Source organism: Emydura macquarii, unplaced genomic scaffold, assembly GCF_026122565.2.
Source record: "Emydura macquarii macquarii isolate MOO-44397 ecotype Brisbane River unplaced genomic scaffold, CSIRO-AGI_Emac_v2 contig_2846, whole genome shotgun sequence".
Lineage (NCBI taxonomy): Eukaryota > Metazoa > Chordata > Testudines > Chelidae > Emydura > Emydura macquarii.
This window is the reverse complement of record NW_027132983.1, coordinates 3,190,404-3,312,299: the sequence shown is the minus strand read 5'-3', so window position 1 is coordinate 3,312,299 and position 121,896 is coordinate 3,190,404. Positions and strand designations below refer to the sequence as shown.

The following is a 121,896-nucleotide window of genomic DNA, read 5'->3' as shown; positions in this document are numbered from 1 at the left end:
TTGTCAGCAGTATTTAATTATTCTTATGGTTCAAAAACTAAAGAGACACTGAGGCTAAGCTTTGAGAATTTGGCAAAAAACATGCGGGAGCCCCCACAGTTAATAATTGTAGATAAACATGAGTTCTTAAAATATTGGATGGTATCTAACAAATTAAATCTTAAGAATATTAGTTTGCAATGAGGGAAAGTTGTGTTAGATGCTTGCCTAGTGACTCATTCTGATCAAAGAGAGAGACTAGTGGGGGTGGGGAGTGGTATCCTTAAAAAAAACCTGAGGATTGATGCTTTTAAATCAGGAAGATTTCTATACTTTAAGTAACAAAGATTCCCCCCCCAAAATGACAGCCACAAAAAGTTTAATATAACTTCACATTTTATTGAAGAGGAATAAAAGTGGCTCAACCATATAGTTAAAAAAAAGACTTATCTATCATCTTGTTTCCAGAGCAAAATATACAGCATATATATATATATATATATAATTACATTCAAGTAACCAAACAACATTTACATTTTCCCCACTTAATGCACACATGATTCTTAATATCTTAAACCTGACCCTGCAAAAGACCACTGCCAGTTAATCAGCAGTAAGAAATTAGTCATGCTATTCTATATTATTTTGAAGGAAAAGTATAGACAACATTGTTGGACCCCATATCACTTAGCGTTTGGAAGCCTCTGTTTACAATTTTTAGCCCCAAATGTTCCAGAGACTATTTAGCCAGGATTTGTTCAAACTTAGGGTTAATAAAAGAGAATCCAGCAAATGCAGATTGATCCATGGACTCTATCAAGTTTTTGTCACTGTAAGATAACCGTGCCTTCTCACTCAGAAACTCTCGGTCAAAATTGTTGTAGTCACTTGCTGATTTCTGTGTCAAAGAGGGGGGAAAATAGTTAGTGGCTTCCTTGCTTATCTATTAAAAGCACAGCTTCAGACTAATTGTATTTACTAAAGAGAAAAGGTTTAAAAACAAAACAGTTTAAGAACTCACAGCTGTAAGCAAATTATTAAAATGCTTCATTTAAGATCTTGAACCCCTAAATACATACTTTAGCATATTTTCAGATTTATCATCTCAATAGTTCCGATCACTAAGTGTGTTAAATCACACTCGTTTACTGATGAAAACTCAAGCCAAACTAGTGAGAAGGAAGTTTAGTGCTTTGTAGAAGGTTGAAAAGTCAAAGGATGAATTCTTGGAAGTTCAGAGTATCACTATTTCTATATTTACTGTGTGGGAAGCTCAATTTGAGGTAGGTGAACACACCCAACATCTCAAAATAAAGGCCGACAACTGTAACAGCTCTGAGTAAAATGAACTGCCAACATTTACTGTTTTAACTGAGTCTTATTACTATGCTACGAGATGGAGATATTACCGAACAGGATTCCAGTGGAGAAAACCAGAACACTCATCTGCTGAGTTGTCCATTCTCCATCAATAAACAGATTCCATGGCTATCATTAAGAGGTTTATCACATGTTCTTTGATATGCTTTTTAAAAGAAGTATTGCCAGAACTACACCATGGCATAGAGACTCTGTATACGGGAGGAAAGATCTAACTAGTAGTTAAAAGCACTAGGCTTAGCTTCTTGGGTTGTGTATGTAGGGGGAAATGAGCCATGTAAATACCAAAGAAAGAAAATGCTACAATTGAGAATGAATACTAGCCAACTTAATGTGGACTACAACACTTGTGTGGTGGTAGCCTAGCTATTACAGTAAAACCTTAGAGTTAGGAACTGACTGGTCAACTGCATGCCTCATATGGAACCAGAAATACACAATCAGGCAGCAGCAGAGCCAACACCTCCCACTCCCAAAAAAACAAAACAAATACAGTACAGTACTGTGTTAGACTACTAAAAAAACAGGAAAGCTTAAAAAGAGATTTGACAACATAAGGAAACTTTCTGTGCTTGTTTCATTTAAATTAAGATAGTAAAGTTTCAAAGCTGTATTAACTAGTTAGAAGAAAAATGCTGCTTTTAAGTTAATGTTCAGTTGTAAACTTTTGAAAGAACAATCAGAACATGTTGTTCAAAGTTACGAACAACCTCCATTCCCGAGGTACTCCTGGCTTCTCTTGCGCTCCTCAAAGAATTTATTTAAACTGTGCATATGATGGAGAGCAGAAATCCTTTCTTCCCTCTAGGTACTAAAAAAAGACTGATTTGAAGGGGATGTGGAGAAGATCGTTTTTTTTCTTTACAATATGGACTTGCATTTCCTTTTACTAGATAGGATGTTGCTGCATGTTTTGGGTTACTGTTCCATTACAGGAAAACATAGCATATGGTCTAAATGAAGTGCTTTAAAATATGCCTCTGGAAGATTCCTAATTCGTGAATAAATGTACTACTACTATTACTATGTCAGGAAGGATCATAATGAAAGTTATCTTAACACTTATTTCAACATGCAGTCTTTGTTCAGATTTTTTGGTCTGACCAGTGATATAAATTGTATAAAGACTTTAAAATAAGTGTCTGTCATCAGAGGGTAGTATTAGTTGATTAATCCTTTTCTTTTATGATCAGTCCCACACTGTGCTTGATAACAAGTATGTGATGTTCTTCAATGGAAAAATCTAGAGCTAGTCCACACTTGCTCTAAAAAATCCTTATATACACTTGTAATTCATTTCCCCCGTTCAACTCATGGACTGTTCACATTCCTTTTCTCATTAGGAAATCTTCAAGTTTTTTTTTTTTTTTTTTTAAATCAGTTTCTTCAACAAGCATCTTCGTTAGTGACAGTGTCATAGCCAGGCTATCTAACCGTTTTTGTTTAAGTGATGACCACCTATTTCTAGCTTCAGGAATGAAAATTTGGAAAGTCAGACTTATATCAGTGTCTCTGGCTCTTATAGTCAGTATGAATCATTTGGATAATCAACTCTGAGAACAGTGCAAAACCACACTGTAGATTACACTAAGTGTTGGAATGATACATACCACTTTTGGCTTGAAAGGGGGCTCTATCTCTCTCTTTTCTAGTGCTGTCCAGTTGATCGTTTTGAAGAATGAATGGTCCTTGATGTTCCCAGTAATTCCTAGTCTCTTTGTTGGATCCCTTTCAAAAAGCTTAGAAATAAGACATTTGTGTAAGATTGAGTTCTGAATCCTTACATCTCCTCAGTGGGAAAGGGGAACACAGGGCTTTAGATGGTTGTGTGGGTACATGGGCACTAACAGAAACTGTGGAAATGAGTTATGTAGTGGTGACGGGGACAGGTAAATCCACTGACATTGTCCAGCAGGGCGTGACTGCAGTTCATATAGACATACCCGAGCTAACTTTAACCAACTTAGTTCTGGTACTGGAATGGTGAACCTGTGAAGGGCTTCAACACAGGCCAGACAAGCCCATTTAAGTCCCTGTTTAACTACTCATGGGCTAGCCTGGACTGAAGCACATGCTCCAGTAGGCCACTACCTGACCTAGCTCAAGTATGCATTAATGAGCACACCTGTGACTGCACAGCAGCCCTACCTTAAGTGTTTCCACTCAGTGGTTTCCCTGTCCCCTCTGACATAGTTTTAAACTAGCCTTAGTGCAAAATCTGCTTTGGTTCAGTTTCATAAAAATTGTTCATTGTTTGCCTAATAATTACACTTCTGTGGAAAGCTTAAAATTATAAGGCGATATTTTACAGAAAGTGCAGTTTGGTAATCTGTGAAGTTAATGCCATCTTTCCTTCCCCTAATACAAACTTATCAGCAGGACCTACTCTGTCACAGCCAACACCTACCTTCTCTAATATGTCCTTCGATTCCTTGGTAATCCAGCGGGGGTAGTGAGGTGTATCCACTCGGATTGACTCAAACAACTCATCCTCATCATCGCCATGGAAAGGAGATTGTCCAATAAGCATCTCATATAGCAAGACCCCAAATGACCACCAGTCCACAGAAAATGTGTACTTCAGGCCCTGAAGAATCTGTTGACATGGCAGGACATATTCAGGGGAGAGAAAATACAAATGCTTATCAAGAAATGCTCAGGAGGATCATTTAACCAGGTCTGCAAAGAACTTAAAAAAAAAAATGTCTTGGTCATGTCCAAAATCCCAGTCTGCACTTTAAAAGGTTAAATCATCTTGGATACTAAGTCATAAATACTGAGTTTTCTACCAATAAACTATTTATCTGATTAGGAATTTGCAGCTTCTCTTCATACACAATGTAGACCTGCATATCAACTACAAAGAATAAGAGATTTTCAAAAAGCAAAGCCTTCAAAAATCAAGAAGCAATGGAAGGAAAAAAATAAGTTTTTAACATGATTATTGCCTCGTAAAATGAGCTTTGTGTCCTACTTAAATGGCTACAGTTTAAATTGTAGCTCGCAGTATATGGAAATGGTGCAGCTAAATTCTTTGTCCAGATTATGGTCTTTCCAGGCAGAAATGTTCTTGGATACAACAACTTGGTTTTTCAATCTTTTGAAGACAGAGAATTTGAGTCACTTCCCACTTGCACTAGTGTAAGTCACTACAAATCCTCTTCAAGATACATGATTGGAAGAAACTAGATTGATTGTGATAAAAAAATCATTTACTAACAAATTGGACATACATTGTGATGGAGCTCTCATAACTGTAACTAGAATTTCAATTATCTCAATCTGAACTGTATTACAGGTGAAATTTTTAAAAGTAACCATGTGATTTAAGAGCACAAGTCTTATTGAATTTCAGTGGGACTTGTGCTAAGTCACTTTTTTTTTCCCCCCAAAAAAATTCAAAATGTTTTATACCTATAAGCTGGTTTCATTTTGAATTTCATGATGTAGGAGAAGGAGCCAGCAAAGCCCGGCTTTGAATTTTGACCAAGTTCACATTTTAGATAAAGAGCATGATTATGCCAGTAGCCCTCTTTCTGACCCAAGAACCTCTGGATTCCATCTGGCGGAAGGACCACCAAAAGAATGTGATGGACTTAAAGAGCTCAGTCCATTTATCTTAATAAAGAGAAAGTTAAGGAATGATTTGATCACAGTCTCAGTACCTATGTGGGGAACATATTTGGTAATGGGTTCTTCAATCTTGCAGAGGTATAACAATACAATGACTGGACGTTGAAGCTATATAAATTCAGAGTGGAAAGAAGGTGTACATTTGTAATGGTGAGAGTAATTAACTATTGAAACAGTTGACCAAGGTTTCTGGTGGACTTTCCATCACTGACCATTTTTAAATAAAGATTAGCTGTTTTTCTAAAAGCTCTGCTCCAGGAATTACTTTGGGGAAGTTCTATGGCCTGCATTATGCAGGAGGTCAGACTAGTTGATCACAATGGTCTTTTCTGCCCTTGGAATCTGAGTCATGTAAGGTCTCCACTGAAAGCAATGTCACACAATCATTGTACAACATGTGTAAGGAGTTATGTTTATATATACTGACAATTATGTTCTTAAGGTCTGGTCACCACAAAAGTAAAAAGCAGGTTCTCTTTCAGGCAAGAAATGTCTGTTTACACTGTAAATTAAGTACTGTATAGATGGTTCACAATGGACCTCCATTTACTGTCTGAGCTCAATGCTAATGAAGAATTGTGAAATCTTCAAAGAGGAAATTCACAGGAAAAAATGAACTAGCACCTTACAAGTAAGGACAATGAACTTTTGGGGGCATAATTACAGGATATGGAGGTGCACCCTCATTCTTTCCATCTGTGAGACCAAGCTGCTAGCAAGCTTACTCTTATGAGAAGGGGTCATAGTCTCACACTGTTTGAAAATGCTGAGGAAAGGACTTAGGGGAATGCCTTGTTAGTTAAATTCAGGCTCTAGATTTTGTTTTAGATAGAAAAATGGTTACAATATTGCCACTTTCTACCACTTGACCTCTTCTGTTTGATAATAAACTTATGTTTTTCATGAGTGCTGTGTGTTAAGCAAAGTTATAATCCTGAGTTGAATCTTACAAGGTGGCGTGTGGTCTGCTCCTTTGGAAATAGCGGATCTATGTTCTGAGAGTGTTCAGGGGAAAAGAGGTTGAGCATTCCTAAGGGACACCGAGGGCTCGGGGGTTGGCATGTGTCTGTCGCTACCTGTACAGAGTGGAAAGCAGTGCTGTTATTGTCAGAGGATAATAGTATTCAGGAGCTGATCCACAGATAAGATTGCCTCACAGTAAGAGCAGGTAGTGGTGAGGTGCCTCACAATCACAGGTACCTTGGAGCAGCACCAAGTATTCATGGTGGAATTATACCAGTGTCCACTGGGCAATAAGGTAGAAGGGATAACAGCTGCTGTTAAATCTTCACTAGCTGGGTAGATTTAATATAAAAATGAATTGGTATTATGAAAACCCAATGCATGTTTAGAGATTTGTAGCTACCTGCAGAAGTTAAATCTGCCGTATTTTTAGGATAGCATCTGAATTCATCTTTCTAGTTGGATTACAAGCATTTACAAATAAATATCTTTAGAATGCTAATTTTTGAAAAAGATTAAATAATCGATTACTATTATCCTGTGAAAAGAAATATAATTAAATGCTGTTGAGTGCCAGAGGAGACTTTCTAAGCAAATTCCACATTACCATTGTCAATATCAGAACTTCACTCTTCTAAGCACTTGATTGATTCTGTGCTTACCTCAGGTGCTATGTAGTCTGGGGTACCACAGAAAGTGCTTGCTCTGTTCTCTCCAACCACATTCTCTTTGCACATACCAAAGTCAGCTATTTTGATGTGGCCTTCTTTATCCAGCATCACATTGTCCAGTTTGAGGTCTCTACATGGGAAGGTAAAATAACGAACTTCAGAATACTGCATTGTTAAAAACAAATGACTAAGCCACACTTGCAGTAAGGTGTAACTGCCTCTCACTATGTGAACGTACCTTCAAAATTGATCAAATAAATTTCTTCCCATATGTATCAGTGCAAGTTATTTATAGTGAGAGTAGAGCTGGGCACACGTTTTTTTATTTGAATGGAACTGAAAATTGATTTTCAAAACTTTCAGCAAATCAGAGAAGTTTTCACTCAGATTTCAATTTAATATTTTAGAAAACTTCTAAACAAACCTGTCTTGATTTTTACTGGAACAATTCACCATGATCTATGCAAATCTTGGAAATATTTCAGTGTTGCATATCTGCATTCTTCACAGAATTTTTTTTCACCATGCTGTAGTTGTGAATCCAAAAGACCATTTTGTTGTGTCCCTTTCTCCATCTTTTAACTATTCCCACTTTAAAGACAATACTTAAGAAGTGAGCTAGGTAAAACTGAAGTTTATGCAAGCATAACCACAGGAGCGATGGTTAACTGCGGCACTCCTACCATTACATATATCTTTTATAACTCAGTACTCCCCTATCCCTGTAAGCACATGGTAAATCATCATCATCTATTTTTCTATCCTGACCAAGTTTGTCTTTTGCCAAAATCTATTATAATATCTCTAAGGAAATAGGCTTGTGTTCAGGACAGTCTCTCCTGGTCTCCCGGTCTTCAATAATGTCTGAATGAAAGAAGTTAACTGCTGTGTACAGCATTATTTATTAATTCCAGATACTTACTAACTCACAATTTGCAAGTATCAGAACTAGAGACCTGAAAACAGCTACCTCTATATACCTCCATACGAGATGCTATTGCTCTGGAACAGATGCCGGCACAATGATTAACTTAACCATCCCAGCTCTTTCCCTACCCATGCTGCAAAGATGACATTTGTTATGAATATCTTTGAAAAAAGGAACAAGGCTAATGGCTAACTTCATGTACTGTTATGCATTTTTGATCCAGCTGGATGCAGCAACACATACCAAGGAAGTCAGAGTAAACAGCTGTCAACAACCCTGCTTACTGACCCATACAGACATGATTAGAGCAGACGTTTCACAAGATGACAGGGAATTCTCTCTCCTTGGTAGTTCAGAAGTGAGTTCCCCAACGCAGCTGCAAAGATTGCCCAGAAACAGTGATCTACTGCTCAAGACCATGAAACAAATGTCAGAACTGTCCCTGACCACTCCAGAAGCACAGGCTGCACTATTAATCCTCTCTCCAAACTTTTGACACCACCTGTCCTATTGGATTATAGTAGTTGATATATAGATGGAAACATCGTTCTCATCTAAGTGATTGTTAGATGGATTTTCAAAATGATTTTAATGGAGTAAACTAACATGTTCATTCCAGCATCACAAATATTTGTAAATATTGAAAGTTTGTATTGATTTCTACAGATTGTCTACATGAGAAAACTTATCAGAACTCCCTGTGGGGCACACTTATTCCAGAATAAGTGTGTCTCTCTACCGTGCGTTTTGCTGGTTTAGACAAATCTTTAGGCAATTAAACAAGGCTTTTTCATTTGATTATCAAGTGTCTTTGGGCCTGCTGATCCTTCCCCCTCCCATGGAAAAAACCCACAGGAGGATAAAAAAAATAGGTGGGAAAATGCCACAACTCTGTTAGTGGGTTATGGCTGCCTTCTCATCCCCTCCAACACAGTGATGATGGACAAGTGGGTTAGGCACTTGAGAGTGGGAAACCACAAGATAATTCTAAGCCCTGGGCATCCCTCATTATGGCAGAGAAATTATGCCTCTGGGAGGCACCTTCCTCCAGCAGCACATCTTCCATTGCTTTCTCCCATGCCAGCTGTGCAGATGTAGTGGGGGCTGCCTTGAACAGCATTAACCCCCATCACTTTCAGAAATTGGCTAGTAGTTAATGGATGCACACAGCAGATGCTCCCCCAATATCCCCGGGAAACATGCAATAGAACAACTTCTCTCATCCAACCCTTAAATTTCTTCATGAGAGGGCTACTGTTCTCAGAACTGCTGACTTGCGTAACTAGCACCAGTACGAAAGCATAAAGCTAATCTTTGTCCTAGGTTCTCTACTAAATATGGGCAAATGTGCATATAGGCTGAACCAGGGCATTATTACGCAGTTAACTTAAGTCTTAAAAATAAGAGACAGAGAAGGTTATGTTTCAATAGGGGAAAAAGGTGACAGAATTTGATCTCAGCAACACCAGACAATGCAGCTACACCATATTTACTCAACTGCACTTGAGATCAGAATCTGGCCCACACAGTCTAAACAGTGTGTGACGCATTTAGACATCTGCAAGCTCATTTCTGACTTGAATTTACAGCTCAGGCAGCAGTGTCTCTCCTTATTTTCTATAGAAAGCAGCAGCAGAGAGCTTTAGCCTCAGTGCTTTTCACAAAGAAGTTAATGGGAATAAATACAGCCTCAAGGAACCTCTAAATCTCCATTACCACTAAAATAAAGACAAACTGTCTCAGTCTGAATACTGTGCTTGGCAATAACTAATGAGAAACAAAGACACTTCTGTGCAATGTAAATAATATTTCCTTATTGTTGTTGCCAAGGTGAAAACACAAGAAAACAATTATAGTCTCAAGTACTTGCCGAATTGCCTCTTAAGACCTTGGGAATAAAATCAAATGTTTAATAAAGAATGTGTCCTTTAATGTGTCCTGTTTGTAGGTTAATCACACAATCCACTAATACATCTCAAGAAATATACCCAGGGTTACAGGGCCCATATCAGAGACAATCAGTACTCACCTATAAATAATGCCTTTGCTGTGAAGAAACTGTAAACCGCATAGTATTTCAGCTCCATAAAACCTGAAATAGAGCAATACCACTTTAGACTGACTTGCTTAATTAAGCAAGAAACATTTATTACATTGTGAATGCAACTAAAGAAAAACAGGTGTCTAGTATTATAAATTTACATACCTGTTAGTTATTTGGGAACAAATCCAACAGATTTAGTTATTGCATCATTACCCTGTACAGTTTGCAATATGGACATACTGCAGTGCTGAATGCTGCTATTTTTGAATTGTACATACTAAAACTGCAGCTAAAATTAATCTCTCATATCCTTAGAGTCTGCCATTTCTTTTCTAAAAAAGGTGGCTTGACAGTTTAAATATCACTTTGGTGCTGCCTCTGAAAGCTACAAGGTTTTTGCTGTTTTGTTTTGAACACTACTTTTCAGTTTTACACATACAATTCCAAGAATTAAGGGAGATAGCACCTTCCTTTTTTTGATGCTTTGCTTCCACCATGGAACGTTGTCCCTGATCTAACCTTCAATCTTCCTTGTATACACTTGCAGAGAGGTGCATAGCTGAGCTTCAAGAGGTAACAGTAAAGAATTCAACAAGAATCTCATGGAATCACTTTAAAATGGATGGGGTTCTTCACGTCAAAAGAACATTACACCTCATCCTTTAATTGTAAACCTGACTATAAAAGAAATCAGTGAAATAAATGTGGATCTGAACAAAGCTGAATACCTTCCTTCAGTGTTCACCAAAATATCCGTGTATGAGATTTTTGTTGAATTTTACTTAGAATTTGTATGGAAAGACCATGTCTGATGAACTTCTGTTTAAATTACAGAGAAAACCAGCCTTATGACATTACACAAGGGGCTGTGGCTTGATAGAGGCTGGTCTTCTAAGACAGATGAAACAGAACTGTAAGCAGTTCAGAAATACTGTGGGGTGTTCCCCTAATGAAAGCAGCCTCCTATAAAGGTTGTTGGGAGGGCTCACTGCTGTGTGGAGAAACTGGAGTCAGATCTAACTTTGAACCTTATCGCAGGCTAGCAGCGCACTCAGCATCAGGACATTATCTATGTGATCCCTTCTGGTGGACCTAAAAGTAGCATTGCTGGGCTTCAGAGGGGCCCTTCTGTTGTAAATCCATCTTGAACATTGCCCCACAGCCCCATGATAAAATGAAACCTGATATTTGTTAATACAGCACATAGCAATCTACATATAATCCCAAACAGCATACAATCAAGGCAAGCTCTAGGAATTTTTTTTAAATTAATTTTTATAGTGTGTCATGAAGATTAGGAGTTTACCCAATACCGTTTCCTGTTCCTGTTAAAACTTTTGCATACTCGGAATTTGATGAAGACAATAAAAGTGCTAGTGCCTTTTTTAAGAACCTGTTTTGGAGAAGGTATCTGATACCTACCAAACCTTGCTGCCTGAAGTTTAACCCTTTCTAATCAGCTGCTTAATGTGCCCATAAATGATGCATAATCAGTACTATGAAAATTTGAAATGAGTTAATTTTTGTGATTCTTTATTGCTAGTCTCAGCTAAGAGAACAGGAAGCATTTGTATTTGATCAGTCTCTTTTAGCTAAACTCTCAGTGAAAAGAGGAATTACATTTTTATGAAGTTTAAACCAACAATAAGTGGATATTGTACTGTGATGCAACAGCCCGTTAGCTTGGTGTTTTTATTCTGCTAATTTTTGGACCTTAAGGTGCAAGCCTCATTTATTTTCTTAACTTTGGCTTGGAGTACGAGATAGAGCTATGGGAAATTCCAACATATCTTTTCACTCCAAATCAGGACACGAAGTTGAAATGTATACGTTTTTTGCAGAATAGAAATTCTGAAAAATTTCATTTCAGAAATTTTTTTATTGAACTGATTCTAAATGAACCATTACAAGTCAGTTTAATAAAACAGAATATTCCAATTTGGGCTGAACCAACCCGAAAAAGAAAGATTTCATTTTGATTTTCCCTGTAGAAATTTTTTTGGAGGGGGGGGGGGGTGTGTGTGAGAGGGAAGAATTCCAATAGAAAATTTGAATTTTGCAGAAAGTGCAAATTCTGACAATTCATTGATGGACAATTCCTGACTAGCTCAAGCAAGATGAATGTACATCAGAGAAACATTTGTTACTTTTTTGTGCAGCTGACAGTCAGAACTCCCTTCTCCCTGTTCACTAGAGCATTGTTTCACAACCCCTTTGATACCAGGGACTGGCTTGCTGCCTTCCTAAAGTGTCCTGGACTACTTGAAAGGAAAAAAAATTAACTGTTTCATTGGTATTTGTTGTCTAGAAATTGAATGAATACAGTGATGTAAAATGTATGTAAAAAAATCTTTATTTTAAATATTAATATTTTGTGTCAGGGAAATCTCAGGGATGGGCAAGGAGGTTGCTGCAGACTGGTGCCAGTCCATGGACCAGTCATTGAGAAACACTGCCCTAGAGGCAGACTAATCAACTTGTCCTGGAATTCTGCTGAATTCTCTGTCTCCGTTCCCGTGCAAGGAGCAGACCAAGCTGTGTGTGCCTGTGACTGCACTCTGGGTGATCTCACTCAAACTTTTTGAGCAATTTTCTTGCAAGTTGACATTTTTTTCTTACTGGAAGACTCCAGAAAAGATAGAGAAATAAAGATTCCTGAGCCCTCCTGGCCAAGGCTGGGGTAGGACACTTTTTGGGAATAATTATTTTTGTTTCTTAGGCCTGTTTTATATGCATACTACAAGGGTCTCTCTGACTGCACTTACTGTGTCAGTATCCGGATGCTGTAGGTCATGAACTGGCAAAAGATGGACTCATTCTGACAGTTCCCAGCTGAATGGCTTAGAGCAATACAATATTTTTATGTGGTTTGAAATTTGGAGGCTTGCGCTGGCATTGTCAATACTGCAATGCTTGAAGGGAGGGCAGAAAATGTTTGGATTCAAATCTGCCAAATTAGTTGAGAGACTCCATGTACCATTTCAAGTTTGCAACACAAGGCACTCTAATTCATTGATGGCTACTTGTTTTTACTATGCCAAGAAATACAAAACTGAAGAGTGAGGATGACATTTGTTCTCAGGTGTATGAGTTCAATATATAAGGATGTTGGCCCACAGTCTTGCCCTATCCTAATAGGAAAATTACATCTAAAACACTGCTACAAAACAAAATTCACATTCTGCAACTTCTTTACTGTCTAGAAATGGCTTATTAAGCTCAAAAAGCTTACTATTTCAAGTAATCAAAAACAACCCTACAAAGAAAATTAAAAGAAGGGACAAGAGAACATTTCCCTGTGCCTCCTCCAGTCCATTATTACAGAAGGTCATTCAGTGTATTGAACAAACTCTTTCAAATATGTCTTGAATATCCAGCCAATTAACTAGATTGGTGAACATCAGTAGGTGCTTTAGAATTATAAGCAGTAAAAAAGAAATAGAAAATTAATTAATGCTTTCCTCAGCACAGCTTGTCCAAGGTGCATTTTTTTTTTTGTTTAAAAACCTCCAAGAAAAGCAAGTAGCAAAAGTCTCCTCCCTAAGGAGCTCACTGATTTGGGACTTACGTTGCTCTATAGAGATCAAAACGCCCCTTGTCCTGTATGTGGAACATCAGGTCTCCCCCATTCAAGAACTCCATCACAAAGAACAGATGATCCTATTTACAAAGCAGGAAAGAACACAAAATTAACTTGCTTATGCCAATGTGAACCAGCATGGAGGTGCTGTTTCCCTCCGACCAAGAAAAGGAATAAGAGAAGTGGTGAGGGAGAGGGGAAGTTGGCAAATGGTTTATATGGAGTGGTCTTTAACTTTCCCAGGATGCTCAAGTTTTTCTCTCTCTCCTGCTTACACCCCCACAAAATCAAGAGTCCCATTGCTACAGATTTCATAGAATATTAGAGTTGGAAGGGACCTCAGGAGGTCATCTAGTCCAACCCCCTTTTTCATTAGCTAAGTGACATCCTATACATCTTCTCAGAGTCCATGTGCTTACAGATCGGATATGAATGTACCTTTTAATGGAGCTTCCCATTTGTGCTTCCCTTAACTTACGGGAGTCATCATCTTATAGTGTTATCCAAGATTAAACCAGTAATTAACGTATCAAGCATTTAAATGAAATCTCCTCTGTCTGGACGTAGACTTTGTAATGGTGTTCTTTGCCAATCTATCTTAATGGCATCTTACATCCACTTTGCACAAACTACTATGTAAAGTGCAAGGCAAGGAGGAATCAGATCCAATACTTCCAGTCAATTAAAACATATTTCACTCATGCAGAGAAACAAGATTCTATCTGGTCACATTAATTCACTTCGCTTTGTTACTGATACCAGTATTCCCATAAAGGCAAAAGCTAAATCTGTACTATACCTTAGTCTGAAACGTGCAGTAGAGGTGAGTAAGAAATGGGTTCTCCCATGCAAGTGCTAAGACCCGCTTTTCCACCATGGTACATTCCACGTCATCATCGATTAGCACCACATCCTTTTTCAGAGCTTTAATAGCAAAGAATTCATTCTTCCCTTTCAGTTCAGCAAGCAGAACCTGCAAACACAGAAAGAGTTCAGGGCACACACAAGAAAATTTGATTCAATTGATATTGCTAATCAGCAGAGAAGAATTTGTGGACAGCATTTAAAGAAGGTTGCACGGCACTACAAAAAGTTATTCAAAAAGGGGGAGATTCACACCACTCCTCTATAGCTCCCCAGCCCAAAGGCAAAGCTCATGGATTTTACACAAATTGTGCTGTACCATCCCAAGCAGGTGGCAAAATGTAGGACACCTGTGCAGCTCCTCTATTGCTGTCACTTGAGCTCATCATGGACAAGAAGAAAGGACATGAACCCTGTTCTTTACCCCTTAGAGTTTTTGTTCACCACATCTGTGAAATAACCCAACTAACGGTCATGTCCAGAATCCCTCTCCTTAATGACCCATACAGGGCTAGCATAGAACTCAGCTCCACCACAGACAGAGGACATGGGGTCACTCCTGCTCTGTAGCAACCCTGCTTCTGTCATGGTGGTTCCACTGTATCGGGGCTCATTGTAACCCCGGCTGTATTGTGTCTACGAGTGCACATCAGTATTTCATACTGCAGCGCATAAAGGCGTATTCATCTTTTTGGGTATTAAAAGGAAGAAATCAGAAAGAAAGGTACAGTAGGCAGTGCATTGTAGATTTTTCTTGAAGTCCCTACACTGCTCTTGGCCTGTTGCTATTTTACAGAGTTTGGGATTTTTAATGCCTTAGGTATTAAATGATCACAGTCCATTTCATTAACAGTAACAGATTCACAACAAAGGGTTAATAAAGTTCTCTCCCCACAAACTGAAGATAATGTTTGCTTAAGTGAAATTAGCCCATAATACTAAGAACAAAAAGCAAATCAAGTTAAGCGCTGCACATGTGTTACGCACCTTTCCAAAGCTCCCTTTCCCTAGTACTTTGTGAAAGATAAAGCTGTCTATGGTGAATTTTCTCCTGCTTCGTGAAGCTGGTCTTGGCGTACTTCCCTCCCAGAGCTTATCATACTCGCTGTTATCTGCTAATGCAAACCATGATTTTTTAAATTCGGCATAGGCAAACAGTTTTCACGACAGAGATCGCTGTAGTTTCTGACTTTTGAGTGCTAAAATGTTAATAGTTCAACAAATCCACTGCTGACTGGTGAACGTAAACATGAGGGCCTTATAAAGAAGCTAAACTATTCACATGAAATTCAAAATTTTGGGTCTAAATCTGGGATTTTATTTAACATCTGGCATTTTCCTAAATTTACATTAAGCTTACAGGCCCTCAACATCCATTCTGCCCAAGGAATGAATGGTATAACCTGGTGGGAGGGACGGGTATTTGTTGAAGGCTCTTTTAAACCATCTTCTCTGATCCTAGGTCAGTTGTGCAGCAGATCAGTCCCCTAGTAAGCACACTGTAAACTCTTGATTTATGCAGGGTGGCAGTGGCCCATTGTAGCAGCTACGGACTGCCAGGAGGCAGGGAAATCTCAGCTGTACCCCTTTTTACCTGCCATGTACTCAAATCTGGTTGCAGGGGTGAATAAGCACAGGAGCTGCAGTACCACCAGTGGATTCTCACATGGTGAGTTGATTCTCCAGTTGAAGGCTATACCAACGTTAGAGCTGCTTTGCACTGGCAGCGTGTCACAAAGTGGCTATACTGCAGGGAAGAATCTGGTCCAATATGCCCTCACTATACTTTTTTTTTTTTTTTTTAAGTCTTTTTTGCCAGAAATTAGTATGGCAAATTGGAAAGATACATTAAAAGGGATCATTTACCAACTGATTCAATAACATCAGCTTAATACATAAGAAATGGAGAACAGCAGAAAAAAATACCACCTCCAAACCTCCAATCACCATCTCTTACTTGATCCTAGTAGCTTCTATCAGACTTCATGGAACCATCCACATTGGTATATGTCATTTTGAATTTTCCCTCCAATATTCTGATCTGTGCTAGTGAGGATTTCCTCCCCTGATTACCCTAATTCGTTCTCGCTCTCTAAAAATATTTTAATCATCACATTAATAGAATAATTACTTGAAAACTGATACAACTCTGACAGTAAGATATTAAACATCTGTTATAAAAAGGACATTCAATTCTCTTAATTTTTTAACATAACTGTACACATGGAATTAGTGTTTGGTTTGGTTTTTTTAAGAAGTTCTTCCATTTAGTCCCAAGTAATACAATATAGTTGACTACCATTTTCCACATCAACGGCATGCTTGTCACTTGACAAAGATTTCTACATGCTGTGAGTCAGTCAAGATCTTAAGAATATGTACTGTATATATTTCAATTACAATATGCTGAATATTTATATGTGCACCTCTCCAATTAACATTCCTTTCCCAAGTTCTGTCAGGCAAATTATGCTAGAATGAGAATATAGCAAAATCTGAGCCTGCTCATTTATCTCAGTTCATCTGTTGGTACTCCTGGGCAAAGCAATCCACAGATCTTTATAAATGCTCATATTGTTTCACAATGTTCTCTGTGTTTTTGAAGAAAAAAGTGTCTGAGGAATAAAATCTTACTAATATTTTCAGTGTTCTGGGGGTAATTCAAGTTTCAGTCAACAACCTTGCAAGTATAATAGTTATAAAATTAATTACTTATATTTAATAATTAAATTTACATTAATGCATTACATTAATAGTAAGACTAAGTTATTAAAACAGCATTGATGCATTAGATATTTCATGTTCAAGCAGATGTTTGAAAAGTGCTACATATTACATATCTCAACATTATAAGTTAGTCATAAGAGTTGTGCAGAGATTTTATATATTTTTATATAGTAAAATTGTTTTTTTCTTAGAAAAATAACAAAACGTTTTCAATGTATGGTAATAAACTGCCTGTGATAAACATTTCAATATGTGTCAGTCTGGTAATTACCTACACAAAATTAAGAGAACATTCAGTAAATTTTATTTCTTACCTGTTGTATCTCCACCCAAAGCTTTGGGTTTCTTATCAAAATCCTGGTAAATACCAACATTTTCTACTGATCCAGAATCAGATTTTCTGGTTGATTTCTGTACAGGAACAAAAGGCATTTGAGGTTATTCTTGCACTGTAATTAGTAATGTTTATCATGCCAAGATACTGTTAAAACTTTTGTTATGGTAAGTATTAACTGAGACAGTTTTATTTGTTGCTTTGCGTTTATTATAAGCAAAGCTCACACTCATGCAAAACATGTATTTACACTACTTTGTCTAGAAGCCTTTGGTAATGGAAAGCTGAAGAATTATAATATACACACTTTATTTACTATAATCCCTTTTATAGCTTCCAAACTGTCCAGTCATAGTCAGTAAAAAAATAAACAGTCAAAAATGGTGTTAAAAATGCTTGAGCACTCTATCCTACAGCCTTTGCCAGTGCTACCCATTGAGAATTATGGGATCAAAACATCATAGCTTTAATGATAGGGAGAGAGGAATGAACACACAAACAAAAAGAAAACCAGAATGGAGTAGTAGTGGTAGAACAGCCCTCACAGAAGTGCCTATTATTTGAAACAATATACAGGAGTCATTATGTCCTAGGCACAGAAAAGAATCACAAGGTTATTGGTGTTTGGCATATGTAAACAACTTTTCCACATTACTGTTCCTTAGGAAACTGCACTGTTTAATTTTACTTTAGTAATTAGCCTCTTGAGATTTTCATGTAGTGAAAATATTGTTCTACCAACCCTACTTTTTTTTTTTAAAGTCAGTATCATACGAAAGCTTAGGAAAGCTCGCTTGAGATGGAATTCTGAGGTGTACTTCACATTGTTGAGCACATAGCTTCATGTGTTCCACTTATGCTGTTATTTCACAGGTGATGTACAGTTCTCTGCTTGTAAATGAAAGCAACTAACAACCAGTACTATCCAGCTGTAACAGAAGCAACCATCATGCTCACAAGAAAGGAGATCAAGAAATTAATAGAGGGGATGTGTTAGTTCCAGCACACAGAACCTGTGACAGGCTAAAAATCATGGAGTATAACATTCATGTTTTCAACATGTCATGAAAAGATACAGAGATTATTCAACAACATTTTGAAAAATCTGATTTGTTTTTCACCATTTATACCAAACACTGCAGAAGAATGTTTAAATACAAAAACAGGACAAAAACCCACCATTGTTCTTGGTTTTTTTTTTTTTTTTTTTTTTTTAAATCCTAACATTTTTCATCAGAATGCTTCCGATTATCTTAAGTTTTTTGGGCTTTTTAAGCCGAACTTAAATGTTAAGTCAAACACTGACCTGCAATTTCCCTATAAAGTCTCAAAAAGGCTTTGACCACTTACACGGATGGTGCCCATCAGCATATTTCACTTAATGACCAAAATGGCAAGGGAAAGAAAACCCCTTTCCTGTGCTTGTAATACAACCAGCTGAATGACAAACAACATTGCGACATACCTGGCTAACTTGATTTAAAGCTTCTGCTAACAGTTTCTGGTTGATTCCACATAGATTTGCCACCTTCTTTTGACATTTGTGGTGCACATTCATCCCACACTCTAAGAGAGAGGAAAGGATAGTACTGTGAACTTCATGCAAAATATTGTTAAACAGTAAATCAATCAGAAAGATTATATTATTCAGTACTGCTATGCTGATCAGAAAGTTTTTGATACCAGGGATTTGGGATATAAGCAAATTGCTCTTTTAATTGATTACAGCCTTTAATAAAACTGCAGTTCAAATTTTACCTTTTTCCTTCCCCAACTCACTTAAAATGGAAGTTGCCAAAATCACCACAGGAGTAGACCGGTAAAGCTCCGCTGATTTGGAGTTATACCTGCTTAATTCAGCTGTAATTTTGGCCCATTATTTTACAAACTACAAAGAATACATTAGATTAATTACATTTTGTCTTTCTGGCTGGAGAATTATGACAAGACGTGGATTTATGGTTAATATTCAGAAAATGCATCTTCAATCTGGGAATACGTACTCAGACAATGTAGGACAAATATACTCAACTGCATTGCATCTGGGGGCTGCTGGTCCCTAATGGTACCAAAGAGATAATTTTTCTTGCACTTAATTATTGCACTTATTTGCAATAATCAAAATGCTCTTTAATTGACAGAGCCAAATGTTTTTAAGTGAGTTTTTTGTGAAACGCAAAATGTCATACAAACTCAATCATACCCACAAACAAAAGACGTGGGCATATTTCACCAAAAATTAGTTTTTCTATGGAAAACACTCTGGCAATTAATTTTCCTCATCCTCCATAAAAGCAGAGAGACTCAAATAGCACAGAAGCTCCTAGAGTACCTTCGCACTTTAATCCTTGTTTAACTAATCCCCAGAGAAGACTTCCACAATGGTCACAAAAGGTGGGACTCATGTAGTTGTAAACTTTAAATCGATGAGGCATATCAATGTTGAAGCGCTCTTTCTGAAACTGAAAGCATATTTACACAAATCACTTTTTCAGACATTACGGGACTGATATCGCTCTCTCTCTCTCTCACACACACACACACACACACACACGTATGTTTATAATTTCAAAACCACATTTAAAAAGCATTCACAAATGATCCAAAACTGAGTACTTTAAGTATACAGTCTCTGAAGAAACGTAACATGCTGAGTTTGGGTGAAATGTGCATATATCAAGAAGAAATCAGATGCTTATTGGTAAATTAAAATTATTTCAGTCAAAAAGTTGACTAGTTGTAATGCACTAGTCTACCCCTCAGCAGAAGTGTCTCTCTTGTGTCACATATTTAAATTTTATTATGGATGTAAAGCCATTGTTATAGATGTATGTATTTATTTTGTTTTCAGAATGCCTGCCTGTGGACATGTTGGTGCCCTGACAACAATGAAAAATTTGCAATCATTCAGAATATTGCCCAGCAGCATAATACAATATGAGAACAGTTCACATAGCACACAGTATGAACTGCAGGGAAATATACCCCTTCTTGCTTGACCTGAAACCTCTGACCCACAGACCTCCCAAAGAGATAGGCCATGCTGCAAAAACTTTAAGATCAACAAATTAGAACTGTTTTGCATTTAAAACTCCCAAAACCCATATCTGTTACCGCATAATTTATTCAACTCTTAAAAGAATTAAATCTTTTACTTGGGGGGAAAAAAGATTCAGCAAAGGGGTTATAACTGCTCTGCCTTCTCCACAGCTTCACCCAGGCTCCATCTCCATAAAATGTCTAGTATCTAAAGGAGGCAGCGAACATCCATCGTTATGCAGCGAAATACTTCCCAAGTGGACTTTGCTGTTTCTATCAAAAAATCTTGCTACATCTACAATCATACATTCTTAAAGAAAATTTTTAATCTCTTACCATTGTGTCTCTGCTGTTGGCTGCAGTACCAGTACATCTCCCAATGATTTTATCAATACATTTCTTATGAATAGCAGCATTGCATTCTTCAAAAGAGAAATGAAAAAGAAAAAGAAAATAACCCATCATACAAAGGATTAGGTGCTCATATTTGGAAAAGTCTAATATGAAACATGCCTTCCCTAAAAACTACAAGCATTAATCCATATTTTTCAAGTGGAAGTGTCTCTCTCTCTAAGCAAGAAGAAGCTGTATGAGGTTATTGTCTCTGTTTTAGGATTATGTGTCTTCTAAACCATGTAAGTGATTTCTATGTAGGCATCTCCTGTAGGTGATGCCAATAACATTTGAGGGTGAGGTGGGGTGAGGGTCATTATTACATTTGCAAATTTTGGAAATGAAAAGATTTTGGCATCAGTTGATGCTACCATACCTGATATATCAAGATCTACAGTGACTCAAAGGTATTATGACTAACTACGTAAGAGATTAACCAAGGGTTTCTTCTGGTTAGAAAATTGCAATTCTTAAACTCTATTTAGAAAAGGTTTCCTATATGTTCAATATTTGCTAAATACCAAAATGGAATTACTGAGTCAAATTTTTTGCTGCTGTAAGTGGGTGCAGCTGTTATCTTCAGTGATGTTTCATCCATTTATACCAGAAGAGAATTTGGCCCATTAACCTTATTACTCAAGGTTCAAAGACAGAGCCCTATGTTAGCACATAAAACTCTTTATAATTAACATCATGATCATTTAGAGAGTAATTATGCACTTTGAATGATAAATGTTTATACAGTGCATTATCCATGTTACATATCATATCCCTATCTACAGAGTAATATTAAAAAGTTTGTCATTGTTACAAAAAGCATACAATCAACTCACGTCTACATTTGTATCCCTGCTTGTTAAGTCCCCTGAAAAACAAACAATACAAAAAGAAAATCACAAAGGCAGAAAGTGTAGCCCTAGATATTTGACTTGTTCAAAACAGGATTTTTTCAGTTGTTTTTACATACCAAAGATTCAAGGTTTAAATTGCAAGAATATTTATGCTGATTAATGAGCCCAGATCCTGCTATTTTAAATGCTATTCAATGAAGTATGTCAAAAGGCTCCTGTTTCTTCCTCTCTAAGGGAACCTTTAGTCTTATCATTCCATCAACATCCCCATAAAAGTTTTGAACATCACTCCCCTATACCCAAGGCAAAATTGTGTGTCTCACTCCTTTGTGAAGATTTTGCCAGTTAAGAGCCAGATCTTGCTCCCACTAAAGTTGATGGAAGTTTTGCCAATTACTTCAGTGGGGTCAGGATCCATACTTATATTATTACCATTGCATAAGGTGGAAAAAATGTACGATAGGGCTTCTAAGTGCTACAGTACTACAAAAAAGAACACATTGTCCCATTTAATATTATACAGGACATGCAACATCAAGGCCCACAGACTGATTTACAACATTTCCCATCATTTCTCAGTACATCTGAAGCTAGTTGTTTTATAATCATTCCACTTCTAAGAATAAAACGGAGTTCACATATACTGTTTCCTTCTTACCAGACAAAGTCTTTACAGACAGAGCAAAACGTGGGCTGTCCAAAGAAGGTGGCAATAAACTCATGATTTTTTATGTAGTGGATTTTGGCTTGCTTGATAGCTCCTCGCCTATTGATGGTCACGATCCCCTCATCTTCTCTTATTGACTGCTTGCAGTCTGGAAATAAAGCAAGAAACTGTTTTAAAGTTATATCAAGTTGGAATGAAATGAATTAATATCCCCCTTCCCAGGAGTTATAATGTAGTTATATTTATGTACTTCTTCGTATTTCTCCCTGTAGGACTCATCAGGGTGTTGATGCAGAGGGGGATGGAACCATTAACTTATTAAAGTGATTTACAAGAACACACAGCACTATGAAACAACAAAATGACCTTTATCAGGTTTTAGACCCGGATATATTATAGAAGTTATGTATGAAAGAAGATCTATGTTCAATACTGTTTCGTAGTCAGTGTCAAGCTTTTTTTACTCAAGCAATATCCTGGAACATTTTTTCCTACTACTGAATGCATTCAGTGGCATTTTCTTGAACAAAAACTGCTGTATAATTTAAACGAAGTGAAAGTGAAATGATGTAAGACAAGCTGAACCAAGAACAGGCCATCCGGGGGGGGGGGGAATCAGAGCCCTTGCAGATTCAGAAACACATAAGAGGAAGTGAGCTTCTCAGACACTCCCAATATTCCCTTTCTAATAAACGTGAGATATTTTTCAGTACTTCTGCAGTTGCCAAGAGGAGACAACCCTCTGGTGCAGCTTTGAGACAAGGATTCTACACTACATTGATGAGAAGTATGACAAAATCCCAAATCAGTAAATTAAGTGGGTCAAGGGGTCCTCTTATTAATCCCTTAAGTGACAGTTCACATTCAACTAACATTTTTTTCAACATGTAAAGGCAAGAAAATATATTGGAAGGGGATGGTCCTAACTGAGACACATTTTAAACTGGTTAAGAGAGAGTATAGAAAGGCTGGAATAGCAGTGCACTCAGCCCTAGAAAAGGAGATGTGTTTTTTGCTGGATGGCATAGGGAGAAGCTGCTCAAGAATGACCACATCTAACCAGTTAAGGAAAAGCACAGATCTACTATGGAGAGCTGATCAGTTGGTCAATGCATTCAGCAATGCTCATTCACTGCTCTCTGTCGCGAAGGACTGTAGATGTGATACAGAACCTGAGGGTGGCTGCAGAATTTAACGCAGTGAGAAATTGCAGTTCGGGTTGTAGAGAATTCCATGGTGTTGGAGGGAGGAGAAACCCATATAGGAACAGACAAGGAGTAAGCATCGGACCCCTTGTAAGCATAATTATTTTCTAATACGCCTAAGGCTGTGTTTACACTGTGGGCTAGGGGTGTGTGATTTCCTGCTCACATAGACATACTTGGGATAGCTGTCATTTGAGCTAGCATGCTAAAGATACTAGTGTAGCCACAGCACCACAGCAATGATGGGCAGGCTAGCTGCCCGAACCCCATGGGTACATACTCAGAGCAACAAGCCAGTGCCATTGCTGCTACTGCCCGTGCTACCACATCTGTGCTACTATTTTTAGTGTGCTAGCTCTGATGAGAGCTAGCAGGAGTACTCTAGTTGAGCTAGGAATCACCCCCCTAGCCTGCAGTACAAACGCAGTCTAAGATTTCAGCATGGAGATAATACAGCACCACAGTTAGCTGCCTGCCTTGAAGCATGCGCTCCTTGAAGTCAAAGGATGTTTTATCAGATTCTTCAGTTGCAGCAGGGTTGGCCCCTTTATCAGCATATACTCCAATATTCGCTGTATTTGAATATTACTCCAACATTCAGATTTGCCACATCCAACAACCTCCGCATTATCCTTCTTCCCTCTGGATTTCTGTTTCTGGCATGCTCACTGACCTAAGTGATAGTTTTAATTTCCATTCTGAAGTATTGTTTTTGCACACACAATATATGCAGCCTCTTCACCGTGGTAATCCTAAATTTACCTTCAGCACAATTAATTAAACTAAGCTGAGGCATAAACAGATGTATTGGAAAATAAAATTTTACAGCCAGAATGGACAAAATAACAAATTGATGAATATTCCAAACCATGACCTATGATAGCATTTCTCAAATACTGGTGAAGTACATGTTCAACTTCTAGCATGATAGCACTTTAGCAGTGCAGTGAAAAATGTGTGTAAGTGTATAGGCTGGTGAAAGGAACATAATAATAACTCTGCCACATGTTAGTAACATTTTGGATTATCAGATGCACAAAACAGGAGGGTGATTTAACCAGTGCTAAAGCCAAAGGGGAAAGAAGCTGTTTCTTGCATAAATGTGCCCAAACAGCCTCTTTTTTCAGGCCTATATTTTGATAATTTAGCACAATGTAGATGGAAAACATTTAATAAATTAAAGCTTCCCAAGTGGGGAGTCAAATGAAAATATAGTTTTGGGAAAACCTGCATGTTGTGAAACTAACAGAAGAGTTCACCATGAAAATGGAAAATAGCTCTCTCTATGCTAAAGTTACTATAGCAATCTAATACTGCTGCACTCAATTCCTAGCCAGCTGCCGATCGGTACATGGGACAAAATCATAATACGTTTCCCCACTTCAGGTAAAACTGACAATCAACTCCAAAGAAAAGCATTAGGCTGGCCTCTAAGTTTGAGAAGTAGTGCATACAGTGCAGCGGGATGCATAATTTTTAGCTAGTAAAAGCAGTCCTTAACTATCTTATCCCAACTTTATCTGAAGACTCCTAGCACACAGTATCAATGTCAAAATCTACTCAAGAACAACCTGCTTCCACAACTGACTGCCTTATTAAATTACATCTCTGCATGGCTTTAGCCAAAACAACTCAATAAATCAAACATTTATTGAAAATGTTTTCTCCTCTGTGTTCCAGATGAAACGGGGAAGTTTGGACAGCAGCTGTTCCTAGAGTGCATCTGAGAAACTAAGACGGATTTAAAAATGATATCCAAAGTGAATTACAGTAATATGACAATACAGTCCATTTCAATTCTTTATATAAATGCCTTGTAATACATATTGCCAAAAAATCACTTTAAAAAGCTGCATTATCATAAGGTCAAATGGGAAGAATGGTTTTATTTATGAGCTGAGATTCAGACAGCAGCAGTGGTTGGGAGGAGCAGGCTGAGGAAATGAGTCAGAATTTTAAATATTTGGGGGCAGTTTGGGTGACCAGATGTCCCAATTTTATAGAGGCAGTCATGATATTTGGAGCTGTGTCTTACATAGACACCTTTCGCGCCTTTTACCCTCTACCCCCTGTCCCGATTTTTCACGCTTGCTATCTGGTCACCCAAGAGGCAGCACACAAGAATGGGGAATTTTGCCCTTCCCCGAAAGTGCGAAATCATGGAAAGTGCAACAGAGGCTGGCAGGATTTTTACAGACTAGATCCTTATGCTATGCATGTACAACACACTCAGAAGTGGTAATATACCAACTGCAGAATCAACAATTACAATGCTGCTGACGGTGTCAAAAAATCCCCCACAACTGTAGTTACTATCTAAATTTGTAATGAACCATTTTAGCCCCGGAACACACCATTACATTTAGCTTTTCTAAATGTTTCCTGCCTAGTAAATGATAAAATGTGAAAATATTTAACAAATCACTCACTTATTTTTCAAATATTTCCTTTTCCCTTCTTAAAATGTGGATCCTTTTCTCAAACCAGCTCTTTTAATATATCTAAAACTTCCTCACAGCATTTATACATTGAGATAGGGGATAAAACCAGCCACCAATCATGACACTGCAATCACACCAGAAGCACTATATCTATGTGAACATTCGTGTTTTATTTAAACTCTTCAGCGCCCATTCCTGTTTCTAGGTACATCACAATAATTAAAACAGTATTTCATACAATTAAAAATCTAGAACATACTTAATTGAGCTACTCAAACAATGTTACTAAAACTAATCTAACTAGAATACCAATAACCCCATACCAAGAGCATTATCTCCCTCAGCCCATCAACATAACTCATTCCCAAATACTCAAGGAAAAGTCTTTGCAGCATTACCAGAAGCTGACAAACCAATATCCATAGTGAGAGATACATAAATGTGAGAGCTAAGCTCTCAAGCTATTAATGTATTCAGTATACAGTGGGGGGGGGGAAGGGGGGGTTGAAAGCTTAGAAATGGGAAAGCAAAGTGTGGGATTTGAAAAAAACAGAGAGCTTGCCATGAATGTTGCATAGCGGTGGATTTGTATGGATAGGTGAAATCCAGTTTTGTGCTAAATGGCTGACCAATTAAAGGAGCACTGACAAAGTAAAAAGAACATATTACAAACTCATTTTCCCCATGTTAATAATACCACCTTCAGTTTTAAAACTTACTAAAGCTTAAGTTCACAGTGTCCCTTTAAATACTCTATGGATTGCCATTGGTTTGTTTGAAAGTTAAAGTCTTCAGGGCCCAATTCAATACAAATCTCCATCTAGACTAGAGCACATTTTCCCCAAACTAGATTTTCCTGGTCCTGCACAGGCTCTTTCAGCTCAGAGAAAGCAGCTCTTTAACCTGGCCCTACTACAGTTTGTGTGCACGCTACAGACACAGACACAGACACACACACACACACGAATGAGTTACCGGTACAAAAACTACTTTTAAAAGGGGAAACGTTCCAGAACTTTAGATTTTAAGAAAATCTAAATCTAAATATACATCTGCTGCTCTCGCTTATTTTTAACTTTTCTTTGTTTTCTGTTTGCTAAAATAGTATGTTTTGTTCACGTTTACCATGTTTATCATTAGCATGCATATTCTTCTTCTGTGTATTTTAATGTTTATTTTATCTATATTGACTTATCTGTTCTGAGAGTACTTGCAGATTTGGCTTTGCGACGTATTTTAAATTTCAATACCAATAAAATTCTGCATTTGTTTACTAACATTAGCAGTACCCTCTTGATAGTAATCTTGCATGTAACATTCAGTCCAAATCTACAACAGCCCTCGGCAGTGATGTTAAAATCTTTTATATGAGTCACTAATCAAATCCTCCTTTTTTCACAGAACCTTTGAACAGGACTTATATATTTATAAGTTTCTGCACTTCCATTGGAAGTGTAACTGAAAGAGCTGGTTGCAATAGCTGTTTTTGTAAAGATTGCCAGGGCACCTTGCTCTATAGATGATAACACATTCTTCATGTGAGTGTGCGTTGTAAGTAAATAAATAAGCTCTACATCAAGAAATGATCTGATATACCACTGCTTTACTCAGACACTGCAGCACAGTATTACAGGAATCCTGCACTTACATCTAGATACCTTTGAGCATGATCTTAAGGTTCCTGTCTCTGGTGAAACTTAATGATGCCAAAGCACTCTCAGAAGAAAGACCAAGTAAGGACACCAGTGTTTTAGCAAACTGCCTTTTAATTAAAGGGGGAAAAAAACAGATTCAAATGGCCAACTCTGCAGTCCATATGTTGAACACTACAACCTGCACCATTTTCTAATACCCAAGTGGTAGAAGATCACACTGAGAAAAGGAGTAAATAGACTAGTTATTTCTCATTTAAGAAACTACAGATATTGCTCATTCTTGAGAAATGCTGCGGGTCCTTTTCTCATCATGCACGTCATCCCCACAAGCTTCGTGGCTTAGCATTTGATCCTCACCATTAGAGCTAACAGAAGTTTTTCCATGATCTTGAATGAAAGCAGGATTACGATCCTACATCCTGCTGTCATCAAGATGCTATTCTCCTCTGCCCGACATACCACATACATCAGATGGAAGGCGAGGAGGGAGGAACCCAGGATTTCCAGCTATGATGGAAATAGTGAATAGTGAATGCCTGTGAATAGTGGTTGAATGGCAAGAGGCAACACTGTTGCAACATTAAAGTTTTCACCTTCCCATTCAACCTACCTACTGCCACAGCAAGACATTATGGGGTGAGAATTCCAAGGGTGAAATCCTGACCCCATTGATCTCAAAGGAGTTTTGCCATTGACTTCAATGGAACGAAGATTTCACCCTAGATGTTTTCCACAGTTAATGTTTCTGCACAGAAATGCTTGATAGTTCTTGGTGTCTGTAAATAGAGGAACCCTGTTTTAAAGCACACAGAGGACCAGTCCAACCAACCTTCTGAAAATACATTATCTACCTCCTGTGCTTTGGGAAAACTAGATTCGGTTCACTCTGCCTTGTGGTTTATGTTACTTGGCTGATAAATGCACATTGGTGGCTTAGTGTCTACAGGGTAATTTGTAGCTATGACAGAAAAAAATAAATGTAATATTTTATTTGATCATCAAAAAATCTCACCTTTAAGAGGTATGATTTTCAATAAGTCAATATACATCCACATATATAAACCATCTATTTACTTGAGAGAGAGAACTGAAGGTTCAGTTTAGTAGTAGACAGATTACAGTCCAGCATCAAATAGGGATATTATTTTCCCCCTAGTTCACTGATAAAATTCTGCTCCCTCTCCCCTTATAAATTATAGGGCCATCTTCTGATTTTCAATTTGTCATTATGGTTTATTATTATTTTTAATGTGAGACAAGAATCTCAAATATGCTTTGCACGTTACAGAGATCGTACTGTATTTTAATTTAGCCCTACGCAGCATGCAAATAGTATTAGCAGAACACTTTTAAATCTGTCTCTTAACATGAAAAATAATAAGCTAAATCATATCTCCCTCTCTTAAAATCTCATTCTCAGTTACTCAACACTCCCCACACAACATGCAGAGGAAGAAACACTACATTTAAAATGGTGTACACACATCTCTGAGCAATTCATTTTCTCTCTTCCCAACAGGACCAGTTATTTTGCTGGAAGTAACTTGTGAAGCATGTGCCTTCTGATATAACTGATAACTTTGAAAAGAAAGATAATTCACTAACCCCTTCTCTTAGTAGCTGAAGCCAGCAACATGGCAATACGGAGTCCAGAAACAAAAAACCAACCAAACTAAGAAGAAGAAAAAAAAAAAAAGATATTCCAACTGCTTCCAAAGCTGTTCACACACAGAGTGAGAGGCTCAGCCGTAAACCATACACTGTGATGCTGGGTTTTCTTACTGGATAAGGTCATTAACTACATTTGAATAAACAAGGTCAAGCAAGGCATAAAATGTATTGCATCTGCACATTATTAAGCTGCAGCTGCTTTTCAGGAGCATCAATTTATTTCTACTTACAAAATATGAGGGTGGGGGAGAAAGTACATAACATTATAGACTGTGATGGTGTCGCCTACCCTAACTCCCCATCCCCACTTTCCATCGCCTGAAGAAAAGCCACCTGAGTCCCATCCCTGGCCTTCTCTGTCTAAAGGTAAGGTAATACGGAAGGCAAGAAGAAATTCTCAGGATAGGTCAATTTGGGGGCCTTGCACTGAGGTACCTGAAAGTACCACTGTTTTAAACAGTCCTTCAGAAAGGAACTTCAAGGACTGGGAGGAAGACCTGTTTCTGTTACCAAATTATCTAGCAGACTTCCTTTCAGACCCTAATCCGCAAAAAGCAACACGATTGAAGTGCTACGGCTGTATCTCAAGGCAGCCCCTGAGCTTGGCTTACCATTTTAACAGCAATTTATTCCAAAGGAATTATTCTCTAACAATATATTTGATGGAAAAATATTAAACACCATATAAACAAACACATATTTCATGTCCTAAGACCACCATTTAGGACAGAAGTATTTAGGACAAATAGTATTGTCAAGGAGGCAGTAATGTGTCTCTAGTAATTAGAACAAGAAACTGGCAACCAGGAACAGCCACATTGGGTGAGACCAATGGTCCATTGGCCCAGTATCCTGTATTCCAACAGTGGCCAATGCCAGGTGTCTCAGAGGGAATGAACAGAACAGATAATCATCAAGTGATCCATTCTCTGAGGCCCATTTCCAGCTTCTGGCAAATAGAGGCTAGGGTCACTTCAGAGCATGGTTTTGCATCTCTGCCCATCCTAGCTAACAGCCACTGATGGACCGATCCTCCATGAACTTATCTAGTTCTTTTTTGAACCCTGTTACACTCTTGGCCTTCACAACATTCTCCGGCAAGGAGTTCCACAGGTTGACTGTGCATTGTGTGAAGAAATATTTCCTTTTGTTCATTTTAAACCTGCTGCCTTACTAATTTCATATGGTGACCCCTAGTTCTTTTGTTATGAGAAGGAGTAACTACAACTTCCTTATTTATTTTCTCCACACCAGTCACGATTTTATAGACCTCTATCATATCCCCCTTTAGACATCTCTTTTCCAAGCTGAAAAGTTCCAGTCTTATTAATCTCTCCTCATATAGAAGCTGTTCCATACCCCTAATAATTTTTGTTGCCCTTTTCTGTACCTTTTCCAATTCCAATGTATCTTTTTTGAGATGAGGGGACCAGATCTGCACACGGTATTCAAGATGTGGGAATACCACGGATTTATAAAAAGGCAATATGATATTTTGTCTTATTATCTATCCCTTTCCTAATGATTCCCAACATTCTGTTAGCTTTCTTGACTGCTGCTGCACATGGAATGGCTGTTTTTTTGAGAACATCCACAATGACTCCAAGAGCTCTTTCTTGAGTGGTAACGGCTAGTTTGTATAGTTGGGATGATGTTTCTCCATGTGCATTACTTTGCATTTATCAACATTGAATTTCATCTGCCATTTTGTTGCCCAGTATCCCAGTTTTGTGAGATCCCTTTGTAACTCTTCGCTGTCTGCTTTGGACTTAACTATCTTGAGTAGTTTTGTATCATCTGCAAATTTTGCCACCTCCCTGTTTACCCCTTTTTCCTGATAATTTATGGACTGGTTTGATTCATCACTTTGGGAAAGTCATGATCTCATTTTACCCATCTCAAAAATGGGGATAATTATACACGTTTCCAAAGTGTTTTGAGACCCTCAAAAGAAAGGTAATATATTAAGGCAAAATGTTAATAATAGCATCAGCAATATCTTAAAATAAACTGTGAGAAACCTGAAATACTAACTCTAAAATGATCTAGTTTTTTAATATTTGAGAGAATTCAGCAAATAAATTTAGGAGATTTTCATGGAAACACATAAGACAGAGATAAAAACAAAACATTGCTGCACGGAGATGCTGCTAAATGTAATCTCAGTTTCTCTTTACGTTATCTGTGGCTTTTATTTGTAAAAGTCAGTGGCTGTAGTACCAATATGAAAAGTCAAGGTGAGTGTGCAGACATTCCTCAAACACATTAACAAACTTTTCCACTTTAACAAATAACAGAAATTCTAGCTATAGCATTAGCATATGATGCAGTCAAAATATTTATTCTGCAGAACCCAAATCATTATGTTATTTTCTCTCCTGACAACACAGGTGAGTGCCATCATAAAGATGACAACATGGTTTGTTTTCTTCTGGTTATTTTTGAGGTTGATTCTTCCCCCACCAAATACATTGATTATTGCGGCTTATTGGTCACTTTGATGTTGATATGGGTGTGGAATTGTCAGTGCATGAATTGCCGAGTTGTTTTGTAAAATGTGCATTTAAAATGACACTTAAGTGTATGTCTTGATGGGGCATCTTCACTGACTGAACAGCCTGCTACAGAATAGGGAGTCCGCTTTTAATTATTCAGAAATCTAGGAAAGCCTCATACTTCCCACACAAGTTTTTGTTGAATGTTTTGTACATATCAGGAAAATTAAGATATGAATCTAGGCTAGTCGAGATGTCCTATATGGTGATCTCTTTTTATGTTCAGCTCAATATTTAGGTTCTCTTTTTTAAACTAAATTACTTAAATTTTGAATTTCTTAATTCATACACATAAACATATATTTTTTGCCATCAAACAGCCAGATGTAACCCCAAGTTCTTTTGCCACTTTTGCTTCTGAGCAAGAAACAGAAGTTCTCTGAGCTGTGATAATTAGCTCTCAGCTTTCACATGTTTGTTAGTCTTTCTGCAATGACGGTGCTGCAATTTTCATTCTAATTTTGGCCCTTTTGGCAGGGGGCACATTCTTGGTCAACACCCTCAAAAGCACACTGCAATCCTGAAGAAATATTAAGCAATTCTTGTGCATTGCACCAAGGTAACTTCAGAGCACAGCAACCTTCTGCTTTACTTACAGTCAATTGTGTCCTTTATTAGGTTTTGCTTACAGGTAACAGTTAATCCGGAATAAAGAAGGATGTGAATTTAAAGTGGATTAGCTGATTAACTTCATATGTGGTTTAATATAATTTGGAGTAAAACACCCTTCATTCCAGAATATAGGCATTTACACATGAAGTTAATCAGGAATAGCTATTTTGGAATAATTTTCCATGTGGACAAGTCCTCCCATCTACATGAGTGAGAAACATTTTAAAGAAACGTCTGTAGTAGTTCAAATTAAACACCATAAACTGATGACACTATTGTGATATATTCCTGTCTCACTAAAGGGTTTTAGGCGTTTTTTAATGGTTTTTTGATATGTGGGAGCACAAGGGGTAGTTGGCTTTTGCACCTATGAATGTTTTACAGTTAGCTATAGGAGATCATGGGACTAAATAATTGAGGAGGCCAATTATCACAGCTCAGGGCCTTCTGGTTTACATCTTCTACTAACTGTATTTCTAACTGTCATTAAGCAAACACCTCATATGTTATGTGAGTGGATGTCATTCCGAATAATCGCTATCTTATAAAAACAAAGCATAAAAACAAGTAAAGGTGAAATTTTTGGAAACACCTAAGTGATTTAGGAGCACACGTCTTTCAATGAGACTTGTACACTTAAGTTACTTAGGTACTTTTATAAATCTTACCCCTGGTCTTCTGGTTTAAATTGAAAAAGTAAAAAGCCTTGAGGGGAAATCAATTTCCCCTACAAGCCTTCCCCCTATAGTACAGGTATATTAGCACTCTGCTTTCCTTAGTTTTCTAACGTTCCTTTTTAATTTCTCACTAAGAAGTCATGTCAACAATAATAAAGGAAGGATTAGTACTGAAAAATATGAAACACTCCCTAGATATAGCACACAAACTGGCCATTCCAAATGTCTCCTTGTTTGTTTTACTTGTCTGATCACAAAACGAAAGCAAGCAAGTAAGCAAGCTTTGGAATTCAGATTTAGATCGACAAGACTGAGGAACAAACTATCTTTGAGACTGACTCTATGCAAAGGTTTTACAACACTAAAGAGAGACTTGGGATCTAGCAAAGAAGTAGGGAAAAAAGCTCAAGGACATTACATCTGTTTTCTTCATTTGTTTTGATAATTGCTGTTTAGTTTTAATTATTTATCATAATACTCATAGCATGTTAGCATGCCATGTAGTATCTCAGAGTTCTTCATAATAACAGCATCTCACTACTACAGTAAATCTTTGAGAAGAAACTATTGGCTTGTGTGTGATAATTTGCAAAATGGTATTTACAGTGCAAACTATGACTATTTTTCATATTCCTTTAGTGAGACAAGACAGGCCTCAGTATTGTTAAACGAACCATCAAAACATATTTAGAAAAGTTCATTTTTCCTCACTCATAGCCTAGAACATTGAAGGCTTTTGATAATCAGATTTCTGTGCATTATCCCTGTCTTTGTCAATACATGTACTCTCATAGTACTCCTCTCTGATCTGCAGCAATCTTACATGTGAAACCAACAATGTGAGTGGTCCAAGATAAACGTTTCCTTACACACTTCCTGATGTCAGTTTGTACCTAGACTAGGATAGCGCTGACCACTATATATAGAGCATTCAGATTTTCAAGAGAGAGATTTCTGTTCATAAATCCTTCAGATTCACACAAATTTTGTTGCTTTACAAAGGTTTGTTACTTAAGAAAACAATCATTAATGGTATCTCCAAGTGAGAACTCTGTGACCACACATATCACATCACATTTTATCTTTAGAAAACATACAGTAGATTTTACACAGTTGGTACATGTGGTGCAACAGGACTTCATGTTGAAGAGTTTCACTACAACAGCCTCGTTTTTAGCTTGATTTTTTAAATTCATTTTTCCTTTATATTCTTTTAAAATATCTTATGTATAATTAGAATCCAAAATGATTACCTACAGCAGATTCTTTTCCACTAAAGAATGAAAGAAACTAAAAAGAATGAAAAAAGCCGGGATGAGGGTGCAGGTTTTGGGGTCAAAACAAAGGATCCAAAGGTGGACCCTAAGCAAAGAACTCTAGACAATGCCCATTTATATGAGTAGTCCAAGAAGTCAGTGATTACTGCCTAGAGAAACTCTGGTTGAATGAGTGCATTGTTGAGGGACCAGAAAAAGACCCCCACACTTGTAGAGATACCACCCACCCTCCAGTCCAGATTCCTCTTCCAGTGCCAGGAGGAAGTTGATAAGGTAGTGATTAGACTTTGTGGGGCCAAAGATGGGGAGTGCAGAGAGTAACAGGTGCAGGGAGAATTGCCAGGAGGGGAGCCCTGAAGAAAGAAGCATGTCTGTCTTATCCATAGAATAGTTCCACCACATGTAACAATAGTATAGTCTTCTGCCCCACCACTATCTCATGAATGTGTTTTAACCTTGACCTGGAAGAATCACTTTTACGTGTTATCATTATAGTCCATTCAGTTCTTTGTTCCTCTGTTGAGAATGACAGCAAGGGTTACTGCTAACTGGAGGACTGATTTCTGAAATGTCAACACGTGTCTAATTGCAATAAATCTGGGCTGAGTCCATCAGCTCATTTCATATAGGTCAAACAAACAGCAGGTGGCAAAACATTTCCAAACTAGGCTGGATTTGAACTAGTGACCTGGAGGTGAAAGTGTCCTAATTAGTGTTGTGCAAATATTTTGAAATGAAATTCAAGCTATATTAAACTCGTCTAGTCTTAGGTGTGTGGGTAGAAATGAAACAAGCAGAGTTTCATTCCAACTATGGCATGAATCTTTTTACCATCTCTGGATAGGCACAATTATTTTGGAGACAGAGTGGGTGATAGTGCTACTGCTTCTAATTTATAGGACACAGTATAAAACCATAGAAGACAGAGATAGATGAGAACTATCAGTGGTAGGTAATTCAGCTCATCTCCCTGTCTGTGCAGGACTGTTCCCTGCAGCATATTTAAAAATACTCTTTAGTCTGAGTTTAAAACATCTCAAGTGATGGGTTTCTACCACTTCCTCTATGAAGTTATTCTACAGCCTTATATAACCCGGTCAGGAAATTTTTCCCATCATCAGACTAAATGTCCCTTTTCTTAATTGTAATCCATTACCCCTATTGCTCCTCCATACACTACATTCACTCCTTCCCAATATATACACATTTTACACCATCTAAAATGAAATGTTACAGCACTGACTTGATTCACGCTCTGACACACAATCAATTACTTCACTCAGTCATATGCTTTTTAGCTTCAGTGGTTACTGCACTAGCCTGGAACTTGGAAGACACATATTCAGTTCCTTGCTCTGCCACAAACTCCCTGTGTGACGGTGGACAACTCACTTAACCTCTCTGTGCCTCAATTCCACAACTATAAAATGGAGAGTACAGCACTTCATTAACTCACAGGGTTATTGTGAGCCTGAATACATTAAAGATTGTGAGATGCTTAAATACTGCAGCAATGGAGGCCATACATATCTGAGATAGATATATTAGATATTCATTCAAGACTAATCTTGCATAAAGTGACAGAATTACAAAAACGTAACTTCATACATTAGAAAATTCCATTTAGTATGATTTTTCTGGAACAATGCCCTTTCCACAATATAATTCATTTGTAGAAAACAAGATATAGGAAAACATTATAAATTGTGGTACATGACCAAAAATAAAAAGTTTACTTTACCTGTATCTTCTAGAAAATACTGCACAGCCATCAATACCTTCCCTTGAGGTTGTAAGTCAAGCTGTGAGAGGAAAGATACCAATAGTGAATTATTGGGTTGATAGGATATTGCAATGATTTAGTTTAATTTATATTTCTCTGTGGACTTAGAAAGTGTCAAGTAAAATTACAGCATAAAGGCTTTGGAAACATGGATATTCCTCCATGGTATTTCACTGTAGACACGCCAACTTTATTTATTGTTTTTATCTCTTCTTTCTTGCCTCTTTCATTGCTTTGATGTACTATTGTTAACCAGACCATGCAATGCAGTAAAAATATTGTTGGGTATTTTTTGCTTTGTTTTAAGTGCCCTCTGCTGTAATCAAGACAATTGACTTTGAGTGGTTACTTTTTTATTTTCTTAATTTTGATTTAGACTAAAATCCAGTTTTAAAATAAATGGTCTTTCCAGTGCTTCGACATCTATTAAAAATCAAAACCATAAAAATATTAGCAAATCCAGTAGCCTATCCTCACACACTCAGCCAAAGGTAACCAGCCAACAAATTACTAATACCTAACTGATTCTTATCCACAAAAATGCTCTTCCCTTTCCCCAAGTCTGCAATACATGTGTTAGGCAGCATGTCTTAAAGATGAGCAAGCACAGGACATTTCATATTAAAGGGGATAGTGAGTTAAAACAATAGAAACTGAACACCAGGCTCAGAACATAAGCACTAATCTTTAACTACTGCCTTTGTAAGAAGTAGGAATGCTAAACAGTATTAAGAACACAAGTGTCATTCAGTCATCCGTTTAGAACTATGCAAGTTATTGATGGATCATCATAAAATTAGCAATTGCAATAAATGGAATTGAGGAAAAAACACAGTGAAATATCCTGCCCTAGCAAACTCTAGATAGCAGGATCATATTCTTCCCCTTATCTCATAAAGTGAGCGGGGAGTGAGTGTGTGTGTGTGTGTGTGTGTGTGATCGTGCAAGCATTTGCCATCTTTGACTATCTGAGGCAACACTAAGGCCTATCTGCTTACCATCATCTATGAAGCAATCCATCCACCTCTTCCTCAGCTTTCCTTGGGGTCTCTTTCCTATTACCTTCTCCTGCCCTGTTGTCTTCACCAGGACCCGTTTCATTCATCCTCTGCATGTTGCTGAACCAGTGAAGTTGTGCTTCCTGGATGTTGTCAGCCACATCCCGGATTTTGACTTCCACCCTAATACTTTCATTTCTAAATCTGTCTTTTCATGTAATCCTTTTATGGCATCAAGACATCTCATCTGAAATATCTGTAGGTGTTGAACCTGCCATCTCTTTATTTCCCATGCTTCTGCACCATACAGAATTGTGGGGCACTCCATTGTTATAGTCTCAGTGGCACATACCAGTCATACACAACTCCTGTTATGTTATTTCACACTCCTCCAGCCCTTCCCAATCCAGATTGTATCTCATATTCAAGCTTGCCTTCCTCCATGACCCAGCTGTCAAGGTACTGGAGCTGATCAGTCTCATTTATTCTCACTCCACTAAACTCTACATCCAATTTCCCTGTGGCCCCTCTACCGACCCACGACCAGAGTCTTAGTCATCCTCATTTACATCCCATGGCATTTAAGCTGGTCACACCACTGATTTACTATTTCCTCTAGGTCTTCTTTTTAGGAGATCCTTATTGCTATGTTGTCCGCATATAGCAGCTTCTCACCTTTTCCCAACTGAGATCCTCCTGCTAATTTAGTCCTTCAATATGATCAACAGCAGCGGACTTAGGGCCAACCCCTTGCGCAGTTTGACTTTCACTTCAAAGGGACTTGTTTTTCCAAAACATGTTCAGATTGCTGTTCTAGGTGATCTACACAGAGCATGTACCATAGTTATTAAATCCTCAGACTGCTGTGACCATCCTTCTGTCCACTTTATCGTATACTGTACGATGTATGTTGGTAATCTAACAGCTTTTCTATCCCTTGCCGAATTACAAACATGGCACCTCCTCTTTTCTTAAAGCTGAATTTTTATTTGTTCAAGGAGGGGTTCCACAGTTCTCCTAACTCTAGCTTCCAGTATCTTCACCCTATGCAACAACAGCTTTATCCCTCAAGAGCTTGCATGTTAACGGATGCTTTCCTCCTTCTGTATTGGGACCAGGATAGACTGACACCTGTCTTCAGGAATTCTCTTGTCTCGCCATAAGGTTCATCTGCTCATCCATTTTATGCGTCGCTCACCAGGCTCATCATGACTTCATTAGATCCCACTGCCTTACCACTCTTCATTTCCTGGACTGCATTTCTGACTTTCTCCTTTCATATGTCAGGGTCAGGCACCAGATTAGGATCACTAAGGAGCTGGATCATCTAGAAAATATTGCACAGCCATCAAGACCTTCTCTTGAGGTTGTAAGTCAGACTGTCAGAGGAAAGATACCAGATATAGAAGGAACTGTAATGGGAGAACGGTGCTTTTCATCCCTAGGTCACTGGTTAAAACCAGATGATGGCTGGTAATGAACAAAAGTCATTACCATGTGACGAATGTTTGCTGGTCTATGTAAAGTTAGTGGTGGACAAGGATTCACATCACAACTGCCATTAGTTGGCAGTCTCTGCAGGCAGACTGAAGATAGCGTTATGGAGAATAGGGACAAGAAGGTAGTTCAGATATGGTCCATTCAGGTCACAACTGAAACAATATAGAGGAAGTTTGCACAGCTGCTGCCTGCACTGTACCTGTTGCATGGATAATAGAGGACTTCAGTCTACAGCGCTGTATAGGCAGCACCTGCACTAAATTCACCCTTTTTTATTTTAAACTTCCAAAAAACTAAACATGCAGGTCTGAGAAACAGTAGGGAACCTAAGGTCACTCTGCAAAGTTTGAAAATGTTACATTGGAATACAAAGGTGAACAAAACCTCTGACATTGTATCCCAACAACATACGTAATGAAATTCAGCCGCTTTAAATAAAGTTGTCCTCTACAACCTGTTTGGCCAACTATCTTCTATATATCTTTAAGTTTAAAGTGCGTACTGCTACCATATTGGTGCACGTAACACTGAGTATCTGGCATCAACGGATGGACATGCTGTCTTGGATTCGCTTTCTAGATCCCTCTCCCTTACCTCATTTCCCATGTTATCATTTATTACTACTTATAATATGGTAGTGTCCAAAAGCCACAACCAAAATCAGGACCTGAAGAGTGCTCAGTGCAGTGCAAACACACATGAAGACATGGTCAGGAATTTTATTTTCCTTTTCATTGCTCTTTACTAGCCTCTGCTGTTTCTTTGGATGGTCAGTCTGGATTGGGGGAGAACCTAATGGTTAAGGCTCTCTCTCTCCTTCAGCAAGATGAGGAGACGCCTTTGAGTGCAGCAGCATCCATTTCAGAACATTAGTGGAGCAACACAATCAAGCTTCATCCTGTCGTGAAATATCCTCTGTTGCACAGTTTAGATTTTGCATGCCTGTATTGCTGGGTGCAGTTAAAATAATCGTTGCTACATTGATTGGCATCAGCTCAGAGCCAAAACCTGCTCCGTGCTACAGAAATGTACTTGTAAAACTTGCAGAAGGCCTTCCTGTACCCAACAGACACATGTAACAACCCTTTGGGCCTATATAAATAGTGTCCAGAAAGGGCTAAAAAGTGCCCATGAAGCTTCCCAAAGAGGAGTGGTTTGTTGGTTATGAATGCAGCCAGACCACCTTCCCAACCCTCTACCCTTAAGTATGTGGTGCACACCAAGAAATGATGCAAACCACTCACTCCTTTTCAGAGCAGCAACAAGAACACTCTCCATCATGCTTCTTCACAAACTGTCCTGAGTCATCCTGCCCTGAACTGGCAGGAGGGCTCTGGAATTCACTGTGCAAGCTGGCACTTGTTTGCTCCTTCTCCTTCGCTAATACACCCAGTGGCACGCTCTCTCCTTTAGTATTTGAGTTATGGGGAAAACCTAGCTGCTTTGATGCACATACTGGTATCCTAAAAGCTTTAGATGTCAAAATAATGTAAGCATTTCTAAGGAGGTCAGGTCAGCCCACTCTCATTAAGATTTTCCTCCATGCTCACCCGCTAGCCATGTTGTGAAAGGCAGAGAGCCACCACATGGATACTACACGCTACCAAATCATCATCAACCTATCAAGATGACCCCTAACAGGAACAAAACTATGTGTACTCTCCAAGGGACTGATCTTCTGAACCTGACACCATACTAACCTGTGGATATTCCTCTGCAGACTCTGCCTCCAGGAATTCTTTCACAACAAAGATAACACCACCCACAATAACCACATCCCCACCTATGGTTATAAGAAAAAAGAATCATCTGACTGCACACACCCCAATGGACAAAAGCACACACTGGATCATTACATCGATTGCTCTAGGGGGAAAAAAATTGACTGAAATCTCAACGAACATCTCATCCACCACAATCTCTCCACTGCTAAGAGGATGGTTATAACAGTCCCAGCAGATAGTGATCAAACAGCAGACAAATCGGGCACCATTGTAGTGCTTAACCAGATGGCTATGCCAATGAGGCCAACAGACACTCTCTGAACCCAGATACTATAAAGAACTCAAAGACCACCCCACACTACAATTCACACAAGAATTTAAAGACACCAGCAAATTCTTCCCGAAACATCTCTAAGAAAAACCCTACTATCTCATCCCCACAATCCACCTAAGGGACATTCTACTTGCTTCCCAAGATACACAAACAAGGAAAACCAGGCAGACCCATATCTCACCACAGCACTCTTACTGAAGGAATATCAGGACACATAAAACCATCCACAAACCACTCACTACACAAAGGGCCAGCTTCCTCCAAGACACTACCAATTTCCTCCAGAAACTCCACAGCATTATCGACCTCACGCAGAACACCATCCTTGCCACCATAAATGTCATCTCCCTATACACCAACATCCCTCACTGTGGCGGTATCACTGCCTACCTCAAATACCTACAAGGTAACAATACTTGGAAATCCACCCTTAAGAAACACATCACCAAACTCATCAATTTCACCCTCACCGACAAGAACGTCACACTTCCCAAACACTTTGTCCAAATCACAGGAATGGGCATAAGTATTAGGATGGCTCGTCAATATGCCAACCTCTTCAATGGCCACCTTGAGGAAGAATTTCTGGAAAAACACACCACGAAACCAAAGATAAACCTGAGATACATCAATGATATCTTCATCCTCTGGACAGATGACCTAAGCTTCCTCAGATTTCAACCACAACTTCAATAACCACCATCCATCCATCCAACTCACTCTAGAACACTCCCACACGAGTATTGACTTCCTGGACACCAAGATCAGCTTCAAAAATGGAACGCTACAAATGACTATATACAAGAAACCCCTGGATTACCACATTTTCCTCCACAGATCCAGCAACCACCCCAGACACACCAAGAAATCTGTCATCTACACCAGGCACTCTGACACCACAGATTTTGCTCCAAAGAGGAAGTCTGGGATACACAAAATGTACTTAAAATTTCCTTCACTAAACAAGGAAACTCCACCAGAGAAGTAGAAAGCATCATGGAATGGCCCATCCAAATACCCTGAGAGAACCTGCTTCAATACAAAAAATTAACTGACTGCACACCCCTATTTGTCACCTATGATCCCACACTGAAACCCATAGGGAGTACCATCAAACAATTACTTGGCCACATCACCACCACCCTTCTGGACTCACACAACCCTCCAACCTCACCAATGTTGTCATTACAAGCAAGGTCCCCACAGACCAGGACACACCAACTCAAAGCGATACCAGAGCCTGCCAGAACCACAGGTGCAAAACCTGCAGACATCTCTCCACTTCTACGATGATTCCATACCCCCACAGCACACCTTTCAAGATCCAGGGGTCCTACACATACCTATCACAACATGTGGTGTACCTCATCCAGTATATCAAATGCCCCAACACCATCTATGTGGATGAAACTGGACAAATCACTATGCTCTTGAATGAACTCACACAGAAAAATGATAAAAGTCAGAAACACCCTATTATCTGTGGGCAAACACTTTTCACAAAGCAACACTTCATATCTGACTTCTCGGTGCATACCACCTTCAAAAGACAAGCGTGGGAACTTAAATTCAGAACTCGGTTAGACACAAGATACCATGGATTTCACAGACACTAGTTTAATGGCTCTTGACAACAATTTGCAACAAACCTTACTTCCTGCTAACCTTTAACTGCCCATTTAATTTTAAGTGGACTCCTACAGTATGTATGCATGCTTTATGCTTAACAATCTGTCCTAACTTGTATTTAGCTTAGACAATCTGGTTACCTTCCTCAGACCTGAAGAAGAGCTCTGTGAAGCGTAAAAGCTTGTCCCTTCCACCACCAGAAGATGGGCCAATAAAAGATATTAGCTCACCTAACTGGTCTCTCTCACTGGCAGAGATTGACACTGACTCAGAATTGTATTTAGGAAATTTGTAAAATGTCATTAAGGAACTACAAAAGTTTTGATGAATTTTATATTGCCTAACAAAGCCATTTTAAACACAAGGTTTCCCTACTTTGTTATTTTTCTATGCTTGAGTCAAGGCTTTATAGGAGAATTCATTTAATAAAATATAACATACATGCAGACTACTGGACTGCTGAGAAAGCATCCAACCTTTCGAGGTAAATCAGACCCATGTTCTGTAAAACAGACCTGCTCTTCAATCAAGGGCAAGATGAGACAGTGACACCCAACAGATTTTTTTAATCTATTTATTTAATGAGGAAGTTTTAATAGATTTACAAATAATTTGCCATATAAATAGCAGAGACAAAATGATAATCATGACAACAGTGAGTTTTTGTTTAGAGATAAGACATCAAAACCACATTTGTAAACAGAACTGTTCACATATGTCACACACAGGACAGGAGAGCAAGAAAGGGTTATAGAATAGCAGAGGGTCAGGAAGAAAGGAAACAACTTGTTCCAGCACAAGGAAAAATTATTTTTGAAAAGCAAAATACAAAATGAAAGAGACTTAGAATTAGCTTCACTTTTTATCATATGCAGGTTTACCCATATCATTTACAATTCTAAAATAATTGTCTTATATAGATGAACTGCCATGCATGTTAAAAGGAAGCAAACACATATTTTAAAAGCTAAATGGCATGTCTGTTCAGCTTGAGTGAAATCAAATAAGACAAGAACACAGTTCAGTGATTTTAAACAGATTCATTTCACACTTACCCAGAATTCTGCTTTGCCGTTACCCTTCTTGCATCTCTCTGCCAAGACTGATACTCCGACAGTCACCTCAGACAAGGGCTCTTCTGCTGCCTTCATGAGAACAATTTGAATGACACGTCCTTCATAGATGTGGGCATCAAAGGAAGATTTCCATTCTGGGTACATGGTAGGTTTCTTCTGAATCAAAGTTTTTCCCCTTTCTGAAAATAGCACAAAAAATGGGTAAGTAGAAAGTGATGGCTCTAAATATGACAATATCTGATTTGACTTTAAATGGAAAAATGACAACGTTGACATGGCCCTCGCTAAGAAATCATAAGCAGGAGAGAACATCAGAAAGCATGGAGTTGTGGTTGCCACCCAGTTAAGCCTCAAAATATTCAAACATTGGTAAACTCTCTGATCCTCGAGAGTTGTTTTCATCCACACATCAATTATAGGACAGGTACCAGCAATGAAAGTTCAACAACTCAGACCTAGAGGGACCAGCTATCATACAGTGGTCAGAGGGTAATCCATGAACATTCAGTTCAGTCATTAGGCTGCTTGCTGAAAATGCCCAGAGGGCCTTAGTATATTGTGTGATAGGGATTAGATCACCAGCTTCTCACATCAGGCATCCATCGCTAGATGATAAATTAAGATATGTTTAATGCTGGCCTAGTTTGAATTCAGACTGGTGACCTGAAGCTGAAAAGCTCTGTATCTTATTAACCAGTCTCCTAACCTAGTCTAACGTTCTTCTTGCCATTCTATTCATAAGCTGCCCTGGGAAAATCACCCTTAACAGTTCTTTGGGCTGGTCTAGTCATGATTTCTACAGCTTTCAAGTATTGAAAGACCTCCCTCCTGCTGTACAGTACATGCATGGGCTTCAATTATTATTCTTATTATTTGTATTATCCTGTTGTCCAGGAGCCTTAGGAACCAACTGGGACTCTCCCAGGCTAGGTGCTGTACAAATCAAGAACAAGAGCACAGCCACAAGAGCACAGCCCCCACCCAAAGGAGTTAGGCCATGACCTTCCTCCCATCCAAGTCGCTGGTAGAATTCCTGTTTACTCCAATGAGGGAAAGATTGGGCCCTTATTATCTAAACACCTTTCTGAAGCATGAATTCCATGTTAAGTTTATGTTAATTCACTAACAGTTTGTTTGATGCACTCTGCTCATTGTGACGAGCTGTCCAAACAGCAGGAAGGAATAACACCTTAGTATTTCTTTATTAGGGAATGCCTGCCAAGAACAGCATGACAAATTACAGCTCTGACAAGTAAGCTTAAGTCTGCTTGCCAAAAGGCATTCTCAAAATGTTCACAAACAGCCACCTGAGTATCTCCTGCATTTTATTATGGCCTTCTGTTTCTTCTCCTTTACTTGTATTCAAAAGCTTTTACCTGGAATTCAAAGAGTCTTGTAGACAGCTCATCATAGCAAATGTTTCAATTAATCAAAAGTTGCTTCCAGAACTCAGCACTCTCTATAGCTACTCTGAAACTTTTTAGATAAATAGATAGGGAGAATAACTATAGACAGAAATTTGATGATAATCCTAACGGATCTCATATCCATAAATTTTTCTCCTTCTTCTAAACCCTTACCCACATCACTAAGATTGGAATAGCTAACTGGAGATGTACATGCTTGTACTTAATTAGTTGTAGGGATGTCTGCTGAACCACAAGACACTCCCTATAGCCTATGGGATGAGTATACTATCCCCCCATAACTTTAAGTGGAAGCTGCACTGGACAATAAAAAGCTACCCACTAACTCCAGGTCTTCTGCATGGCACAGCCACTAGACTGGCCTAGTCATTCGATTGTTAAAAACAGAACCCTTTCATCAAAAGGACGACAGTACTATAGACTGTTGCTCCTGGAACATTGGGAAGACTATGTTAATGGAGAGATCTTCAATATACAGAGAAATATATGCCCCCATCCCTGTCTTTAATATGACCATCCCAGGTCTGTTATATGGATCTTGTAAGTCCCATTTAAAAGTGCTCTGACCAGGCAGAAGTTACAGCATTGTGTATTGGGGAAACCATTCCACAGAACAAAAAAAAGGGTTCCCAGGCTTCTTAAAACCTTTTAACTAAACAAAAGTCTAGTAAGACACACTAGCAGAGATCCATTTCCTGTGGAAATCAGCATGTTAATTTAAACAAGTTTCCACTTAGAAATAGGTATTTTAACACATGTAGCTATTATTTAAAAATGTTCAGGACTGAAGGAGCAACCAGAGTTGATGGGAAAGATTCCACTCAGCCATGCTGGTTTGGTTATTTTTTTTAAATAAAATAAATCATACTAGTCAGGACCTGTCATTAATCAATTTAATACATCAATGTCACTGAAGAACAGCATGAGAGAAGAATGGTGAAAGGTTTTGACACTACCCTTTCAGTCTTTTCCTATTTTGTCTATTTACAAGATTGTCTGTAAATTACTTGTTAATGTTGGGTAATCTGCTTAATCCCAAACCTCATGCAAATTTACTTTTCCTAAGGTTTCTATCTTTGTCCCATGGGATGATCTTTTCCCTAACTCAAGATGCAGATGTTAAAAAACCCATGGAAACTGGAAATGAGGGCTGTGTCAGAATAGCTTCTTTCTCCCACTGCAAAAGTCCCATCCACCACCACTTTGAAAGGGGAGAGAAGCCGGAGGGGAAAGGAAAGCTGAGACAAAACCTGCTTTCTCTCACTTTCCTCAGTAGTACAAAGGTCCACTTAAGTAGCAGGGAGAGAACCTAGGATAGGTCTACCTGTAAACAGGAGAGCGCAAACAGCCAAAGCAAAGATGGCTACTTTGGCCACTTCTTCTCCTTCACCCACTCTTTCTGGCAGCTGTGGCATTTGGGGGAGTTTCTTGCCAGTGGCCTTCCCAGAAACCAGGGAGACATTAGAGGTAGACGGGGGAGGGTTGGTTTTCACATTTGCCCATTTCTGGGATGGCAGGTCTGCATTCCTGCTCCTTCTCTATGTACTGAATATCTTTGGCAGGAGGGGGACTGTGATGGGGTGTACCAGGCTCTTTGAGGACCTCTGCTGGAGGCCTCTAAGTCCTACTAGACACCACCCAGAAAAGGAGCATTGAAAGCAGGTCCTCCAGGCCTACCTAGAAATGCTGCAGAGAAGCAGCCAATCAAAGTCCAGCAGGCTCAGATAAAAGGAGCTGCCAGGCCTGAGCAAATCAGTTGCTGGCTGGAACCAGAGGAGCAAGAAAGCTGCCCCTTAATGGAGATCAAGGGAGAACCAGAAGACAGGTTCTGGTGACACTGGCATTCCATGAGGAAGAACTTCAGCCCTGAGGTAAGGGTGAAGAGGAAGGGGCTACACAGGAAGTGGCGCAGGGCACAACAGCAGTGGAGTTAAAGGAAGCAGCACGTGGCTGTTATTTGTAGGGTCTAGGGTGACCAGATGTCCTGATTTTATAGGAACAGTCCCAATATTTGGGGCTTTTTCTTATATAGGCGCCTATTACCCCCACCCCATCCCGATATTTCACATTTGCTATCTGGTCACCCTAGTAGGGTGGGACCCGGAGCAGTGGGTGGGCACGGATCCCCCCACCGACCACTGGAAAAGTGGCTTAAGCCCTGAAAAGGGGATAAGGCTTGTTTAGAGACCCAAGTGAAGGGCAGGACTTAAAGAGTCTCCAGGGAGAAAGCCCTGGGGGCACTGCTGTATTCCAGGGCAGAAAGGGACTTAAAGCTAGTCCAGAAGGGGCTGGGGACTGAGCCCAGAGACAGAGCTAAAGACATTAACAAGGGCACAGGGACAGGCCCTTTTGGACCTTTTACCCCAGATGGGGTTTATGCATTCATGCATATGGACTGTGTGTCACTTGGCCAGAGGGCTGAGCCACTGAAGACTGGCCTGACAAGAACAAAATCTGACAGGGGGCATCATAAAGAGTGTGTATGTGTGCATGTGTGTGTGTATGCAAGCTCGCCCCCACCTGACAGGAGACGCTTATGAGAGGTCAGTGTCCTTTATCTCAGGGACTCCCTGGTGAGCCTCTCTTTCTCCAACCCCACTGAAAGAGGATTTTTTAGGGTGAGGTTGCCAGGTCTTGTTCCGAGTCACCTTACTGCCTGTGATCCTAAGAATAGCTCAATGCTTACTGCCAAAAGGGTTCATTGTTCTGTAACAGTAATTCCTAACAGACCTGACAAACTCACTACACCCACCACACTACTTTCATAGTATTTATCCAAAGATGGTCAAATGGGGTCTCTAATAAAAGCTTATGTCATACTGATCCTCATAATCATTGTGAGATGCATGTAGGGTGGATATTTACAGAGTTTGTGTATATGTATACATATATACACACTGGAAAATACGTTTTGAAGACTGAATCAAAGCAGGGTTGACAAGCAGGTTTTGACCAGACAAAGGATGTATAAGTCTTCCTGGGTTCACATGTAGAAGAAGCATTGTAAGTCGACACAATGGAAGCCCATTTGAATAGGGAATAAAGCAGAATGGTCATCCTGACTCTCAGGACAAAACAATGAACTTTGGGAACATAAGGGGAATGCAAAAAGGACACCTTTTTCTCCTTCACTGAAGAAGCAAAACAGACTGTGCTTTTTGCATTCATGAAAGAGAGATCCCAGCCATGTTGGCTGGAAACACAGAGATTACTTTAGCTGAGACGCTACTGTCAACAAGGGTTTTAGCTTGCTGAAGTTAAGTTTAGACTCTACAAAGTGTGTTCTACTTTTTGTTTTATTTCTGTTTTCATCGTTAACCTCACCCACTAAATCTTACCCTTACCTAATAAACTTATGATTGTTTTCACTATAAATATACTCTGCGCTATGATGTTACAGTTGAATCAAACAAGCTTGTGTGTGCACAGTTCCTTGGGGACAGCAATCCCTATGAGTGTCTAGTGGGCTAAGGGCTAAAGATGTAGGGGAAGATGTCTCAAGGGGGCTTGGAGATTGGCATATATCTAGGCACAACAATCACTGGCAGAGCTAATAGACTGTTTGGGTAGTTAACAGACTGATGGTGTCAGGGCCCTGACATCCAGTTAAGCACAAGCAAGTCTCTCTCTTGTTGAGGCAGGGGGGTAACAAGGTGACTCTCAATCCTCAGTACCCTGAAAAAGCACCATACTGCCCCACCCTGGTGTGTTGTTACTTTACCCTAAAGCAGAATAGCTGAGTAAGACCACATGCTGTGCAGTATCAATCACTATATCTAAAAAAAAATATCGCAGGCTTACAGAGAGTTCAGAGAAGAGCAATGAGACTGATCAAAGTCCTGGAAAAAAACCTCACATGAAGAGAGATCGAAAAGATTGGGATTGTTTATCTTAGAAAGGAGACAAGTAAGAGATATGGTAAAAGTACGTAAAATAAGGAAGTGTGTAGGGAAGGTAGATCGGGAGTGCCTGTTTCGGAACAGGAACAAGGTGACATTCAAGGAACTGGAATGTTTAAGATGTTCAAAACTGAGAGAAGGAAAGACTTTCACACAGCATGTGGAATTTACTGCCACCAGAAATCACTGAGGCCAAGAATTTAGCAAGACTGAAAAAGGGATTGGTTATTTATATGAATACCAAGAATATTCAGCGTTATAGTTAATGCTAACAATTTTTGGGAGGGATGTGTCAGGCTTTAAGACATCTCTAACTGCTATAGATTGGGGAGAAGATTATCCCAAATCTGCCAACTGTGGCATTTCTTGCTATTTCTCTGAAGCATTTGGTGCTGCCAACAGTCAGAGATAGAATAATGGCTCGAGTCTGATCCACTATGGCAATTCCTATCATTGTACTGCCCATGCGATGCAGCTATCACGAGAGAGCACTAGATAAATATCATAGGAAGAAATGGGCCTAAATTCTTGTTATAGGAAGACAGTTTCTAGAGGCCTCTAAATCCTTCAAAAATGTTAATTTTTTGTTTAGTACAGCCATACTGGCCTATCGAATATCTGATCCCCATTTAATTTTGAAAGGAAGGTCAAAGAACCAGCCGTCCCCCCCGCCAATCATTACTATTATTTGTGTTGCATTAACACCCATGGATAGTATATGTGCATGTGCTCATAGGAACATGTGCACATGGAATACAAGTAGTTCCAAACAAATGAATTCCTATCAAGAAACCCTGGTGATATAATAATAAACCAAAATCTCTCACTAACATATATTTCATTTAACTCACTAAAGCTCATTTATTGTCCTACATCTGAGAAAGTGTTCTCATCCCCAATGCAATTTAGTGTGCTTTCCCAGGACACTACAGTTCTCCTTGAACTTTCAGGTAAGCACATTTTACTACTTTACTACACATAGAGTGGATTTGCAAACATTACCTCATTTGCTAGTCCCCACAACACCCCATGTAAATGGGACAACTAGACAGGTTTGCCACATTTCTTTTTTGTAGAGAAACAGGAAATTAAGAAGCAAGGATTTGATCCTTCAAAGTGCTGAGCAATCCGGGTCACATACAACAAAGCACTAAAGCATGGGCTTTACTGAAGCCAATGGAATTTCCCACATTTCTTTAAGTGAAGTCTACACTCCTAAGTACTTTGCACGATCAGGACAAGAGTACTCAGCAGCTTGCAGGACTGAATCTTGAGTCCTGCGGCCCTGCCAGGGTACCTGTACGGAGTGTGTAATATCTAATAAGCACATTCCAGTTCACAAATGTATCAGTCATGACTGTACCTGTTGTCAAGGCTTCTTTCATCTTTATAGCGCAGAAGGGCTGCAGCTGCTCCCCTTCATCCTGCACAGGTCCCAGTTCAAATGAGTTGAAAGAGATTCGTAAGAAGGGAGCCATTGCTCACAACAGTGGCACAAACCTAGGAGGAGAAAAGAAAACATAAATCCTAAAATAAAAAACTGGGCTGAGGCAAATAAGAAAACCAAAATCTAACACAAAGTTCCTCCATCAGAGTGACCCCAAATCCAGTCTCTAAATTTGCCCTTACAACTTTTGCTAATGCATCTATTTGTGTATGCAAAACTTGCATGGTAAAATTTTTGGAGCAGTTTTTGAGAACATGACCTCAAAACTAAAGTAGAATGTAATGAAGCCAAATTATTATATATGGCTAAGAGGATATTTTAGCCATTGAGACAAGTTTGAAGAGACCCCCGCCCCAATATATCCAATTCATAGTCACAGCCTCTCCACACTCTCTTTTATATACATAAAGCTGTGCAGCATATTGTCAGTTAATTAATTAACTGAAAGCTTCTATTGGTATGGAGCTTAACATCAAAGCTACGGAAACACTTAACAAGTCCATGAGCTACAAAACAGAACTGTAACCCAAGTATAATGATCTTACAATCAGCATGAAACTTGTTGAACTTCCACTGCCTTGAATGCATTTATCTATTAAGACTAGTAACGTTCTATTAAGACTAGTAACGTTTCGGAAGCACTTGTGTGATCTGACAAAGTGGATGTGGACAACCATCATGTGGCAAGTTGGCCCACTTACCATAATCCGAGATGTTAATTTCTTAAAAAGTGTTTTCTACCATTTGGAAGATTCTCTTAAAAGTTTGCCTGCTCCACCTACCCCTTTAATGATATCCGCAAACATCCAAGGACTGAAGATGACAAACCTTGTCTTAAATAATTGTTTCATTAATCATGGGAGTACAGAATGTCATCTCTTCTAGTTACTATGCAGTCCTGCGAAGATACAGCTAAAACTCTGTGCCAAAACTCTGTGCAACTTCAAGAGGTAAGTAATCTAAGGAGAAAGGGACTTCACTTCTGTTCTTTAACACACTACCTCTGTTTTTAGAAACATCTGAAGAACTACTGAATCTACAGTAGGATTTCCTACATTGTTTTGGAAAGATCTGTCTTGACTTCTCAGGGTAATTTTTTTCCCTAAATAGTGTTAAGTAATCACTGCATTTTCAACATTAAAAAGATGCTGTTTGAATAAGTGGCCCATACATCACTAGTCCATGTTTACTTTCTCACTTTGCTACATGCTTTGTACAGAAATATTTCCTTCACACTCTTGCTTTCATCTTCTCCAGAAACATTAATTCATTCATTAGTACTCCAAGACTTTTTCCCCTATTCAGCTTTGCATAAGGTACCTTTAAATATAGACTTCAGACTATCTATACACCTTTCTATTATTTCCTTTGGCTCAAAGCTAGTTCTGGGGAGTCTAGAACATTACAACTATTTCAGTAGACATTTAGCCATCAGCTCAAGCTCAACATGGCTAAAACAGAGGTCTTAATCTATCCCTTTTCTCAATCACTGTAGATACCATCGCCATTTACCTGTCACTCAGGTCCCTAGTCTGGGTGTCATCTTTGACTTGGACCGCGTCTAGGCCCTCACATCTAGGCTATGTCTAAATCTTGCAGATTCTTTCTTCATAACCTCTCTAAGTTACAGCCTTTCCTATCCATCTACTCAGCTAAAACTCTTGTTCAGGCTCTCAGTATCTCATGTCTCAATTATTGCTACATCCTTTTCTCTGTCTGCCGAGGTCACAACTAAACCTTGAGTACTAAATGTTTATCATTCAACGAGAGACTGAATCCTTTCAGTCCATCATTACTGATAAAATCAGATGCGACCATTAATTGTTTTGAAATAATGGAGAGACTGAGAACCTAAAAGCGTAAATGCTCCTCTGATGAAGGAAGAATAGAAAAATACATTTTAGATTAATTTATGATACTGAGGTCAGAAAATACATACCACAATGGAATGCCAAGCTATTAAGGGAGGTGTCTGTCCAAGTAATCATAGAAAAGTTTTGTTTGCTTACCCAGTTTTATTGTTAAATGGGATTTCTTTTTTAAAGGGACATTGGTGGACATGAAGGCTGCCATGACTACAAAAGCCATTTATTGGTCTGGACTGAAGGGCCATTACTTTCTGATCTCACCTACAGTATTCTAAATCAGGAATAACTCTGTTATAGCCAATGGTATAAAGCTGCTGTGAACAAGATCAGACTCGTGCTCTTCATATTTGAAATCTAGAACTCACCAATGCATTAGTGAGCATTTTAGCTTCCTATTTAAGACAGGATTCTTCAGTATGCCGTATTTTAGGTCAGGAGACCGGTGTTCTATTCCTGACTCTGCTGCTGACCCATTGGGTGATCTTGTGTGAGTTACTACCCTTCTCCATGCCTCAGTTTCCCCCTCAATAAAATGGGAATAATGATACTGCCCTCTTTTATAAAGCACTTTGAGATCTACTGATGAAAAGTGCTACATAAGAGTTAAGTGTTCAGGGTCGTGAATTTCAGAGAGTAGATGCTCAAGCACTTCTGAAAAAGTCAGATCCCTTTAAGATTTATTTTTTCAAAAATAAATTAAAACACGGAGACACCCAAACTTAAGTCACTTTTGAAAATTTATTCTAGGGTTTTGCAAAGCTTGGAAAATAAATCTAACTTGAGCTATCATTTTCTCATAGGTCATAGTAACTGAACAGATATCTAGTGATATATTCATTTCATTCCATCATTATATATTGCATGGTTTCAAGTCCATCTTAAATGTCAAAGTGGTTTATTTTTTTAGGTCAGGCAACAACCCAATTTAAAAAAAAATTAAAAATGAAGCAACACAGAGTTTACCAGATCAGATACAGCTGGTGCTTCGAGTCTCATATCCTGCCCTAAGCAGTCGCCACCAACTGATGCTGCAGATAAAAAAAAGTGAGAAAAAAAAGCCATAATGCACTTAGCCAGTTTTGTGTGTGTGTTTGTGAGAGAGAGAGAGATGGGAGGAAATTCTTCATGAATTCTGCAATTATCAGCTGATTATCTGTGCCTTAGCAAGCCTAATAAAGTCATCACTCGTCAAATTATCCAGGTCCTTTCAAAATTCAGCTCTAGCAGGAGAGTTTGATCTCCTGGAAGAGTGAATCCCACAGGCCTGCTCCAAGCTCTGAAGAATTATTCCCTATTATTGGCTGTAAATTTACCCAACATTAATTTCAGCAAGTGACCCCTTGTTCAAGTGTGTCAGCGTAACAGAGAACTGATGAGATTTTACTATACATACACTGTTCTCTTAATTACCTTAACTCCTTTCCCTCTCTTCTCCTTTCAGTGCTAATTAATTCTATGTTTTAGATTCTCCTATGTACTTCCATCTTTGTTGACCTTCTTTGGACCTTCACAATTTTATTAACATAATAAAAGACATGCTAAAGAGAGAGGCACAGTTTTCAATCGCAAGTCATGTGTCAATTAGACCTGATCAAACTAAGTTTTCCAAGTGTGGTAGTGTTTTGCCAATAGTTAGATTCACTACCAATTATGCTGCAAGCTATTGAGGGCAGGCACTTTGTTTTCATACTTGTAGTCATACGTAGTTGTGATTGGCTGATGGTTAGTGAAATATAAATGCTATTAAATAATACGTTTCCCTGGAAGCCAGGTGAGGTTCGCTAGCTTGATATTCGCAGGATTCCTCTTGGTTCTGGTTCCCACCATCTCTCCAAACAGGCACTAAGTTCCATAGGGAGAGTTGCTATTTTCAAAGCTGCATTGCATATGTGTGAGAATCTCTTTACCTCCTTGTCACATTTCATTTTCCTAAGAAACAAAAAGGCCTGATGATTTATTACACTTGAATTTCTCAAATTGCTCTATGCTCAATATTCTTACCGACTTACATGTGTATCAAGGCCACACAAGGCTCTCCAATAAGTGGTGCATGTGGGAAAGATATTATCCCATCATTGTCAGTCAAGAATGAGGCAAAATATTTCAATTAACTTTTCTACTATTTTGTTATACTCCTTCTGATAGTCTAAAAGGCCTACGGTATCTCTAGGCTTCTTGGTTCTGATATACCAATCTGTGAAAAATATTTAATTGTTTCCCCTACTCCAACCTAAATCAGGGTTGCCAGCTCTCACAATGTTATTGAGAGTCTCATAGTATTTGGTGTTTTCTTAAATCTCCAGCTCCTGGACTCAAGAGACTGAATGAGAGTCTAAGACTTTGGCTTTTAAAATAAGATTCTAGTCCTCAAGGTCATAGAAAAACAGCTTGAAAATGCAAAGCATGTGCTCACTAAAGGCTGAGAAACCAGAGGGAAAATAAAAAGATCCCAAAATGAATTTTAAAAAACTCAATTTAAGTCACTCATGATTTTTGGCCCGACTCACCACTTTCAGGGGTTAGAATTGGCAATTTATCCTTTTATCTTGAAATTGTACCAAACTTGGCATTTTGTGTTCCATTTCATTTGTATTTTTCAAAAAGTTTTTCAATATTTTAAACTACATTTTTAAGCTCTAAGCAGCCTGTATATGTCTCTTTTTAACCAGAGAAACGTATAACATGATCCAATGGCTTGAAGTTGAAGCTAGACAAATTCAGATTGGAAATAAGAGGTAAATTTTTAATGGTGAGAGTAATTAACCATTGGAAGAATTTACCAAAGGTCATGGTGGTTTCTCCATCACTGGCAATTTTACAATCAAGAACGGATGTTTTTCTAAAAAGATCTGCTTCAGGAATTAGTTTGAGGATATTCTGTGGCCTGTGTCATACACAAAGTCAGACTAGATGATCACAATGGTCCCTTTTGGCCTTGGAATCTATGAAGCAATCAGATTTTGTTCTCCTTCTCTATTCCTCTTATAAGTACACAAAGCCAGCTGTACCTCTGACACACTGGGTGAAATATTGTCTCCTTTGAAGTCAGTGGGAGTTTTAACATTGACTTCTATGGTGTCAGAATTGCAGCCTTTGTTTGTAAACAGCATCCAAGCTGATACTATGTCTTTAGAGTACTGTTACTGATTTTTTTCTCATAGCTATACTGCTTTAAGCCACCCTTCAGCATGCACAAGATGACCATATTGCCTCAGTTCACACCACAAGAGGAAGAGCTGGAAAAGTAATATTTTTCTTAATAATTCCTAAATTTTGCAGAAACAGTGAAACCCATAATCCATGTTTTCCACAGCATGCAGTTCCAGGGGTCCCAAAACCACACTCTTCCTCATAGCCACCAAAACAAGATACAACATACTGCCGTTGATCTGAAACCCTATCATCCAAACCTCCATGTTATCTGAATTTTTTCTTTGTCCCTGCCCCCAAAACAACTGCCTGCGTGCAACGCCCCAGTTAGCCTGCAATGCCCCAGTTAGTCACCCGGCCCAGCTGCCAGCATGCACACCTCCCCCCTGTCCCATCCAGGCTTCTCCGCTGTGGACTTACTATTCCACTGGTTGGTGTTGCATCAACCAGGGCTACAGCACCGAGTTGCCCAGATCCCTCTTCAGCATGGCCTCCATGCTGCTTCCCCCAGAAGCCTACAGGAGCCAGTGCTGGGGTAGGGGCGCACTGAGCCGAGTAGCCACAGAAGGGGCCCAGGGGCTAGGGAGTCTGCTGCCTTGTTGTTACTCCATAGTGACAACAGCAAAGTCTCTGCCTGTGATACCCAGACTGAGGCTCACGAGCCACAAGTGGCTTTTTAATGTGTTTCCTGCAGCTCTTTGCTGCACATGATATTAAAACACTGTATGATTTAATTATTAACTAATCTAAGTTATTAACCCATCAGGATGCTTTTTACTATGTTATTAACCAATTGTAGTTGATAAAAATAATCAATAATGGTTCGTCATTTGGCTGTGGGAATAATTATATATATATATTATAATATTGTAATATACAATATTATTCTCACAGCCAAATGACTGACCAAGTATAATTATTTTATCAACTACAATTGGTTAGTAACATCGTAATAATATATAAAAACTAAATATTTCCCGTCATACTGTTTAAATATGAATATATGGTACTATGATAAATGAAACTATGAATTCACACAACTGTAGCTCTTTTGCTTAATGTGGATCACTAATTTGGCTCCTGAACTATTGAGGTCTGAGTTTCAGTGGTCTATACCCTGTACAGCTGTTTATGACAGCAAAGGAAAATGCTGGAAGGATTGGAGCAAGAGGCTGCCCTCTCCTTTACCTGAACTCCCAATTATCCTAATGAAGTCCATGTCCCCCATGTACTCTGATAAATTGGAGTATCCTGTATTCTAAAATGCAGTCACTTAGGGAATTAATGATGTTCCTCCAATTCCTAGATGTATGGTTCTGTTATTTGATAATGGAGAAGTTAATATCGCCAATTACAGTATTATTTTACCAAAAGACATTTCAACTTCCTTATTTGAAATCTTGGTCTCTATTCTAATCAGGCGGCCTCCAGGATACCTCTTTGAATTATGATAGTATTTCAGTTAAGTGCCATTTGTAACCAAATAAACTTCACTCACTGATCATGTCCACAATGGAATAATACCCTGATTACACAATAGATGTCTTTCATAATTAATGCCATCCCTCCAACTTTGCAAACTATCCTGTTTAAATCTAAGAATCCTTTATCTCACTGAGCCTACATCATCCTAATACATTCCTAAAATGAGAATTTTAATGATGCATTTGAGAAGCCAATTGTTACCTCTCTCTTGGTTTTGGTCTGAACCTCTGGATTTAACAAAGTCAATTACATTTTTTATTTCTAACAAGAAGGCTATGTTTATTATTAGCCTCATTCAACTGAAAACTTTTGTCTGTACCTTATTTGACATTTTAGTCTGAAATATAATAGTCTAAAAATATGAAATGGTCAATAGATGTATGACCTTTCCTTCACTATCTCTAGAAAGATCCATCACATCTCCTGAATCACTAATTTGCACAGGCAAAACATTTACTTTTGGAGGGACAGGTTTGCAAGGTAGCACAGAAGACTAGAGATTTCACCAGAGGAGAAAAAAAATCACTTTTTATATTTTGTTTGGAAAACAAAGTTAAAAAGTTGAAAAGAGCATTGCTAATATGAGAGAAAGTGTGCTTACTTATGTTTTTATATCACAGAATTAGTGATTTAAGCCTACGGGTGTGGAGCTGGGAAAGCCTGAACCCAGGGACAAGTGCTCTCAGACTACAAGAGCCTAAGGGCCTATGTTCTGATTATGCAAGCCATCAATCTGATATTTCACTGTTCTCTCCATTTTTAAAAGCACTTTAGCTCATTTTACAGCAGATTTCAGTTCATGATTTTCAGTAATGAGAGCCATGAAATTAGATCCCATACCCACACCAACTTCAGTAGTACATCAATTACTGTTTTGTCAGGCATCAAATTACTTACACAATGGTAAAATTAAGCAGCTATTTGGTAGCAAGAGAGAGTAGCTGCAATTAGCAACAGAAACTGAAAAGTAATGAAGAGAAGAAGGGTTCTGATACAGAAAGGAGAAGAGCTCATATAAATAGTGGGAGTAGGTAAAGAGATGATGGAACAGGAATTAAAAACGGGATCAACCAGCTTTACTGTAAGTGGTTTAAAAACAACCACCCCTGTTTCTACAACAATCAAGAGGTTTGTGTTCCAATGCTCAATATATTAAGTTAATGTTGTTGCACGGATAACCTGACTCTGCATTTGCCAGGGTATCATCATGGTATTAACTCGACAGAACCCACAACTTCCTACTGACATTTTATAACCAAATTCAATGTTTACAAAATTCTTGGCTATATTATGAACAGCAATCTTTGCTTTTTGTTATTTTAATATCAGTGTTTTGATATTTAGGCAACAGCCTTCCAAACAGCAAAGAAGGCTTCAAGAATGTGTAATGACTCTTCATTAATTTTCTTAGTTCACTGTACTTTGCCGGCCATGTCCTAGATTAACTGTTTTTGCCAGCAGGTAGAACAGGATTGGCCTGGACTTTACGCCAACTTTTTACATAATTTATGACATCTTTCTTTGCCCTTCCCCACCCTTCCAGTTAGCTGCCCTCTCTTTACAGGTGGAACATAGTTTTGCTGTTCTTTCTGGGAGAAGAGTATGGAGAACTATTCAAAATGTTCCACATCACGACTAGCATTTTTCTACACAAGGTTGAGGTTCTCTTCAGAGCCTATCAGTGTAGTTTTTCAGGTTGCTCAGAACCATCTCTGTCGAGAGGCAACAAGCATTTCTCCCCAACCTCATGGAGCTCAGCACACTGTCATTTAGACAAAGGATTGTGAAATCTGAGAAAGTCAGTGCATTTCAAGGGATATATTTGTTAATACTGTTTTTTGGTGTGCCATACAACTACTATAAACGGAGACCTTTCTACAAAAACTAACAGGAATATTTTACAAATACCCAAAATAAAATATTCTATGTTAATTTTGATACATGACCTGTTCCCCTCCACAATAAGAAAAAGCAGAAAAGCTTGTTTATTAAGCATTGCAATTATCTGGCAACACTATTTATTCCATTGGACAACTAAAATGCACCAGTATAATGCTCATTTCCATAGTATCTCATCCAGGCTCTAATAAAACAACAACCCTTCCACACTAAAGCTCAAGCTGATGTAGCCTGGAACTCCATTTGATGGGATATGAGGTACAGATGACCTCCTCAAGAAAGGAAAACATATTCAGTAAAAGTAACAATCCCCAGCTATACCTCACACCATATTGATAAATTCAATGTAAATGTAATGCTAATCAAAAGCTCTAATGAGGAACATGTTCTAACTGCCGGTAAAGATTAGGAATTGGTACCTTAAATGACTGGGCAAATAATCTGCCAATACATGACTAGAGATAGTGAGCAGCATACATGGGTAACTGGGAACCAGATGCTATAGCCTTTCACCTCTGGAGAGACAGATTCAAGTCTTGATTAGGTGGTAGGTGAAAATTAGTTGCCTGGTTCAGATCCTAGTCCCCCTTGGAAAATTAATCAGATCATTAAGTCCCCACATAATTCAGCACAGCTAGAAAACCCCTATGCAAATAAATTCGGGATTGGAACTAGCGGGGAGCTCTGAATTGAGATTGACACACACGCTGGCAAGGGGGAAAGTTTGCACTGTGCTTGCTCATGCTGTGTCTGGTTCAAGCCAGCCTTAGTCTCTAGAGTGAACATAAGCCACATCACGTGAACTTTTAGAGCACTAAATTCATAAGTACAATGCAAATATATTCAAGTAGTATGTGCTTTCTAAATGAACCACTGATCTTTCCCCTTCCTGATAGTCAGGTGCAAAACTGATCTTTCAAGCCCCAGATGTGTATCTCCTGAAAAGCTGTATTTTTTTTTTTTTTGTCCACAATAGTCAGCTTCACTGTGAATTCAAACTCTTACCTCTGTGTAATCAGCTTGTCAAAAACCAAAAACATACATATGGGGGGAGGAGACAGCAAAATCCCCTGCACACTGATTGTGCTGATTATCAGCGGGGTCAGTTCAAGGGTGCTGGCAAAAACAGAGGCTACCTCTGTTCCAGAGGGGTAGCCGTGTTAGTCTGTATACAGCAAAAACAACGCGAGTTCTGTGGCACTTAAAGACTAACAAATTTAATTTTTGTAGGCATAAGCTTTCGTGAGACTCAGCTCACTTCGTCAGATGCAGAGGTAGAATCTGACGAAGTGAGCTGAGTCTCACAAAAGCTTATGCCTACAAAAATTAAATTTGTTAGTCTTTAAAGTGCCAGAGAGGCTACCTCTGCTTTTCTATTACCAATATCAATTAATTATTCTGGGAAGTTAACTTGCTCTCACAACCAAAAGCAACGCTGTTTTCTTTTTACACATAGGCTATGTCTTCAGTGCCAAAAAAGGTGGTAACTCATGTGTATCAGCTATATTGCTGTGAAAGACACAAAGGCCTGTAGTTTTTAACCACAATATAGGTAGTCAAGGACAACTCTATAACACCACCTATCCCCATCTGCAGCTGACCTCACCTAGCTACATCATGGTAAAAGCTACAAAGCTTTGTCGCCATTAGGATTTTACAGTGAGATCTTTAATGCACATTCATTATCTTGCTGCAAAAATATTTTTGGCACTGAAGACAAAGCCACAAAGATTCATTCTAATCAACAGAAATTTCTCCAAATCCCTCCAGAATACCCAGTCATCCAAAGTTCAGTCACATTTTAAAAAAATGTCACATGTGCATCCAGTCAATATTCACAGTTCTCTCCTAGTATTCTAGTGAATTAAGATCATTCCTGCACCCATCCCAACTTCACACTAGAAAGATCATGAGCGTACAAGTGCTGACTCAAGCCTTTAATTGCAGCATCTGACAAGAAACCACAAGGTTCTGTAAAAAGTCCAACTATGAAATAAGAAAGGGGGAATTCACATTCATCTCATGAGAAATGTATTGCTGCTATGAAATATGACAGCCACACTATTTTCCCTCAAGGGCTTGACTTCCTTCAAACCTAATGGTGGGAAAATGGAGATGTGAGCTCCTAAACAAAGGAATTTGCAAGTTCTAGATCTCAAATAGTTTAAAAGCTCATTGCTCTCTTATCTGAAATTTAAAAAAAAAGGGGGGGGTGAGGAGGGGGGGAGTCTTTCATAACATTACTCTAAATAAAATTACACAAACTCCCATACTGGATCAGACAACAGAGCCATTCTCAGTCAGTGGCCAGTACCACATTTCACTGTAAAACGAGTGCCATAAGCAACTCCTCATGTGCTCTGTGGCAAGCAGGACCTAAATTCTACACCAAAGTCCCTGGATTCTGTGGTGCTCTGGAAGACATTCTGAAAATTCTGCAACAGCTTCAGCTAAGTTTTACAAGTTGGAAGTTTTTATTGAACTAAATAGCAGAACAAATCAATCCATACAGTCATTGGATCATTAAACTTAAGGAGGGAATCACAGAATTTGTCTCCTAGTGAAAGCTGTTTGTTAGTTTGAAAATCCTCACGGAAAAATTAACAGGTCAAGTCTCAAACATTTCAAGTCATAAAGCCAGGCTCCCCATTATAAAGTTTGGTTAGAGCAAAAGTCTCTTCACCAACACGAGGTGGTGGGTGTGAAAGACCAGGGTTAATTTTGTATCTTCTCCCATTTATCAAAGTCTTTAATAGATTGTTAAAGTTCCTTTGTTACTGTGTGGGTAATTCTTTCTTGTTTTAAAACAGCAAACGCAATTCACCACTACAGTGATCCAAAAAAACAAAGACACAGTTGCATCTCTTCTGCATCAAAGTAACACTACAGCTGTGAGTTACACATCATCCAGAGGAAACAATGACAACTCTACAAGAGGACTGAAATCCAGACCCGTAGGGGCTAGAGAACCAATGGATCCAAGTAATGGACACATTGTTCAGTCACGGACATAGATCCAACGTTTAATAAAAGCTTCTGCTGATTCACCTTTCAGATTTTGTAGCAGCCAACAGAGAGGCAACCAAGTTTCTACAAAAACAACGAGAGACCTGTAGCACTTTAAAGACTAACACATTTAATTTCTGCAGGCATAAGCTTCTGTGGGCTGTAACCCACTTCGTCAGAGTGGGCTGTAACCCACTTCATCAGATAACGAAGTGGGTTACAGCCCACGAAAACTTATGCTTGCAGAAATTAAATTTTTTAGTCTTCAAAGTGCTACAGGACTCTTGTTGTTTTTGCTATATACAGACTAACACGGCTACCCCTCTGGAACTTTTAACCAAGTTCCTGCATTTCGTAACATGGATGTAGAACTGCATACAGTAAAAAGGGTGACTCTTTTCCATGCTGTCTGCAGGAACACTTGAGGCTGCGTACAAAAACTGCTTTCTACCAAAAGCAAATAATGCCCTTTTCTTGATTATTTGATGATGCTGTACTTGCAAGGCAGCACAAAGGCCAAATAGAACAACGCCTTTGGCACTTAGTGTCCTCACAGCTGTTTTATTATTGCTTTGTTTCCCACTGTATGTGAAATGCCTGAAAGCTATAAGGAAATAACCTTCTAGCAACATTTTAAAAAGACACTAACAAGATGAGTGATCATTAAAGTAAAACAATTACTTTAATTTTAAAATGGCCCTTGTCACACAATTGGCTTCTTAAAATCCTTCACTCTGGGGATGGGTTCAGAAAATGAGAGCAGACTGAACCGCCATCCCACCCCACCTGCTCCAGAGGTGATCCTAGATCTTTTGCAGGCTTGGACAAGGGCCCCCTTAGTTCCAAAATACTTCTTTTCTCTTGTATGCTTTCATCACTATAGGAGGTAAGCATCTCCCAGCAGCATATTAAAGAATGTGAGTAACATATCCCATGTGTTTGTTCTCCGCAGTGGAGTGTTTTGGTTTAAACAGTAACAAAATATACCAATTTGTATGCGTGTGTATGTTTTTTAAAGAAGGCAAGGTCCAAAAAATGCATCATGCACTTGGAGTGGAAGATGGTGAGGCTTGTGATGGTCTTTGGGGAGTTCTTTCCCTAGTGGACCCAGCTCCCGAGAAAGCTCTGTCTCCACCACAGATGAGCTTTACTCTTATTACAGAGAGCTCCACTGTCCTCAAGGAGTGAAGCTGTCAACCTCAGTCTTCATATCCCAGAGCTTTAGTCTATCTTTTAGATAGCCTGGGTCGAGACCATAGAAGACTTTGAAGAGAAGGACCAAGACCTTGAACCTGATTTGATAGTCTATGAGAAGCCAGTATAGGCAGAAGAGGATGGGATTGATGTGCTCATGCTAGCCACATTGGCGAGAAGATGCACTGCAACATTCTGTAACAGCTGGAGTTTTCTAGGTGCTGAAGGCTTCATTCCCATGTAGGTTGCAGTCTGTAGTCCAGCTGAGAGGTGATGAAGACATGAGCGACTATGGCCAGAACATCATATGCCAAGGTGGGACAGAGGCTCCCAACCAGCCCAGATGGTAGAAAGTGTTACTTGTGGATGCTGTAATGGGAGATCTTAGCATCAGTGCGGAATCCAGGACCACTCTTATTGAATCAATTGACCAGTGAAGGGTGTGTACTTTCAACAAAAAGGAAACCACTCTATGCCTGAAAACTCAACAAAATGCTCACCAGCATAACCTCTACTTTACTCTGGCTTAGCTTCAACCAGCTCTTTCCAGCCATAAGCTCTGGGCCATCTTGGTAGTACTGGAATGGCTATATGTAGTGAAGGACAGGCAGTAGGAGGTAGACCTTTAATAACTGTCACACGGTTTCTCTTCTCCACAGCCTTAGCCTGTATCACCAAGACCTTGCTGGATAACACCACAAACCCTGTGTTAGCCCACCTCATCCCATCAGAATACTTGGTACACCACAGATCTAGACTCCAATAAATTCCAAAACCTGCTGAAGGACAACAGCGCCCCACCCACAGGGCAAGAAGTGAAGGACATGGTAAATCATTACCATTATACACTGGCCTCAACTATTGTCACATTAATCCCCAAACGGCACCTTCCTCCCCATTGCCCACCCAAATCTCCCTGGTTTTCTGACATCCTGTGCTGGATGGAGAGAGAGGGGCAGAAACAAATGCTGACAATGGAAAACAAGGCCTGATTTAGATAGGATGGAAAATTCCTCAAAGACTATGCCTCCAAAGAGACTGCCAAATTTCACCCCCATGGAGCTATCTGGGTGGTATATCATACCATCACTCCTGAATTCCTATACAACATGCATCACAGCTCAGCACCAAGCATTGTGAAGATTATCATCTTCACTGCAAACAGCATTGTTCTGCTCCACTTGCCCCCAATACATTCACTCATCAAGAAGTTCTGGATATCCTACGGCAGTGGTCCCCAAACATTTTACCTACACCATCCCCCCCTTCCCCGTCTGTCTCCAGGTGGTGCTGGGTGCTGCAACCAGGGGCTGAGGCCAAGCCAAGGGCCATGGCAGGGGTGGGAGGTGGGCAGGGCTGGAGCAGAACTCAGGGCAGGGCAGAGCAGGGCTGCCATGTCCCCCTGAACATTCATCCGGAGCGCGTCCCACAATTTTGGAACCTCTGCCCTATAGGAATCCTGACCCAAGACTTGTGTATATGACCTAGGCCCTTCCTGGCTTGTTAAAGAGAGTTATGAACAACTAGTGCCAGTCCTGATCAAAATAGCCAATGCCTCATTCAGAGAAGGAATCCTCCCTTCCTCCTTCAAACATGCAATAGTCTGACCAACACCGAAAAAATCCACCCTGAATACTTCAGTCATAGCCGACTATTGCCCAGTGTTATACCTCCCATTCTTGAACAACCTCAGAGAGAGAAGCTAGCAAAAGGGGAACTACAAACTCATTAACTCAACCCAACATTCCAGACCTGGCACAATCTGGATTCAAGTCAGGACACGAAACTGAAAATGCTGTAGTGGCACTGATGGATGATCTCCTCCTGTCAATGGATAGAGGACAGACATCCATTCTCATCCTTCTGGACCTCTCTACAGTGTTTGACACTGCTTACCATAACACACTGCAGTCTGGCTAAAGAGAGGTAGCAGGAATTCTGGGGAATGCGTTAAAATGGTTTGAACAATTCCAAGAGAGACGTACCCAAGAAGACTAATGAGCAGAAACGGCACCTCCACCCTAGACCCCTCACTTGTGGTGTTCCACAAGGATCAATTCTCTCTCTGATTCTTATCAACCTCTATATGTAACCATTAGGTGAACTGGTCAGATGACAAGGACTGAAGTGCAGCAATATGATGATGACACACAGCCTTACCTATCCCCTACCTCATAGGTCTGGACCACACCACAAACAGCAAGATGCACAGTGTTTAGACGAGATCAGCTCGTGGACAAAACAGCTGGCTGAAGCTGAACCCGAGCAAATCTAAAGTGATGCTGGTGGGAAGAGGAAAATATTCTGAGTCGTTTGCAGTAGTTTGCTGCCACAGTACAGTCTTCCAGTTGGTCGAATTAAGTCCATAGTCTAAGAGCACTACTAGATTTTTTGCTGATGCTGAGCACCCCAACAGCCACGAGTCATGCTTTCTTCTATCTTCAGGTGGCTAAGAGACTCTGTCCCATCCTGGAGGACAAAGACCAGGCCTCAATTATTTATGCCTTCATCACCTCTTGGCTGGTCTACAGCAATGTGATACACCTGGGTTTGAAGCTGGGACAGGGGACACTCACCTCTTATGAGCACCTTCTGTTGGTCGGTCGCAAACCTGCACTCACTCACTCTCTCTCTCTCTCTTTGCTCTCGGCGCTTCCTGTTGTCTGTTAACCACATCAGGTGGATCGTCAGTGGCTCACCCTTCCAGCCAAATCACTCATAAACAACCCCCTTCCAGATAGATCCAACAGGGCCTGCGCCTGTGCCTTGTTCATGTCTTTAGCTCGGTCTTTGGGCTCAGTCCCCAGTCCCTTCTGGGCCAGCTGTAAGTCTGTGCCTGCTCTGCTACAGGGCTTTCTCCCTGGAGACTCTTTGCCTTATCAGTTCCTATTGTCACAGCTCTCCAGCCGGGTCACTCTTTCAAGTTCAGTCCCCATCCAGGGTAACAATATCCAGCAAAAGATTGGCCATTTGCAAGTTCTTCAGTCCTTTAAATTCCAGCCCTGTGCTTGGGCTTCTAAACAAAACTCATCCCCGTCTCAGGGCTTTAGCCGCCCTGTCAGTGGCTTGAGGAGGTGGGACCCAGACCCTCCCCACTCCAGGTCCCAACACAGGGACCCTACTAATAGCAGCCACATGCTGCTCCGTTCAATAATTACTGTTGCTGTTCCCTGGGCTGCTTCCCACTCTGTCCCATCACCTCCATCCATTACCTGAGGGTTATGGTTCTTTGGTTCCCTCCGTCCGTTCCCTGTTTGAGCAGAGAGAGTTTAAAAGCCTTCCAGTCCTTCTGGTCCCAGCCAGCAACTGAACTCCTCAGGCACTGCAGCTCCTTTTAACTGAGCCTCCATTCTCTATACTCACTTCTCATAGAATTTCAAATTAAGTTCAAGGTCTCAGTCCCTATCTTCAAAGTGCTCCATGGCCTAGGCCCAGGATATCTAAAAGATCCTCTGGGACAAAGATCATGGCTGATGACTTCACACTTCTGGCACAACGGAACTCTCAAAAATAAGAGTAAAGTTTGTCTGTGTGAACTTCCTCTGCAGCTTGTCCAAAAATGTGGAATGAACTCCCCCAGGAACAAAGGACCATCACAAACCTCACCACTTTCCAAGGGCAAGGCACTTTTCTTTGACCTTGCCTTCTATAGCAACAGGTAAATTTATTTAACAAATACTAATAAAAAAAAAACCTTACCAAAACAAAACAAGTAATTCCACCGCACATGCTTCTCACCCTGCAGAGAGGATGGGAGAACAAACATGTGACAGATGTGTAGTCACACTGCTTAATGCACAACTGGAAGGCACTCAACTGGTGATGAGTGCAATGTAAAAACCTACATAGAATAGAATGGTCCCCATCTTCTGTGTTTTCAGACCCTATTGCAGATGTCATCTCACTTGGGCCCTGGGCACACCAGGTTAGGGACTCGGAGTTGAGAATTTCAAGTGCCCTGCGCCCAATAGAGAAACTAACAGATCTACTGGGTTTCACAGTGGGATGTGAAAAGGTACACTGAAGACAGTTTTTTTTTTTTTTTTTTTTAAACAGGAGTGGGAAAGAAATAGTGAAATGAATCACAAACAAGCCTGACCCTGCTAACCCTTCCCTAACATGCATAGTCTGTACTCACACAAATAGTGTCATTAACTTCAGGGCTGGCGGGGCTACAGGATCAGACCCAAGATATGGAAAACAGAGTAATACGTCCCTAAAACAGATTTTCAGTTTTTTTTTAAATGTAGGGGTTTTTTTAAAATGTGGGTTTCTTTTTCATATTTATCCTAACCTAGAATTCTCCCCAAAGTAGTTTGCTACAGAAGTTGCAGTGTTTAATTTCTCCATTCCTGCTGAAGTATGAGGCCACCAATGTGTCTGCACGTGAAGAAATAGTGATGGAAGTGACCTTTGTGGAAATTTAGGGCTTTTGCAGAGCCTCCTGAATGACTTTTCATTTAACAATATTAGTTCACATTTTCCAACCTCTTTTCATTACAAATTATTATGTTTTTAAAGAGTATAATTCAATTTCAATAAAATCATTTTGCTTCCCATATATTTTTTTTAGCTACAAGGAAGCTTCTGTGATTTCCCTAAAACTTAGCTGCCATGAAGTGGTTCCTTATATACAGACATTTATTTTACTCATTAGATTTCTCTACCCTTCTCCATTTTCCAGTTTTTTTCCTTAAAGTTTGTTTTCCCAACCAGACTAAGGAATACTGTACTTCATTGTGTCAGCCAGCTTTTCCATCAGAGCCTCTGACTTTTATGGGTTTATTACTCAGCAGAAAAATATTCACTCCAGTCTGAAAGAATGAATTTGTCAGTGCAAGTGTAAAAAAAATAAATAAAAAAGGCTAGTTTGACTCATGTGATTTAAAGAAACTACAGTTAAAGATTTAAGCAGACTTAGATGCTACTTTGTTCTCCGATGGTCTGATTTTCAGAGCTACTGAGAATCTATAACTTCCTCTTACATCAATGAGAATTGATAGCATAGCCTGGAATCAACCCGTGAACTTTACATTAGCGTTGGAGAATAAAAGTCAGGTGGACATAAACAGTACACTAATAATAATGAATGGAACCTATTAATATTAAAATCACTAAATAGTTGAAATAATTAAATTAACAAAGCAGGTAATGGGATATACTGAGTAAGCCACCTCTGTAGGAGCTTCCAACCGAGTGATTTGAAAGCACTTCCTTCACAGTCCTGCCAAATGGGTGAGCAACAGACTGACCCAAGATGATATCAGTCTCCTGAACGGCAATGGAGATCAATATAGATTAGCACAGGTAAAAACAGATACTTGAGCTGAGAGTTGTATCATGGTGACATTACAGAAGATAAATTTTAAACCAAAGTTTGTTTCACTATGTCACTTTTCTAGAGTGAACTGCATGCTACCTTAGATATTTCCACAGAGATCCCAAAACATCCTCCTCCTGAAAGGATACCTCTAGAGACCAGAGCCCTTTGTTTATCCAAGGAACAGCTACACTGGAAAAGGGGGAGGGAGGAGGAGGGCGAAACACAGGGAGAGGGAAGGGGAATGGGTGGGCTAGTGCACCTGCAATGGAAATACTGGGGGGATGGACCTACTCACCAATGTTTTCCACCCCCAACACCTCATGGAGATGAGAGTGGGAGTGGAGGAAGGGCTGGAGCGGCCGCCAGCTCACGGCGCATGAGATTGAGCCAGCCAATTGAGTAGGTAGGACTTCCTGGCTCAAACCAGTCCTATCTTCCAGCCACTGAAAGTCCTGGCAGACACACATGGCCCTGGGAAGGGGCAGGAACACATGCAGCAGACACACATGGCCCTGGGAAAGGGCAGGAACCCATGCAGCAGCCGTCTGGGTGGGGTGAGGTACAGGACAGGGCACCGGCATCTGGGTGCGGGTTGAAGAAGGGGCATCCCATAGGGAGGTGAAGGACTGCCAGCAAGGATTACAGGTTGTGCCATTTGTGGCTGTGCTTTACTGAGACGGAAACCTGCCCGCTAGAAACCGGAGTGAGACTATTCCATTATTTCACTTAGACCACCAAACTGCCACGAGATGAAAACTTCTGGTCATCGGCAAACTGGGCAGCATTTCAACTGGCAACATAGAAGTAAAAAATTCCATATCCCATTACTAATTCCCTGAGCAGAGGATCAACGCTTCCCAGCGGATGTAGTTCTAATTGTTTTGAAGTCAATAGTAAAACTCCCATTGACTTAAATGTAACATGGATAGGATCCAATGATAGATTCAGGGTGAGGGGAGGTAATTTTCTCTTCCCATTTTGCCTTACACTGTCTAGTCAATTACAAGTCAAACATCTTGCACGTGTTTTTCCATGAAAACAAAATATCTCAATGAATTAAAGTCTATATTAATGCCCATGGCATGAGATTTTCCGGGATACAGTATTTATAGGTGAGTCTCACATATACATGGATTATCTGAACACACAATGTTTACTTTGGACTTGATCCTAATGGCTCACAGGAATTCTGGCTATAATGTTTAAATAAAAGTTTCTGATCTACATTAAATGTGAAACTACAAAAGCATTGTACAAAGAAGTAAGAGAAGGATGCCAATGTAGAGTACAATAAAGATATGACTGCCTCCTATAGACAAGTATTTGTTTGCCAGAATTATTTATTTGATTATACACATCCATAAAGGCATCCTGTACTGACAATCAGAACTATGAAAGTACCTAATAATAGCTTTGATAAAATACCACATGGAGTAGCTATTATAAAGAACAAAGCAATAAGAAGATTTTCAGGATTGAAGATACAAGAATAAGATCTGTTAAATACTCATGCAAACCCACAGTATCCTTGAATAGATATTTTTATTATTATAGAAATAACATTTTAGGAATTGATAAGCTGAAACAATCACCACTGCATGAAAACACATACAGCTGAAAAGTCAAGTCTCACCATATACAGATAATTTGTGACATATTTCTACAAACATGCATTCATAATAATTTCTTTATAATCTCCACAACAGTCACACAGCAGAATACCAAAAGCAAGGAATAACACAAGAAATTTAACACCACAATTTATTAAATAGATTGCTAGTGGCATATGACGTTTTATATTACTTTGCAATTTTCAGTTTATTCTTAGGAACCTGGGACTCCTTAAAAATATAATGTACTTTTTTAAAAATCCAGAAGGTATGATATAAGGATAAAGAAGCACAGCTCAGAAATGTCTAAACTAAACAAACTTTACCCTAAACTTAAACCAAACCCTTCTGAATCTGAGAAAAGTATCGTTCACATTTCACTCTGTCCTCCCCATTATTTTCTTTTGTGTACTTCACCTTTTCCTGGTTAGGATCAGCTTAGTAAGAGAAGCAACACCATATTAAGAAGAGTCCCATTATTCACTATTTGTATTACAGTAGCACTTAGAGGCTCCAGCTAAGTTCAGAACCTCATTTTGCTAGATATAAACATATAGTAAGAGACGGTCCTTGCTCTAAAAACATTGTTGCCATACTGTTTCCAGTCTGATCATAAGAATTGGAAATGCCCCCAGATTTCCATGTCTGTTTTGCAGATCCAAGAAATTATGAGAACCATCCAAAATAATGGCTGCCTATACAAATAATTAATTTCCCCCCATTTTCTGAGGCATAAAACACCTCAGAAATGCTGAGGGTCAAAAGCCCTTGTCTAAACACACCCATCGCCCTATGAGGGTAACAGTAAAGACACTGTGGGTGAGTGCAATTTACACTTACACACACACACACACACACACACACACACACAAGCAATAAACCTTCCAAGTTGATTTTTAAATATTAAGTGCAATTTGAATGAGCGTCTGATGACATTTGATTGATATAATAATCACATTTAGCTATTCTTAAATTGTCCAAATGCAAGTTGGTGGCAAATAAGGCATATCTGGATTTTAGTCTTGACAGTACTGAACTGTTGAGCAAGAGGAACATCTAAATCTCTGAAAAAAAGGTAGCAGCTTAGGCTGGGTATGTAAGAGACATTATAAGCAAAAGGTATAAAAGTACTTTGTAAATGGAATGTTTCTACTTCAAGAAGGTGTGAAAAAATTGTATTTGACAACAAAGTTATTTTTTTCAATTGCTTTGCCACGGTTGAACACAAGGTTTGGTTTTGTTTTGTTTTAAGGAAAGAGGAGTTTTCCACATTTTGGGGACTAAAGCAGTCTCTTTTTGTTTTGAAAGCACATGACTAACTGATAGATAGAAACAATTCAGAACTATGGTCATTTTCAGCTCTGCTATTAAAACCATGTTTGAAGCAGACATATAATGAAATTTCACTTAACTTCAAGCAAAACTCCAGACATTTAAAAAAAATAAGCTGCCTGGAACCCACAGAATTTGCTCATTATTTTATTGGAGATATCGGCTTGCGCTATCACTTGACAGGAACCAAAACCAACAACATGGAAAGATTAAAATGTCTTGTTTGGCAGGATCTAAAGGCAACTCTATATTTTAACAATTCAGAGCGGAACTTGTTTTTAAATGAATTAAGATTTGGTCCCCAATTGACCTGAAAAACAATTTCCCAAATAACATATTTAAAGTATTTTCTACATTTTACAAATCAGTATTATTTTTAATACCTTGCCGTTTCAGGTCTGGTTACTCAACCATATGGTTCCAAATGGTACAATAGGTACAGCCATCAGCTAAGCCAGCAGTCTAGGACATGGGTCTGTGCTCAGCATCAGAATGGTCGTACTTGGGCTGCAACCTATACCATTCTGAGAATCATTCCTGACTGATAAAACCTATCCCCAGCTTGCCTTCACTGCACCATCTATCTCCTGTCAGGATTCAGCTTCCTACAGTTCAGTTTCTGAAACGGTGTTTCCACTGTAAGAAATGCATACCTCACAGATCCGTAAGTCAGATAAGAGAAGAAAAAAACAACAACAATTGAAGAACAAAAGAACACCCAAGCATGTAATCTGGCACACAAGGTATCAACATAAATATTTTTTCTTTGATTTTATATAGGCCATTTTATTTTGTCACAATTTAAGAATAATGGTAGAAGAAAAAGAAGCAGCTCTGTGACTTTCAATGCTCCTACCCTTCCACGCTCAGAGCTGGGACTAAAAAAAATGGCTTCTCTTTTTAAAGAAAAAGAAGGAAATGCTATCAACTATTATTCCATTATGTACATGAGCATTCTCTGGTCATCTCTCTCTCAAAAACACATACAAACCAATGAGATACTGAAGTATAGAAAGCAGCATTTTCATAACAAAATTGCTAATTAAAAAGGCACATCACCAAAAATACAAAAAGGGATGGTCAGGCTTTAAGAATTACAGGCACTCTGGAACAGTATGATTTCTGTTTATTTAAACATATTTCCTCTTCAAGGATGAAGCAGAGAAGCACAGTGTGCTGGAACCAGGGAAGGGTGAGAAGTGAGCATATGCAGAGGACGCCTACCTTCTGCAGGAAATCTATCATATTCTTCACATCCAGCTCTTGCTATCAGTGCTCTTATCTTCAGGAAGATAATTAATTTTAACAGAGTTGCCAACCTAACATCTACATAATAATAGATTTGAGGGTAATAATTCAGAACCTTTCCCCTCTTTTTCAATACAGAACTCAGTGATATCTGCATTCTTTGTGCCCTTTATATGAGGCATACAACCCTTTTCCCAAGAAGGTCATTAAAATTCTATTCTTTGGAAACAAGCATGTTTCCCACCGGTTATGAGCTGACTAGACTGTACCAGCCTCCAGTTGTTTTGGTGCCTGGATTAATTAAAAGTAAAGATACTGTAGGGAGTTGATTCCTTTAAACTCATCCTTGTAATTCAGTTATTTAAAACATCAGAGTAAACACAAATAAGTAGGTCAACTGTACATTCCTCTGTTCTGTTCCTCTTTGTAATAAATGAGGAAACAAGAAACTGCTCATTTATTTCCTTTGAGTAACTCCTACATGCTTCCATCACTAATTGTCCCTTGCCAGCTGTGCACTTTCATCAGTCTCTGTCCATAGCTAAGCACAAGGGAGGATAAACACCAAATGCCCATCATGCACTCAAAATGTTTCTCAGAATCCTGCAGCTCTAGGGTTTGTGAATATGGCAAGATGTATTTCCTCTATTTTTAAATAATGTAAAAATAATATTTAACTACCTTTACATTAAAAAAGAAAATTCAAAGCCAAAGAGCCAAGGAGGAAACAGTCAGATGAACAAAGATGCTCCTGGGCACTTCATGAGTCAAAGGCTGAATCTACTGTAGAGTTTTCGATACAAGCATATTTAGGAAAGTCTATTCCACCCCTTTAACTACACCTTTAATCAATATTTTAGACTGACTATCTGGATATTCAGGATCTGACACATAAATGAATATGATTTGTTGGGGAAGAGTCAACATGGCTTTTGTAAAGGGAAATCACGCCTCACCAATCTATAAGAATTCTTTGATGGGTCAACAAGCATGCGGGCAAGGGTGATCCAGTAGATATAGTGTACTTAGATTTTCAGAAAGCCTTTGCAAAGGTCCCTCGCCAAAGGCTCTTAAGAAAAGTAAGCAGACAAGGGATAAGAGGGAAGGTCCTTTTCTGGATCAGTAACTGGTTAAAAGATAGGAAATAAAGGGTAGGAATAAATGGTCACTTTCCAGAATGGAGAGAGTTACATAGTGGCGTCTCCCAGGGGTCTGTACTAGGACCAGTGCTGTTCAACACACTCTTAAATGATCTTGAAAAGGGGGTAAATAGTGAAGTGGCAAAATTTGCAGATGATAGAAAACTACTCAAGATAGTTAAGTCCAAAGCAGATCCCGAAGAGTCACAAAGGGATCTCACAAAACTGAGTGACTGGGCAACAAAATGGCAGATGAAATTCAATGTTGATCAATGCAAAGTAATGCACATTGGAAAACATAATCCCCAACTATATACTGTGGCAGACGGCCGGCTTCCCTCTAGTGGGTCTCACGCTTTACTCCTTGTAGTGGGCCAGGAAGTTGCCCGTCACCCCGCCTTCCTAGAGGCGCAGGGTAGGGACCCAGGTCCACCCGCTCCTCTGGGTCCCAGCCCAGGGGCCCTGTGAGTAAGAGCTGTGAGCTGCTGGCACTGTATTTGCAGCTGCAGTCTTTTTCTTGTGGGCTACTTTTCCCCCCCTCAGTCCTTCTGGCCTCTCAGGCCCTGTTTTCTTTGTTGCCCCAAGCTGGACTTCCTGACCCAGGCCCCTGTGCCTAGGGAAGGGTTTCAGTCTGGCCAGTGGCAGGGTCTCCCCTCTCCTGGGCTCAGTACCTCTCTTGGGACTCCTCCGTCCTTCCACACTTCCAGTACTCTCCAGTCTGCTTCTCAGCTCCTCGTAGCGTAGCACAGCACACCTACTTCCTCCAGCTTGTGCACTGTTTCTCTGGAGCCCTGGACTTTTAACAGGCAGCTGTCTAGGCCTTAATTAGCCTCAGCTGCTCCTGATTGCCCTCTCCTGACTCTGGCTAGGCTGCAGGGAATAAAGCCCTGATGGTTCTGGGGCTTATATACCTCCCTTCGGATACGCTCCTGCTGCCTTCTACCCTTGCTATATCGCAATACATAAAATGATGGGGTCTAAGTTCGCTGTTACCACTCAAGAAAGAGATCTTGGAGTCATTGTGAATAGTTCTCTGAAAACATTCACTCAGTGTGCAGCGACAGTCAAAAAAGCTAACAGAATGTTGAGAATCATTAGAAAAGGGATAGTTAAGATGACAGAAAATATTGTACTGCCTCTTTATAAATCCATTGTACCCCCACATCTTGAATACTGCGTGCAGATCTGGTCGCCTCATCTCAAAAAAGAGATATAATGGAAATGGAAAAGGTACAGAAAAAGGCAACTAAAATGATTAGGGGTATGGAAAAGCTTCCACATGAGGAGAGTTTAATAAGACTGGGACTTTTCAGCTTGGAAAAGAGATGACGGGGGAGGGGGGGTTATGATAGAGGTCTATAAAATCATGACTGTTGTGGAGAAAGTAAATAAGGAAGTGTTATTTACTCCTCATAACACAAAAAATAGGGGTCACCAAATGAAATCAGTAGGCAGCAGGTTTAAAACAAACAAAAGAAAGTACTTCTTCATACAACGCACAGTCAACCTGTGGAACTCCTGCCAGAAGATGTTGTGAAGCCAAGACTATAATGGGTTCAAAAAGGGCTAGATAAATTCATGGAGGATAAGCCCATCAATTGCTATTAGCCAGGACGGGCATGAATTGCTGTTTGCCTGAGGCTGGGAACGGCTGACAGAATGGATCACTTGATGATTACCTGTTCTATTCATTCTCTCTGAAGCGCGTGGTGTTGGCCACTGTTGAAAGATAGGATACTGGGCTAGATGGACCATTCGTCTGACCCAGTATCGCTGTTCTTATGTTCTTAACCAGTACAGAATTCCAGATTTTAATTTTATATATGTTTTCATTGGACCATATTTCTCAGGGGATTGATTAAGCCTCCTATTTTCCACAAAATGTAAGTATATAATATGTCAAGTGCTGACACCAGACTTACACAAGCACAGCATCAGAGCATTTCAGTGTAAATGTTAAAAGTCAAACAGTGATCTCTGTCTCTTTCTTTGGAATACTGCAGATTTTTACTATTTTGTTGATAAAAAAAAAAACATGTTTTTCCCCTTAAAATTGAAACAACTCCACACCACAGAGGTTGTATGTGAACTGTTGTAACAGTGAATGCAACTGGAAACCTGTTTCATTTCATTTTTATCAATACCAATACCGCTGTGGCTTAAGCGACCAAGTATTTGAAAAGCTAGAATACTCACTAGCTGAGAAAACTGAATCATCATTCCAATACAATGGAAACCTGTTACACAGATAACTTTGTTGGATCAAGTCTGTATTCTCTTTATGGGGGCATGCTTTTAATCAACACTTTTAAAACAAGAAGAACACCAGTCTACATTTCACCTATTAGCAATGTATTGAGTTGTGGGAACAGATGAGGAGTCCACTCTCCCTCCCCCACCGCTTACCCTCTGTCATTTCACTGTTTCTTTTTAAGCTGTATTTTTCCTGAAGGCTACAAGTCTATTTGGTGAGAATTTCCAGGCACAGGTTCTTAAAGTTCAGCTCCTGAATCCACCTATAAGCACCTAAATAAATGGCCTGTTTTCCTAGGTCCTGAGCAAGCACAGCTACCACTAAAGTCATTGCTAAAGATGCACCCTCCTGCATCTCATTGGAAACAAAGGGAACTGTGGAGCACAGCACTAGTGAAAAATCAGGAGGTTAACAAATGAATTGCATGTCTACAAGTCTATTTAAGTGCTTAAGAACACAAGTTTGAAAAATTTGTATACCATTGTGTTCTTTGGGAATCAGGTCACACTAGTCTTCAACGTCAGCAAGTGACTTGATTTCCAAGGCAATTATATAGGGTACTTATTCTCCTAGGAAAGTGCAATATAATAATACTCTCTAAATACCGCCTCCTAAGCATTTAGCTCTGAGATTTCAGGTCAGTTTGTTTCTTATCCATGATTAAAAACATTTTTATACCAATATGCTGATCATACCCTGCCAATTACAATAAACAATTTCTGGATAACATTAAAAGGAAATATGTTGGAAAAGCTCAAAATGAGACACAAATAATAAAAAAAAGGTTAGATATGAGTGGGAAATAAAATGAGATTCAGCCTTAAAAAAGAAAATAGACAAAGAAACCTATTACATATGGGAAAAAATAATCTTGAAGCACAGATATTTGATGGAAGAGATAAACCTGAAAAGCTGCAAAATTAAAGAGGTAACAACAGCAAATATAAGCCTGCATTTTAATATGATAGAGAAGAAAAACTGTAATTTGGAGTTGTGCATGCAATGGTATCACATCACAGATTTTGGAGGAGCAAAGTCCATTTCTAAGAGGCACGAGATGAGACTTCTCATATATAACCATTATTTATCAAGGCTGACCAGTTTTGTCTCATTGTATTTTTGTGCTCCCTGTATCTGTCAATTGTACTCACCTGTTGTTTCTCATCTTATACTTAAATTGTGAAGTTGTTGGAGGCAGGAACCATTCTTTTTGTGTGTCTGTACAATGCTTAGAAGAATGGAGCCCTCATCCATGATTGGGCCCATAGGCACTAACTACTACCGCAGTACAAAAACTCACCACTTTAGTCAATCCTTTCCATTTTTTTTAAATCTGCACAACTGAGAATGAACAGGGAAGTCATGGGAGAATGCCCTGCATTTCCAACTGAAAGCAAAGATCTGTCACTCACCTTTCCAATAATAAACAGTTATGAAAGTGAAACAAGTCTTACCTATGTGACGATGGACAGAAATGGTAAATGTGGAATGATAACATGGACTGGTAGGGTCAGGCTCCCAGATCTGGAAAACAGAAATCAGAGCTAAGAGTGCTGTAATTGTGCAAATATAATTTAAATTGAGAAAGCATTTCAATTTTACTAAAAATATTTTATCCATTTTCATTTGTAACAACAGCCCTGTCCGTGCACGTAAGTTTAAATTTTAAGTTAAGTTTTTCAAAGCCAACTGAGGGAGTTGAACACTTAATTCCTGTTCATTTTAACAGAAATTTGGCATCCAAGTCTCTTCATCAGTTTTGAAAATCTCTGCCTAAATATAAAAAATTCAGAAAAACTGAATACAGCTCATTAACAGCAAATTACAGTTAAACATAAAAACATGATAAAACAAAGGGTTAGACTGCTTTTTGAAAACATAAATGTATATAATTTAAAGTGCAAATTGGCAGGGGCACTCAGGGATAGGTTCAGTATCTAATCCTGCTCGTAACTGACTGATTTCACGTTGACAATATCTTTGTAATTTTGTTTTTCCTGATTTTCAAGGGCTTCATGATGCAACCTTAACATTACATGAATGTAGGGTTTTTTGCATTTAATTTCTGTGATAACTAGCTGCTATAATTATTTATTACCCAATAATCACAACAGATGGTCCCCAAACAGACCCCAAACCAAGTGGAATTGTCACATCCCTATTGTGAATAGAACCCAGGAGTCTACACTGTATCCACATACTTAGGGCAGGACTCGAAGGAAAAAATAGTGCCTTACATTAGCCCAGGACTTGGCTGAAAAAATAAGCCTGCAACATGCCCTAAGTATTAACTATTTAAGATTTGATGGACACTTTGATGGATTGAGCTAATCCTACAGTCTGGGACTCCATCATGAATGCCCTGCTGAACTCCCCAGACTTCTGGAGATCAAGAACACAGCATGACCTTTTCCACCATGCACACCACCACAATCTCCACTTGCAACAGGAAAACCATAGAAGAGTTGTATGTGCATAACATACAGGAACAAACACACACAATCAGTTACAGAAATATATAGGGGAAAAATAAATTGTATACATAAGAACTCCACTTAAAAACCTTGTCAATCACTGTCTGTTCTGTTGCTCTACTTGCTCATCTTAGTACTCTAATATAATTGGTCTGAAAAATAAGGTATAGATTGCAGTATCTCTATAAAATGGATTGTTAGAGAGGGGATAAGAGTAAAATAACCAACTGGCCCAAGTACCTGCACAATACCTAGAAGTAACTAAATTAGTATTACTTCACTACAATTCAGCACCACTGCCGTCATGCCCCAACACATGCACAAAAGCAATACAGCATTAAATGGGTTAGCTACAAAACCAACTTTCCTTGCTCAATATTTCCTATAATTTCATCTGCCATAAAATATTAACCACAAGCTCTTAGATAAATGGACTGAAAGTCTGGCTAGTTTCACTACAATTCTTTTGAAGTACCTCCGTTTCCTTTGCTACAGTGTTATTTTTTAATGATCCCCAGCAATTTTCTGCAGTCCTCCATAAATCACAACATATATTGTTTTATATTCACTTATGTATCTCTTCCTGGCCCGCAGCCATATCATCATAAACTGTGATTTTGTTGGATCTTAAGGTAAGAAGGATCAGGCACAGTACTGGCATGAGAGAGACCTTAAAGGAAAACATAGAAGCTGTAAGCAACAGTGTTGGCAAGTCAGTAGATGGCACCCTTCCCTCTGAATCAGTATTTGAACCCCAGCAGGTGGAAATGAGGACTGTGCTGCTGCTGCTATTATTCCTGTGATTTTTCTTGTAAATCAGTTAGAATAAGGTGCTTAGCTCCTGTATCCCAGGCAAATTCTGGCTGAAATAATGACGTTCTGCCTTTCAAAATTCCCCGTTGTCTCAATTGAAAGAAGAATTCTTTATTCTTGTGCCTTGCATTGTTGTGTTGCACTGCACTGTTAAACAAGCGCATTGCTTCAGCTCAGAAGGCAGCTGCATTTTATGTTAGATTATACAGTTTTGTATATATACACATATATCTCTCTAGCTATTAATTTATCTTTTTCCAATGTTCTGACATAGTTTATATGAAAGAGGTTATACAGAATAAGTTGTGTAACATACAGTATACAGTGTTAAAATGCTAAAAGATCTGTAATTAGTTTGATTCATGTTAGTGAAGTGCTTTTTAGATAGACAAACAACCAACTATAGCATGGAAGCATTTTTATCTTTTAATGGAAAGTGCTATATAAAAACATCTCAGTTACATCACTTTTCCTCATACATCTTCCAGATACCACAGGGAAAAAGGAAAATGATATTCCAACTCTGAAGGCATAAATTTTGCATGATAAGAATTGTACTAATCCACTCTATATAGATACTAAAAAGTCCTACTCACTACAGCAACTGGGAAACCGAAATGAGCGGTTTGTGCTGCACATGGCTAAATGTTGAAGAAGCTTGTTGTGATGGCGTGATATGATAATGATTACATATGAAGCCAGTTGTAACAAGGTTGGTAGCACAAAAGATTACATTTAATAGGTCAGCAGCAGCCTCTTTGTTCCATACTTCCCAAGTTTCAAATTTGCAGCCTTTTAATTTAGTTATCACCGGTGAATCATGGTGCTCACGTCTGTGCTAGACACCAATGTTGCATATGTACAGACGCACCAATATGATTCTGACAAGAGCAATGCTATTACATGGACCCTCTTAGCCAACGTAAGGGCAAATGATGCTACCAACCCTTTCTTGAAAGCAGCACTTAGATCTTTTATCTCAGAAAAAGACAGCAGGATGATCCAGGCATGAATGATTGGATGCAGTACTTGCCCATGCAGTGGTCTACTAGGTCTTTCCAGTAACACTGCATTTGACACACTTTTCGGGGGCATTCACATGCAACATTTCCTAAAATCACTATTTAATCAGTGCATTCTGGGACTGCTTAGGTCCTCCAGTTTGCACCACTTTTCCTCCTCCTCTTCTACTTCTTTGTCTCTCCTCAGCTTTCATGTTTTGGGCCCTAGCATAGGGAAGTTTTTTTCACAAGTTTTCATTGTGAGGGAAGGAGGAGAAAAGGCTTATGAGTGGAAAAATTGCCCATAAGCAAGTTTCACATGGACATCAACTACCATTCAACAGCCCTATATGCAATACTACACTGATTTCCCTTTAATAGACAGTTTGCTGCCACAAGGTACCAAGCTAACAGCAGCCCACATCCCCCATTCTCTCTGATTTAAACACAGGAGGGCTTTTTTTTAAATTGAACATTTTCATGATTGTAGTTCTGGTTGCTTAACTTCCACTAGTTTATATTTAGCATCACACAACTCCCTCTCCCTACTTCCCCTTCCCCACATACAGGCTGTCATCAAAGCCTGTTTGTTCTTTCTCTACAACTTCTATGAAAAAAAATTATTTAGATTTTAAGGCCAGAAAATACTGTTACAACATCTGGTCTGTGATATACAAGAGGTCAGTCTACAGAACTTCACTTGGTTACTTCTGTACTCAGCCAACTAATTTGAGTTTTACTACACATATCTTCCAGAAAATCATCCAGTCTTGATTTGAAGACTTCAAGGGATGAAGAATCCATTATTCCCCCTCAGTAGTTTGTTCCAATGGTTAATCACCTCACTATTAAAATTTAGCGTCTTATTTCCAATTTGAAATTGTCTGGCTTTAACTTCCAGTCATTGGTCCTTGTTATCCCTGTCTTTGCTAGATTAAAGATCCCTTTCGTACCTAATGAAGATATTTATATACCATAATTAAGTTACCTTTTGGTCTTTTGATGAAGAGCTCAATATGTTTAGTTTAGGTCTCACTCAAGGCATTTTATCCAACCCTTTGGCCCTTCACTTCTCTCCTCACTCCCCTTCAATCCATCAAAAACATTGCTACTCCTTCCCTTGACTTGGATCTTGTTCAAACTACTCCAATCATTTTACATCAAGAATAAACTTCTCCTGATCTGTAAAGTGCAATTCTAGTCTTCAAAGGGTTTTTATGACAACCACATTGTGAATTTCCCTGCTGATTCTCTCTCAGTGATTCCAGATCAAATGTGTCCATTTTTCAAGTAAAGATTTTTATTTTTAAATTACCAGCTCTGTATGACTTTGAATACACACAGGGAACAGAGCTGAAGGTGCCATTTTTACAAAGTAACTTTTCAAAGTAGAACTGTATTTTAAGGCTCTTTTCAACTCTCCTCCCACTTGTCTCCAATTACTGCTACAATTCCCAAAACTCTTCCCTTTCTATTTATCTCCTTCTTGCCTAGATGACTCACTACATGCTGTCCTTTGTGTGTGAAGCTCCCTTCCCCTCTGGACAAGCTAGGCAACTTTTTCAAATCTCTCCTTCTGCCATGCAGCCAATTATATGGTGTCACATTGCAATGAATCCATTTCCGGTTCACTCAGTGCTTTGTATACCTGATTTGCCTTGTCTTTTATATTTTAAGCTCCATGAGGCAGGGAACATGTCTTCCTCTTTGTTTCATACATCATCACCTCTCAAGTTGGATCTCTGTATGTTGCTCAGTTACCTCTCAATCTGCCCATGTAAAACCATACCATCAGCACAGCATTTAACATCCATTTGATCCAGGAAGCTTGAACAGGGCTTCCCTGTGGTCCACATTGATCCCTAGACTATGGTTCCTGCCACATGGTGTTTGCTCTCCTCCATATTTCCAGCTCCTTGATAGTACTATTCCGTCAGCACATAAATACTACCCTAAATATTCCTTTTCCATGTAAGAAACCACTGCAGTAGCCACAGAGATGTTATTTAATCAGGAATGAGAGGCAGTTTACATGATCAAAAATTGGTGGGAAAGTGACCAAGAGAGAGATTCTATTAAGCTGTGGTCTATACTATGAAATAGTTGAGAATCCCATTTTTATGTGCACAATAAGGAAATAACTTTTTCCACTGAAAACTGTAACTCTGTGGGAATGGTCTGTGGAAAGCGGTTTATTTTGCATTGCTGCATTTAATGCTTTCTTCAGTTTCTAGTATACAATGTTAGCTATGGGGGTTCTAAAACTCAAAATCTAAATATTTACTCTGGGCTGCAACCAGACTTTGCTGAAGCAATGTACTTGCTTGTGCTGTTTTTACTTAGTTCCCTAAAAAGTGGAGCTGTAATTGGAAATGTGACTTTGTAAACATGACATCACAATGGCTTTCATAGTCCAGGTGCTCAGTTTTCAATGAAAGAAACAGTATTTTTCTTATTAAAAACAAACTGAACACTTTTTTTTTAAAAAAAAAGCGGCAGCTGGGGTCTTTACTTTGTACACAAAACACCAGGAGGGAAAAAAAGAGTCACTGAACTGAAAATTTACTCATGATGTACAACAAATCCTCCACATCACCCTCTTATAGTGCACAGTTGCTCTGTAGTGCTAACAGAAGAAAGAGGAAATAACAGAAATACTACAACACTTATGAGTGTCAGTAAAATACATAGGTGTGACTGATAAGCACAAAGAGCCAATATGCTGAATAAGAATATCCATTTTCACAAATATTTGACCACATCAACATTTTTTGTTGTTCAAGTTATCAAGTTATTTTCAATTTTAAGCAGATCATGACAAAATATATGCATAAAATTTATTTGCAACACTATCTTGACTACTGCAAGAAAACAGAAATGTAAAACAGCTTCCTAGACAAAGGGAAAAATGAACTTCTGTATTTAGATTACGTAAGGGACACGCAGAAGGGTTTTTTCAAAAACTGTAGGAAAACTATGTCTGAAAAGTCCTTGCTCTGATAAAAATCAAAAGATGAGGTAAATGGGATGTACTGTTACCACTAAAGTTTAAAAATAAATATATAGTTTTAAATCAAAATAATACTTCACATCTGAGTGCTTTTCATCCCAATGCACTGCAGATTCCACACCTCTCCACACAAAATGCGAACATATGAAATTATGTATACATACAATACTACTGACACCCAGGAGCAGCAACTGATAGTGCATACTATGTAGTATACTAGCAAAAGGGAAATGTTTACACCGTAGAGCAAAACCCTATTCTTGTATTATAAATATTAAGACCAGAAGGGATCATTATGATCATCTAGTCCAGGGGTTCTCAAACTTTTTTTTTGCTGGGACTCCCTTGAAAATATTGCAGGCTGTGATACCTCTCCCCCAAAAAAGTGATGACATCCGCCCACACCACCCTTACTTCTGCACTGCTGCTGTGGGTGTTGCCTTCAGAGCACCCAGGCAACAGCTGCTGTCCTCTGGCCACCCAGCTCTTAAGGGCTCTGGCACAGGGGCTGGCAACTCATGACCCCCCTATAATAACTTTGTGACCCCTTGAGGGGTCCCAACCCCCACTTTGAGAACTCCTGATCTAGTCTGTTCTCCTGCATAACCCAGAGCACAGAGTTGCACCAACAGATTTCTGTATTAGACCCATGATTTCTGGTTGACCAGGAGAATATCTTTTAGAAAGACATGCTATCTTGGTTTAAAGTCTTCAAACGGCACAGAAGCCACCATATCCCTAGGTAAATTGTTCCAATGGTTTATTAACTTCATCATTAATTTTTTCCCCCATATTTCTAGTCTGAATTTGTCTAGCTTCAGCTTCCAGTCATTAGATTTTGTTATGCCTTTGTCTGCTAAATTAAGGAGCCCTCTACTATCAGATATCTTCTCCCCACACAGGTACTTTTAGATGGTGATTAAGTCAAGTTAGAAAGTGCTATATCTCTTGCTGTGTCTACAGGACTGGCACAAGGATTACAGTTTATAATGGATTAGAAGGAACTTCCTGTTTAGGAGGTACTCTCTCAGCTTGAGAATTTCATAGAAGCAAATGTGTTCTAATATGTGCTGCTGGTGTTTTTTTTCGGGGGAGGGGGGGGAAGGAACGATGAATGATGTCCTTTATTGCCTTTTTTAGGCATCACCCAGAAGAGCCAGCCAATAAACTACAGAGCACTCAATTTATTAGCTGCAGCAAGATGAAAGCTTGCACTGATTCTGCCAATATTTATAGGGGAAGTAGAAATTTAGAGATTAAAAAAGGGTTTCCCAGCAAGATCTGAAAACATGAAGAGTCAATCAGACAGATTCTTCTCCATAGTTACCGTCACTGGGAGATGTCTTTATTTTTCTACAACAGCGTTTTATGTTTTTAAAAATGGACAGACGAGTCAGGTGTTAGATCAGCAGAAAAGGGAGGATAAGGAGAGAAGATATCTGACATGGGCAAGTTGGAAGCAGTTCATAACTTTTTTTTTTTTTTAAAAACTCTCAAAGCACATTCTCTAAGGCGCAGATTAATTCGTATACTTGTCATAGTCACAATACTATATAACAGCATAATGGCTTTCTGCAAAATGTTTTACAGATAGTAACTAATGAAGCTCACTATAATAAAGTATGTGAGTATTATTAGACACACACAAATTGATACACTAAGGTTATAAGATATTAAGTCCCTGAGTTGCTCAAGGCCTTCCTAAAATTGAATGACCTTTCTTCTAAATTAGCAGTGGAGCTACCAGACTCCAGAGTCCTCCTTTTGATACACATGATCCAGAATAGAACCTTAAGCAAGAGTTGCATATTGCTTAAGTATTTATGACTAATTCAAAAGAATGATGCAGTCAAAAACAGGACAGGATGGGTTCTACATTTACAATTTACATATTCCTCAGCTATGTTAAAAGCTTAGCAGGAACAGCACATAATAATGCACTGGACTGTGATTGCTTATGGAAGCCTGAAGGGTTTTTTCAGCTTTATTTTTCATGTCACTTATTAAATTAATTATTTCCTGTTGGTTGAAACAAAATCAACTCTCTGCATCCTACATAACTCCAGCATCAACTACTGGGTTCTCCAAATGGAACTTCTGCTATTATCTCGTATCAAGTACATGAGAGAGAGTGTCCACTCGAATTATATTAACATTAGTAGAGATGACAGCAAGGTACCAGGTTCTCTCTCTCTCTTTCTTTTTTTTTTAAATAGACTCCCTGGCACACGGACAGTGGGGTGGAAGGAACTTCATGTTAAGTGGCTAGTTTCTTGGCTTGAAAGTTTCATAGAAACAATACAAAAGATCATATTTTAAAAAACAAAACTCCAAGATAAATGGGTTGTTGTATAGAGCCTAGCACAATAGGTTACAGGTCTATGATTAGGGCCCCAAAGCACTGCAGTAATACAAACAATTAATAACAACAAGCACACAGGGCAAGGAGTGGAAGGATAGATTTAAGATTCAGGCATCTGATAAGAGTCAGCAAACCTGGGTTAAATGTCCAGATGTGTGACTGAATTGCTCTCTAAACTTGGTGTCTGTTTCCACATCTGTAAAATGACAATAACCCTCACCTATCTTAGAGTGAAGTTACAAGAATTAATTGATGTAAGGTTGCAAAATGTCAAGAGAAAGTGCTACTGATGGATTCATTATAAACCCTACTGTTGACAAGCTCTTGACATTTTATTTCACGTTCTTTTTGACTATTTCATCAAATCAATTGCTAGCAATTAAAAGACTGAACATTGCACTTTTAAAGGACAGGTCAGCTCCTTTTAGTGTTTATTAAATCTCTCTCCCCAGAAAGGATTTGCCTTAATCTTTTTTAAAACCAAGGATCATTGAACTCATCATTCAAGACCAGTGCTTAATTTGTAGTGAAAGAGGTGCCACAGCTCAAGCAATTAGGTGCCAGGGATCAAGGAAATTTTTTTTTTACATTCATATTTGATGCAGCAAGCCCAGAAGTATCAGGGCTATGAACTGCTGAGCCAAAAGGTGCATGGGCCCTGACAAGCCTTGGCACAAATTAAGCCCTGTTCAAGACCCTCAGAACCACACCGTCCTTAGATGTACCAACAGACAGTGATTCCCACAGCAGGGGCGTCTGGAATCATCACAATCATTTAGCAATGTTGGGAGGAACCAATATGCAAGCAACTGATTTACTCTGCTTCAGCAAATAAGAGACATGGAAAGGGATGGGATTCCCCTTGCACAATACTTCCTCCCTGGAAACTCATAATCCACAGGCTGAAAGCCATGTCAGAGTGCTGATCAGGTTAATGTATTATTTTGAAGATTGTTTTTATCAGCCGCTAACATTTCTACATCAAACCTTTCAACCATAAAATTTAATATGCAAGCATCTTCTCCAGCTTAAACTTGATTTAACAAATATTCTGGGACATATTTTCTTTCAAGGGCTAGTGGCCAAGTGCTTTGAACAACCCTTAAAATTGACAATTATGATGTGACTATGGCACAGACCAAGGACGGTCCAGGCCATTTAGAGTGCTATAGGTCAAACCAACACCTCAATCACCACTCAAACTGCACTGGCAGCCAGTGTAGATCCCAAGTACTAATGCAGCGTTACTCATAATGGGTTAACCCAATAAACAAGTGCGCTGCTGCATTCTGCATCCTATTCAATTTTCTAATAGAGTTAAAGTATTCCCTGAAGTAGAGCGCACAGTAATAATGCAGTCTAGAAATGCTGAGGTTCCATTAGTTTCTTATAGGGGAGACAATGAAAACAGATTGCGTGCTTAAGTGTGATTGTGGGGTGCTGGATGTGTGCTTTGTGAGTGGTTATACATTGGAACTGAAAGTGATTTTGCTATAGAGCCGGAGAGTTTGTAAGCGAACTTGCACACTGTCATGTTTGGCTGAGAAGGTATGCAAGCTGAGCTTGTCCTGGATGTTAGTGTTGCCTTAATTGGGGATTTCCTTGATTTTTAGTGATTGTGCTGATAAATAATACATTTGATTAACCTTAACTGTTCGGTTTTTTTGTGTAGGACTTTATACAACGATCACATTATATAGTCCAGCCAGACCACATAAAAATCACCAAATTTGCTGAACGATGCAGGCTGGGAAGGACCAGGGAAGTAGACATAGAGGAATTAAAAGGATTAAATGTACTAGTAAGATATTTAAAACAGACTCCTCTAGATTTACCAGCCAATATAAGCAACCTTGTAAAATTTGTATTGAATTCACTATATTTTCCTATAAACCTGACTGAATGTTATGACAGGAGTGATAACTCCTGACTGGATAACCATCAAAATTTATCTCAAAGGCAGATTCTACAGAGAGTGTTCAAGACTAGGAGAACAATGAGAATGCATTTTAATCCAATCTGCTTCCTGCAATAAGGGAGGAGAAATTATTTACAATACAAGAATCACACCACCTTTCACAGCCACAAAATCTCTCTTTCTCCTTCTCTCTGCAAAACCTTTATTAATGAAGAGATAAAGGTGGCAAAAAGTAAGTGTCAGGAAATGCACAAGTTAAGGTCCTCTATGCTTACCTTGATACAAGTGCACAGCATCACCAAGATTCACAAGCACTTATAGAGGGGAAAACCAATACAACAGTGTCTTTTAGGATTTTAGTATCCATAAGACAACAACACTTTTTTTTTTTAAACACTATGATATGAATGACTTACATTCTCCTTTACCCCACTGATTGTTTAGCAGGCTTCCTGTTTCTGATGTCCTTAATTTTTTTTTTTTTTTTTTTTTTTTTTTTTCCTTCTGTTCCTTTTGGAGTCTTTGCTAGTTGCTATTTGAATTCTTTTTTGGCCTACTTAATTATGCTTTTCCCCTTGATTTGCCAGAGTTTATGCTCCTTTCTATTTTCCTCAATAGGATTTAATTTCCAATTTTTAAAGGATGCTTTTAGCCTCTAACCACTTCTTTTACTTTGTTGTTTACCCATTGTGGTGTTTTTTTCATCCTCTTACTATGTTTTTTTTTAATTTGGGGTATAAGTTTATATTTGGGCCTCTATTACAGTGTTTTTAAAAAGTTTCCATGCAGCCTGCAGGCATTTCACTTTTCTGACTGTACCTTTTAATTTCTATTTAACTAGCTTCCTCATTTTTGTGTGGTTCCCCTTTCTGATGTTAAATGCTACTGTGGTGGGCTTCTTTGGTATCCCCCCCCCGAATGATGTTAAATTTAATTATACTATGGTCACTACTACTGAGCAGTTCAGCTATATTCACCTCTTGGACCAGATCCTGTGCTCCACTTAGGACTACATCAAGAATTGCCTCTCCCCTTGCAGGTTCCAAGACTAGCTGTTCCAAGAAACAACCATTTATGGTATCTAGAAACTTTATGTCTGCATCCGTCCTGAGGTTGTATGTCAGTCAATATGAAGATAGTAGAAATCCCCCAATAGTACTGAGTTTTCTATTTTTATAGCTTTTCTATTCTCCCAGAGCATTTTACAATCAACAACACCATCCTGGTCTGCAGGCCCACTGACTGCACTTCCGGGATCCAGAGCAGAACAGCCAATGGCCCCCTAGAAAAGGGTAGCTGGGGTCCAAGTGGGTTTCCACTGTAAGTTTTTACTTATTTGTTACATGCCATGCAGGTTCTCAGAAGGTTGAGGCGTCAGTAACTGCTATTGAGCTTCTTGGGTCCCTTAGATTCCCCAGGGAGATTACTGATGAACCTGGGAAGCTGAGGAGCAAATACTGCCTCCTCAGTTGCCTGGGAACCTGCATGGCACATAATAAATAAGCTTGGCTCCAGGGAGGGGTAAAGAGCACTATCCCCCTCACGGGAAGCGGGGTGTGGAAGATACCTATCTATCCTCCCATCTGCCTAGGCCCTTTGGCATTTGCCCCCTTGCACCCCTCTCCCCCGTCAGTGGGTCTGCTAGTCAGGGGACCAATAGTATATCCCTACTGCTATATTCTTATTATTCAAGTATGGAATTTCTATCCATAGAGATTCTATGGTACAATTCGATTCATTTAATATTTTTAACATAGTTGACTCTATGCCTTCTTTCACATATAGTGCCACTCAGCAACCAGCATGACCTATTCTGTACTTCCGATAATTTTTTTACCCTGGTATTAGTGTCCCATTGATTATCCTCATTCCACCAAAAGTTTCTATGATGCCTATTATATCAATATACTCATATAATACTAGACACTTAAATTCTCCCATCATAGCATTTACACATCTAGCATTTGTACACAAGCACTAATAAAATGTGTCACTTTTCAGCTGTCTGCCATTATTGTGATATAATTGAATGGGACTCTTTTTCATTTGACTGTTTCTCTTCAGTTCCTACCAGTACTTTATCAATTTCTATCCTCTCTTCCTTACTAGGATATAGAGGATCCCCATTAATAGATCCTCATCCAAGGGATGTCTCTGTCCAAACTGTGTGCTACTCTATACCTGTTGGCTTTAGTTTTTTAGTTTTTAGTTAAAAAACTCCTCTATGACCTTTTTAATTTTATATGCCAGCAATCTGGTTCCATTTTCGTTTAGGTAGAGCCCATCTTTTCTGTATAGACTCCTTTCCCAAAAGACTCCCCAGTTCCTAATAAATCTAAACCCCTCCTGCCTACACCATTGTCTCATCCACCCTGAGTTCTGCCTGTCTAACTGGCTCTGTGCATGGAACTGGAAGCATTTCAGAGAATGTTACCATGGAAGTCCTGGATTTCAATCACTTGCCTGGCAGCTTAAATTTGGCCTCCAGGACCTCTCTCTTACCTTTTCCCATGTAAGTGGTGCCTACATGTACCATGACCACCTGCTCCTCCCCACATGAGTCTATCTAGATGTTTTGAGAGATCTGCAAACTTTGCACCCTGCAGGCAATTCACCGTGTGGTTTTCCATGTCATTACAAACCCAGATATCTATATCTCTAATGATCAAATATCCCAATTACTATAGCCTGTCTTTTCCTAATAACTGGGATTCCCTCCCCTAGAGAGGTATCCTCAGTGAGAGAGGATATCATGATATTTCTCGGCTTATGTGAGCAAATGAACTCCTGCAAGTCTTTCAAACATCCAGATTATAACTCAAACTATTTATCAGAACACATGGCAGCAGGAAATGCAATATGAACATTTTATGAGGAATGAAGAAAAAGAGGGCCACAAATGGGCTGATATCAGAGCTTGAAAACATTTACCTACTAGTCTGAGCACTAAGCCCCCAGATAGGGGGAAAAATACGTATGACACTCCACCCTCAACAGACAGGCACTCCACAATGTAAAGGAACTAACAGTTATGTGCTGTTTGTTGTGTAATGTAGTTAAATGTAACGTAGTCTCAGTTTTACTTTCTTTTTAACATTGAGGAGAGGTGCTGGGATCCCTATCAGGATGTAGTCCATGGGCCACTTTTCATGATAAACCCAAATGTTAGATAATATTCAGCAGCCACCAGGATTTGGGTAACACAAGAAATATATTATCTTTATTTCTCCCATTCAGCTAAAGTGTCCTGCCTAATGCAATTGGCTAGCGTGAGAGCTGTCTACTTGTATTTAGCAGTGATATGCTGAGAACTTTTCTCAGACCTGAAAGAGTTTAAGCTCCAAAACTCTTCTTTCACCAACAGAAGTAGGTCCTCCCCCACCTTGTCTATTTTCTTCTACTCCTCCCAGCCTATGTTTCTGAGTACCCCGCAGCAAATAGTTCTAACACCTGCCTCTGTTGCTTCTCAGAGATTTCCTAAGTAGCGCAGCATCAAACTGACCCAATTCTTCTCACTTTCACTGCTGCCAACAAAGTTTTGAAAAGAAAAGACTTGGCAAGACTAGACTTTCACTCTGTTGTAACTTAAGAATGTTCTAAGTAGCAGCAAAGGCCCAGGAATTCTCCATCGGCAGATATCAGTGCATCAGTTACGCATAGTTCATGTTGGAAACATTTTCTTTGCAACCATAAAGAGTAGAATGATTTTTATTTTTAAATGATGGCTTAGATTCTGCACAAGTTTATGGCATTGCCCTCGGAAAGTTTTCCACTCCCCACAGGCAGGTGAGTGGATTTTGCCAAGCCCTGGGTGACACTTTCTCATAATGCAGTGCCTACATCATCGGACATGGTACAAATTAATTTATTTATGGTAATTTACTTCTTAAAAAGTTGAAGTAAGCTAGAAAACTATCAATGCTTTCTGGATTGTGCCAACTGTCTCATGGACAGAAGTACCATGATTCTAGTTATTTTTATCAGTCAGTGGGTGAAGTGAAAGTCCTGTGGGGGCTGAGCAGGGCACTATTTCAGTAGTTGCTTTGGCAATTGCTGAGCTGCAGTCCTTTCAGAAATTCTCTGCTTCCAGGCGTTCTGCAATTTGCTGCTCAAAACTAATGCCTACAATTGCCTTTTATTTCTTCGATATTATTTTTAGGGCTTTTTGTTATGAACAGATCAGTAAACCAAACAAGTTATTACTTGGTTGTCTATCATGGTGATTGATACACCATGCTCTGAAGCATCCGGTACTGGTCCCCATTTGAAACAGGGTACCTAAGCAGATGGACCCTTGTCCGTTCTAGTAAGGCAGTTCCTCTTTTGCTAGGGAAATGAGAGAGAATGTTAAGAGAGAATGTCAAGTTTATCTTTTGGAACCACTCCCCACTTTGGTGAAAACTACCCAAACACATTTCTTCAATATTACCTATATATTTCACTGTGGCATCAAATATGCACTATACATCAGTCCTAACATCATTCACATAGTATGTGAATGTGTATGCAATTAATTTAGATTATACCCAAGCAATCGGAGTACACACATGTTCCAGGCTGCTTCTCTCCTCGTATTTTCTGAACCACAGGGAATATAGTTTAACACATTTTTAAAATGTGCTTAGTCATCTGCTCTACACAGATAATGAAAATAATTACTAATCTTATAAACTATTCAAGAAGTTATAATCACTTCCTTACTCAACTGACTCAGAATTCTCAGCAGCCTCCATGCTCACATACTTTATGAAGGCTATCCAACACTCCCCGTTATAAGAATATGTTTTCAGTTATTTATATCTTGGCCAAACTTTAACCATTTGAGCTGAAATTTTACTTATCAGGTGTCTGCCTCAGGCTGCATTTTTGGTGGAAAAATTCAGTCAGAATGGTTCAACCATTTTTGAGAATGAGGCTAGTTAAAATTATAGTTTGTCCACGTTAAGAAATTCTGATGACCTTCTCTCTGAACAGCTCCAGCACCCCTATGCTTTGGAGCAGGGACTTGAAATTTGGCAGAGGTGTGGCCTTTGTGTCAGGGGTGAGACCTTTGCTCTTGCCATGAAAATCTGCCCAAATTTGCCCAAATATAGGCCTTTGAAAAAAAATCGCAGTTTGCACATGTTCAACAGAGACTGATTTTAGCATCTAAAATTCAGCACCCAAAATTAGTAGGAATTTTACCTTAATTTCTCTGTGACTCAGTTCCCTATTTATAAAATAGGAATATACCCCCACATCACCACAAAGGTGAGAAGATTAATGTTTGTGAAATACTTTTCTGACATTCTAAAAAAGCTCATGAAGAAATTAATAATTCTTTGTTCAGAGCTGGGTTAGAATAGTGTGCAGTAAATAAGACATGGAGCCACACGCTGAACAATGAGGATAAAAACAAAATACGGAATAGCTACTCATGCATAGTAAGAACACTCTACCCTGTGCTCTGAATAAGGCAGGGGTCCTATGGAAAAAATAGTATGTGATCATGACATTAAAAACCATATCATAATGCATACTCATAAGAAAATTAACAAGGTTGCACAAGCAACCTTAATTCTGGCATTTTATAATTTTTGAGCACTTGACTTTACAAGGTTAATAATATTCTTTTAACATTGTTTTTATGAGTGCGTGTGTGTATAATTTATATATAAATGACTTCAACAGAGATAACACTACAGACAAATCTGGCCCACTGGGTCCTTCTTGCATTTTGTAGAAAGAAAGAGCCCATGGCCCAAGACTGTATAGCCTATATCGCAATTTATTCCTTTCCTCCAAGATCAGACACAATAATAAGCAATTATTTTACCTTTTACATGGAGGTTTGCTCCATGGAGGAACAGCTGCGGTTCTAAGTGAGATGGTTCACATGCCAGGACTTCTCACCTACTACGCCTTTAACTTCCTGAAACCCCACACGTGTTGCACTATGTTAGCTTTTAGCATCTAGCTATATTTAGTCAGGATGTAGAGCATGTCCATAGTACTACAAAAGCGTCTTTGGCCTTCTCTTGAAATCTATAGGTACCATATGATGCCTGAACCTCTCTCACCAGGTTTGCATTTTCTCAAGAAATATAGCATGCCAACCCACTGCTTCTAAACGATTATCTGTTTCTATTGCAGCCTGACGACCTTAAAAAAAAAAAAAATAAATAAAGATGTGGAGTTCAAATGTCAAGATGTACAACTGAACCCTTACAGGCCCAAACCTGACACATCCTCTTAAAGTTTACATTTCTTTAAGTATTTTTTTTCCAATCCAGTTTTTTTTTTTTTTTTTTTTTTTTTAAGTTATCAGTCCTGCAGAACAAAGGCTGCTGCAATGTTAAAATCACAGCTTCTTATCTGCAACATATCAAATTCCCATGTGCCTGTCTGCAAACACTACAACTGGCAGGTGAGTGAAACTGATCCAAATCCCACTTAGTGAGCTCTGTACTGGGTGTTAGCTTGAAACCCTTGCTTGGTTTTCCTGATAAACTAGATGTAACAAATAACAGGAGGAGATGAGTTTTCCACAGCATACACAGAGAATGCAAATAGTAAAGCTGAAATGCACGTACCGCATTCTCTTGTGCATTAACACTGAAGGTCAAGAACAACTTGATTTGTAAATGTAGCTCATAATAAAGATAATGAGCAAGTTCCAAATGGAATGATTAAGTCTTTCACAGATATTACAACTGTTATCCACTCGCAACTGGCGCAACATCACTTTAATAAACTAAAACATGAACAATAGCATAATTCATTCTAGGAGAGGATGACAATGACATTTTTTTTTTATTTTCTGAGAGAGACTGTACATTTCTTTCAAGCAGGCAGACAATTAACTTAAGTCTTTCCTACAGTACATCATCATGGAAGTTAACTAAAACAGTTCAGAAATTTCAAAAACAAGTTTAAAAAGTGCCAAAATACAAATATTGTATTTTTACAACATTACATCTTCAGGAATTCTGACCCACACAGAAAAGGAGCCACCCCTGAGGTGCAACACAGGAACAGGTAATAAAATGCTGTTTTAGGACAGGAGATTAAGACTATACAGTAAACTACTGGGGATCTTTTGGGAGGCAGAACAACATATACATTAGAATGTAACCAGGATACTGTGGCTATAACTCTTGGACCAGATGTATCAAATATTCTTCCTCCTTTATGTATTTATGTTGCATGTGGGACATAAGATTGTACTGAATCTCAAATTTCATTTTAAATTTTTTTTTAAAGTGCTTTTCTAGCCCTCATGGTTGCAAAGAAAACCTTCCAAGTGGACAGTGATGTCTGAGTTTGCAGGTAATAACTCAGAGGTGTGAACTCCCTTACCCTTCTTAATTTCATTGGACTGTCAGCTCTGAAGCTCAGGGATGTTACTTCAGTGTCAACGTTAGCTATTTCATTGCTGATCATTTTAGCAGATGGACTGGGGAATGAAGTGAGTAAAACTCAGGGGGAGGTGGGAATCTGGAGTTGCTACAGGGAAGGAAATGCAGGAGAAAGAACAGAGGAGAGGCAAACAGGGAAGAAGGAGGAAAAGAAAAGAAAGCAGGATGGAGAAGGAAGAGAAATAAAGAACAGAAATAGCAGTGGTGTAAAGGGGAGTTGATTTTCTCACTCATTGAGGCTGAAAGTGACAATAAGGTACAGAATAAACAGATACCTAAAAGTTGTGTTACTACATAAAGGGCAGGTTCTCCCTGTGATCCCTTTGCAAACTTCACAGTGTTCTCAGTAGGCGACAGCTGTGTCATGAATACTTACTTTTTACTGCACCTGGACTTTCCTTGTGGTCCACCATCCAAACAGCACCGTGGTAAAACTGTGCTTAACGTGAAAGATTTTACTGAAATGCAGCCAAAAGAGAACTTTGGCTGGTCTCTCTTTGTAAGTGCAGGGGGATAACCTAGCTGCTTAGTTATAGGAAGTTTATTTTATTGATGGTGAACACTAAAACAAGCAATCTCTATGCACCTGTCAAGGATGCTTGTGTGCATCTATATTTTATATAATCATGCAAAATTATATGCAAACTAGGAGCAATTCTCAGATCTTGGCAAGTTGCCAGTAAGAGTTTCAGACTAACATCATGAAGAGGCTAGGCAATATTGTGGCCACCTCCACAACGATGATATAGCTGCAGGTATGTGCTCTGGGAGGGGTTCCAAGTACAAGCATCCATTGTGGCTGCTCAGCAATTGGTCAGATGGTTTTTTTTCCACTAGTTCTCTACCAATAAGCAGATTAAAGGTTTGTTGCTATCTCTGATACCAACATGACGAGACACAGCCTGACAGGTTAAGCTAAAATTTAGTCGTCTTCTTGTGTTTCCAAGCTTTTGCAAAATTTTGCATAGATTTTTTTTTCGTTTTCTTCCAAAGTTCCAGTGAGAACTATATTTTGTTTTTACCGTAATATTCCCCCAGTGCTTGCAGCCCAAACACTACAGCACTTACCTCTTGCACAAATATTACTAGTCCATTAAATTTTTTGCACCGCTTTCAATTCAAACCAAGAAAAATAAACAGCGCAGATTTTAAAAAAGCTTTTAAAAAAAACAAAAGGACCTTCAATAATTTAAAATATTACCACCACATAAGGAAGTTATTTTTTAAAATATGTTTTTATCCTGATAGCATCCCTTTGAATTTGTAATTACCAACAAAAATCTGAAATGTTAAGTGTGCATGGTCCAATTCATTGAAAAGTTGTTGAACCCTCTTCAGTCATTAGAGCCATTGATACTTAAATCTGTGGTTCCCTTTTGAGGAAAAAATTTGTTCAGAATACCTTACAGACACTAGTTGACAGAAGGCTTAAATTTATGACAAGGTTATAGTAAAATCAAACCATTGATGGAGCTAGGAGTGAGCTAAAGACATTAGATATCTTTTGCAAAAGTCAGAAGCAAGTTACATTTTCACTACCTTGTAACCCAGATAACCTTTTTTTCCAGATTTAAGTCACACTCTCTCCTGAGCATGTTCAGGCCACAAGAAATTTAACTGTGCCTCTCCCACAGGCAGGGAAAACAAAACAAAGAACAGGGCTTAGAATGTACAGTGAAGTTGCAGCCATAATACTGGCTCCGTAATCTCTCTCAGAAACCTTAACTAATTACTGTTTGTGGAGTATTTCAATTACGGTGAGTGAGAGAGACAAGCAGGAACATGTTAAAGGTTCAATTTATCAGTTGAATAAAACACAAACTGTTAAATTTTTCATGACCAGGCTCTGTTCTAGCTCAGAATTTTATTACACCAAGCAAATCCAGTCTAGCCAAATTCCTCTTAACAAGAAAATCCTAGTCCTTTATTTCAACTGCAGAAAGAGCCACACAGAACACAACAAAGTCCCTTTCATACAGAGGAAAATTTAGCTATAAGGACAAAACAGATTCTGGAAAAGAACCAATACTTACATACCCTAATATATTTTAAAGGGTGAGATAATACAGGAATGCATTGCTTGTCTTTTTTTCCCTCCACAAATTTGGCACTGGTATAATATCAGTTTCATAATGCATTTTCCTACACAATTTAAATGATGACAAGTTCAGTTAATTAAAATAAGAACTATACATACTTACAGAACGGTTTAATAAGTTCTGGTATACTATTCCCTAGAATTTTATGCTAAGTATCCATATCTTTATTAACTTCACTTCAAGAAAGTCAGGAAAAGAAACGTTCACACTCTAATGAGTATTAAATCATTGTCTATCTCAAGCAATGCTAACAGTAATTAGTTTTATTGGACATACAGTAATTGGGAATGTGTAATTAATACAAGAAATGGGTGACAAAATGTAAAAACCATATTTTTTAAAAGTGAAATTATCCAGTTCAACAAATAGTACATGTTGCTGTCTTCAATGAATAGATGAAGTACAACAAACATAAGCAAATTATACATTACAGATTTTTGGAACATTTGGGCTGAAAAACTGAAAAGGACTTTGGGAAGATACACAAAGGATTCTGGGATATATGATAAGGAGGAAAAAAGCAGGTAGCTTTCATTTTAGGACAGAAGCCCTGATCTAAAGATAAGGCTTTTGAACATTATAAGACTACCAGAGAGTTTTCTTCTGAGTATCACTGATAACTTCTGTACTGGTTATGCACTGACGTTAAGGAATTCCACTGAATTCAGGGCCACAGAGTTTGGCCCTGGGCCCTGAAGTCAAGATACTGGTAGTGGAAAGATTCACAATCAGCAGTTCAGATATACCAGGAACTTCAGCTACAGAAGTGGATCACCAAGATGATTGATTTGGTGCATTTTATATGAACTTCTGCAAACAATTCTTAGAACAGCTTTCTGCTAGCATTTCCTTTAACAAAAAGGGTGTTTTAATAATGCAGAACACACACAATGGAAAAGTTAAGTTTACTAGAAAAATATGCTGGACAAACAGGGAAGTAAAATACCTGAAAAATGTGTGTCTAGATCATACACAGTTTGAATCCTCAACCATCTTCTTGGAAAAAGCAACTAGTTGCTTCTTGTCTCTTGTCCAGTGCACAGAAATTAATGCCAAACAACTCTGGGAAAGATTATTTCATTTAGCAGAAAAACAGTTTGGAATTCCTTGATTTAAGAATTAAATGCAACTCTTTCCACAAAAAGTCATTTACAGGCAGAAGCGCTGATCTAATAAACTTTGGAGCTAGTTCATGCATGAGAACACAAGGTTTTGAAAACAAAGATGGACTGCAGTAAACAGTAAGAGAATTAGAGCAGGGTTTAAAACAATTGATTTCCTAAAATTATAAAATTTAAGACTCAGCTTCTTACCAATTTTGATTTTAGTCATGTGGAAATAATGTTGAGAAATAGCAAAATTATATTAGCAATTACATCTGTAGGTTTACATTTCTTTCTTAAACTAAGTACTCCTCAGCACAATGCTTTCCAATTCCTATTCTCTGTGGTTTTCTGTGCACAAGGATTTTCGGACACAAAACTTCAAATGAGTGCTGTTCCACTGATGGAAGACATTGCAGTATAAGAAAAGCTCAGGCGTTTTTAGTTGCCATATTGTCTAGCTATGAAAATACCTAAGCACTGCCTGTACTACAGTTTCCACTACAGTGCTGCCATAGAGTGCACCTATTGGAAAATACCTGAAAAATCCTAGTGAAATACTACCTTCTGGCTTGTCTAAACACAGAATTATGCCAGTTTATCTTAAGCTTTGATTTCGAAACAATTTAGTTAAACTCTTGAAAAGGCTGTGTGGACACACTTATTTTGGTTTGAACCACGTTCATGTTAGCTTACAATGTCAGTTAGGAACAGTTTTAAGCTAAACCAAAATGCTAACCCAAACTCAAATCTAAATAAGATTGTGCCTACAAAGGCGTTTGCACTGGTTTAACTAAACTAGTGCAGATGTGTGTCTAGACAAGGCCTCAGTATAAACACAGTTTTAGGACCCTCTTCCTCACTTCACTGAGGGTTACAGGTGCCCAATAGGATTAGGTCCTGGTTTAGGGCCACACCTCTTACTCATGCAAAATTCCTCAACTTCAAATGTAAATTTTCCTTAGTCTGGAGTACAGATCAGGCCATTCCAGATTGAAACAGCAACACCAAAACCAAGGACCAAATCCTGCTTGCCTTGCTTATGTGAACGGCCTCAGCACTGAAGTCAACAGGACTATTTGTCTGGGAAAGGCAAGCAAAACTTAGCCATTGAGGTGTAAAAACTTCTAGCACTGGGTGTTAATATCAGAAACCAGCTGTGATCACTGAAATCCTGGTACTATTAAACAAGCTACAATATTTGGTTCAACAACATGCCCAGACTGATTCCTTAGTGTGCCCATCTAGATTAGTAGAAAACAAAATTAAACGTTATGAAACTCTGGTTTTGCTCAAAGGTATTGAAGGATGGTTCCGCCCAGACTGAACCATTTTGGTTACACCATTATTTGCCACCATCCAGACAGCCTGGACCAACCAGGCATTAGAACATATTTCGGCAAAAACTAAGTTTAACAACAGTAGTTAAACTTGGTTGCATTTGCAGCATAAATAGGGTCTAAGGCCTAACTGAAGGACAAAGGTATCTGGTTTTGGCTGTGCTCTGAAGTTAGACAACAGTGGTTAAAACACCAATTTTTTAAATAGTTTGTCTACAGTAGCACTCCTACCATCATTGGCACCAGTAAACCTGAATTGGTGGTAGCTAAAGTGCAAAATTTTAGGAAAAAAGTCTCTCAGACTTCTCCTTCCATCCCATGACATCCATCCCCACTGCTACTCCATGCATTCTGCTGTTCTGGAACGCTCCACTATGCAACATGCTGGTGATGTCAGTTACTGATTCAGTCTCTTCTGCTGGACTCTAAAGATTTGCACAGTAAGAACACCCAACCAAAACATGTAAAACTTTTATTTTAAAACAGAAGTTTATATTCTTGACTATATTCTGCCAATTCAATGTCTAATTTGGCAATTCCAGTACAGATAGTGTTAAATGCATTTTGAAATCACCTGTATTATTGTCAAATTCAAGCAGCATCCAGATTCCAGGGCCTACATGAAAGGAATAAAAGCTACAAACACACTCCCGCCCTAACATGCTCCTTGTTAAGAAAATGAATTACTTACCCATAACAGTTATTAGCACCCAACTTCTAAAATTAACAAATTTTCATCTAAGGCATATTTACAGAACATTTTCTGTTTCTCGGAATGACATATGTCACAAGCAGTTTGTAATGAAGAAGAAACTGATAAGGGGTGAGGTTGTAGGGAAGTCTGACTACGATACATATGGTATGAAGAACATTGTTCTTTAGTCTGCATACTGGATCTCCCACTACGCAATTTATATTGCACATAAATTGCATTTCTGTAAATGTGTGACACAGGCTTTCATTGGGCACCTTATAGTCCAATATTACTCATATTCCAAGGCCAGAAGGGACCACTGTGATCACCTAGTCTGACCTGTATAGCACAAGCCATAGAACTAATTCCTCGAGCAGATCTTGTCTACTAGTTCATGCGTATAAAGAGGAACGATACTGTGAGTATAAAACAAGTTGGGGAAAAAAAACAAGGTACAAGAGCATTATTTGTATTGCCTTTAAATGTCATCTTTAAATTACAACCTTGCATGTCAGCAGAACTGTTTACCCTGTGATCATTTCATTAGAAGCCTTGACACAATATTGTATGTCAAACAAATTAGTCAGGCAACAGTCTCTCAATTCTGAATTGTTATTTGTAATACAGTAGCGCCCAGAAGCCCAACTCAGATCCAGATAAGTTTGTTCTAGGCGTGCGAGGCTACAGACAGTCCCCGTCCTGAAGAGTTCACAGTCTAAGCAAACAATGCAGTGAAAGGGTTAGAGAAAAGAAGGACTATTATTTCTCACATGGAGGAACTGAAGCATAGAGAAATTGACTTTCCCAAGATCACATCAATTCAGCGGTTAAGCTGGAAATAGTACCCACATCTCTTGACTCCTTGCCCAGCACCCTATGCAGTACATCACTCTGTCTCATTATATCCCTTTTTCTCCCTGGATCCTGCTTCAGTTTGTTTTCTCTTCCATTGCTGTGATGAGGTTTATAGCCTTAGAGCTAGTCAACATATCTAAATACCTGCTCATTCAAGGATAGCAGTACTGAACGGCATCGCCTCATTAGGAGTTTTGCAAATTCTTCTCTCTAACACAAACTAAGCAGGCGAAGTGGTATTTAATGTTCCAGAAATGTTAGGAATTATATTAAACTGACTTTCCAAAGCAAGACCCTGGAGCAGAAACAGTTCCAAGAGGAAGGTCATAACCATACTGTTTTACTGCTGGCTAACACTTGCTTGCCCTCAGAAACTACTACAATTGGGAACACTAAATTAACTTGTCAGCCTTTAAACAACATTTAAAAGGAGAAAGTAAAAAGTATCATAAGTCTCAGAGTAGTAGCAACAGCACAGACACAAGTGGGGCCTACTTCAGAGTGCCTGTGTCCACATTTGTCTTTTAGTTATCTTTGCTATTGGTAACTAACTTTGGCAACAGAATAAGAACACAAGTAGGGATGACTAATCGCCATCTCTTCCCAGTGCACACTCTTCAACATATGATTCCAGACCACAACCATTGCTTTAAAATCACCCTGGTTATTTAAAAAACTTAAAACAATAAAACATATATAATAAGCCAGGTTCAGCATGAGGCAGTCAAATGCTTCCCTAAATTGGCCACAGGAACACCCAGATCAGTCGGTCCATCTTTGCTGTAACTCCATTGAAAACCATGTATCACACCAAGTTAGCTCTAGGCCAATGGTTCCCTACCTTTTTGGCTTGAGGGCCACAGATACAATTTTTACAAACCTGAAGGGTCACCAGGCTCCGCCAGCAGTCTCCTCTCCCACTACCACCACTGCAGCCAGATGGAAGGAATTCAGCGAGGAGGCTGCCTCCCTCCTCGCTGATCTCCTGCCCCCCCGGCTGCAACAGGGAAACTGCACCTGGCCTATAGTCCTGTGTGCTCCAGTTGGGTCCCTGGGCAGTGGCTCCCTTCTGCAGCCAAGGGGACGCTCCCTCCCTCTGGCTCTAGCTGAGACCCCAGCACCTAGGGATTCAGGCAGAGCACTTTGCTCTCTGCTGGAGCCAGGGGAGATGTAGCTTATAGGACTAGCCTGCTTGCTTGCACATATATACTTTTCTCTATAAATTTACGTATTTGTTTTATTATAACAGACTCAGAGTCATGTCAAGGTATTATAGCTGTAATGCACATCTTGTATGACAATCTAAGGCCATTAGCATATATATGTTCGGGACCTATGGCCCAGACAATGATAAATTATATATATGGTTATAACCCTTACCCTAGATAAGTCAGGAGGCACCAAGATGGCCTCAGTTTATGCCACAAGTAAACTTCACAGGTATGCCACAAAACTCACAGAAAGTGCCAGAAACAACAAAGGTGAGATGAGTGAACCATCTGGAAAGAATACAAGTGTGTTAATAATACACATGAACCTGCCAGCCTATAGAATAAGTGTACCCTAATAATTTGTGGATGAAGAAGCCAAGTTTGGACTTAGAAAGAGGATCCATATTGTTCAAGGTATAAAAAGGGTAAACCATGTTAATTGGGGGTGATGATCAGCTACGTCTTCTTTTGGGCTTCTTCTGTGTTGGCATTGATTAGGATCTTTGTTCTTAATTTATACTTTTTAGTATTATTTGTAATCTTAGCCTTATATATATATATATATATATATATATATATATATATATATATATAGCTCTTTTAGTTATATATATATATAGCTCTTAGCTCTCTAGCATTGCCAAGCTCTCCACCCTCCACTCAAGAATTGAGGAACCGGACATCTCTCTCAACCAGTTCATCAGGGAAGGGTGTAAGTATATTAATCCAAAGCGTACAATATCTATATATATATAGATACATATCTATCACGTGTCTTTAGAACAAGACTGTAATCCTAATCATTATCCATTTGATTATTCATTTGTCTATTATTCTATGCCATCTTAATAAAAGTCTGTAAAACTATACATATTCAGTTATCAGTATGAGCATTCCTGTCGTGCACCCCGGGGGTCCTTGTACAACTCTTTGTAGACTGATTCTGGGACTAGAACCTCATTATCTTCTGATCAGACCTATAAGCGAGCCTATAACCCCACTCAAATTACTAAACACCCAAAATCAGGCAACGGAAGGGAGCACTGATCTCCCCTCCCTCCAGCTCCAGCAGGGACCTCAGCACCTAGGGACCCAGGAGGAGTGCTTTGCCTGGAGGGGGGTGCTGATCTGGCTGCAGCAGGGAAACAGCAGCGTCCTGTAGCCTTGTGTGCTCCACCTGGGTCCCTAGGCAGTGGCTCCCTTCTGAAGCCAGGGGGACTCCCGGGAGATCAGTGCTCCCCTCCCTCTGGCTCCAGCAGAGACCCCAGCGCCTGGGGACCCAAGCAGAGCGCTTTGCCTTTCTGGCATGCTCCCTTCCACAGCCAGGGAGAAGGAAGTACTAATCTCCTGTCCCCTTGGCAGCAGCAAAGAGCCTATGCTGGTCTTTTAGCCCAGTGACAATGCTCTGCCTGGGTCCTTAGGCAGCAGCTTCCTTTGCAGCCAGCAGGAGGGGAGCGGCGGGCCACTTTGAAAGCCCCCCCAGGCCACAGGTTGAGAACCACTGCTCTAGGGTGTTTCCCTAACACGGCATAAAACTGCAGCCTTGTTTCACATAGTGCACTTAGCAGGTCACAGAGCGAGGTACTTGTAAGGGAGACTATGAAGAAAAACCTACAGAATGTGCTCACAAATGGATGTTGGCAATTAAGTAATTTGCGCACTTCCCTCTGAGTCAGTGTTTCATCAGTGCCCCCGCATGGTGGCTGGGGGTGATGGCACCATCACCTTTTGGATGAGAGAAAGACAAAAGGCCTAACAAAATTTTAACCTGTTCTCAAGAACCAAGTGGGTATCATGTGTTTGTACAGCACCTAGCACAATGGGGTCCTGGTTGACAACTAGAGCTCAAGTGCTATGGTAATACAAATAATAATTTAGCCCAAATATGCCCAAAGCACTTTATAAAAGCTTTACAAGTGAATTTACACACCCTTATGTGACTGGTATAATAACTAGACATGTGCATATGATCTATCTACATATAGCTGCATATTTTTATGTACCCCACACCAACATACTTTAATTGGTTTATGAAATTCACAGTGTGTTTGGGCTCTTTCTGAATGGCCAGTGCTCAATAAACGTAAATCCTTAATTCAAAACTAAATTGCATCATCTTCATTGCCCACTGCTCCATCTCAATCACAAATTACTAAGCTGTCTGGGTCAATTTACCACTGAAAAGCAACACGGAGCAGAAGAACTGAGGAAATTTGTTTGAGGGAAAAGAGGCAAGAAAGGCAACATTTGGAATTTGGTACCCAGATCAGATCACCATCAGAAGCAAACTCCCCATAAACCAGGTCCCACTAACACCTATGCATGTTCTCAAATGAACTCACAAAGAAAACTGATAAAATAGAAAAACACCATATCATCCATCGGTGAACACTTCTCACAACACCATCACTCCACATCTGATCTCTTAGTCCTTGTCCTCAAAGGAAACATGCACAACACCTTCAAAGGATGAGATCAGGAACTTAAATTCATAACTTTGCTACACCCTAAAAATCATGAACTTAATAAAAACACTGGATCTATGGCTTATTACCACAATCTATAACCACTAACCTCCTCTTTTTTGTCCTGTCACTGTAGAAGTGTTATCTGGTCACCTTGAATGGTCTCTTACAATATGAGACACACAAAGTGGGTGAGGTAATATCTTTTATTGGATCAACTTTGAGAAAGAGTCTTCTTCAGGTCATAATCTTACAATATGTGTTAACAACTTATGCTAAACAAATCTGTTCCACTTTGTATTTAGCTGTGACACTCTGAGTACCTTTCCCAGACCTGCAGAAGGGCCATCTCTCACCAACAGAAGTTTGTCCAATAAACATTACCTCACCCACCTTGTCTCTCTAATATCCTGGGACCAACATGACTACAACAACACTGCAAATGTTTAGTACCAAGATTCTTCTTGGAAGTCTTTTGCACCAGCGACTGCCATATCTGGAAAATCCATCTAGGATTCCTGGGCAAACAGTAAAGTCCACCTATTTATATACATGAATTTTCTCAACACTTGTGCCACTAGGTGGCAAAGGTAACCTGATATAGCATGTTAGAACCCTCATAGCATCTATGTGAGAAAAATGCAACCTGTTAAGCCAGTGCTATTGCAGCCTGTTATACTATCAGCAGCTTTTGAAATAAGGGAACAACATGTATTATAAGATTTGCAATACATTTTTATTCTGTCTGGAGGTTAAGGGAATAATGGATGAGTGTCACAATGCACTTTGAAAATCCAATTACACGCCTGATGAGTTTAATACACAACTGCAAACAGTTACCAGCTCTTGACTGAGCTAAGGATTTGGGGCTTACTCTTATTGTAGTCAGTGCAATTTTTATCACTAACTTTAATCAGAATAAGATCAGGCCCAAGCCTGCTAAATTATAAGAAATAAAGAGGTAATGAGACACAAAACAAAAAAGCATGGGGGAAGCTTCTAAATTACAAGCAGTTTTCAGCCATAAGAAGTCCACGTTGTCCTTCCCCTGGCAGAACACGAGTGTAAACTCTACGCCTTACCACAATGAGGTACAACAACCATAAAATATTAAACCCGTGGGGAGAAAACCATTTCATTATGTCTTCTCATTTTTAAAGAAATGCTTCTCTCAAGCAAAGCTACATTTGCTTATTTTTACCCACTGCAAAAGGAAAGTAGATAGAGCCAAATTACACTACCCAACATAGGTCAGAAGATCAATCCAGCAGACATACAAACATATTTTACTAAAGCCCTGGGATTGCCTTTGGAGATGGTTAAGGACATCAGGGGGCACTTGTTGAAGAAAAACAGTTTATACATTAATGCAAAATAGAGGATAGAGTTACAAAGAAGCAGTGCATGACTTCCTCTGCCAACCCCAATCCCAGTGTGCTCTCTTTCAGATCTTCCCCAGAACCTTATAAAAAAAAACAGAGTTCCAAGAAACTTAGTGAAACCTCCAGAAAGCACATGAGTACAACATTGGTATGCTGCATCCCAGATACACATAGATCAGCAAGTGTAAGCAGCAACATATGGCTTGAAAACATGGTCTTCTGTGGTTTTTCAGGATAATTACAATTTCCAATATTCTATACTATTTGCTCCTCCTAGATCCTAGGCCCCTAGTTAACCCAGTTCAACTTCCCCATCTCCTCGCTCTCCCATTTCTGTTCTCTCCTCTAGCCCAGTATCCCATTATAATCCCTCTTGATCCCAGCCTCCCTAGTTATGACATACCCTCCACTCTGTTTCTGTCTCCCCATTCCTGCTTTTCCTCATTCACAAGTCCCCATTCCCTTCAGTGCATGCTACCCGTTCTCCTACGTTTCTCCAAAAGCAAAATTCTGGCTCTCCCCTTGCCCAGAGCACAAGCAGCATTCCTGGTTCATTGTACCTTAAAACCTTGTATACTTGACTGCTAGCTCCCTGCAACGAGGGATCTCAGGTCCACTCTGTGCCTTCCACTCCTCATCAGAGGGAGAAAAAGAGGCAAGCTGAGGTCAGAACAAATCAAAACACCATCTTTTCCCTTTTCTTTCCAGCATAATGCAAGAGAGGCAGAGCTGAGGGCTAGCTCATCAAGGCCATGTTCATAGGCCTCCAGGTTGCACGGGGTTCAGTCTCAGGAGTACAAGGAAGTTGTGGTACAATGGCTCTGCTGGGAAGACCACTGTGAAAATGGTTGGCAGCCTGCTCTTTGGGACCCAGAGAACTACTGCTTTGGAAACTAGAGAAGTCTGGAAATCGTAATTTAAAAAAATTATCATATAAAGCAAACAGCAGAGCCTGATGTCATTTTTTCTATCCGAGAACCTTCACTCTAGGCAAAATGAAACTTTGCTTTCACTTGCCAGACATCCTCTTCTAAAAACCAACCTTTGTCACAAAGAGATTCATTCCTGATTAAATGAATGAGTGAAATGTGAGCTCATAAACACCTTTCAATTTCAGGAGATTTCTAAAGTGCTTACACAAAGGAGCAAGTTCAACCCACTGCAGAAGAGTAGTTACCAAGCACTAAGGTAACAACCTGGTTCAACTAGAGGTGGAGGGGCGAGGCACAAGCAGATGGTAGATTCCACAATTTTAATGGTCATTCTGTAGAAACTAGTCTGTTTTTTTGTTTTTAAATAAAGATTCCAGGCCAAATCTCCAAGCCCCAAGCAAGTCAACAGGAAGACCCTATAAACCCTTTGGCCTAAATAATATCTTCCTTTAGAAAATCCTGTATAAGGAGTCCCTAGAAGACAGAAGTTTCTGCAAGGATCCCCTCAAAAAGTTCCTCTTCTATTATTCCATAGGGTGGAACTGCAGGGGTAGCCTCCCTGCCCTTTGTGGAATAAACTAGAGACTCTTCCTCTGTCTTCACAGTGGCTCTGGCCTCCAGCAGCCTCCAGTTCCATAGCAGAGCCATTCCATAGCGGCTGCATTACCAAAGAGTCTTTATGGCCAGAGTGGTCCCCCCGAGCAGGGAGTTCTATGGATGAGGTAACACACTTTCAGGCTGTATTATTTATTCTGCTGCATCAGAAAGGACATGGTAAGAGTTCTGCAGCCTTGCCTACTAGCCCCCATGGTCCACCCATTCTCTACCCCTTCCCCTGGCACTGGGTTTAGAGAAGTGGTGAGACAGAGTCCCCTTGTCTGCAGTGGTGTGACTGGGAGCAGGGAGATCCCAGCACTGAGGTGACCCCTTTCTTCTGATCCATATACAATTTGGGCCATCAGCAGCAGCAACAAAGGCTGACTTCCAAGTTTGGGTCAGTTCTTAGTCTATCAAAGTCAATCCAGCTGTGCTCTTGTGCATCTGAGCCACATAATCCCCAGGTGAACCAGGATAAACTCACTAACCTGAAATGACAAGAATCAGCTTCAGAGAGCTGCTAAGGAACCCAAGCAAAGGATAGTATCAGTGAACGCTCTCAATTTCCTGACAAGATCTTAACTTGGTGAGAATTTTTTTAGTTCACTGAAAGCCACAGTCCTTAGCCAACAGAGGCATAAGAGCACAGTGAAACTTTTCTGGAGCCACTTGAAATTCTGCATTAACAGAGCTCTAATGGATCAGCTTTACTGAATGATAAAGAATTAAGTCACTCTATGATCACACCACACATTTAAGATCTAGAGCGGTGATACTCAGACTGAGGCTCCTGTTTAATATGTCTCCCGCAGCTTTTTGTAACAGATGATATTAAAACTGCGTAACAATTCAACTATTAACCCATCTAAGTTATTAACCAACCAGGATACTTTTACTATGTTATGAACCAGTTGTAATTGATAAAATAATAATGCTTGTCAGTCATTTTGCTGTGAGAAGAATATACAGATAAATATGTAGAATAGATATATAAACTAAATATTTCCCATCATACTGTTTAAATATGAATACATACAACTATAGTAAATAAAATAATGAATTCACACTACTGTGGCTCTTTTGGGTAATACTGATGGCTAATTTGCCTCCTGAACCACTGATGTCTGAGTATCTCTGCTCTAGAGAGTATGAGAAATGGGGTGTTTTTGCAGCCAAGATCTCCAGGTGCCTTTGAACAGTCTTCTGTCGATACTGAAAGCATCTTTAGTCAAATCAACTTCTACTCCTTCACATGCACATATACTTGTATGACTGTTTGGGGTTTTAGATCTTATTGTAGGAATTACAACTTGAATATATAAAGGAAGCAAAGTTTGCTGTCAAAAGCATGAGAACTTAACAAGAGGAATACACCCACCCATCCCTAAATAAATACATACAGCAACATTCTTTTCTTGTGTATTTGAGTGAATCAGAAACTGTTAAAAATAAGCAATAAATCCTACCTAGACAAAAGTTTTCCATTAAAATATTATATGACATATAATTACGCTATTGTCACAAGCTAGCATTTACACTGACGTAATCCAAGTAACACGAAAAAAAAATTAGATACCAAACACTCCCTTCCTTTAGTTACTTAGCTGAACCAGCCAAGTGCAAAGTCACCCAGGTGGCATTACAGAAGTTATCATTTTATTATGGGATTCCCAGAATTAAAACAGTTTCATTTTAAACACAAAAATTTTCTAAGTACTTGAATGATGCTCATTCAGCTCCATCACTGAATGTCTTCTGACAACTGCAAATCAAAGGACTGGGGTGGGTCTTGCTACCTGTATTTCACAGGGGTGGTACTATGGAAGGATTTGGCCAGAGTTTCTTCACTGTCATTAATTTCTCATGCAGCAAGTTTTCTTTAAATGAAAAAGCCTCATGCCTCACCTTGCTCCCCACCCAGTTCAAAGTAATTCCTAAACAAAAGGTTTTGGCAAATATGCACACTGACTGGGAAGTTTAGTTTTAAAAAAAACCTCACCAAATCGCTCTGTTAGCAACAGACTAACTAAGCTGCATTGAAATTACAATTGAGTTTTGAATGAGTAAGAGGCTTGCAGTATCTAGTCCATAATATTTGACTAAGAGCCAGATTTTTAAAGGTATTTAGGCACCGAGGGGGATTTTCAGAAGCACCTAGGCACGTAAGTCCCATTGGTTTCAGTGGGAATTAGGTGCTTTTGAAAATCCCACTAGGCCCCTAGCTGCATCTTTAGACACCTAAATACCTTTAAATATCTGGCCACAAGTTTCCAGAAATGTGTATCAATTAGCAGACAAATAAAAAGCCAAGTCTGATACCACAACAAACAATAAGACTTCCTCCCCTCTGTAACTGCCCATGTTGCATGTTGACACAAAGTAAATCAGGTGCATTGAAAAACATACGAGCTGCCACAGGCTTGATGAGAACTAAACTCTGTAATCGCTGAGTGTTCAGGTTTGGCAAGTTCCTTAATCAGGCAGAAAAATGTGGTGGCAAAGATAAACTGTACTTCCTCAAGAAACCAAGGACTTTAAAGTGATAAGAGGGGTGAAAAATCAACATTCACAAACATTGCTTTTAACAGGTTTGCAATACAAAGGTCCAGAAAGAAAATGAGGTTCTAAAAGGCTTATTAGGTAACTTGACCTTTAACTTAAGGGTCCCGAGAGTAAGTTTCACCTTTTCGTTCCCTATCTCATGAAACCATCACATAATAAAAAACAAGGTTAAGCCAAAACAGGACTAGATTTTCATTTCCCAACAAACGTGTAACTTTTCATGTTGGGGGGGCAGGAGGGAATCTATTGTTCAGGATGGGTAGATTTCAAGATATGCAAGTTGTTTACTGTCACACAGCCAGTATTAGAACCAGGCCTGTGATCTCTAAATCACCTCTGCAAGCCAAGGACAGATGATACTTTTGTGACTACAGCACTACAAATGAAAAAAGTGGTCTTCGCATAAACAAACATTAATGCCATTCTTAAGGTTTGACAGATCCATTAAGTTTGCTGTTAAAGGACACTACTTCACACAACCCATCTAATCCACAGTGAAAAGAAAAACAAACAAGTTTACAATCTCAGTGAGCATATATTTCTGCCCCAACAGAGGGTCTCATCCATACTAAGCACTTTGGGGCAGGTGCTGGATTTTTGCCATGTGTATGTACAGCGCCTAGCATAATGGGATCTTGGTCCATGACTGGGAAGCTCGCAGAAGCTATCACAATACAAATAAATAATAGTACTGTCAGTGAAGTGTAAAAATACATTATTGGATGTCATACCAACCAAGCACACAACCTACGTCATAATTTGCCCATGACTGTAATGTGACCCACATTCATCTCTTGTTCTCCTCAGTACTTTGCCAATCTGCCTGATCTTGCAAGCCCGTAACATTGGAATTCACAAGAATCCTTTCCTGAGCCAAATGTTTGTAAGTTTTAATTCTCCGCTTGCTCAAAAAGACAGGCGACAAGAAGCACTCCCACACACACACTCCAAAACATAGTCGAATATGTATAATTTAAGCCTAGCAACTTTGAGCATGTCCCTTTCAAGCTAAAGCCATGATACATTTACTCATGCTGTAGTTCTATGAAATTATCTGTGACCGCCCCATAGAAACACTCTGAACAGTTTATTAAGCAGTTATGGCTGCCTGAATACCAAATGAATGCGCTTGAGAAAGCACCCTTAAATAAACTTTTCAACTCTCAGCACCTCACACAACTACATACTAACTGCATGTTAACCCAGACTCACAAGAACTGAAATACCTAAAATTATTTCTATTTAAGTAAAATGTTCTGTGAAATTCTGTTTATAGAAACTGCTTTTCTTTTATAGTGTCAGATATCAATCACATTAAACTGATTTTAGTGTACGATCATGTGCAGCAGCCATATTGACACAGCACCATCACTTACAAAGGTGAATCTGTATTTGCACCAAAATGTATTTAAATATTTAGGCAGGGATTTTTAAACAGGGATTTACAATTTTTAAATACCCAACTCCCATTAAATCTCCATCTTTTGAAAGTTTCAGCTTAAAGCATGAAGTAAAAATAAAATATGCATTTATTTGAAAGGTTTAATAAACACATAAATCACACACACACACAAGCACTTCAAACCACTTGGCACCAACATTGCAACCATTTGTAAAGGCCCTCTATATCTCAGATGGATCAAGGATGTTCCCAAGTTTCTTGAACTTTTAACCCCTTCTATCACCCCCAAGAACTTGCACCTCATCATCATGGTCCCGCTGGTAAAGGAGGAATGGATGGCTTCTTCTGAGTTGCTGGTTGAGTGGCACGAGGCATTGTCTCCAGTAAACTGAGTGCCAAGCTACTGCTTGCTCCTTGTCCCCATCAACAGAGTTACAGAATGACACTGGGCTGGAATACAACAATGCATATTCTATAGCTTTTTATTAATTTTGTGCACCTGCCTTCCCCTTTAGTTGAAGAAACATTTTATAAAATTTTAATTTTACAGTCTGGCACCGCAGTTTATGCCTTTGGATTTTTCCTCGCGTCTCCCTCCTACTAGCTAGAACAGCATCAATTCTAACTGAATTCTTGTCAATTAAAAAGAAAGATAAGATAACAAGTTTGACAGGTTCAAAATCTAATTCAGTCTAGTGGGAAAATAAATCTTCTTGACACTGACAGGTGGAAGCTTTTCCTGGCAAGCGGGTCTCAATACCTTGATTTCTGCATAAACTAACACATATTTAAAAATATTAAATGGCCTGATTGTCAAAGGTCCTGAGAGCACCACATTTCCCATTACACATGTTAATTTTATCCTTCTGCAAGACTCAGGTCCCTTTCTCTGATGGCATCCAGGACCCTTTGCACAGCATAAAACTATCAGGAACCAAACCAGGCACTGAGGCTATTCAGGGAGAGAAGGACTCAAAGGAAGCCATGGAGAGGTATAGCAGTGGAGCTTCCCAAATTGTTACAAGGCTGAATAGAAGAGGAAAAAGCATTCATGTTTATCAGGCACCTACTAGCCAGAAGCCGATATGCACGATGAAGGCCCAGAGTGAAGTTCAGGAAGAGTATTTGGTAGGAATCCCAGCACTCTTCTCAACAGCCAAGGATAGTATGGGAGTTGGGTTTCTAACACGTGGGTTACTCTGGGACTTCACTGATGGTTCTCTCCTTTCCTTTCATCTTTCCTATCTGCCTTTGTGTACTGTCTGATGTTTCAAGGCCTGGTGTACTCAATGTCTCAAAGGTAAATGTCTTTCTGATCTTGGTGGTGAGGGAAGAAGAGTCTCTTATTTCTTCCTCAAATCTGAGATCTAAGATCTGAAGTCCAGCTCATTAGAGAGCCAAGATCTGGAACACATAAGTCTCTTGCCTACTCCCAAAAATTAAGTAGACAAGCAAAGCAGAGGGACAGCATAATGTGCATGTCCTTGAACCAGAAACGAGTGTGGCAGGTCTAATTTTAGGCCTAGGGCCCATTTAAAGAGTGGCTTTAATACAAAAACTTGTTATTAATAAAGATATTTCCTTAATCTATTATTCTGATAAGTAAATACATTTGGTGGGTTTTGTTGTTTTTTTTTTTGTTTTTTTTAAATATTCTTCCAACATCAGCAAGCTAGCAAAAAATTATGTTTAAGCTGAGCTTCCTTCCTCACAGCCCATCTTCTCTTCACTGTGCTATGAGGTCAGAAATCTGAATTTATTATACCCCAGTATTTCAGTCTCACCAGACCAATGTCACAGTGACAGAACTAGGACTGTACAGTATGCTCAAGCACAAGGAAAAGGTAGGCTGTAAATTACAAAAAAAACCAAATATATTCAAATAGTTATGGGATGGACAAAGTACCAGACAAAGTAAATTGCTTCCTACGTTTAAGAGATCTCTTTTTGTCATGTTTGTCTCAGCATGGGAATCGCTATTTTAAATGAGGTGGTGTCTTCTTGGCTAAGTTACTGGGAGGACAGAACTCAAACTATTTTCTATGAATTCTACTTCACATCAGACAAACAGTGATTCTATGCTGCATTTAATAGATATATTGACCTTATGTCAACAGAGCTTTGTAATAGATGATGGCTGCCTATGCTCTCATATTGAGCCATTTATTGCCACTGAGCAGCAGTAATAACTTGACAGCTAAGTTTAAATTCCTAGAATTAGACTGTTTAATTTACTATTACACAAAACCATTTAATTAGCGCATAATGGATTAATATTTTTCATGTTGTAGAAATTTTGGTTTAAAAATTCCAAAGTGTATAGTTTTTATCCTTTCGGTCTCTCAGCCCCTTTAGAAATACTGTATTTTAAACAGTTAATGCTTAATTGAGAGCCATTGTAAGAAGGTTTTATAAAGAAGACAGCATAGAACCTTAAGTCAAGAAGAGTATTATAAAAATAATAAGATAAAGGATACAGTATTTTTAAATTTCAGCATTGGAATGCATTTTTGGAACCCTCTGATTGTATTTTAACATATGACTTGAGGTAGGAAGTAGAAGCTGAAAAAGAAGATAATATTCTGAAACTGTGTGTTGCAATCTGCAGGATTTAACTCCTTCCCCAAAGTTTGCAGGCTCTGCACTGTGGCTCTGGGTAACTGATAATCCATCAGTCAGAATATTAGATATTAATTCACACATTCTTGTAACAGATGTTTTCAGGAACTGCTCTAAACAGGAAATGCTGAATATATATATATATATATTAAACTACTGAAGTAGCTCAGTCATTACGACACTCATCTGGGAGAGCTAGGTTTGAACTGGGGTCTCCATCATCTTACACAAGTGTCCTAGGCTATAGAATCATTGTGTTGTGCAATTAGGGAATGTTTCAGGAAAACTACAATTTGCTGCTTTGGCTTGACAAACTGCAGTCACCTCAAAACTCAGTGGCATTGCTTTTTATGGATGTTTCTTTGGTACTGAGCGCAGCACGCCTTAGTTCCTGGCATATTAGACAGTAGCTAGCATACTGAGTGATAGAAGCACTTGGAGTACACCTAGACTGCAACTGGATATGCGATTTGCATCTTGGGTAGGCATATCCGTGCTAGTTTTAATCTAGCTAGCTCATTAAAATGGCAGTGAAGATGCAGCAGCGTGGACCTCGGTGAGGGCTAGCAATGTGAGTACATACCCATGGGGTCTGAGGAGTCTTGGAAAGCCCATGCTGAAGCCCATGCTTTCCCTGCCCTTTTAGTGGGTTAGCTAGATTTAAGCAAGCATGGGTATACCTACCCAAACTGCAAATCACACCTCTGAATGCTGTGTAGACATAGCCTCATGCACACATTTAGGGTAAGAATTTACTAAAATTCAAAAGAAATTGAACATTTATATGAATAACAAGAATGTCCAGAGTTATGAAAGTTAAATGCTAATATTTTGTTAGAAACATTAAACTTCATGTTAAACCAATCTCTAACTATTTGAGATTAATAGCGTGAGAATGTGGGAGGCAGAATATCTCCCATCTGCCTTCAGTGGGGTTTATACATCTTCCCTTGGTACTTGTCACGGTCAATAGAGAGGATAGTGGATTAAATGGACTTTGGGTTTCACCCAGCCTGGCAGTTCCTATGTGCAAACTAATATTTCCTCTTCTGCGCTATCCTTTTTAGGAGAAATATAGCACAATATCCAACCACCATCTGTAAATTAAGATTTCAGATATGATCACTTAGTGAGAGATTTTATCTTGACATGCTGATTATTTATACTTACAGCTTAAATGTGCTGCATATCCAATAGTTTTGCTTGAGAAATAGAAACTGATGATACATGTATCTGGGCTAAAGACTAAGATTACCATACTTAGTATCTATGTTAAATGCAAATATGACAGATACAATCTTGGCTGACATGAGGGGATTTGAACCAAGGACCTCAAAAGCGAACACCATGATTTGCTCCAGCTTGAGTGAAAGAGCCAAGGGTCTGTAGTTGGGGGCTGTAAAAACTCATATTCTGGATCAACACAGAGGGACCTCTCTCTCATTCATTTACTGACACACTCTCACACATGGGTTACACAAGCTCCAGATATTCGGATGGGGTTGAAGACATAAGAATTCCATTATCTTGTCATATAGTTACAATTTGCTTAGCTCATTGATAACTCAGCTTTGTGGCCATTTGCTTTTGGGGTGTGTGTGTGTATATATATATATATATATATATTAAAGTCTGTTCTGCTGTTATGCTGCTTCATCTCCTAAATCAACAGAAGCTAAGGCTGTTTTATAATTTAATTTATAGCTGATGTATGGATAAATCAATTATTTCAATCTATAACATTCCTTAAATTGTATGAACTAAATAATGACTCCTCCCTGAACACAAAGTTTCCCTTTCCAGGTTAGCTGTGCTTCCTGGAGCTTATCATCAGTATCATCACAGTGATACCAAAAGACATGCTAAGGACAAAGTCCACATTTAAAAAAAAAATACTCTCTCATTCAGACAACTGAGCCATCTCACACACAAGGACACAGCTCTACTAACATGAAGAAGAGTTAGCATCCTTACAGCAGTTTATTAAAGTTAACAAAAACCTTCTAATCCCTGCCTTCTGAAGCAAAGGCATCACTGGAAACGCCTAAATAAATAAAAACTATATGACTGCCATCATTCGTTGCAAGAACTATTTGATGAGCATCAATTGTCTTGTTGACTATACTTCAACAACAATCATTTCCAAAAGTTCTATGTAATGTTGCCAGCTCCCACCCACTCAAGAAGACTGGACACAAATCAGCTATGAAGACTTCTGTATCTGCTTTCTAAATGCACTAGATTCAGGTTTTGTTATGAAAACTGAGTATTATGTATATTAATTGGCATCAGCTTTTATAGTCACTATCTAGCTAAGAGCTAACCAGAGTCCCCCTGTTTCAATATTATGTTTTTTGACCTGACTCATAATATTCAGTAAGCGATTTAACAAAAACACTTGCTTATTTACAAACACCCCTGATCATCTTTTACACTTAAACAAAGTTTAGTATGTAACAAGTCAGGCATTTGCAGCAAGACCCTGAGAAGGTAAATCTTAGGAGCAAATTCACCCAGGAAGAAAAACAGGATCTGAAGTCAGCAAACAAAGCTGTCAAGAAGACGGACCAAGCCCACAGGTATCGCTGCTCCCTGATTTCTATGCATTCATCAAAGAGTCACCAAACCAGAAGACATGCTAAGGACAAAGTCCACATAAAAAAAAAAAAAGTTTCATTCAGACAAGTGAGCCATGTCACGCTCGGGGATACAGCTCTGCTGACATGCCGAGGAGTCAGCATCCTCCGAAATGCGGAGGCTCATACACCGAGGAGGCCATGGTGGAGTCTCTCTTCGGCAGAAGATGTCAGCGGCCACCTTTGCTAACTCCACAGCGGGGCAAGCTTTGAGCGCGCCCCGTGAGAGCCACAGACCCGCTCCCGCCTCACACCACCGACAGCCCCGCTCGCAGGGGGAGCGCTGGGAGGACGGGAGGGGGGCAGGGACAAGGCCCCCTCCCTGACTTACAGGAGCGTCCCCGAGCCCACAGAGAACCGAAAAGCAGCTCCCCCCCCCTCCCTCAGAGGGGAACCGGAGCCACCAGCGGGGCGCTAGCGGGGGAGCCCCAGGCTGGAGCCGCAGCAGGCGCGGGGCTCCCCCCGGAGATGCGCACCCCCCGCCAGGGGACGGGGACCGGAGCGCCCCGGACAGCACCGCCCGCAGGGCACGAGCCGGTCTCCCGCGGCGCCGGTGGGGGGAGGCGGGGCGAGGCGCGGCGCGGCAGCGCCTGTGCTGCTGTTTCCTCGTTCACCCGGCGCCAGGCGGGGCAGGAACTGCCGCGCTGCCCCGTGGGGAACTCCCCGCCCGGGGGCAGGTAGCGGGCGGCGGCCCCCGCGCGACCCCCCGGCACTCACCCGACTCCCGACTCCCGTCCCGGGGGCGCGGAACGCGGCGGCGCGGAGCTGCGGGACGGAGCCCCCCGGCCGAGCGCTGTCCCGAGCCCTGGCGAGGCAATCAGTGCCGCCTCCGCGCCCGGCCCGGCCCGCCCGGCCCGGCCTGCCCCGCCCCGCGCCGCCCCCGCGCCGCTCGCCCCGCCTCCCGCCCCCCGCGCTCCGCCCCCGCCCGGGCCGCTGCTAGTGCCGTGCCCCGTCTGTCCGTCAGTCCGTCCGGGACCCGCCCGGCCCGCTCACCTGCGCCCCCCCGGCACGCCTGGCTCCGCCCCGGCACGGGAGAGGTGCGTGGGCTCCGGCTGTGCCGCTCCCCGCTGCCGGCGAGACTGCTCCGCTCCCAGCCAGGTGCGGGGAGCCCGGCTCCAGAGCCCCTCCGCCGCCGGCCGAGCGCGGGACCGAACCACGCGTCCTCCGTGCTCCGGCCTCCTTCTCCCCTTCGCCTCCATTGTCTCCTTTTCTCACTTTCCAACGTCTTTTTTCCTGTCCCCTCTTCCCCTTTTCTTCTCTCGCTGTTCTCCTCCTCTCTTTTACTCTTCTCCCTTCCCTCGCATTACCTTCTCCCTCTCTTTCACTCTTCCCTCGGGTTACATTCCTCCTCTGATTTACTCTCTTCACTCCTTCCTTTTCCTTCCCCTTCTCTTTTTGTCTTCTCCCTTCCCCTTCATGTTTGAGTTCTTCTGCTGGGACCGCCAAGGAGCTCTCCCTGGCCACTTGACCCAAGAGTTCAGCTCTAGGTCAGCAGTGAAGGAAAGGTTCCGGCCTGGGACCAAGCTTCACCAGACTTACCCAGTCTTAAACTCCTATTAGTGAAATTCCAGCAGCCCTTCTTCCTTGGGAGACCCTGGTCCTGGCAGGAAGCCGGCTTACTCTACCTGAACAAGTGGTTTTAATGTTCACTTTAGCTATTTAATAATCCTGGCTCGGTCTTATTGGGTTTGGCAGCAAGGCCACAACAACCACAGTGGTTTTCTTGATGTAGATACTTGTTGGCTGGAAATTGGATAGAGGACACCAAACTCATTTGAGGTGGATAATAATTTTCAGCCACTGGTGATGTGTATTTGAATTGAAAGATTTTGCTGGGCTAAAGCTTGATGTCGGTGCCTAATTCTTTGGGAAAGATTACCTCAAGTTTACAAACAGTGGTGGGTTTTTTTAAGGGAAAAATAGTTTTTTCATGGCTTTTAAAATGTGAGGCGTATTTTTAAAGGATAGGCCCCAATCCCTTAAGTACTTTCCACATGGGAGCAGTCATTGGGATTACTCATGATGTTAAAGCATCTGCATTAAATGTTTGCAGGATCAGGGGGTTAACATTAATTCAGGGCAGGAGCTGTGTTTTCATGTGTGTGTGTGGGAGGGGGGTGTCTGGTGTCCTCAAATGAGGGGGCCTGACTTTGATTGAGGCCTCTGAGTAGAATGGAGTTCCCCAATATCCCTCCCATTGTCTATTTTTAAAATCTAGGGTATGAGGATGGTGAATCAATCTAGAGTTTGTCTTCCAGTATTGAAAATCAGCATTTCCAATGATAAAATTAGACCTTTATTTATGGACTATAAAAAACAAACATAAAGCCTGTAGGCCAAACAAGAAACAGAGATAACAGATAAATAAAACATATTTACCCTTGGTGTAGAAGAGAGAAACTTTCCTAACAACTTATTTAGCACTTAGCTGCTTTTTATTTAGTAAACTGGACTTGCTTGTCAGACTTCCACCTAAATGACTTTATTCTTCTCCAATTAAACTTTCACTGATTTCAATAGGAGCAAACCCAATGTACTTTCACCCCTCTAGGGCTGTACAAAAGTTATAGGACATACATATCTTTAATTCTACTGAGAGTGGTCAGAACCTTGCAGATTAGGTTTTGTCCAAACAGAAAATCAAACTCGATGTATACTGCTCCAGTCTACCTTTCTGAATTGTTTATATTTTATTCCAGTCACCTATCCACCTACCCAGCCTATAGTTCCCAGAAGTACATAGAGTATACCTTGGGCATTTCTAACATGTCTTTCAACGCCTCTGAATCTACCGCAGAGACCAGCTTTATCACAATTCCATTTAGAAATGCAGAGCTTGAAAAAAGTAACATCTCAATTTACAGTTTTAAATAAAAATATGGAAGATCTGGGTACTATGGGCGATGTAATATAATTACAGCTGTGGTCAGAACACAGGAATGGAAAAAACCTTCTTTTGACCATATATGAAATCTGCTTAAACTGTACATAGCTTCATACAATTAGATGTTCTTATGTCTTGTGGTGATATTTTAAAGTTTGAAAGTATAATCAAAGAGTTCTTGTTTATGACAAAGGAAACTTCACACTTAGGAACTTCACCTGTGTGACCACTAATCATAATTTTTAATTCTATTTGAAAATCTATTATATCTCACTGGAACCTCATTAAAAAGTTACTTGTTGTGCACTCACTAGAATTCCAAAGCAATATATAAGATGGAACTTTCTATATGTTAGCAATTTATGGATGCACTTTGCTGTAAAACAAAACTAAAACTACAAGAATTAAATGAAAGGTGAAAGTGAAAACAAATTCAGGAGCCTCAGTTCAAATCAGGGTTTCCTGATGTCAGTACTTCCAATGAGCTTCATCAAAATGGGTAGCACTTTATAATGGATGTCATATCATTTCTTATTAATTTGGTATTGCATGCAATATAATTGTGCAGGGAGAGCCCATTTTGTTTTATGGCTGCACTATATAGTTCCACAAAAACTTGATTGCTAGCTCTGTTAGGTATCCAATATTTAAAATATTACTTTAAAATAAGCCTTTACAAAACAAATATCTTCTTAATCTTTGGCCTATAAGATTTGCACAAGGCTTATAAAAATGAAGAGTAGAGATTTTCAAGTCCTTATGAATATAAATCCTCAAGTCTTTACTCAGTCAAAGCTCTCTAATGTCAATGGATTGCCTTACTCAGCCTGCATTGGGGCTGAGTAAGGATTAAAGATTTGGCTCATGGAGAGTATAATGTAGAATCTTTCCTACTTAATAAAGCAGAGTCTTGGCCTCAGAGCAACTTGAGGTTTCTTCCAATTCAATCACCAATGATTCTAAAACTAGTTTTGTTTTGTTATGTTTTCAGTTGCCTTTTCTTAGAGACTTTGGTTTGTTTCTCTAGTTTTACCTTAAAACTAAACAATGGATTTTGATGATATTGTTCTTACATTTATTATTATATATTTATTATTTGTATTACTGTAGTACATAGGAGCCCTACTCATGGATCAGGTCCCCATTGTGCTAGGTACTGTACAAACGCAGAATAAAAAGAAGGTACTTACAATCTAAGTATAAGAGAAGAGATAACAGATGGATACAGGCAAAGCTATGGAGGAGTACAAGGAAACAATGAAAGAATATTGGTCAGCATGATGGGCAGTAGTCTCAGTATACCAGCAACCTAGCTGTTGTCAAATTTTTGGTAGGCATCTTAGCAAAGAGCAGCCTATGTATTTGAAGGTGTAAATGAGGTAGCTTTGTGGATGTTTACATGGATCACATCCCAAGCATATTGGGCAGTGTGCACAAAGGTACTCGTGTGAAAATTAACAAGTAGGCCATAGAGACTGGCAATCATGGGCCAATTGAAGGTTGGTGTTGACAGTTTGAGAGTGAATGAGAGATGATTAGATAGTGTTGTGATTGACTGTGAAGGGCTTGAAAGTGAATGCAAACAGTTTGTTTGATACAATAGAGGAGGAGGAACCAGTGGAGGGATGCAAAGAGAGGGGTGACAGGGTCCAAGAGACTTACTAGGGAAATAATCTTTGCAACAGCATTCTGAATGGATGTTAGTGGGGCAAGACTGCATTTGTCAATGCCAGCAAGAATGATGTTGAAGTAATTGAGAAGCAAGATGATGAGAGCTTGGATGAGAGTTTTAGTTGTATGGATGATGGGAAATGCTGCATCTTAGACATGTTATTCAGAAAGAATCAGCAAGATTTAGACATAAATCTGGGGTGAGGAGCTAGAGAGAGGACTGAATGACAGGCAGCAAGGTGATGTTGTTTACAGTGATTGAGAAAGAAGGGAACAGGGAGAGCTTGGGGGACAGATTAAAAACTCTGTTTTAGCCAAGTTGATCTTGAGCTGATGGCTAGATGTCTACCAGGTGATGTTAGAAAGACAAACCAAGATTTTACATTGAACAGAAGGTGCCAGCTCTGGAGGAGAGTTTGACCTGTGAGTCAACAGCATAGAGATAGTTGTTGAATTTGTTGTTGTGGATAAGATATAGAGGGAGAAGGAAAGGGGACCAAGAACAGGGTCCTATGGAACTCCCACAGAAAACTGAAGGGCAGATGAGGAGGATCCTTCAAAGCACATGCTGTAAGAGTGATTAAAGAGGTAGGAGGAGGACAGAGTGGTAGATGGTCTCATCTGGATGGATCCTAAAGCAACTTAGAAAGCATTACTAACATTTATGATTGTACAGTCCTGTTCCTGACCACAGAAGGTCATTCAACAACGGTGGGAAAACCAGCAATTGTTGAACAGCACACAACACTCCACTACAGCTGATAGATCAGCAGTAAAGTATGCTGTATCTAATTGAGAATACAGGGGAAATCTATCAAGGCAAAATGTAATCATACAAGCTGGCAATTGGTCAAGACACTGGGGCTAATAGTTCTATTCTTGTGAAATATACCGTGGGATTTTTAAATCACTTTAAGTGGCAACAATCTTGGTTTTATATTGCATCAGAGTGCACCATAGGTAACACAATGCTTCCCACACCATACTGAGGTATTGAT

General features: G+C 39.5%; 1 protein-coding gene across 2 annotated transcripts; it reads right to left on the bottom strand.

Annotated features, from left to right (window-relative positions):
- Positions 1 to 341: 341 nt before the first annotated feature.
- On the bottom strand, positions 342 to 52,814 carry PRKCD (protein kinase C delta). Of its 2 annotated transcripts, XM_067568051.1 has the most exons (18): positions 52,795 to 52,814; positions 49,880 to 50,016; positions 43,170 to 43,369; positions 35,888 to 35,948; positions 22,045 to 22,201; positions 21,369 to 21,400; positions 20,479 to 20,564; positions 19,436 to 19,565; positions 18,569 to 18,669; positions 17,084 to 17,180; positions 15,030 to 15,157; positions 13,978 to 14,151; positions 13,167 to 13,258; positions 9,584 to 9,646; positions 6,618 to 6,756; positions 3,767 to 3,955; positions 2,970 to 3,098; positions 342 to 877 (listed from the first exon to the last, which is right to left on the bottom strand). In XM_067568051.1, the coding sequence occupies exons 2-18, from the start codon at positions 49,992 to 49,994 to the stop codon at positions 719 to 721; spliced, it is 2,052 nt and encodes a 683-aa protein (XP_067424152.1). In that variant the 5' UTR covers positions 49,995 to 50,016; positions 52,795 to 52,814; the 3' UTR covers positions 342 to 718. The 2 variants fall into 2 exon arrangements, with proteins under 2 accessions (XP_067424152.1, XP_067424153.1); XM_067568052.1 differs by lacking the exon at positions 52,795 to 52,814 and having other exon boundaries at positions 15,030 to 15,154; positions 49,880 to 50,252.
- Positions 52,815 to 121,896: the final 69,082 nt, after the last annotated feature.

Coding starts and splice junctions, on each gene's coding strand:
- PRKCD (XM_067568051.1), bottom strand. CDS start 49,994: ATGGCTCCCTTCTTACGAATCTCTTTCAACTCATTTGAACTGGGACCT. Junction 20,565..21,368: donor GCAGGGATACAAATGTAGAC/GTGAGTTGATTG, acceptor TCTCTTTTGAAG/AATGCAATGCTGCTATTCAT. Junction 9,647..13,166: donor TTTGATCTCTATAGAGCAAC/GTAAGTCCCAAA, acceptor GCTCTATTTCAG/GTTTTATGGAGCTGAAATAC.